This window comes from Chelon labrosus, assembly GCF_963514085.1.
Source record: "Chelon labrosus genome assembly, chromosome: 2".
Taxonomy (NCBI): Eukaryota; Metazoa; Chordata; class Actinopteri; order Mugiliformes; family Mugilidae; genus Chelon; species Chelon labrosus.
Window position 1 is genome coordinate 27,498,820 of NC_140338.1, and position 141,614 is coordinate 27,640,433.

Below are 141,614 nucleotides of genomic sequence, written 5' to 3' on the forward strand. Positions count from 1 at the left end.
TTCACGTTTGCGTGAAATATGAAATATGTTGCCTTGACCAAGATAGATAGATACATAGATAGATAGATACTTTATTAATCCCGAGGGAAATTCAAGCATCCAGTAGCAGTTACATACATTGAACATAAAATACAAAAGCTATATATAAAATAGAAAGTGACTAGAAATAAAATGTTTATACAACTATAAACTATGTTAAAAATATAAAGTGACCTGTTAGAAATATAAATATAAAGTGACCAGTAGAAGATGTAATCATTTTACTATCAAAATTCAGGATTATGAATGTATCAATCCATCATGTACACCTTAACAGTTATTATTATCAATCAAACTACAATGAAATGAAATACAATGAAAAGTTAAGTCAATCAACCAATTATGTATCTTTACAAGTTAAGGGTACCAATTAGGGCTGTTGGAACGAATTTCGGTAGTCGAATATAATTCGAATATTTAAAAAATGAATGCTAATCGAATGTTAAAACTACTATTCGAATGGTGTTTTTTTTAATGTGTTGAAAAAAAAAATGTGTTGACTATCTTTAGCGAACGTTTGATAACAAATTGCTTGTCACTCCTGATGCACAATCTAAAAATGGCCAACAGCGGTGAACACACGGAGACGGAGATCACTACTCCTGGCAATCTTAGAAGTGATGTATGGAACATTTTTGGTTTCCCATCACAAAATGGAAAAATAATAAGTAAAAAGACAGTAATCTGCAAAAAATTGTAAGGCTGAAATGAAATACCACTCCACCACGAGCAACCTGAGGGCACACCTCATAACGGTACACCCTGATAAGCTAGGCGAACAGTCTGAGGGCGATGAACCACCGCCGAAGCAAGCAAGGATTACCGCTTTTTTGCCTCCCTCCTCATCACGGGGTTTACCCGCTGCCCGCCAAGCAGCAATTACAGACAAATTGACACGATTTATCTGCAAAGATATGAGACCAATTAACATCTCTCAGGGGTCTGGTTTTAAAGAGTTTGTCTACGAGCTTGAGCCAAGGTACACTGTTCCTAGCCGCACAACCATCACCGACAGAGTTGTGAAACTCTATGATACCACTAAAGACAACATCATAAAAAGTATTAGTGGACAAAATATTGCCCTGACCACAGATGGCTGGACGTCACTAGCCACTGAGGCATATGTGACCGCCACCGCACATTTTATAGACGAGGGATGGGAGCTGAAAGATGTCCTTCTTAAAACAACTGAAGCTCAGAAAAGCCACACTGCCGAGAACTTAGCCAAATACATCGGAAACATACTTGAAGAGTACAACGTGGATCGGGAGTCTGTGCTTTCTATCACCACGGACAACGCAGCTAACTACGTTAACGCCGTAGAGAGGCATCTACAGGCCGTTAATGTCCCCTGCATGGCTCACACTATCAACCTGGCTGTGAGGAAAGGGTTGGCAGTGCGAGCTATTGAAAGTCCTGTCAGCAGACTAAAGGCCACAGCACTGCACTTCAATAAGTCAACCACAGACAGCTACCAACTGGAATCTAAACAGAAGCTGCTTGGAGTAAAACCTGCGAAGCTAATCAACGACTGCGCTACCCGATGGAACAGCGCGTACGACATGGTGTGTCGGGCAGCTGAGCAACAAGCTCCTGTAGCAGCTGTCATCATGGAGAAGAAACTGTGTCATCTTGAATTGAGTACCAGTGAGTGGACCCTTATGGAGCAGGTGAGTAATAGAAATGTGAATGTCCTGGTGATATTGGCCTAATAATGGGATATATTGTTTAATTAATAATGCAAGAGATGTTATGCAAAGCTAGAACATTATTACAGTTTATCTAACGTTAACGGTACACTTGTTAGCTAGGCTTACCCTGTAGCCAGCTAGCCATAACGTTATTCTAATGTAGCCTATTTTTGTTTTCCAGGTGAGAGCTGTGCTTAAGCCTTTCAAAATAGCCACTGAGGCGTTATCGACCGACCGATTCCCAACAGCATCAGCCATTCTCCCCCTAAAGTGTGTGCTTTTGTCACATCTCAAGCCATCCATCGGCGATTCGGCAGCACTCAATGAAATGAAAACTAAGATCTCAACGGATCTCGAGAAGCGATACAGTCACAACAAAGACGCATTAATGCTGCTTAATACCGCTAGCTACCTCGACCCGCGTTTCCATCGGCTAATTCATTTGGAACGAGACCAGCAGCAGGAGGTACGTGAGAAAGTAAAAGCGGAGCTGATAGTGATTGCGGAGGGAGGCTATGAGGAAGACGAGGAGGGAGCAGCCATGGTGAAGGGGACACAGTGCCAGGGGAAAACCGCTCTCAGTGCTATGGGCGATCTTTTTGGGAACGTGTATCTCCAAGGCGCTGACGCATCGGGTGGTAGGCCTACCTTGGACATTGGAAATATGTTGCAAGAAGAAATGCTGATCTACGAGAGTGAGACCCCGCTACCCACCGACAGCGATCCACTGTCGTGGTGGAAGACATCAGAGTCTAAGTACTCCCACATTGCCCAGCTGGCACGGCGCTACTTGAGCATCCCAGGCACCTCGGTTAGAGCAGAAAGGGTTTTCTCCACGGCGGGGATTATAGTAAATAAAAAACGCTCTGCACTAGATCCAGAAAACGTAGATCGCCTTGTGTTTTTGGCCAACAACCTTTAGGACCACATCTTGCCCATGTTGATTATTATAGCCTGGCCTACTAGCCTAATGTTAGTGTTACTGTTAGCGCACTTAAGCAGCGCACTTTGGTTTACTTTTGTTCGACATTTCTTTAATGCTAATTTGTTTGGATAGATTTGTGTTTTCGACCAACAGTGACAAAATACTTGTTCAAGATCGCCCTCCCTCTAAGATGTGTTTAAATGAAAAAGGAATAGTGAAATTGGAGGCCAGGGGATGTGTGTAACTAATGAGCAAGAAAGCTATCACCTGTTGGTAATTACATGTTTATTAGTAATACTGAAATGCCTTCTAGTGGACATAATGTAAAACAAGTCAACTACGAGCTCATAGTGGCATTGGCAATGCATAAGCCCGTTTTTACAGTGTGTGTGTTTAGATAGATACATAGTAGCCTAAATAGGCTATTAATAAGTAAAATTTGAGCATTAAATATTCGAATATAATTTGAATATTAAAAAAAAAAAATTATGAATGAAATTTGAATGGGGTAATAGAGGAAGATTGACAGCCCAAGTATCAATCAATCCTGTTACATTGAAAAGACTCATTCATTAAATTATCTTGAAAAAACTGACCACACTGGTCTTGGCTGGCAATCTTTCCCCTTTCGCCCTGGAACCCATGATGTTGAAAGGCGATGGCCAGATTTCACCCAAGACTCTACAAATGGAGTGGGGTCAAAGCTGTCTACTGGTGGCCCATTCAAATCCAAAAACAGGAGAGAGGTGAGACTGTCGACACGCAGTTTATTACGTGCTTTCCTGTCAGTGTCATTCAATGCAGAAAACCCTCTCTCGCATTCTGCAGAGGTTGCCATATAGGTCTTGCTAGCAATTATGAGTCGTTTAAGTGTGTCTCCTTCCTTTCTGCCATCTTTGAAATCTCTGAAATCCTGTACTGCCTCTCTGCATCGCTCTCCAAGCAACTTGGCCAACAAGTGGACCTCCGCTTCCCCATATAAAATGAGGTCTTCCTGGTTTTGTGGCCAGGTAGATTTATCTAGGGGCTGGAGCAGTTGCACCAGATCATCTGTTGGCATGCGAGCAGTCAAGTTGTCTACAACTGCCTTTCCTACACGGTCACCAACAAGGGTGACACCTTTGAACTGGCCAACTGACACACACTGCTCAGCCTTGGAGATAGACTTCCCACCCCGTGTTTTCATTGCTGAAAGGATTTTGACAGTCTGTTGCATATAGAAAAAAACTGCTGACAAGTGAGGAGTCTCTTTGCTGCAATTTCAGCGAAAGGCTCTGCAGTTCTCTTAACCTGTTAAGCCCAGGCCATATTTTAAGAAAAACGCCTAAAAATACATACCCAAAGTAAATGAAGAATTGTGACACAATTACATGGTTCATATGCATTTCCTTCTAGTCTGGGAACATCTGGACCTCAGGGAATGTATTCCCAGTGTCAGAAATGCTGTGTCTGTTACTATAGTTGAGTAAATTGCAATAAATGAAAGGAGAAATGTGAAATTTCTATCCTCGCCTATTTTTTTTCCTATTTGTAAGAGGATAACACTATGCTAACAATAATCCCATGCACACAGGTGCCACTTTTTCAATAACTTTTGATACGCAGTAATCATTGTAGCGCTCTCCCGGACCCGGTACCGGGTCCGTGGGGTTCAGGATGTTAAGATGTCCTTCATGCAGGCCAGATCATACAGGAAAGTTGAACTAGTAAGATACTTATAAAGTCCAAGGTACTTCTTCCTCATAATGTCTGTGTTACTGGCATCTTCACTCTCTGCTCTGAAGAATTTGGCCAGGGCCGGGTAGTTTCTCCAGACAGCTTTCACAGTCTGAAAGTTGCTTGACACCCACCTAATTGTAAATACCTGGCCAATCTTGAGCAGTTGCACGTTAAGATCTCCAGCTGCCTCAAGCAGCAACCGAGTAGTTTTGTGGGATTGGTTGAATAAACTATACAATCTGGAAATGAAAATCTCAAAATGGTTACAGCCAGAGACAGATTTAAGGGAGTCTCCTACAGCCAGTTCCAATCGGTGAGCTAGACAGTGAATAAATTTTATCTTTGGGAATTCTTGTTTAAGTTTAGTAATTACACCAGATTTACTACCAGTTAAAACTGAGGCCCCATCTGAAGCAACACTGATAAGATTATGTTGTAAAAAAACATCATCAAAGCCAGCTTCCCTCAGACTTCCTCTCAACGAATTATAAATGGAAGCGGCATCTGTGCCCTCCTTCAACTCAACTAGATCTAGGAAGACATTGTCAAGATCGCCATCTCCATTAACATCACATCGGATAAAAATAATCAGGTATGCCCGCCCAAACACAGTGCTCTCATCTATTGTAACAGAGATGCGGGAGTTCTTTTCTTTAATTGTTCTGACTAGCTTTTTTTTCATTTCATGTGCAATGTGGTCTATGATTTCTGCGCAAGAGTGGTCTGATCGGTGCACCTCCCCCACTACAGCACCATTAAGTTCTTGGAGTGTCATAAGTGATGGCATCTTTCTGAATGCCAATCTCTCTTTAGCAACAGCATAAGCTGTTCTGAAGGAGCTGGTGGTTTCACGAATTAAATTAGCACTAATTTCCAAGATGTTTCTGGGTAATACATCTTTTTTCCTCTGATTTTCAATCTCTATAGCTCTCTGGTGTGCTGCACTGTCACGGTGCTTGTAGATTTTCTTTGCCAGAGTTTTTTTAGAACAGCTGCCAACTAGTCCATTCATCCATTGTTGTGAAAAGTGCATCCCGATATATTTGTCAGACAAGAGCAATGTCTTTGCGACTCTGCAAGTGGCACAACCTAGCATTCCGTTTTGTCTTGAATATAACCATGGGTTTCTATCTTTCCACCCCAGCCACTGTTCTTGTGTCCAGCAGAATGGCGTTATCCCTGTCTCCTCATGGTCAATCCCTATAATAAACTAAAGGAAAAAAAGGCTATTAGGATGTGGTTTGGTGGCATACTGTGCAGATCTCTATGTCTAACAAACTCACCTCTTGGTCATGTCCTGCCTGCTCATCGATTTGCTACTGTCCTCCTCTTGCCTGCTCATGTTCACTACTGCTGCTTGTGTTTGTCCGCTATTTCCTCCTGCCTGTTCATTATCCTGCTCTTGCCTGCTTCTTTCTGCTGCCTGCTCATTGTCCTGCTCCTGTCTGCTTCTTCTTGCTGCCTGCTCATTGTCCTGCTCCCGTCTGCTTCTTCCTGCTGCCTGCTCCTGTCTACTTCTTCCTGCTGCCGGTTCATCATCCTGCTCCTGCAGAGGACCTATTTTCTTCATACACATTCACATTTTGTTAAATATATCAGCACTCATACCTTAATTATCTGTCTCTTAATTGTTATATGTCCTACTTACTGTTTTTACCACCAAAAAAATCCCTGATGTCTGGAACCGTCCCTTTTCTCTTACTCATAGTTGCTCTGTAAATTGCATTAATTTCACGTTTTAGTAGGATGACTGTAAGTGACTTCCCTCACATCAATGTTTTGAAATGAATGGCGTTTATTCGTGTGTTAACATCAAACATTAAAATCCATAACGATTTTTTAATGATTGTTTCACTTGCTGTAGTGGTGAATGTTCGTGAGTGAAGAAATCGCGCGCCACTGTATGTTGTTTGGGACGGGAGTGAAGACCTATCTCGCGCCTAAATAGCCTACAGATAGACTAGCCTAGCTAGCTTCTGCAGCAGTTCAAACTGACACACACACATTTGAGCACGTTTCCATCCAACAACTTTGTCCATGAGATAATAAACTGCTTGCATTAATGCAACCAGAATTGCCTTAGTTTCTCCAAGATACTGACAATTTTTTCTTGGTGCAGAGAGCTTCAGGAGCTGCGTGAACTTTTAGCTATTTATCTAGCTAGAGACTATGACTACATTATGGATGAGACCAATACTGAACAACCAAATTAAGACAGTTCTGAAAACCTGTTTAGATGACGAGCTGCTCATAACATTTACCACAAAATACAACGCATGATGATATACATGGTAGTCAAAACCATAGGCAGAGTTTAAAGTTGATTCAGCCACTTACTCTTAATTTCGCACACACCAGCGCCTGCGCCTGCGCCCGCACCCAGTAGGCTGTACGTTTGACAGCTAGTGAAGAACCATATCAAACAACTGAATGTACTGAGAAATGGTACATCCCAGTGGGGGTGAGGGTTTGAAAATCGTATTTCATTAGATTATTTCCTGAATTGATGTGATGGTAATACTGCATTTAAATACATACAATTTTGGAAAGGCTAACATTATATTTTATTAAAAAATTTTCAGTACCCCCCAAACTATTATTTTCATCTACTTTGGGGGGTTCTAAGTCTCATCTAGGGGAGTCAGACCCCCCCAATACCCCCCGTAATTCGAACCATGGTGACGGAGGGAGGAGATTCCTCCCAGTCCTGGTGCTGCCTGCTCATCAGGCTGAATGGCTGGCACCTGGCAAGGTGTGGGTGTGGCCACTAGGCCTGAGCATAAGTACTGTACTCTGCTCAGGCCATGCAGTCTCTCTCTGCATTCTCTCTGCATTCTCTCTGCTTTTGCTCTCTGCATTTGGTCTGGCTACCACATGGTGTGAGAATTGTTTGGGGCCTGGTGTTCTGTGGTAATGAATTATGTTGGATTAACTCTAGGTTTTTGCATCCACACATTCAGCCACCTCACTTACAGACATGCATCCATAAAACACTATTGATTACTGATTCCTGGTTTTTGAGTTGTTTAATAAATTTCTTTCTTTAAAAAGTACATGCCTGGTGTGGTCTCCACCTTTTTGTCTGGTTCCCTGACTAGGAAACGTGACAATGAGTGTAACATATTTAGTCTTGTTTATCTGACATTAAATCGCACTGAAAAAGCACGAGATGAGGCAGCCAGTACTTCTGCCTCATGGAAGAGAGCGCTAGTGAGCCACGGGTTCATGCTGTTGCTCTTCTTCTACGCTGAGTCAACTGTACTGTAATTGGGATATTTTCTCTGTGTGAAAGCCAAAAATAGACGACTGTAAATCTAAAATTTCAGTCAAAACAGGAAGTGGTAAATGATGGAAAATATTTTGTTAAACAGTCTGAATTAAAAATGGATCAGATCATCAGAAGATTTAACAACTCAATATTAATCCATATTTCCATTTGTACTTTTTCACGCGAAAATTGTCCGAGTTTAGGGGGACGCAAAATCATTTCTGGAAACTGCATAACTATGCTGTTGTTTTACATTATGCCAAGAAGCTACTGCATATGTATGATTTTTTTGTTCTGGAAGTTACAACTGAAAGCTCATATTTGCCCCAAAGACTGAATAAATGCCATAATACAGTTTAAAATGCAATTTCTGCTGTTTCTATCAAATTGCACCCCCACCCACCAGATCGGGTGGCGGGGTCCTCAGGGTCGATCAAAAATATGCAGGGGGTCCAACCGTCCAGGACCCCAAAAAGGTTGAGAACCACTGCTCTAGTGGGTCCTGTGCTCACTGGCCAGCCGACTGGCATTTGCCACAGAACACCAGAATTGGCACTATAGGATTTTTCATAGATGAGAGCAGGTTCACCCTGAGCACATGTGACAGATGTGAATGGGTCTGGAGATGCTGTGGAGAATGTTATGCTGCCTGTAACATCGTTCAGCATGATGGTTTGGTGGTGATGGTCTGGGGAGGCATATCAATGGAGGGATGCACAGACCGGTCTACCGGTCTACAGGACGACACCCTGACTGCCTTTAGGTATGGGGATAAAATTCTTGGTCCCATTATCAGACTCTACACTGGTGCAGTGGGTCCTGGCCCACAATAATGTCCTGCCTCATGTGGTTAGAGTATGTAGGTGGTTCCTGCAGGATGAATGAACTGATACCATTGACTGGCATCCACGCTCACCTGGCCTAAATCCACAAAACACCACTGGGACATTATGTTTCGGTCCATCCGATTAACACCATGATTAAATAAACCAAATTGCTGTTGCAACTACTGAAAGGATAGTAAAATCTGGCCTTTAAATAGATTGCCTATTTTCTTCAGCCCTTGTGTGCTCCACCTCGGATTTTGCAAAGTTAATTTTATATCCCCAGAAGATGCTGAATGATGAAATGACCTTAATCAGACAGGGAACAGAAGTTTTGGGTTGCAATACAGGTATCAAAATGTCATCTGGGTATAATGTTGTGTTCCTTTTCACCAACGAAGATACCAGCCTTACTGCTTGGGCCAGTGGCTCAGTAGCAATATCAAAGAGCAGGGGGCTGAGGGGGTCGCCCTGCCTGTTCCCGCGGTGGAGGGGGAAGTTGGAGGATCTCAGCCTGTTAGTCAGAACCTCCACCGCCGGTGTATTATACAGAACCCTAATCCAGATTTTTCAGCTAGCCAAGATTCGAAAAGTATGGATGGTGAGTTGATAGAATAAAAAATCCTTAAATTCTGAAGAAAAGTAGGAGATAAACTTGTCATCTCTGAGGAGATAAGGTTGAAATCTCCAGTGCTGTGTCAATGCCTTGTCCTCAGTGAGAGAATATACCAAATAAAGGGGGGCATGGTCTGATAACACAATGTTGCCTATAGAACATGATAAGAGACATTTTTGAGGCGGGGATGAAAAAGTAATCAATTCTGGTATAGCTTTTATGTGGGGCCAAAAAAAAGTGAACTCTGAATCAGTAGGGTGAACCTGCCTCCACACATCAGAATATTAAATATCATGACATATATTAGTGAGAACCCTTGCTTTCTTAGAAGGAGGAGAAATGTCAGATGGAAGTTTGTCAAGAGAGGGATTAAGGTGACAATTGAAAAGTCAGAGGAATGCGCTGGAGGATAATATAGATGCATAAATGTTACCTCTTTTCCTGTGAGTATTCCTTTAACAAGTATATCTTTAACACAATCAAGAGTAGCAAAGACTTACCCCACCAAACTCCTTTGCAATTTAGCATTATCCTTGTCCTCCAGGTGTCCAAACTCTCTGTGAGGGCGCTGACCTGCTTTTCCAGCTCCACAATCCTCAGCTCTTGTGCTGCAGAGGAGTTTTCAACTTCAAGTAGTCTAGCCTCTGCTTCATCTAGCCGCTTGCTAGCCGCCTGGAGCTCTGTAGCAAGCTTGTAGATAGTCTCGGCCAGAGGGCTAAGGTTTTCATCAATAACTTTAATAATGTTGTGAGCCATTACGCTCAGAGCTTTAGCAAGGGCAGGGTCAAGCCCATCTGCGGTTTACAGTTCGGCTTGGTCGCCATCTTGTGTATCAGACGGGACATCTTTTTTGTCTTTATTTCCTCTGGTCCATCCCATCTTGTCGAAACATTGTGGCCAAAAGTTTTCCAAAAGACATATCCTATTGTGTTCATAACAAAAATAGCTTATAGTGCCCAGTTGTTGTCAGGATAATGAGAAAATTGGCACCAAGTGGTACAGAGCTCTAGTATAAGCATCTGCTCAGCTCACTGCCATCACGTGACCCCCTCACACAGGGTTAACATCAGCACCCTGTCAGCCCCTGTGGTTCAGAGTTCTGTACTTTAATTACACACTCACATTCTACACAATGAAGGCAAGAAGGACGATCCAAGTGAAAGCACAGCCAGGCATGTACAGTCCACTGCTTTATTTTAACTAACCCTGAACACAGGGAGGCAGATTGGTAAATGATCAAAATGTCAAACTTAGAGAAGAAAACATTTATGCAGTATAAATACACAAGTATGCAACATTTATGGACTCATTCATGCTTGTTAAATTCAATCTTGTATCTTCACCAATGATGTAACAGTGAAGCTGTGTAACAGAGAGACTGTATGTTTAGTAGAAAGTTGGATGTCCAGGCTTTTCTGGAGAAAGCTCCAGCCCTGGTTGGACCCTTGAGTATCAAACTCTGTTTACTGGAAGTTAAACTGACTGGACAGGTGTGACCAGCTGATGGTCTTTTGAAGACGCCTGCATATTTTTTTTCTTTCTATCTTTGAAAATCTCCAGTCATGCTCTGGTTCAATGAAACAACACTTAATTATGGAACAAAATATTCCAATCTAACGTAAAAGTATCAATAAAACCTGATAAAAATCCATCCTGCATACATTAAGTAAAAGTACAGAACTATTATAATAGACCTTACTTCAAGTAATAATAGTGAAAGTACTCAATCTAAATCCCTCATGAGGGTTTTATTACTATAAACTATGACAATGCTACATTGGACATTTGGCACATGACACGGAGGCCCAATCAGACCATAAGAAAACAATTGCTGTTACTGGATCTGTTACAAACATGTAGGGCAGTAAAAAGTATAAAGCATGGGAACCTGTAGTATTCATTACTACACATGTGTACTGAACTACACCACATAGATAAATGTGCCTTATTACGTTGAACTTCTCTTTCTGAATGTCTTTATTTGTATCAGTTAGTTTTTATATACAGAAGGTACATTTTGGGTATTTGGCTAAAGTGGTTACCCACAATTTTTAAACAAGGAATGTAGATTGCATTATCAACACTAAACACTACTAGGTATTAGCAAATGTGTATCTGAGTAAAAACCATGAATATACAGTATACATAATAACTACATCTCAAAATTCACCTGTAATTAGACACATGGAAATTTTCATTACAGTAGATTTCTTCCGTTGCTGTGACGTTTTCATAGTCTGGTTGGTCGTCATCTGCGTCGCCGTAGTCATGACAGGCACCCTGCAGTTTGGAGGTCATCTGCTTTGAGAACATTGCAGTTTCTTGATTGGCATAAATCTGAAACAGAAGCAAGACACGGAGACAAAGGAGAAGTTGTTATGGACATCTACATTGCCTGACCAAAAAAAGTCACCACCTAGATTTAATTAAGCAAATAGGTACGAGCCTCCTATTGGATAATTACTGCATGGGTGATTATCTTTCAGCTGGCAACAAGTTATTTAACCCCAACTGATGCAATGAGTAGCTTCTCATTTCTTAAATGAACATGTTGAAAGACACATCCTGTGGTCGTGGAAAAAATGTTCATCTGTTTGAGAAGGGTCAAATCACTGGCATGCATCAAGCAGAGAAAACATCTAAGGAGATTCAGAAACTACTAAAACTGGTTTAAGAACTGGCCAACGCATTATTAAAAACTGGAAGGACAGTGGGGAACCATCGTCTCTGAGGAAGAAATGTGGTCAGAAAAAAATCCTGATTGATTGTGATATCTATCACTTAAATGTTTGGGCTATGCTTTTAACATTTTCACACATGGATTGGCCACCACATAGTCCAGACATTAACCCCATTGAGAATCTTTGCTATGTGCTGAAGAAGGCTTTGTGCAGTGGTCAGACTCTCCCATCATCAATACAAGATCTTGGTGAAAAATGAGAATGCACTGGATGGAAATATAGCTTGTGACATTGCAGAAGCTTATTGAAACAATGCCACAGTGAATGTGTGCTGTAATCAAAGCTAAAGGCGGTCCAACAGAATGGATGGATGACCTTTTTTTTTTGGTTGCGACTTTTTCCGGACAGGTAGTGCATTTGAAAAGTAAAGATTTTAAAAATTTACATTATATGATTTACTACATTAGTAAAAAGCTCTTTTTGCTTTTTGGGGTGATCCAGCAACCTTTAGATTACCTATGTCCTACTAACAATAAAATCATCAGGGAGTTGTTTTGTGTCAGACATGACAACTAATTAAGGCTAGACTTTCAACGTTTACTTTCTTACCTCTGCTGCACCTTCTGCTGCACCTTCTGCTACGCCTGCTGCCTTGGACTGTCCGATGATGCCCACTCCAGCTTCTGAGAAAACACATTAAAAAAAAAAAAAAAATGGTCACACATTTGTCTGTGTATAAATACAGCATTTCCGTGCACAGTGAAATATACCTTGCACTTTGTGACATTTATACTTATGAACTATGACCAGGACCACTATCAGTATGAGCAGCAGAGCAGGTACAATGACAGCCACATACAGTGCACCATCTGAAAAAGAAAAACCACAAACACAGCAGGGTAAAAATATACACTTACTGAAAGCACATTGCAGTTTCAAGAATCCACAGCAGAAGTGGCACTGACTATCAGAGCTGCAGCCTCACTTCTTTCCTTTTGATTTATGGTGGTTGTGTATTTTAACTTCACAGTTCTTTTAACAAGTGGATATTTAATTGACTCACGTTCACTCACTGGAGACAATAACTGTAGAACCATTAAACCTCAACCAAAACCAACCCCTGTTTATCACATATGTTTGATCTTACCCCAGTGAGACACACACACACACACACACACATACCTTTAAGTAGTTTTCCAGCAGAGTATGTTGAATTAGTTGAATTAGTTGAATTAGTTTTGACAGTTTCCACAGTGAAGGTTGAGATTACAGTCGTGGTCGGCAGAAAGACTGTTAGAGAAAAATAATGTTGATGCATATATTGCTCGGGCAGTTTAAAAGTTTTTTAGTCAGTCAGATAGTTCACTACACCACCACAGAAATGTCTCAGCATCTTTCTGATCATTGGTAATAGATGGTTATCTGAACAACTGAGGTTGTTGCACTGACATTTTTAACAGACACTGGTTCCAGAAAAAAATATAATATAATACTGGTGATCTATTAACTTTTCTTCTTGCAGTATCTCCCACCACTTCACCACTTTGTTCTGTAATTTTTCTATGAACAAACACTTCAAACCTCTGAATGCTGACCATCTCAGTGGACATCACATGTTGGCATCAAGCTCAGATCACTAAGTCAACCATCAACTTTTGTGTCAAGAGTAATTATAAATGTCAAGGGATGTGACCTTTAATATAATCACATTGATGTTATCACTTTATTCTATAATAAACTTCTATAAACTATGATGATTAATAAACCTATGAACACTGAATTAGCACACCATTGGAAATGTTCCTAGTGTTGCTGTAGCATCTTATTTAAGCAGTTAAGCTGAGTTAATTCAATAAGTATTGGTAAATGCTGAAAGCATCAACTGATCTAGCCAGATATAGAAAGGCTGCTGGGGGTTAAATGAGGTTTTGAGAATGACACATGCTCCTCCAGCTTCTATGACAAGTACTTTTTTTTGGCACACTGTGTACGCTTAGTGTGAAGCACTGTCTACAAGGAAACCCATCTTTACTCAGTTGGGTCCAAACAAGGACATTCATTTTATTGTCATAGATCTCACCCACTGACAGTTGAATCTTGGTGTAGTTTCCAGCTCTCCACTGTGAGTCTGAACCACACCAGTACATCCCAGCATCACCTGCTTCCAGGTTTGTGATCGTCACAGAGAAGGAGCTGGAAGAAACATCATCTTGCAGTGTGAACCTGCTTTGAGTCGTCACCATGTCCGTGCAGTTGTTGAAGTGGTCTCCCTTACAGAGGAACTTCCTGTTATTCTGGTGTTGAGGTGGATACGGACACTGCAGAGTGACTGTGCTTCCCACAGTGCCACTCGTGGCGTTTGTCTTCACACAGCACCACGCTGTCAGAAAGAGCAACAATATGTAAGAATCACTGTGTCTAGTCTATGTGCAGGCCACATTAGAGATACATGTGCACATGTTTAATGATTCTACTTTCCTTTAGTTGTTTAGTACATTTTGTGAAGGTGTAAAAGCTTTAGTCATCTTTGCTGTTCTACCAGACATTAAATAAGTTTACTGCAATAATATGAGGTATAACTGAGACCTCTAACCTTCAACCTCCAGCTCAACAGCAGAGAAAACATCCAGTCCACTGTTTCTATGGACACCACAAAGATACGACCCAGAATCCTCTTGGTTCAGGTTGGTAATGTTGACTGTGAATCTTCTTGACTCCTTGTCATCAGTCAGTGTGAAGCGTCCATTTTGTTTGCTGTCAGAGGTGATGACTGCCTGCTGCAGACATGTGGAGGGCTGCTTTCCTCTGCAGATGAACTTCAGGTTGTTCTGGTACTCAGATTCATACGGACAAATGATGGACACTGAACCTCTTTCATGACTTTGAATTTTATCCACATTGTTGCAGCAGCTGTCTGTCAAGAAGAAACAATATTCACTTGATGGATAACTGAATTGTAGACACACTTTTTAAATTTTATTTACCTTGTTCTAATTCCAGCTTTACTTCAGTGTAGATATCTTTTCCAGTCCTTGTCACCCCACACCAGTATTTCCCAGCATCCATAGACTGAAGATCAGAGATGGTCACTGTGAAGGTTCGTTTCTCGTTGTCATCATAGATGGAGTATTTGTTCTTCTTTGTTTCTGACGTCTTAATAAGAACATCACTGTCGCCACAGTCGTTCTTACACAGGTACTTCTCATAAGACTCATAACCCTGATCATAGGAGCAGGAAACGTTAACATCTCTGCCCACATATCCAAACACATGGATCACTCCTGCTGCTCTGGTCACATTACTGAGAACAACTGTGAAGAGAAAGATGACATGAAAAGGATATTTCTAACTTCCTGCTGTATAATGACCATTAACAAGGTGTGATTCTCTGCCATCAGCTGCTTCTATTAAAGTCAATACTGAAACAGATATATTTACTCATTTAATGTCAAGAACTTACTGCAGAGGATGAACAGCAGGTCTTTAACGGTCCACATCTTTAACAGGAAAATACAAAAACTGAAGAGGCTGTTGATTGTACTAAGCTGTGTGAAATCTAGAGGAAACAACAGTGAGTTCAACACATCTGATGTTACATTTAACACCCACAACATGTGATGGTCAGTCCTGCAAAAAATAAAATATGTCAGTTCTGCATTCATGTGAACAGTGTTAAGGCGGGTCAAATGACCTTAATGATGCATTTGTTTTTAAAAAGATGAAGTTTAGATTAGATTAGAAGAGTAGTAAAAATAAATAAGAAAGGACAAATAAAAATACACCTTTAACGAGTCTGGAATAGAAGTTACTACAAGGCATGTGCTCAGTCTTTATAAAAGAGTACTCGAGGGCACAAAAAAAAAAATCTTCACTAATAGTGTCGGCATTTTATTTGTTTATTTATTTAATTAGATTAAAACGGTATCCATGGCAATTGGTAATTTCACTTTTCTAAAAATACTTTGCTTTGAGTTCTCTGAACATGAATAAAGAAATAAAATTTAAAAAAATCTGCATTGTCTGATTAGTCCAGCAGATCAATTGCACATTACAACTGTGAAAGTTTTTACCCAGGTTAACATTTTAAATCTTTATCAAGTGCTCAGCTGTTGCTAAGAAAGCAGGAATGGATCCAGGAAATTATTGTTGTTGCTTAGCGGTCAGGTGTTTAACTAACTCTTGTTTAAATACAGTCAGTGTAAGTCAGTGGTATATATAAATCCTGTGTATTAATGAATGAATGAATATATATGTATAGATATATGTTTGCAGTCATTTAATTGAAATAACTTACTGCAGGGGATGAACAGCTGCTCTTGAACGCACCTTATCTCTGTTTTAGTTCACATAAAGTGAAACTTAGAAGGAAGCGTTTCTAATATTGTTCCACCCACAAGCACATGCATTGTGAAATGGAAAAGTTCTGAGCTTTCACTTCTGTCTTTTAAATGACACATTTTAAACTATAACTTATTTACACCCTTATGACAATTCCATTTTTTGTACTCTCTATGACTTTTTCATGATAGCTCTAAATAAGTAGTTGAAGAGACTGTGAAAAAACAATCACAGGCTGTTGAGAATAAAAAAATGTTTTATTGTTTTAGTATGTCCTTCATTTGGTATTTTAAGTAGACACCTTTAGAGTCTGTAGTCAGTTCTTCTAGCTGCCACAAAGGGGCACTCCAACCTATTGTAACGTTATGACGAACTACATGAACAACAAAACAGTGACTGACTTGGAGTGAAAGGGGCACTCCTGAAGACCTTCTGTGGACTCTGTCAGCCATCCTGTATGGAGTGGTGTTGGAACAGTGGCATCACAGAGAGGGAGAGGAAGAAGCTGGATAAGATTATCAGGAAGTCCAGCTCTGTCCTGGGCTGCCCCTTGGACTCAGTGAGGGAGGTGGGTGACAGGAGAGTCCTGACTAAACTGTCCTCCATGCTGGACAATGAGTCCCACCCCCTGCACGGTGACCTGACAGGACTGAGGAGCAGCTTCAGTGACAGTCTGCTTCACCCTCGATGTGTGAAGGAAAGATACAGAAGTTCTTTCCTTCCTGCTGCTGTTAGGCTTCAAAACTAGCACTCCTAATATGTGCAATATTATTACACCACAAGGTGTAATAACTTTTTAACCCAGCTACACCAGTCTGTGCAATATCTGACTATTCAATCTGTGCATTCTCTGCCCTTTCTGTATGCTGTTGCATACTGCAATTTCCCCATTGTGGGACAAATAAAGGTTTTTCTTATTCTTATTCTTTTAAGAAAAAATGATTTATTTTCTAGTTTTAAAACTCTTTCTTCCTTTTGAAGCATGTAAATCTTCAGTGATAAAGTTATTGAACTAGTTCAAAAGTGACACTGTCGTGTCATATTTTTCTGACCGCAAAGAACAGATTACAAAAGATTATGAGTAGAGGACAATAGGACACATCATACAGACTTTTTTTTAATGAATTAATACAATAATGTTGTTGTTATTCAACTGATTAAAAAGAGGTGTCTTATTTGTCGTGGATGAAAATGATCATGTGTGTCCAGGACAAATGTTCATTTACCAGCCTTTCAGAGTTTCTTTATAGGCTCAAACATGTTTTTGTGCCAGAATTACACAATATTTGTTGTACATTATTGCTTTACGAGTTATATGCAAACTTGTAAATTGATAGGCTACAAGACGGAAAACATCATCTGTGAAATGTGTGAGATTTTTGGTGACAGTTAACATTTGAAACTACTAATAGTAATTTAACTAAGGTTTGTGAGGGAGACAAATTGAATAAAATATTCCCTAGGCATATGTTATCGTCATTTCATTTGCTGTTGCTCGATTTCCACATGCACTAAACACTGAACTTCCCATTAGTCACTTGATAGAACTTAATAGAAGAATTCAGTCTGTTTATTTAAGCTGAATCATGATTTATCACCTATTTTAAGTCTGTTTGTATACTTTGTTAAGTGCATCAGTTCCTATAAAGACTCACCAAATGTCCTCCAGACCCCCTTTAGGACCCAGACATACTTACAACCTAAAATACAGTGCCCCCGTGTAAAACTACTGACCCCACCCTGACCGGTGCATTATAAAATGCCAGTGAATGTGGGTGGAAGCATGCATGTGTATTTTCCCTGAGCTCAGCCATTCCCTCGACTCCAGCTGACCGCTCAGCTGTGCCTCTCGCATACTGCAGCACAAACTGTTTCCATATCTCACACACTCTCACACCGAAAAGGTTAACATTAAGACCGCTGTGCGCAGGGATAAGTGTGTCCCGAATTAGCGAGGATGCCAAGGCGAGCTGGGCTTTTGCCAAGGTGGGTTGCCAGGGGGTGTTGGGTGTTGCCGTGGTGGGTTGGGTTTCTGCAGTGCGGCCTGATTGCATGTCGGCAGTGCGCAAGGCGCGTGTGTTATGGTCTTCTCAAACTACAACCCAAGACAAACACACACCAACACAGCACTTGTGTGTGTGTGTGCGTGTGTGTGTGCGTGTGTGTGTGCGTGTGTGTGTATAGGGGTTGTTATATATAGGCGACCCTCTCAGGTCTTTAGGATCTATCTTAAACCTCCATGCTATGTGTTAATGCCTCCCTCTATGTCTTACTCTGTTAGCTTCTCCTTCTTGCTTACATTCATGTGATGTTAACAAGCTTTAATCAAAATTATATTATTTCACCTACACATCTTGAACAGAAGGCTACAAACAGGAGGGTCCAACCAAAGTAGTTCAAATGTAGGATTCATCGGTTATTCACAAACATTTGAACACTGGGTTGTGTTCATTCTCCACAAAGAACCTGCACTGCCCCGCTGCATGTTAGCTGTGAACTAGCTAGCTGTTGTTTAGAGGTGTGTTTAGTTTGCGTTGAACCGTGTGAACTCAACAGAAACTCCAGTTCTTTCGGGGTATTTCCCACCACTCTTGCTTTTCCTCTCATTTCTGTGCATTTACTGTTCAAAGCGGATGCATAAAGCATCTGCTTTGAACAGGCCCACTCCTATTTCCAATTACTTTAAATGATGCTCTCTTTAAAATGTGTGCAGCAGTCTGTACTGCCCCAGTGTTGACAGTAATTTATTTAATCCATGGCACGTGTCTCCAAACTTTATAAATGTGCAGGAATAAATTGCTCAAGTGTCCCTTCAGGCAAGTGCTCAGCAGCGTGTTTGCAGGCATGCTGCATGCATCACTCTCACTTTGGATGAAACAAAACCAGTTTTGGAACACCTGCACATTAAAGAATGGTTTATTTTTATATTAAATTACTACACATTTGATTTGTCTGCAGATGCACATGGCAAGTGCGCGTGCTTTAGTGGCTATCTTTGCGAAGACCAGTTGAAATTTTAGACAAAGCGAGGACAATTTGGCCCATCATTACTTTCTGACACATCTCAAAAGAGCTGTTTGAGAGTTTAGAATTGACTGGGATTAGAATTAGATATTTAATTGTAATGGTTAAAGCTAAGATAAATACATTTCCTCAATGAGTGTCCTCACAGTGATAGCCATTCAAGCACACATGTGTGGAGAGAGAGAGAGAGAGAGAGGACATTCCATCCATTCTTGCTCTTCCTGAGGAAAGAGAAAAAAAGCATCACACACACACACAACTGTTGACAGCAGGCATACACACCCCTCTAAGGTCATTCACACATCCTCCTCTTCTTTCAGCTCTCCACCCATCAAGCCCTAATAACCTCAACCATCCATCCTTCTGACAGTAGCTATTTATTTTGACAGGCGTGTTTCTGTTGCTATCAGGCTGCACTACTAAACTCCTACATGAAGTATACAATGCATGTCCTGTAATTTCAGCACTCTGTTTAGACGGAGCCTGTGATGATAATAATTCAGTTACTTTCATGAAGCTTGAGAGAGAGAGAGACATTAGCTCCAGAGCAGGACCTGGTCGACGACGGTGGAAAATATAATTGCTTCTCCTTCTTTCACTCAGCAGTGAATGCATGCACACACACACGCACACACATGCAGGGGAAAAGGATGCCAACCAGAACAGTGGCCCATCAAAGCTCCACAGGGGTAGCGACGCCAGCACTGACGCACTGCTGCTCTCCTGCCAGCTAATGGTCACTGAGCACTCATAATGTTTTTTTCTTTTGGGTAGTTAGGTGGATAATATGTCTTTGTCTGCAGCCATGTGGGCAGACGGAGAGGCTGGTAACTTTTGGTCATTTTTTTGTTTCTACTATGAATGCCTCTCGCTAGTTGTATTTAATTATCTGCAAGCCAACCAAGTCTTGCGGTGCGGTGCAGTTTGAGACACATGAGGACAGTTTTGTTCATACATCAAGAGATGAAGTAGTAGCACACTGACAGGGAATTAGAAGAGTTGTATATAAACAGAAAGACAGATGTCATTTAATTTCCTGTACAGACCCTTTAAACTCATTAGCAAAACACACACACACACACACACGCACACAAACGTAGTACATAAAGACTCACAGAGCTGCATACTATACACTTCTGTCAGAAGACTCCTAAATTTTACAGAAAGCTTTTTACAAAGCAAACTTTCATTTCAAGAATGAGCAGTATCATCGTGAGAATAAAAATGATTTAAATTTAAATTTCAGCACATCATCCATTCATTCACTGTGGCTCATGCACAGATTTACAAACACATTTACATATGAAGTATGCAAGTTCAGTCAAATGAGAACATCTCAGCTGATGCAGCATTTTGGCTGCTAAAACATTCAGGTTGTCCAACTATCTGTTCAGCTGCGAGGCAAAAACAAGCTGCAAAGCATGGTAAAGAGTCTAGAGAAGTAGACTTTAATGAGGACCAGGGATCTATAAGCCTGCTTATCCCTTACGGCTCCTTCATCCAAATTTCAGTCTGTTCCTCTTCGCACGTCTTCCTCGCTGACTTTCCTTGTGCTAGTTTGTATTGATCTGACAGGGGTTTGTTCCTGCTTTCTGTGCTCTCCTGTACAGCTTCAAGAAGTCCTTGTAGCGAGGGGCGCAGCCAAGCCAGGCTTCACCAAAATGGACGGAGCCAGTCAAAAGGTACTCATCCTCGCCTGGATGCACACTGCACTGTACGGGAACATTGACATGTCCACTCCAGCCCTGTCCTTTGGCCCCGCCCCATGCAAACACCCTGCTCTTCTGATGAAACAGCCGGCTCAGAGTCACAAGAACAGGCGAATGCTCACTGGTAACTGACGTCACACCTCGAAGAACACCACTGCCAGCTACAGGAACAGGAAACAGGCGAGATAAAGAGAAGGAGAGAAAATCAATTTAACGTTCATACAAAAACGTAGAAAACTTTTCAGCACAAAATTACTTTTGAAAGCAATCAAACCAAGCCATAGTGACATTAGTGAGTCACTTTGCTGACTTTTCTCTGCTTGTGCAACTAATCCAGTGGTTCCCAAAGTGGGGGACGCGCCCCCTAGGGGGGTCGCAGAGCCATTGCAGGGGGGGTGACGATTTTTCGGTACGGGAGTCAATTTCACTGTTGGTAACGTGATAGGGACCGGATAGAGCAAATAATCAACGGGAGCGGGCGGGACCGGGACGGAGGACGGAGCCGGAGATTAAATTATAAAATGACGCTGTAATGCGGTGAGTGCGCCCAGCTTTAGATAACAACATAGGGAGCGGGATGGGATTTGGGAGTCTTTCTCTCGGGATTTTGCGGGACAGGATGTTTTTAGGGAGGTAGTCACGTGATCGGGATATGACGGGAGTATTTTTGTGGGCTCAGGATGGGATCGGAGCGACAGTTGATTCCCGTGTCACCCTGTAGATGGAACGAATCAATAAAGGACACTGCTAGCGAGATGGACAAGTTTTTGACGGGCTCCCACGCAAACGCAAACCTGTTACACTGAACATAATTACACAATAAAGTTTACTTTTATTTGTTCAAAAAAGGTTGAGGTTTGTATTAATTACAATGTGTCAAAAGAACTACAATGGAGTCTGAAAATATTATTTTTTTTTGGGGGGGATTCGGGGGTCGTGAAGATTTTCTTACATACCAAAGGGGGTCCCAGCAGAAAAAGTTTGGGAACCACTGAACTAATCCAAGAACATATATTTATACCTATATCAAGGAAAATTCAATACAACATTATCATGCAGCTTACAATCTTGATTTAAAAGACAATTTGGGAAATACATAAATGGAAAGTGGACACCACTCATATGTCTCTATGGTAAATATGTAGCTGGGTTTAGCTGAGGATACCCAGAACATAACTTTTTCTGTATGAACTAAGCAAATACGATATATGTGTTAAATTTAAGTTCTCATCTGTCATCTTCTCAAGTGTTTCTTCAGTTCCAAGTTTATAACTGCAGAAGCCTTTTTGGAACTTCTTCCAGAAAAACACAAGACCCTGTTTCTGTGCTAAGCTAACCTCGCTGATGGTACAGACATGGTATCAGTCTACTCATCTAACTCTCCAGGAGAAAGCGTATAAGTACACTGTATGTTCTAAAATGTCAGACTATTCCTTTAGGGCCCAGATACACCAAACCAATATCAAATAACCGGCAGCAACAAATGCTGATAGTGCTGTCGCCCCCCCCCCCCCCCCCCCCCCCCCCCAGAGGCATGTGCCTAGCCTAAAGTTGCACTTGAACGAACCGCAACAACTACAGCCAACAACCAACTAGCACATAGCCTAAGTGACACAATAGAACTCGCCAAACCAGCAAGTGGCAGTAGTCTGTATTTGCCATTCAAAAGAGGAAAATACAGTTGGTCTAGTTTATTCATGACACAAATATTTTGTGAAATATTCACATGAAGAAAGACTCAGATGAACTGAAAACGAAAAAGCCTTCCGTGTCTGCCCTCTTGATTTGTTACTTTCATCCGTCCTGTTTGTGTACATTAGTTCACTAAGTTAAACAGCCAATCAGAGTGACCTCCCTCACCGACGGTGTCCGTCGCCAATTCAACATTCTTATTTGACTGAAAAAGCTGCCAGTGGTGAAGGACACACCACAAAAACTAATGCGCGGTTTTTACTTCTGCGTCAATTTGACAGGCCAGACCCTACAAAGACCCTACGCAGACCCTGACGCTGTAGCCTGACGTGCACCTCCCCAGAAATGTAACTGTAAAATCCGATGTTTGTACTCATGATTTTTGGACCATGGATATTTACAATTATTTAAAGAGCGTTAGTCAAAACCAAGGATACTATTCCAGACGTAACAAGCACTAGCTTAACTTTATAAGCGCTAGCTAGCACAGTTACATTGAAAGTCAGCTGTTTACTATAAATTACAAATTTTCGCTGAGACTTTATTTAATCTTCTTTAATCTAAACATGGAAATTTTGTTGAAAGTTTCAGTCGGCATTGTTAAAAGTGAAGCAGAAAGTAGCAACAAAAATGACAAACATGAACCCGAATGGCAAAAAAGACACAGCGCCGACTAGCGTTTGGTATTTTCACAGAGTGAGCCAGACTGACGAGCGCACAAGTATAAATGGCTCACGCCGACGTAGGCTACGTGCGTAGGCTACAGCGTCTGTGTCCCACAGATGTATAAACTGCGCTTAAGTCTGCAGATGTTCACTGACAACCCAATACTGATCAGCAGCCAAACATGTACATGTGCATTTGTGTGTATGTATTTACCAAAGTCACTGGTGCACACAGCCATTAGGACTTCTTCATCTGAGCATGGTTTACAGGTAACTAAAACAGAAAACAGGAATAGAGAATACAACATTAATTTTGGCACAAACACCCAGGCAATCTTATTGTCCTCAGTAGTTTTATTACTATACGAGTCCATTTACACGTCCCCTCTTTAGTGTGTCTGCGGGTGTTTATCGGACATCAAAAGAAATATAGAGTGGGTGTGAATGATAACAGCAGGTGAGAGATGAGACGTAATCAGAGAATTACCCTTTGACCCTGTCAGCTATAAAAACAGCTGTAAAACAGCCAGACAGGAAGCGTCACTGGAAAGACTTTAAGATAGCACACCCTTCCCCTCCACCACACCTCTTCATTCATACGGGTGGGCCGCCCAAAACTCCCTGCTTTAAGTGAGAGGGGGTCTTCTCTTGATTGACAGTTGAGAGACGATTGGCTGACCCTTGTGCTTGACCCCAACAAGACCTTTTGATTGGCCTGCTTGTTTTCATATGTCTGGCTGACACAAGGGAGAGTTGGGAGCGAGGAAATGGGGGAGGAGGGTGTCAGAAAGAGGCCGCGTTTAGGCGAGATCAAGAAACAAGGGTGAAGCAGTAATGTGTGGCCTTTAGCTTCAAAACGCCTTTTTATTCCGAGACAGTTCTTGTCCGTCACCTTCACTTTGTGTCAGTGAATCGAGTCAAGTAGGAGTTTGACAGACCATTTAACCAGTTCAGTCAAAACAGTCACTGCAATAGAGAACAAATCTCAGTAAATATTTACTTTTTTTTTTGATGTTATAGTATAATTTGGTATTAACTACACTGCAGAAGGGAAATGTACTCAAATCTCTCACATGCTGGTGCATTTAAATGCACAAATAACTGATTGCTGGGTGCCTTAACTGGACATCCCAACAAATGAATGCAATATTAGTTTGAAATTATGTTGTTAGTGGGGGCCTTTGGGTCCTATGGGTTTGAGGGGACTCTGTGGATCATCCCACAGATACTTGATCAGTGTGGGATCTAGTGAATTTGGAGGCCAGGTCAACACCTTGTGCTGCTCTTCATGTTTTTTTTAGTTGTTCCTTAACTTTTTTTTGTGTGTGTCTGTGTCAGGCTGCATCCTGCTGGGGATGGCTACTGCCATCAAGGAGTGTCATTGCTATGGGGTGGGGGTGTCTGGTCTGGTCTAGGTGGGTGCTACATGTCTAAGTAACATCTACAAGAATGCCAGGTCCAAAAACTTTGTATTGTCACAAGATGGTCAATGTTATTTACTTGTCCTGTTGGTGGTTTTAATGTTGTGGCTGATCGGTGTTTACGAACTAATGATTTCATAAAACGTGCCTGTTATTTAATATATATATTTTCCAATAACACACAGCAGCTCTACCTAGATTTTAAACTTATACGAATGCAACAACAATAAGCATTTTTCAAATAGTCCCTTCCTACATGTTCATTATGGTGTGATAAATACTGGAAATTTGGGAAATCACTCATATTAAACATATTGTGAGAGTTGTGCAAATCACATTTGAATAATGTGTGTTTCAGCTTTTAAAAACTAGCACGAGGCATGAGAAAATATCAAAAAAGTATCACTTTTCAGACAGATAATCACAAAATGAATCCCTCAAGCTGCACAAGTCTTTCTGCTAATGGAAACAACCTGACACAAGATAGAGGGTAATACGAACAAAGGAAAAAACATGTTACCTAAACCAGGGTGCAGGAATGGGTACATGTGCGCCCCTGGCCCCCGACTGGGCACCAGCTCATATTGGAAAGCTGTGATCCTCCGGCTGATGTCGGCCTGTGGGATTGCCTCCACAAACAGAGCCCCCTGTGCCAGGCTGAAACAGTGCACCGCTCCCCGAGCCTGGTCCTCCTCTGCCAGCACCAGCTTTAGATCCCCAGCCTGCTCCAGGTACACATGAGAACCCTGACAAGGACGGATTTATTTAGAAAAGCCACATCTACCGGGAAAATTCAGCCAAACTGTAAATGCACACGGTTTATTTCTTAATATTGGTTTCACACCCTACCTGGGAGTAATTATGGGGCTTGATGCACACATGGAGACCAGACATGTGTCCCGATGAGGACTCTATGTTTGGCCGCAGGTTGACGATGATGGCCCCTGTTGGGTAGAGCCACTCTAGAGACCCCTGAGAGCAGCGAAGGTAGACCTGTTCCACATCTCTGCGATGAGACTCGTGGCTCAAACCACTGCAGGGGAGAAGACGCAATGATTTTACAGACGTCACATATAGAATACAAAATAGGACCAGCATTAAATATCCACGACGCTTAAAATATTGTCGTGAGTGCAGAAAATCTTTAACAACCAACAAGGTTAAAGAAGCATACAGAGGGGATTTAATCATTAGAGCAACTGTGGCAGCTGCCAAGAAATCGGTCACTTGTTTCTGATGAGCATGAGCGACCTCAACACCATGGAACTGATTAAGTCGTTAGAAGCTGGAGGTGGATAAACTTTACAACGCAGAGTGCAAAGTACACGCTTTCATTTTTTATGACTTGGGGACTTGGAGGAGTGATCAAAGGCGCCATGTGGCTGTATTTACTCAGGGACTGGAGCACAGACATTCCTGTGCACATTTCCAGAATCTTAAAAAGGGAGATTTCGTCCACATGGACTGTGTGAAGAATTAAGTCAGAGCAGCCCAAGTCAAATGAAGGTACCACTCTTCTTCACTGCACAGTCTTCTTCCTTTCTGAGAAGAGTGAGTGTGTTAAATGATTCCGGTAAAAAACATTACGGATTAATAACGAGATCTGACGTCAGTTCTCAGCAGAAACCACAAGCGATGTCACAGAGCGGGCAGAAAAACATCCCTAACTCCCACGTCTCTTTTGTTTCACCCTGACCTTCGAGTGCCTTCCCGAGGATCTTAATTAAACATGTTTGTGCGAGATTACTCATCGGATCCCGCAGAGATCCGACGAAACGAACAATAAAACCAGATCAAAGACACGGGCTCCCTTTCAACACATGACTGAAGTCGCTGCTCTGCGTTACCAGAAAACAATCACTTTCCAGTTCATTAGGTACACCAGTGAAAACCAATTCATTCCAGTATAGCAGTCCGATCCTTATCTTCGTGGAGGCTATTCAGCATTTGTTTAAAATAAGTGAGAGCTCTTGATTCCACTCTGATTTGTTGTGTTATTGGATTGTATTGTACCGACACATGTACCTATTATTTTGACAACCCTCCTCTGTGTGCTAGGCTAAACAACAAAAACACTTTAGTTTAATTCAGTAATAATAAATAAACTACACCCTCCAAAATGATCATCAGTTGAATTACTACCTTTTTTAGATAAACTGAACATTATAACAGTAATTCCTAATAATGTGTATTATCCAGGAATTTAATTCTCTCGTGCACAAGTAAACAGCCCTGTAACATCCCTAAATAAATGGTGTCCAATCATCCCTGGATCATAAACATCTGCTCCTGAACAGTGGTTGACCAGAATCCCTTTGTTCAGCTCCATCCTCACCTTCCTCTCCAGCTACACTGGTCGCTGGAGTACTGTGCCACCGCCCGACAGAGCAGCACAGCAGCGATCCACTGCGCAGCCCACGGCCGGAGCATGGTGGCTTTACCCGACCCGGCGGTCACCGGATCCCGCACACCACGCCACACCACACCACAGCAGCCAGCCAGCCAGCCGCGCGCTCTGCGGCTCCCGAACTGCAGCTGTCCGCGTTAAAATATCCAAGAATGCTTTGTTTAGCGCGCGCAGGCTACATGGCGGGTCGGTTTTAAGGCAAAGGTTTCATGTGAGGCAGAAAAGCACAAAGACGAGAAGTTTGTCAAAGGAGCGCGGTGCGCGCGCGCAGCAGGACAACGGAGGACTGTTTAAAAAACTTTCTCTGCGTGCGCACCGCTTCGCCTCGGCGAGGGCGCGTGCCAGCAGCGGACTCCGCTTGAGTGACACGCGAGCGCTCGCTCCAAGCCACGCCCACAGACTCACCGGAAAGATATGTGTAGACGGAGCTCTCGGTTCTACATTAAAATACCATCCAGTTTCTACACACGTTCGGCTGCACCTACACACCGAGCATTCAAGGAGGGAGCAGCCTGACCGTTGGGAACGAAAACAATAAATAACAGAAAGAAACTTGGCCCACAAATGCACCAAAATACACTGCATGAGTGCAAATAAAAGCGTTCAAGTGAAACCAAACCTGCAGTGTGCAAACAGAAACATATTTGCAGATGGAATACACAGCGCCAAGTATGTTTCTGTTTGCCAAACAGATTTTTGAGATAATAGTAATGACTGTTTCTTCTTTTTTTTCTCCTCTAAGTCCAACAGGTCACTAAAAAAAATGTCAGCCTGCAAAGCTGTGCGAGGAGTGCCTGTGCGCTGGTTTTATAAACACATGGATCACATTATCGCCGTGAAAATTAGATCAGCATGCAGGTCTGGAACAGCAGCGTCCTATGACTTCCAGCCCCAGCCCCCCCCAAAAAAATAAAAATCTCAAACAGTCAGTCTCCTGCTGCTAGACACTGTTTATTCAGGCTTATGCACTCCTGTGTTACCTGGCTGCATCATCTAAGCGAGTATTTCTCCTTTGTAGACAATATTTTACTGGTAGCTGTGGTTAATCTTCCTGCACCATTACAGATCTCCTACGTAATTTCCATAGGCTGTAGTGTTGTTGGAAAAAAAAAAAAAAAAGTCCCAATGGAACAAAAAGTCACACATTTGCTCTAAACGCCTGTTTGGATCTGGGGCGGTTTTCCCGTGAGAAAACAGTGGAAACGGTAAGCATGTTACTGACTCGTCACATTCCCCCGGACAGCCAGAGCAATGTAACGCATTTCGAGAAACACTGTAACCAACTCCCTCCCATCCACACACACTATCTCTTTCATAATATATCCCTGTGAGAACGAGTTTTATACGAAGCATCTGTGTTGGCATGGTCTGCCAGTGAAAGTATTTGGACTATTTATTGGCTTTGTTGCATTTATTGACTGATACTGATGGCATCCACACACACACTTACACACTGAATATATAAAGTGGGCCTTTTGTAACGCATGTAAACGCTTTAAATCAATATCAAATCACATTTATCTGCCATGCATACATGTACACACGTGCAAAAAAAAATTCTCTGCATTAACTATTTATTTTTATTTATTGTGCTTTCTCAAGGGACCTCAGCCATGGACATAGAAGGGATCAGCCAGTGAACTAATGGTCCCAAAGCCGCTTCTCCAACCACCAGTTCACAGCTATACCCAAAAGGCTTTATTAATGCTTAATAAATACTTTTTAGGATCAACGTATTAATCTACTTATGTATTACCCAGGTTGTAAAAACATTGCTTTAATAGTTAGCATGCTTGACAAACTACATTCTGTAAAAGGGCGAAAAAACATTATTATTATTACTACAGGGCTAAACTTTGTTATTATTAAGCCTTCACAGGAAAAAAAAAAAAAAGAAAGAAAAAAGTCCAACACATCTGTAAAACCCATCTTGGGTCCTTAAAAGAGGTAGTTTCACCCTAAACCCAGCAGACTGCAGAAGGAGCCTGAGCTCGAGCCTAATCCCGTCACCAGAGCAGAGGACTGCTGCTGCTGCTGCTGCTGATGTGCTGTTTGACCTCAGATGCTCCTTCACCATGTGGAGTATTTACAGGGCAGCGAAAGAGCCTCTGACCTTCTCCCCTCACCAACCCCCCCCTGCGGTCACCTGGCTCTTCTCAAGCGGCCTGACAGGAGGAACGCTTCATCTGTCCACACGCTGCCTCCTCCTCGCCGAGACGCACACACACACAAACACACATTCCTCTATCTCTCATTTCAGCCTCCGTGACCTTTATTTCCTCTCTCTTCTTAAGAAATCTTAATTTACCTTCGGGGGCCTGTGGAGCAACTGCACTGGGCTTGTATTAGGCTGAGTGCCTTGCTGAAGGGCAACTTGACAGCAGTTGTTGAAGGAGAGGGGAGAACATTCGGCTGGTAACACTGATATGCCACTTCATACTTCCCTATACGAGAGCGGTGGGGCAGAGAAAGTGAGAGAAATGGTTTTCAGATAACTGTATGCAACAGATAGATTGTTCCTTTTTTTTGTCCTTGTTTAGGTTGGTGAAGAGCTTTTACAACTATTATCATTCAGATCTAGAAATTCAGACACTAAAACACACTACATCTACAAACTGCCCTTTTAGTTTTCTACATTACTTCCTCAGCTGCTCTGTATACCATTTATATATATTTTAAGTTCATTGAAATCAAGAACAAACTTCAGTCAAAACAGTTTAAATGTAGTTCATAAGTTGGTAAAATGAAAATGTTAACTTAGAGAACCTAAATAAAAAATAATAATTTGGTAAATTTTGTTTTAGCCTTTAGTCCAGTGGTTAACCAGCTAGCTTCTATTTACAAAAACTCTGTGCGCTTTGGCTTTTTAGTGCAGCTAGTCTAGACTCGTAAACCACAGTCTTACTGGTTACAAGCCTCATTTTCAACGACACACACACAAACACACATCTTTGTTTCTTCTAGCTGTTGAAACAAAGGAATGTGGTAACTTTCCAGGTGAATGAAAAAGGCCTTCAGTGTTTGACCTCTGCGACCTCTCCTCACTCAAACAAACTCGACTCTTATCTCTTTCTACTATCGGCTGGCAGAGATCATGCAGCTGTATAGTAATGTGTGTGTGTGTGCGGGTTTTTTTTTTTTTTCAACACACGCGTAGGTTTATTTGACCAGCTAGGGCAGGCAAGCTCCAGGGTCACGGTCATTCATTGTGTGCGTTATCAGGTCTGATGTCTGCGGAGAGACGGAGTGTAAACACTGAGTAAAGCTCTGTTTACTCTCCTTCTGAGCCCTTTCCATAGATTCTCCATTAGAGCTCACTCTGATCATCTACCAAGTGCTTTGTCATGTGGGCAGAGCGGGTAAAGGAGACGGGACGTATTTAGACAGAACGCGGCCTTACTTAAACAAGCCGCTTCGGTTTGTTGCGTTCTGAAATATATGGTGTCCATTTATCCAAGGCACCTTATGATGGCACACACTCTAAGTAAGTGGTTGCATTAGGAAGCAGAGAAACTCTAAGCTTCAATTATGCATTTCTGCAGACAAGACACTGAATCAATCATGCAAGAAACTAAATACCAGATTAATTAAACCACAATAATGGTTACTATCAGTACTAAAAATCAGCGATAAAAATCAGGAGGAAAACATCTAATTTTGAAGTGTTTGCTTGCAGTCAGACAGAAAGGGACGAGAGGAGTGGATGGAGGCTACATGTTAAGTGGATGTGATATTTTTCTCAGCCCCTACGCAGCACTACACTGTGGGAAGCAGAGAAATGGGGCTGTCACGTCAAACCTGAAGCAGGCTCAAAGTCTTTTGAATCCTGTCTTGACTACTAACATGGTCGTATGATTCTGTGCATTCACACCACGGTGCAACTGTGCGTTCAGATTACGATAACAAACAATGGTCGTGAAGATAAAACGCTGGTAGCAGTTAAAGCCCAGTTTCTTGCTCCTCTCTCGCTGCTGCGGCCACATTTACAGTAAGGCAGACCCGGACAAACACGGGGGGAGATATTGTGGGGAAAGGTCTGTTTACCTCTGGGCAGAAAAACTCCGCACTCTGTGAGGTAAAATAAACTTTCTCTTACGTGTTTATGTGACAGAACTGCAGCCTCTAAAAGGAGTTATTGTTCTTTAGCTTTCATAAGAGACCCACGGAAAGAAAAGCAAGCACGAGCAGAATCCATGTTTGTATACTTGAAGCAGATGTGTGTGTGTGTGTGTGTGTGTGTGTGTGTCTGATTTAACACGGTTGCATCAGAGAAGGATTGTTAGGAAATCCGATCATAAAACATCCAATGTTTTATAAGTTGAACCCTCTTTAACTACAGTGCATGCTCAGGCGTACAGGTTAGCAAATATGTCAGTCCACACAGGATTAGAAAATGTAACATTTTATTCCTCCAGTGGTCAACACTGGGAATTGCCGTGACAGCTATTTATTAGGCAAGAATAAATAGCTGTCATTTTTGTAAAACATAAGTGCCCAGGACACTTTTCTTTGTAATTCATCATTTATCATTGTTATCAAATCATCCTATTGGCCGTGTTTAAGCTTCTAAAAGGAATAGTGCAGCCTTTTGGGAAATATGCATTTATACGTATGTTATAAATATATGTTTTGCCAATAATGACATGAGAATGAATACCACTCTCTAATCTGTGGACTAAATGTGAAGGTACAGGTAGCACCCAGTTGGATTATCTTGGAATAGAGACTAAAAAGGCCTAGCCTCTGTCAAAGGAATTGTAAAAATGAACAAAAACCTAGAGTTTTTGCTCCTGACCAAGAAATAGCCTGGCACCAGCTGTCCTTGTGAAACAATTCTGCCCATTCTGGAGTTTGGATGTTAAATAAACCAGGTATAGCATGTTAAATGACTTAAAGGTGTCAGTAGGTTTCTGTTGCCGTTTGCCTTGTTAAGCGATGCTAACCATCTCCTAGCTGCAGCTTCACCTTTAACATTTCTTCATACTGCGTATAACTCTCACCAAGAAAATAAGCACATTCCCCCAAAATGTGGAATTATTCTTATACCCGTCTATGAAAACAAACAACCGTAACAACCCCAGTACTGTGGTTAAGGAGCAAGGCACAAAAATCAGAGCTGAGACATTCCGTCATATTTGCCAAGTAAAACTATAAGGACTGGAATTTCTTCACCCTCTTCAGACACACAAAAAGCACCTTTTTAAAAACACCTAAAACACGTTCTAATCTTTTTGTCCTTCACTCTATACTCTATTGAGTATTTTCCTGTCATTACCTGCCTACAGTATCTCTGAGGTTGTGTATATGTGTTGGTAATCCCCTCCTCTGCATTCCCCGGGCTGTTAAACCCGCGGGCCTCCTCCTGTCTTCTCCATCAGTCTGAGCAGTCAGTTGAAGTGGTAGTAATCAATTCCTTCTTTCAGCTGCAAAGACTTGAGGTTTTCCTCCAGAACGCCTCCTGTCATGTCCTACCAACGGAACACCGGCACCAGAGGAACAGAAAACAAATAATTCACTAGAACAACAAGTTATATAGGAAACATTGTCATTTGTAATATTGGCTAAATGTCTCTCTGCTGTGTGCTCCAGACAAAAGGTATTCAGTCACCTACAGTAGATTGGGTTAAATCAAAGTTTCAGAAAAGTTCAAACAAACACATTGGTTGGTTTAGATTATTTGACATCCTGCTGAAAGACCTGTGTGATTGAGCCTGGGTGTTTATGTGTGTGTGTGTCGTAGAGAACTACAGAGAGTGATTGAGTCCAGGTCTCCTTGTCCTCTGACTCTGATTACTCCTCCCAATTTCCATAATTGAGCAATTAGCAAAGCCCTTAGGCGGGGTCACTCCAGATTTAAATCTGAGTCTGGCTGGGTGATAAAAAGGTAATGAGCAATTCAACTGCCAGAGCAGCTGTGTATGTGTGCGTTATATTTCAATAAATTAATAAAATGATTGCCAGAGTAAAGGGCTGTGAAGTGTCTATGAGTACTGGCAGGATTGTGGACCACCAAATGAAACCCAAACACTGATACATTTAGAACGAACAGTGGCAAAAATATGAGATGTTTTCTCAAGCATCATGTGATAAAAGATCAGGCTGCTGTCTCTGCCTGTTTCCTGACAGCCTCCTGTGTGTTTGTGTGCACTATGTGCTGTACAGGGCACACGCCCTCGATCATTATGTTGTTAGCCTAGATTACAGACCTGAGGGACACACGGTCAGAAACAGCAAACATACAACACACAAACACGCTTTCTGCTTACCAGTTTAACACAGATGATGAAGGGGGCGGAGGCGTCCTTGTAGTGCACCACTGGGATTTTTGGCTTTGGTCTTTCCTGGAAGAATTTCAACAAAAAGATAGAGAGGCACAAACCATTAATAACAGCATGAATTTAATTCACTGGAATAAAGAGGTTGGATGACTGTCAAAAGCTAAATTCCCTGACCTTGCAGGCCTGCCTACTGTGAGTTAATCACAACAAAACCTGCTGTACGAGCTAGCCACAGTGAGCTCACCTTCGATTCCTCATATGTGTAGAAGCCTTTCTGGATCTTATTCTCGTCCACGTCACAAAAAGCTTTGACCTGATAAACACAACAGAATATGCATTAAATTCTGACACTTTTCACAACTTTCTCCACCGGTTCTATATACAGTAGCTTGTACGCAGAAAACAGAAAAAAAGTATGATTTGGTAACATACTTTCTTCTGATTGGTCGGGCTCAGGCATCGGTACAGCTTGCGGCCCTGTTTCCCAGCGTTCCATATCGTGACGTTCTCCCATTGGCTGAGAACCCTCTCCTGTAGGAAGTCCACTCGCAGCTTCCAAATAGTCTCCCTGGAAACAAAGAGGTTACTGATATGACGAGAGAAGAAGGTTAAACTCACAATAAATCTAGTGGAGGACGAGCATATAAATGATACTCATAAGTATGGACAGATCCAGTCTAGTATAGGGTTTAGGAAAAAGGCTGCACATTTTAAAGTTTATAATTTATTATAATTATAAAGGTAATTAGCTTTCTTGCCAAAGGTAAGATGAAAATGATCAATGTCTGGAAGATAAATATGAAGCTAAAGCCAGGAGACAGTTAGCTTAGCTTAGCATTAAGTCTGTGAAATAAGGGAGGCTTTGTTGGAAGGTATCAAAATTTGCCTGCAATCACCTCTAAACACGCACAATCAAAATGCTATACACGTTTTTAACTTTCTGTTTTGCAAGGGGTTATGTGGAGGACAGTTTCCTGGCTGGAAGTAGTGACTACCTAGAGTTTGCTCTGGTTGCCTGGCAACCTCTCTTTGATGACATATCCACGGTGACTTCTCATTTGACACCTAACAAGAACAGAAATAATAAAAGTTTCTAAATTGTGATTTTTTTTTATAAAAACAGAGAATAATAAGTATAGAGATTATTGCACAAACTTGAGTTAGTTAAAAGTCAGGACTCAGAAGACCAGACAAACTCCTGGGTCCTGTCAAATAATGATTGTATGTTTCTACTGCTTTAGATCAGCTATATAATCATCAGTAGTTACAACACGTTATTGTTCATTGTTCACTAGGATTTGGGTCATTGTGGCTGTTGTTGAACATGATACGCCCGCATAAGTCTCACAATAAAAGTTCCATTAACAAATGAAACGTTTAAATGTCCACTGAAACACTTAATGGGTTTTCATTTGCAATAGTTCCAGGCAGTTCTGAGTTTGTATGAACACAGTGATGCAGTAACTTTAACAGGAGAAACAGAAGCAGATCAAACGGAAACATTTGTTCACCAATTATACTTAAAGTTCCTTCAGATGAAGGGTTCTCTCTGCTCCTAGCCAGATTTCAGTTTGATTTTTAAAAAGCCCTTGTCACTGTTTGAGGAATTATGGTAACAGTGTCAGACTAGTGTTGTGATATCTAGTCTATACTGAGTGATAAGCAATATTATAATAGTAAACATCTCTCTCTTTTAGTTTCAACTAGACAAAGTAATTGATCATACATTATTGGAGTCAGTATTCCTTAATCTCATCAGTTAATTACCGCAGTATCATCACAGTAGATAAAAAATAAAGCACAAACTTACTGTTCACTGCATGTGTTTTTAAGTTGTGTGTATTGAAATAAGCTTGCTTCCTGCAGCTTGCTCGATTATTTGATCTTTATATGATCAGCTTTTCACGGCACACACAGACCCACCTTTGCACTAATATATATCTTTATGCTCTCATTGTGCTCTTAACACCTCCTCCTCACATTCGTAAACACAAAGAGGCACTGACGTTGAGTAATTATATGGACACGTTCACAGGAAGTACTCCGCTCTCATCTCTTGATGTGAGCTTCTCACTGCGTCTAGCAATGGGCCTCATGTGGCAAACAAACCCAAATCCACCACCACCAAGAAGCCGGGTGGTCTCCAGATTCCTTTGCAATGCATTCTCTATACGGGCTTTGATTCCAAGACATGGCAGCAACATGGTAGAGATTTACTATACACACACTAAAGCCTTCCACTCACATTTATAAACACAGCCTTTTCGTGTCAGAAGAACAGTTGCTCTATGGCACAGTTTTTTTTTTAAACTTCTCACTTCACATGTCAAACTGCACAGTTATATTTGTAAGAATGTGAGACAGAGACGGAAATAAGATGATGGTTTCAGTTACTAAAGAGAGGAAGTAAGTAGGCAGTGAATGGGAAGGAGTGACACGAAGTGGGGGAAAGTGAAAAGAAGACAACCTCGAAATAGACCTTCAAAAATAGACAGATGATAGATGAAGACTGAGAGGAGGATGAAGGGGTGAAGAAGTGCGTCAACACCGGGAAAATATACGAGCAGTGGGGAGATGCAAGTGGGGGAGGAAGGAAGGAAAGAGGGATACCAGGAAAAAGGTGAAACAGATGAAAGGTAAGGAGGTGGGCAGGAAAGCCCTTGTCCTTTGGTGTGTTTCATATTTAGAAGCAGACCTACACACGCACACGCCTCCACGCAACAGCAGGGATGTCAGCTTCACACACACACACACGACACGTCAAACACCTCTGCTCACAACAAGATCCGATTCCCTCCCAACAGCATCGGACAGATACTGAACATTCCACAGAGAGAAGAGAACAGGTTCGGATTCCTGATTCACATGCTGGGAAAAGGGGCTGGAATTCCAAAACCATAGTCGGAAAATCTCAAGATTATGATAACATGCATCTATGTGTGTGTCTGTGTGTGTGTGTGCTTGTGTGTGAGAGTATCGAGCCCTGAGAAACTGCGGGATGCCAGTGGGCAGCTGTGAGTAGGTGGAGGATCAACACGGTGTCCAAGTATGTGTGTGTTCTGTGTGTGTGAGACCAGCTCAGTGGGAACCGGGGTGTACGGTGAGACTGACTCTGTTACAGAGTGAGTGGCGGCCTTCTCGTGGTAACGATAAACCAACAGGCACCGGTCGACCCTCGACAGGCCCCCTCCCTGACGAAGACTCTGGTAGAAGAAGAGCAGGTCCTCCGGGACTCCCTGGGCACAAAGAAGTAAATGTTGAGCAAGATATGACAAGTGAGAACTATTGCAAAACTAATGAAGAGCTGGCTGCTGTAGTGGGAACAGAAAAGGAAGTAGGAAGAGATTGCAAGTGTCAGTATTCTCCAACCAGAATCCTTATTTTCACACTATTCCTTCAGATATCTGACATTTGAGTTATCAACAATGTAAATCACCTCAATCAGAACATCCTGTTTGGCTCAACTCGGCCTGATAGAAAATAATTCTCAATCACATTGAGCGGACTGGTGTAAACTGTTGATAATCTGTTGAATAGGAAAATATTAGTGCCTAATAACCATGTAAACTATTGATTCAATAGTTTCTCTCCGGGTGGAAAAAAACACATTTTTCCCATCGATGGAATTTCGTGTTTGGGCAAATATATTTTTCCACAGATGTGGCAGAATCACTTGGTGCATGTCAAAAAAGAACTGAATTCTGGTTACTGTTTAGGGAATGTCAACACGACTCAATTCATGGAGCGTCCATGTAAACTATTAATTTGGAATCTCTAATCAGAAGGATTTCAATCAGGCTGATCAAATAGTGTCAATGTAGAGTAATGTAGCCACTGATTTAGAAGCGTTTGGCCCAAATATAAGCTCTTTTGCCATTGGATGTAGTGAGATGACATGTTGCGCAGACATGTTCATTTCAGTTATATAACACTTTACAAACTAGGAGTGTCAATCATCACCTTGCCTCCTTCGTCAAACGGTCCAACCTTCAGATACCATTCTCTTGAGCAGAACCATGTCGGCATGACGACTGTGGGCCCATGAGATGTGTACGCCTGAAACCAAAAAGAGTTCCGATTAGATCACAGAAGACACTATTCATTCATTAGCGAACAGGTGAAGAAACACACTTTTATAGTATATAATGTATAATGTAGCTGAATTACACAGATCTGAGAGTTTCAACACAAAACAAACACTGTAATCATCCTAAATGTTGAAATTATGGCAAATCTCTTGTGTTATGTTGCAATAACTGCTTGGGTTTAAAATTGTGTTTAAATGTAGCGTTATATAAGCCATACACTTACACAATTTAAATTCAATTTCGTGTTGTTTGTTAAACCCTTAAAGATCGGATTTTGATTTATTAACAGGATTCATTCATTCATCTTCTGTAACCACTTGTTCCTGTGAAGGGTCGCGGGGTCTGCTGGAGCCTATCCCAGCTGTCATCAGGCGAGAGGTGGGGTACACCCTGGACAGGTCTCCAGTCTATCTCAGGGCTAACACACAGAGAGACAGACAACCATTCACACTCACACACACACCTACGGCCAATTTAGAATCACCAGTTAACCTAACCAGCATGTCTTTGGATGGTGGGAGGAAGCCGGAGTACCTGGAGAGAACCCACGCAGACACAGGGAGAACATGCAAACTCCACACAGAAAGGCCCAGTCGGCCCATGGATTCGAACCCAGGACCTTCTCGCTGTGAGGTATCAGTGCTAACCACCTCTCCACTGTGCCACTGTACTTTTAATAGGATTCACACAGTCTATTATTTAGTCTGTGTGAATGAAGTTAGGTATCTATTTGTATATGTCTCAGACTATTTTAATCAAAATTCCCATTGCCCTTTTAAGCCACAGTAAACGATAAGGTTTCATTTTGGGAGTCAGGAGGGAGAGGAACAAAAGGTTCTCTCAAAAGCAAAACCCAAGTGTTTAATTTGGTAGAAGTGTGTAAATACAGAACAGTTTTCACAGCCATTATTTTGTCATTAAGTAATAGTTAAACGCAGGTGTTTCTTACTGCATTAAGGCCCCACTACCAAAGACTGGTAACACCTGTAATTACCTAATATTTCAACTGGTGGCTGCAAAAAAGAAATATATTCTGACTTGACAATTACGCAGTCGTATAATTAATATGAGGTAATAGTCATTTGTAATCCTAGAGCTAGTGAGAAATCAAGGGAATTTACAGCAGGACCAGTTTGTCTGTATTCGGAAACACCCACTTCTACTTTTTACTAGTAGGTACTGCAGCAGCCCTCACAAAGTACTTTCTACTTGGGTCCTCTTGATCATGTTTGTACTAGAACTTCGTACCAAATCATTGTCTCTTTAACTACACAGCCGTGCTCTTTTCACAGGTCAGTCACTAATATGTACAGAGTATTGTGGGTCAGAATTGTCCAAAAAAATAAAACACGTTGTCTAGCATTCTGCAAAATGTGCCTAGACAGTTTTGACACACTGCATCTGACATGGCATACTATGTACTGAGAATCACCAATTCTTTCTCTGGAGCACAAACTAATACAGTCATTTTACAACATAGACAGATATAAAAAGATAAACATGTAAATAAAGTTCACAAGCCTGCCCTTTATACAGACACGCGGCCCAGGAAACAGCTTTTTTTTTTCTTTTAGAAAAAGGAACGTCTTGTCATGACTACAGATCATAACATCTAGATCAGCCTAAACAGATAAGCATTTAGCTGATGGCTCTGGAGAATTAATGTGGCTTCAAATGAAGAGAGACTGTGCTCCCTTACAGAAGTGTGTGCTTCCTGAAGCGTGTAGGGGAAGGATACACACTTCCACACCATCTTTGACTAATGAGTTTATTTTGGCATTTCCTTCTCTTTCTGACTGTTAACGCTTTAATACATCAGGAACACATTACGGGCCTCTGTATTTTTTATAAGTAAATCTGTTTGTTGCCCTGGTTCCTCCTTTCCTCTATGTGTGCCTGTGTGCATGTGTTTTCTAAGTAATGTTTTGGCATTTTGAATCTGAGGGTCATTCCAGGCTGATCTTCTTCTTCCTCCAACTATCACTGTATTTGTGCATACTGTGTGCATGAACATGTGCATGTGAAAACTACTGGATGACAGGAATGTATCACAGATGAAGAAAATTGTGCAAAACATGAGTTCAGCCAATCGAACAGCTGGACAGAATCTAGCGAGTGAATGTGTGTGTGTGTGTGTCCACCTACGTACATCCCGTCACCCTTCTGTTTTAATGTTGCAACATTTTGCAGATGTAATCTGCGGCCAAAAGCATGAATAAGAGGAATATGAGCAAGTTCTGGGAAAACAGGGGGTAGAGGGAGAGAGTCAGAGTGGATGTGAGTAGTCAGCAGGGCAGGGAAGGTTTTGGATAACCATGCCTAATGTTCTGCAGATGAATAATCAACTGAAACATGCAGCACACTGTGTAGATCTCTGTCTTAACTTAGTTAGGTTCTGTTCTTGCGTCTAGAAATTGAAAGTAAAGGCAGATAAAGAAAAGAAAGAGAAGGGGAAGGAAAAAGGAGTGGCTTTCAAGCCTGCAGAATCAATGCATGATCTCATTCTCATGCTTCATGAAACTTAATATCACATAAATATCCTGGAATGTCTGCTAAAGAGTTATGCAGACTGTATGAGAGCGTATGTGTGTGTGTGTGTGTGTGTGTTTGGGAGAGTGTGAGTGCAGGTTGTCTCCTTGGTGATCATGTGTTTTGTTAAGTCAGAGACTTCCATCTCTGTGTAAATAGAAATAGTTCCTGCGTATCGATGTCACGCTTATCATTTGATGAGTAATATGACTATTTGAGATGGTAAAGATAGTCTGTGTGTAAAGATTTTCATTCCTTTAAACAGGCCCTTAAAATTGGTTATGAAACATAACAGTCATTTAAAACAAATACTTCATGTAAGAATTACTTTGTTGTCTGCTAGGAAGGCAAAACTACCTAAATCTTATCAAACTGACTGGCTTGTGCTGGATCACATCATCATTGTTGTATATTTGTGATTGGTCACTTGTAGAAAGTCATAGTCATTAATTCTTGCCCACAGAAAGGCTGGATTATGACCTCTCATGGCTTGTTATCTGTCAGAACTTGACTGATATACAGAAGTGGGCAGCAAGGTGTAGCTTTAGTTTTCATACTGACAGCGCCAAACCTTTAAAGTTTTCAAAAGTGAACTAGAGAAGTGAAGTAGAGATGCTCCAATTCCACTTTTTGTCAGACTAAGTTCATGTACTTATGTTTGGGTACTTACCGAGTTCTTGATAATGACTTTAAAAACATGTTCTCTTCTCAGATCAGAAGTTATGACTACACTGATATCAGATCTGCAGTGGGAATAGTAGTAAAATAGAAGGAACTATATCTATTAAGTTAAATCATACTCCTGTAGAATCAAGTCTGCAGAAGGAGAACCGCATCTTAAACCAGTTCTATTTTATACGTTTTCTTATTGCGAATAAATTATTTATGATTGAACGCCATCTAGCTGTGTGGTATCTGGGTCCTGGTGTCGTGTACTATACAGTACAGATGCTACAGAAACAGAAGTGCTGTCTTTTTTACTTTACACATTCTTCTTGCTTGCCAAATCCTGGCAACTACATTTTCCTCAATGCAAATCAACCACTGACAGAGTCAGTCTTTTGCTGGGGCCAGGATGACAGTAAGTGTTTGTGTCCCTATTTTAGACTGTACCATTTGTACCAGCCTTGTGTAGCTCTACCTAGCCTCCCTGTTAATAGCAGGTCTTCCGGTTTCCTTTTTTGAACGGCAGTGCAGGGTGCTGCCACCTGCTGGTAAACACAGTCATTTCCTCTGACACAGAGCATACCTGCTATACTTGTCTGCTGCCTGTAGCGGTGAGTTCAAGGACAACCAGACTACAGAGACGCGACACAGTGTCAGTGAGCCTTTGTCGTCAGTAGTTCTTTGACATCAGCCGGTCAATAGTATTCAGACTACAAAGACTCGAAACCTTCTGGTTCCATAATACTGCCCTTACTCGCATAGTAAAACTATTTATATCCACTTCAGGCTTTCGACTGTAAATAATTTTTGTATCCTTGATGTATTCACCCTTGTATAGTCTTTTCTTACCTCACTCCATTTAATATCTTACTTGTACTTTTTCAACGCCTTGCCCTGCCGCTATAACAACTAAATTTCCCCTCCAGGATCAATACGTTCTTATCGTACACATATTTCAAAATGGTTTCTTCACATATGAAGTTCCCAAGACATGTAATCCTTCAAGTGTTAAAGCGGTGTTCCTCTTTAATGTGATAGTAACACCAGGGTTTTTCCTATTACACGTCTGATGAATGTTGGACTCAGCAACATTAGGTCATGGTGACCCACACTTGTTTCCTCCTGGCCCTCCATGCTGTTGCTCCAATGCGTGCACTTTGAAGAAGAAAAAAAGGAGCCCCGAGATAACAGCAATCAGGCCTCCATTTAAATCAACAATTGCCACAGGAACTCCACAAACATCTGTTTCTTTTTTGAGCCATAGAGCAGTTCAGTATGAAATGAAAGACATTTGTAATGCAGTGACTTGTAGAAGCTTTGTATATTGTTAAATGGATTCATCTGTTTACAGCAATTACATATATTTCAGTAATGTTAATAATGGCGACCCTGATACACAGGTGCGGTACAATAAGCACTATTAATCTGAATCAGTTGGAAGTTTGCAGTATTTTTTGTCTGCAATCAACTTTTCCACATCCAGCAGCTTCTTATTATTGACTACCCTGAGCAGACAGCTGGCAGCGTGACCCGTTTCCTCTGCTGAGACTGTGATGGACAGAAAGGTCAGGAGTGATGCTGTGTCCTCCCGCTGGTCCGCTGCCACATTTCCGTGGAAACTGTGCACAGCAGGTAACGTATCCTGTTTCTGTCTGACCTCGTAGCCGCCTGACACGCGACCTCTCGCATACACACAAACACACACATTCATCCACTTCAAAACACACGTACTGTGCCAAGCTGCGAGTATTTACCTGTGTTGTGAGCTGCTCCTGAGTGAGTGTGTTGATCCAGCGAGTGTATCGCTCTGTAGACCCCTCTGGCACCCTCTGGACTCTGCAGCCAATTAGCTACCATGAAAACACACACATTCTGTTTTTTTGAAAACCGCTGAAAATGTCTCTGGAATACAGCTTTCTACATTTTGTTTTAGTAGGTCACTGACTACAGTTACATAGAAATTTAACCCGACTGATATCCTTCATTAGAGATTCCTATTTCATTTTACTGAAGATATACACCGATCAGGCATAACATTATGACCACCTTCCAAATACTGTGTAGGTCTCCCTTGTGTCTCCAAAACAGTTGTGACTCATCAGTGAATGGACATGGGCCTTCTGAGGGTGTCCTGTGGTGTCTGGCAACACAGTGTTGTTAGTGGGGGCCTTTGGGTCCTATGGGTTGAGGGGAGGGGCCTCTGTGGATCATCCCACAGATACTTGATCAGTTTGGGATCTAGTGAATTTGGAGGCCAGGTCAACACCTTGTGATGTTCTTCATGTTTTTTTAGTTGTTCCTAAACCGTTTTTGTGTGTGTGTCTGTCTGCATCCTGCTGGGGATGGCTGCTGCCATCAAGGAGTGTCATTGCTATGGGGTGGGGGTGCCTGGTCTGGTCTAGGTGGGTACAACATGTCTAAGTAACATCCACATGAATACCAGGTCCATAAGTTTCAGTCAGTGGTTTTAATGTTGTGGCAGATCAGTGTAAAGTATGCTTTTTCATGCTCCAAATCATCAGCCCGCTGTGGACTGTCATATCTGCCAGAAATATAATTGCAGAAGAAATCTGATTCCCCCAACATTATTGAGAATACTGAACTCATTCAACAGAAGCAGACGCACGCACTGGCCTCATCTGTTCCAACTTTGTTCATCTTTTCAAAGACCTCGTTGTACAACTCGTTGTTTTCAGCCATCGTCGCAGACACAAGCCAGTTCTGTTTTGCTGCGTCTAAGTTTCTGTCCTGGAAACTTGTCACGTAATCTGATGTTTATCCCACATGGAAAAATGTATTCATTCCATCCAGAGAGAGAAGTGATCAGATAAAGCATTTACGTTATTAGGTGCTATTATTTTCCTACTGAACGTATTTTCAAAAGTTTCCACCAGCGCTCTCAATGTCTGTTCTGACTGACCTGGTCATATGAGGCATTTTTACTCTGAGTGGGCTGTTAGTCTGAGTATAAGTTGAATACTAGAGTCCATGTGAATGCAACAAATGTTTAGCTGCCCAGATAAACCCAAATTACCTACAAATCTGGTAGCAAGCCTTCATGTTTAAATGCAAATTTGGGAATTTTAAAAACTTGATCATTTGTGATATATCTTCACATTTGATATGCTTAAGAATTCATCAGTTTATCAAGAAGGAGAACCTAAGACACATCCGTTGTGTACTCCTGCTGAATACTTTAAAGTTAAGAAGTATAAAGGGTCTTACAAAACAAAAAGTGAGGCAAAAGTGAGCCAAAAAAACAACAGCCATTTTTACGATGGACCATAAAAAATTAAAGTCACAACAGAAAGGGCCATGTTGTTTGCGCAGGGCGGCAAGTCTGCTGTCTCCATGCTGCCTCCCTCACTTCCCTCACACACACAACCTTTAACCTATGACCTGGTAGGGCTACAGAACGCATCAACACCGGATACTCGCACTGTTCTGCGTGCCAACTCCGCGCAAGCATGCACACACACGGGCTGACTCACAAAAACAACAGAAATATCTCTTATTTTCAGAGAGATGTGCCAGACAGAAAGGGAAGAGAAGTCAGGAGGGAAGAAGGGAAGGAAGTGAATGAGCAAATATTAAACAAGAACCTACCGAGTTCTGGTGGAGAACAGATGCGTCGTACTGCAGGCGGATTCTTTGGGGCAACATAATGTCATCCTGAAGACGAGAAAAATGATTTGAAATGTATTGGCAAGATTAATTACAAGTGTTCAGCAACATATGACAAAACATTTTTCCAAATTCCTTATTAGCTATTATACTTTAGAAAACAGGTACACTCACTGTGCATTGGTCAAACTATTTAAATATAATTATCAGAGTGATATTTTATCTTATCATAATTTTAATATGCCCTAAAATCTTCTTTGTTGTCACTCATGGAGGGCGCTGCTTCTCTTTTAGCTAGCAGGCTATCTACACAGACATATAGCTAGAGCGGTCAAAGAATGTAGATGAAAACAGTATTTAAATAGAGCTAAATTTAAATATGGACGTAATATCACAGCACAATAGAAATACATGCAAATGGTGAAACAGAAGCAGCTGACTGTTTTCTGAGAAAGCATTGTTAGTGTCATTGAGTGTTTTTCTGGGAATCGTCTGTCAGATGGAAACAGTTATGACAGACAGATATGACTCAAGGACTTAAACAGTAAGCCATCAGAGGTCAGAAACTCAGATGGCTGCGGCCTTTTATTGCAGATGTGACAATTACGCCTTCAGACGAGCAACCGCACCAACACACATGTACAGTTTACTGTCTAACACTGTTCTCAGACCATTAGTCCTGTGTTATGACAGGTCGGTCAAACAGTCACTGTGCTGAGGTTTCTGTGTGAATGTGTGTATTGTGTGTATACTTGGACAACCTGATACGACAGAATTTGTTTTGACTCACTGCTGCATGACATATAAAAGACATCTGGAGAGCGAAATGAAACCTGTTATCTCTGATACACACACACTTACCGCATCCTGAAAGCACAAGAATTGTCCACGACTCTGAGATATGGCCTTATTCTTCGCGTAGCCCACTGTAAGACAAAAGAACATTGTATGTTTCTGTTTACATGACTCACATTTGTATACGCCTCAGTGTGCCAACTGCTTCCATTTGTAGGCGTGCTAGCATTTATCATATCCAACCATCAAATGTGGTAACGCGGAAAATATCAACATTGCATTAACATTTGAGTAAAGGGACTTTCTTATGCCTCCGCACTGGCGACAGCAGCGCCATGAGGGACTGTGTTTCTCGGTTGTCCATCTGTTGGCTCAAGTCTTGTAAATGTGAGATCTCATTGATTAATTGATGGATTTTTTATTTTTTTCAAATTTGGCATTCATTTGGACACAAATCTTTCATTTCAGCTCGTGGATGAATGTATTAAATTTCACGGTCAAAGATCAGCACCTCCAAGCCTGAGGCCATGGTCCTCAGTCAGGAAAGGGTGGATTGCCCACCGCGGGTTGGGGAGGAGGTCCTGCCTCAAGTGGAGGTGTTCAACTATCTCGAGATCTTGTTCACGAGTGAGGGTAGGATGGAGCGGGAGATCGACAGACGGATCGGAGCGGCGTCTGCAGTGATGCGAACCCTAAACCGGTCTGTCGTGGTAAAGAGAGAGCTAGGCCGAAAGGCGAAGCTCTCAATTTACCGATCAATCTACGTTCCAACCCTCACATATGGTCAAGAACTTTGGGTAATGACCGAAAGAATGAGATCGCGAATACAAGCAGCTGAAATTAGTTTCCTTTGCAGGTTGGCCAGGCTCAGCCTTAGAGATAGAGTAAGGAGCTTGGACACATCTGGTAAGGATGCCTCCCGGAGAGGTGTTTCGGGCATGTCCGATGGAGGGATGATATCTGCCATCTGGCCTGAGACTGCCTGGCCTGGGGATTCCTCCAGAGGAGCTGTTGGACGTGGCTGGGGAGTGTGCTGTCTGGACTTCCCTGCTGAGGCTGCTGCCCCCGCAACCCGGATCCGGATGAGCGGGAGAGGACGACAACGAAGGCCAACAATCAAGGCACCAGTGACAAAGTGCAGTTTTGGCCATAACTCAATTTGTGAATGCAAAATCTCAGGTACGCTTGAGGGAATCCCTTCAAATTTAGCCCAAACATTCACTTGAACACAAGGATGATTTGTTTAGCATGTATAGGTCAAAGGTAAAGGTCACTGTGACTTCACAAAGTGCTGACCACAACTCAGCTCTTAAATGCGATATCTCAGGAACAACTTGATGGAATTTCTTCAGATTTGGCACAAACTTTCACTTGGAGTCAAGGATGAATTCATTAGGTGTGGTGCGGTATCTCAGGAACACCTGGAGGGAATCCCTTTAACATTGGCACTGACATTCACAAGGATGGTAGAAAAAAAAAAGTCTCTGGGCACAACTCGAGTTGTCAATGTAATATCTCAGGAATGCCTTAATGGACTTCCTTCATATTAAACACTAAAGTTCACTTGGACTCAAAGGGTCAAAGGGTTAAAGGTCAAGGTCCCTGTGGTCTCACACAGTACTTTTTTTGGGCTATAACCTGTGAAAGGAAACATTTCAGAGATGCCTCAAGGGAACCTCTTCAAATTTGAAATGTTCAGAATTTGTTGGTCAAATGTCAAAGGTCACAAGGAAATCACATTTTTGGCCACAATTCATGAAATAATTTTCTCATTATAACAAGTTTTACACCAATATCTGATATGAAATAATGACTGGACATATGAATAAAATTAAATTTTTTACGTTTTTTTTGTGTGTTTTTGGTTTATCCATCCTTCTGGCTTCTCACAAATGACAAACTGTTAAAGTCATAGTTTCTTTTAATACTCAAATTTGAACTGGGAATCGATCACTGATCAACAGTCTAACTGACCTCCCCTGGGCTGGGCAGAATTGTGACCGGAGATCACCACTGAGATGCCTCTTGCCTCCAGCCTGTCCCTCCAGCCCTCCACCACTTTTCTGGAGTCGTCCTGAAGGACACGTACACACAGAATTCTGTTGAGGTTTCACATTCTGAGATAAACGACACATTTACAGGTGTAAATATGCAAACAAACAAAACAAACGCACGGTGCTTGCGTCGTCAAACACTGACAGCTCCATGGCTCCAGTGAAGTCTTGGTCTGATACGGCCTGTAGACACTCATCCAGCCAACACGATGCATTGTGCACCGGCATGATAATACTCTGGAGACAGAAAGAAGAGAGAAAGTCTAAACTTGGGGCAACTCATGTTTTCACAACCAGAGAAAAACAGAATAGAAAGTGCAAACAGTAAGTTCAGGAGGGAAGTGAAAATGAGTCAAAATGCGAGTGTGAAAGTTGCACGGATTACACTGAAAAGGGCACAAAGAAGTAACACAAAAGTGAAAATCAACAATTTGCAATTTTTTCAAAGTGCAAAGCAATGGCATCAGACGTGAAGTACGCGTGTGAATGCGCCTGTGACCTAATGAGCATGCATTGAGATTCAAGGGTTTACATTGAATCTGGAGGCAATCTGGGTCACACGGTTGCATTACTTTTGGCAGTGTCCAACCAAGTGTGTCTTGGCCACACTGACGGAGCACCTACTCAACTAAGGAGCTGCCCAAGTGTTTACATCCACGTCTTATCAGAATACGATTTGGATTTCATTAAACTGTCTGAATACCTAAATCGGATAGTTGTACAACCAACCATAGACAACACTCTCATATATTTTTTTTCAAAACTGTTGGCTTGGCACCAGGATGGTGGTTTTGACTTGGCCAATAAATTTCAATCCAATCAAGGGTCTCCAGGATGTGGTTGATGAGCAGCACACCTTCATAGGTCTAGTGCAGTCCATGCCTTGATTAGTGCCAATGCAACTTCAGGCAGGTAGTCATTATGTTATGGCTGATCGGTGTACATATGGTGGACACAATATTAGATTTAAACGTTGCTGCCCACTAAGTTCATCTTTTATTTTACTCCATTCTGTGGTGTAAACAACATGACATACTGCCCATACCACTTCTGCTTTTTTATCGCTCTTTCCGTCAGTGCTAAGCCCCATCACCCACCACATCCACCGCGCTCTTTTCCGCCTCCAGGTCTTTTTCTTCAGGCAGTGCTTCAGCTTTATTTCCCTCTGTACGGAGCCGCTTCGGTGGGCTCACGGCCATCTCCGACCCTCCGTCCTGCTGCCCCGACTCTTCGCTGCTCATTGGCGCACAAATTAAAAAGCTACGACGCTTGACTTTTGATTAAAATGTTCAAATATGAGAGGTAGCAAACGAAATGCACCGGTGAAGCTACGTTAACCGGATGTTTATAAAGGTAGCCGGTGTCGCGGAGTGAGTTACGCCAACAACACGTGGATAAAAATGTCTGTAAATCCTTATTTTGCAGCTTTTTCTTAATATGAAATCCACCAGTGGCGACCAAGAATGTCACCTCAAACGTGTTTTGTCAATTTTAGTGGCGGTCATTGTATCTGTTTGCCCCGAACCTGCAGCTCAAACCCGCAGCGTGGACTGCAGCTTCACTACTTCCGCAAATAATGACTCTCGAGCGCTCATTGGCTCTGGCAAAACACGGACAGGAACTTGATTGGCTGAAGATTGCTATCAATCATTTAAAACAGTGACGTCTATGGCTGAGAGAAACATCTTTAGCCCGCCTCTTACTTAGACTTAGACTTAGATAAACTTTATTCATCCACAAGGGAAATTGCTCACTCCTCTATTCATTGAACCTGAGAACAAATGTCACCCATTTGACCTCCTCATTCAATCTTGAAGACATATGTTTTTTATTATTATGAAAATTATGAAATTAATCCTGTGGTAATAAAATTTATCTTGTGGTTAATATGTTTGTCTTGCATGTAAATATTTCCATTCACATGCAAAAATATCAGAATATTTCAGTCATGGAAATGAACTCCATTCTCCATAAACTCCATAATTCTATTAAAATGTCTTCACTTGAGGTAATGGATTTAATTTCTAATATGTTATTTTTATATTTTGCTGATCCCCTTTTATTTCTGGATTGATGTGCACCTATTGTGATCTCTGCACAACCCCAAGCATTAACTTGTCACTGTATCTTTAAACAAAATAATGGATAGTGTTTCCATCGCAAAACTTGCAAATCCTCATTACAGTTCACTTAAGATTTGCATATTCAAAACAGGTTCAACTAATACTTACAATTACACTACAATTATGTCGATATAATCATTGTAAAGCAGAGGTAAAATGATTTTTAAAGAACAGTTTATGACAAAAAGTGTTCTTATCAGGCCTCTTGTTTGTCTCATTCAGTCAGACTGTTACAGTCTGATGGGATTCAGTTCTCTGGTGTCACTGGTCTAACGCTTGTTGTATTTTTTCTATTTTATTTTTACCAAACTAAATAAAACAGTGGTGTTCTTTCTCCTAATGATATGTAGCAGCGCAGCTCTCTCTAGCTTTCCTATCATGTTGAATAGGGACCGGAGCAGTGTGGTTTTATGTTAATGTTGGCAGCTGGAACACGGGACGTTTGTCTTGGTGAGCGGACAGAAAAACAGGATGGGCTGATATGTTTTTCTTTTGACTTTTCATTTTCAAAGGTAACAGAATCCTGAGAGTATAATGTGAGATGGTGGGGGTGTTATCTGCATTTTTATCAGGTATTGGGACTTTCAAGTAGTGATTTGAGTCAGGAATCAAATAAGATCAGTGGAGGATTCCTGGAATTATCCAAACTCTGTGGCCTAATAGATCCACTTCCATAGCATAGGCCGATGAGTCAGCTTGTTGTTATTTTTTTTTTTATTTGTGCCCTTATAAAACTCACCATAAGCAAGAAAGAGACGAAAGACCAGAGGAACATAAGCTGCTCGACTTGTGCGTTGTACAAACACATAAACCATCTTTTCTGGCTATTGTCCTGAGACAACTAAGTCCTAAATATTTCACACACGCACAGTAATAGTTATCCCAGGCATTGCTCAGGCAGGATGTAGTTTATAATTGCTTTGAATGAATAAACAATGTGTGAATGCGTTACTTGTTGAGGTCGTTTCTCCTGCCGACTAATTGCTCCCACATTTCAGCAGCATTTTGATCAGACTAAGCTTATTTATCACTCTGATGGCTTCTTTAAATCGTACGGCTGCCTCACTGCAGGCCAGGAATAACAGCTCCAGGGGGCCAACAGGCGAGGGCCAAGATCTGAAATTATTCATGCATCGCTGCATAATGAGCGGAATCCAGAGAAAATTCGGGCTCATTGTGCAGATGCATTGGCTCACACAAACACATGCTAAGCAGAGAGGAGCAGGGCTGTAAGCTTTTGTGCATATGTGCCAGTGTGTGTGATCAATCTTTTACATGTGGAATTAGCCGCTAACTAAAGTATTATTAAATTTTTCCATTTGCGTCCGCAGAAACCATCCATTTACCCTCGCTGGGGTGAAGCAAACCAGATCTTTTTTTTCTGGCTAAGGGAGATGGATAGTTGCACAGAGCCATGCATGAAATAACAAGTATATAATTTAGATGTTTCAATCTTAGAGGTTCAAATTGAGGTTATGAGTCGGTCTTGACTGTGATGACTATCCTGATGACGAGTTTATCCAGTTCATTGCACTGCAGGTTCACGCAGGCTCCAATAACTTCATGGGCACTTTTGCAGCAGAAAACAGTTTTCACTCACTCTCCCAACTGTTCCCACAATCATTCACTGCTGCCTCTTTACCTCCTTCCTTTGCCAAATCAACACCATATGTTGGTGCTGCATATCAAGTGCGCACACCGGTTGATTTGCTGTATCAGGAGGTCGAGGCCGCAGCTGTTTAGATCTCTGATCAGGCTGCACTTGATTTTGTTTGCAAAGAAATGCCAGACATTAAAGAGAGAGGAAGTGGGTGAGTGTGTCGCAGCGTACGGGCATGATTGGATTTCCTCGATTCGTTTAGTTTCGCTCCAGGAACTGTAGATATTTGACCCTTTAGAAGTCTGTAAAAGAGAGTTTGTGGTTGTTTTAATGTATCTTGAGCAGGAACGCGCGCGGGCACACTTTGACAGTATGTTGACAGCTGAGGTTGGAAATGCTGTTTGGTTTGAGCGACAGCAGAGCCAGATGGAAATATTAGCTCTTCTTTCAATTCACAGTGCCTCAAACATTTCCACTAAACGTTGGTCCATGAAATTAAAAACCCAACCTCCAGAGTCCCGGGACTGCAACATGAATTTGTTGTGCTGATTTAACATATTTAATGTAGTGGGAGGGAAGATTTAGTTTTGATGCAGCTGCATAAACTTATCGACCTGCTGGAAAGACACGTGATACATACAGTTCATCAGCATCTTAGAAAAAACTATGAGTACTCATCATTAGCGTTTGGCTGCATTATAATCCTGCGTGGAGATTAACTGATACAGTGCAGCGATCAACTCAGTGATTACTGTGGAATGGTTGTACTGTTTCGTGGACCCTAAAGTGTGCTCTATGCTAGTTTTCTTGACTAAAAGACAAGAAATTATATCTATTTTTTGTCCCAAGTTGGACAATAGCTGGACAACAAACCTGCAGGCTGTCCTATACAAAATCAATACCACCATCTAGTGGTTAAAGAGGGAGAAGTGGGACAACAGAGAAACGATATCCGTATATCCACACAGAGAAAAGGAAATGTTTCATAAAAAGCATGCACTGATTTACAATAGAGTAGCTACTTTTAATCTGAGTTTTAGAGGGATGACAGTATAAGGGACATAGCCCCAGCACAGTGACACATACACTGATCTGCCACAACATTATGACAGGAGAAGTAAATAACATCGACCATCTTGTGACAATCCAATGTTCTGCTGGGAAACTTTTGGACCTGGCATTCACGTGGATGTTACTTAGACATGTAGCACCCACCTAGACCAGACCAGGCACCCCCACTCCATAGCAGTGACACTCCTTGATGGCAGCAGCCATCCCCAGCAGGATGCAGCCTGACACAGACACACACACAAAAACGCTTTAGGAACAACTAAAAAAACATGAAGAACAGCACAAGGTGTTGACCTGGCCTCGAAAATCCACTAGATCCCAAACTGATCAAGTATCTGTGGGATGATCCACAGAGGCCCCTCCCCTCAACCCATAGGACCCAAAGGCCCCCACTAACAACATTGTGTTGCCAGACACAACAGGACACCCTCAGACGGACCATGTCCATTCTCTGAGGAGTCACAGCTGATTTGGAGCTGCAAGGGAATTAGGAAGGTGGTTTTAATATTTTGGCTGATCGGTGTATATAAATTATGAGTTATTCCGTACAATCAAAGATGTGAGTGCGATATGCAGTTAGAACATCTTTCTGCGGGCATCTCTGCTGCAGGAGCACAACCTTCAACCAGATCGAGCGCCTGAGCTACTGCATTTGAAATGTTGATTCCTTTTGTACCTTTAAGATAAATCAGATTCATCATCCGTTATGATCAGTGACAGAACACAACATCACGTTTATAAGACCCTGGCGAACTTGTAGTCTTAATAAACAAGATATCTGCTCAGCACCAAATAATGCTGCTTCATATTATGCAAATTTGAAAACTGGTTGTGATGAGCTCCAACAAGGTCGCCGAAGGCATCAGTGGTAGATGAGAAGAGGCTGCTCAGGTCAGGGGACAGGGCAGCCAGGATGAGGGCCAGAAAGAAGTGAATATTAGAGGGAGAGGAAATCTAAAGGATGGAGCTTTTTTTTTTTTTTGTCAGCTTATTTTACAAAACATTGCATAGCTGGAAACATTTCAAACCCTGCACCTCTGTCCCCAACACCTAACAAAAATATTCATTCCGAGGTGAGGATAATTACACGATGCTCTGTGTCACATTCAGCATGTCATGACTCATCAATCAATGACTACATTATAAATCATAATGCAAACACCATCCATTTATTGGTATAATACTTAAATACAGCAGTATCATTCTATTAAATACATATGTACTAAGCCTGTGTGTATCTATAGGCAGGCATTTCACATTCAAGTCCAGGGCCAGTGCAGCGATGACCATACGCCTCGTCTTCTGATTCATCTCAGATTGCCTTTTTCCTAACACAGAAGTGAGGGAGGGTTATCATTTACTCTTATTTCTGCTCGTCTATCCTTTACTCCTTTTCTCTGTTCTCTTCAGCCCACACTTGAATCTGAAATAAAGTCACAGATCTCCCTGTCATTTTTGTTCTGCTGACATATGCCTTTCCATAAATACGGTTGAATCTCGTTGGAGAAGGGACAGAGCGGTCTCCCTGAGGTCCTCCTAAATGGTGCCAAACAACTGAACTAGCTGGGAATGCATTGTGGGTAAGCGGTAGAGACAGGCACGGGGGTCCGACAGGGTACAATCAGTGATCAGTTTAGGTCCAGGCTGAAACCGTTAGGTAGTAGTAGCTTAGGGTGGTTCAGTCCACTTTTGAATCCACTTGGATTCTGTTGGTGTTCCTTGCCTTGAAAACCGAGCTAAGTTAGGGTGCTTCCAGGGAAATGCAAAATATATACCATCATGTACAGTATATGTAAGAAGGAGTCGATTAATTCCTGAATAGTGCTCTCTGCAATGCTTTGTTAAACCTCAAAAGAACTCACATTTGGAGCTTCTCCAGTGGAGGGAGCTTATGAAACTGGATTTAGCTGATAAACTCATCTCAGGTGCTCGGCGGTATAGAATAGTTTGGAGTCTTGAGGGTGGGATGCATTCATGCTTGTGTCGGTGAAGCAGCAGCGGTAAGGATCCTGGTGACTCTTGGTGGACAATCAACGTGTTGTGGCTTCATCTGAATCATCTACAAGTATAGTTCTGTCTCTGTGGTCAAAGGGTGCTGGGAGTTGATATTGTTGATGGGGAAAGGCATTGAAGGGGCTGTTGAGATACTCCCTGTTATTTTGGTGTGGGGTGCGTGTTTGTCTATGCACCTGAAGTGCACCTGAGCGCATGTTTCTTTGTGTATACTCTATGTGTGTGCATGAGTGAGCTTTTCTTCAAGAGTTCAGGTTATATAGCAGCTGGTGTGTCTTTAGTCGGACACAGATACATCCTGTCCAAGTTTCATCCACTCCAAGTGAGCACAATGACATCAGACCAGGATCCAGTTCGGGCTCGTTTAAACTAGGCTTATTGTAATTAGCATAGATTCATCCAAAAAGAGTCCATTCCGCCGTCTCCCTCTGCAGACCAGAGCTTGAGAAGAAGCAGGAGTCTCAGAGGAAGGGGTTGTGGCTGTGTGTTTGTGTCTGTGACTGTGTGCGTTGCGCCGGTCGCGGAGAAAGCGGGAGCAGGGGCTGTGGGAGGTTGGACGGAAGGTCCAGGAGTCCGGCAGGAGGTTGCGTGAAAGAGGAGGGGAGGATGGGGGGCCGGTGGAGCAGAGGCAGGGGCAACGATGGACTGTAGGACAGCATGTGAGGGGGCAGCGGGGAGGTGGAGGATGGTCGCATTTGGTTGAGGGTGAGGCGAGGCTGGTCGCAGTGGAAGGGATTGGTGGGAGACGGTGCGCTCAGACCTGTGAAGACACAAATTGGAGATTTGAAAACTATCTTGTGATATCTGTAAATGTATGCAATTGAAACTTAAGCAGCTGTTGGTCACCTGAGAGGAAGGGGTTATTGTGCGTCTTGCTTGGGGGGTTGGGGGGAATCAGAGTGTCTAAGTTGACCAGAGAGGCCCCCGTAGGTCCCAGGAAGGCCTCTGGAGTCCGGCACAAACGTGCGGGCGGGGCGCTGAGAGGCGGTGCTAGTCGAGCTAAGTCAAACATCTCCGGGCTGGCTGACTCTCTTCCGTTTACCTGGGGTTTCACAGCTGGATCTGTCTCAAATGGATCCGGCCTAGAGTCCATGTCTGAAAATGGATCAGACTCTGGCCTGGCCCCAAACAACTCTGAATCTACAATGGCAAAAAAAAAAATAGACTGAGGAAAAGTTGATGCAATACGATGTTATCTGCCACACGGATGACAACTGAAGAGATCAACGTGGATCAGTGTGTGGTGTTATACACTGGACCACAGTCTTAAGAAGCACTGGATCTCATAAAAATGACCATGACAGACTGTCCTGTACTTCACTACCTGTGGGGCTGGCAGGTTGAGGGGAGGACACTTTGGGAACCTCCTGTTTAGGCTTCTCCTCTTCCTGTGCAGCGAATGGATCCGTTCCATCACCATCTGCATGGAAGAGTAAAAAAATTATGTAAACAGAAAAAAGTATTCCTATAACTTAAAGACACACGTTGGAAACAGCATATGCAAGCGTATTCTGATGAGTACTTCTGTTTCTAGAAGTTACTGCACCTCCATCTGTTGGGCCGTCCCACTCTTGATTGACGGGACTGGAGGACGCAGGTGCAGCCTCCCAGGGGTCTGTGGGTGAGTTGGCACACGGGGCCCAAGGATTGGACTTGTCGGAGGAGGAGGGAGGGGCCGTCCAGGGGCTGCCAGTCACAGGAGTGCTGGAGTGGACGGCTGAGACAGACAGACATGAGTTGCTGCGAGTGAGATGCAGACAGAGCAGCCGCAGTTCTGGCATCGCACCAGCGTGCATGTGGATGTGTCAGCAATGAGCCACCCACCTACAGAGTCCCAGGGGTCGGAGGTGACGTTAGAGTTGGTCTGAGCAGAGTTCCAAGGGTCACCAGGGGGAGGCGGCGGCTCGGACGGGGATCCAAATATGTCCACCAGGTCCAACATGGCCGACTAAAAGAGGAGATAAAAATCAAAAGTTGCTTCCAGGTTTGCGTGACTCAATAAGACAGCTAGACAAAACGGATCCAAGCCTGTTTAGGTCTTTGGAGAGCAAGGAAACTGTCACATTGACTTCATAATGCATGCGGCAAATACTGTTTAAACATTTAGCTTGGTACATTGTAGCCGAATCAAGCAGCTATGGTTAGCTGCGTGGTGGAAATGTCTGTAAATCTCACAGAAATAAAAACCTCCTATGTTTAAGCATAGAAATGTTCTACTGCTGCTGTTTCAGTTGAGATTAATTCACATTTTCAAGAGTTTTTCAAGCACACTGAAAGATTATGTCAAGAAAATCCACCAGATGTTCTGGGGAAAAAGAAACAAAAGCCGCCTTGACTGATGAAAAGTTAAACCGGTTTCCACTTATCTACTGAAAACACACCATTGTAACACTATTACAAGAGTGTTGTGTGTTACACAATTCACTGGTCCATAATTCAGAAAGCTAACAAACGCAGACTGTTCAGTATTGTGCTTCTTGTGCCTGCTGCTTTGTATCGTGCGTGCACTAGCAATGAGAGATTACATTACATAATGCTGTGAAAAGTCCTCGAGGTAATTCAGAGTCAGTTTGTCAAGCGGCATCTGGGCCCCACTGTTCAGAGATTATGCTGCAGCGTCTTACAGCAGAGTAGACAGGAATGCAGCCTGCTCAGAAGAGTTTTGTTTATTGTTACTACATAATCCTGCATGTATGTGAAGCACAGACACACCCACATTTGCAGGATCCTTTTTTTATTTTATTTTTTTTACAGTGTGAGGTTATCACACTTGCATGGAATATTTATAACTTTCTCATATAGCGATGCCATGCTAACTGTACTCAGTCTGCACTGCAATGACGTTCAAGATACGTTTAAATTACTGTTAAAAAGATTGGTGTGTTCAAGTTACATAATCAAGTGATTTAATTTTAGCAAGCGAAAAAACACGCATCTAATCCAGCTTTGAAGTACTAAGGATTGAAAGGACATTTTACATACACAAACATGTCACTTCTCAGGAGCATGGTCATTACAACAACTAATTTAACAGTGTCATCCTGGGTAGGAGAGTCTGGCTCTTGGTCTTATCACTCTTAACTATGCATTATCAAACAACAGGATCTATTCTAAATGCACCAGTGGCAAGTTCTCTGAATCCATGTCATCAACTTAGACAGTTTGAATGTTTGCTTATAGCATTTGAAACCTGAAAGTCTGAAGAATAGAATGCCTTATTTATGGTAAATTATCAGACTCTTCTCAATATCCACTTCAATTGCATTTTAAAGACCCACTCGTCTCAACTATGCAATAATAATCATTCTTATTGTTCCCTTATTGATCCCACATGGGGAAATTTTTTCTCCACATTTGACCCTTGCATTCATTCACACAGTAGTGTGTACACTCAGAGCAGCGGGCTGCCACTCGTATAACGCTCTGGGAGCAATTTGGTGTTTAGGTGCTTGCTCAAGGCACCCTAGCCGTGGACATGGTGGGGGGGGGGGACATGTGACCCTTCTGTTCCAAAGCTGCTTCTCCAAACACGAGCCAGCCAGGAGTGGAAATCTCCTGAGAGACGCGTTACGGCACCACTGCCCCACTGCCCCACCACATTCTCTTGGATGTTTGACACTACAAGGCTGCTTTTAGTTTGAGGATTGGTAACATCACCCATATGGAAGCCAGTCACAGTTCAATGTACAACTTAGCTTAAAGCTTAATTTACAGTACTGGCGAAAGTTAAGGGCGTAGCTACGGCATAGAGGGTCCCATTGTTGAAAGCATATATACCCGTATATATAACACTAGGCGCCAGCTGTGTTGAGCTTCACTCACTCCGTCTTCACTCTGGAGTTGTTAATGAAGTTAATAAATGTGGGTCAACATTTAGTTTCACTTAAATCACTGCAGAACCGATAAGAAAAGACGTCTGAGTAAATGGTGTGTATGACCCTGAACAAAGGAGAACATTCTGTGCTTGTCCGGCCGCAAGTGAACACCGAAATGCATTTTGGACTAATCACAGCTGTTACGGTCTGTGTCATCGTGATGCATATTTAAATTTCTGGGGAGATGCCCGTCGGATTATGACGTAGGGTCCGGGGCGATGCTGTTTGTGTCAAAGTGCGGATTACACAGGCGCAAAGTGCAAATACACTAAGAATTTACTTTTCGGTGAAGCAGAAATCATTTTATGTCCAGCAGTTAAATTTCTAATACCAAGATTAAATGCATGTTACTATATTTATAGTAGAATGTTCTTATATTTAGTTCTTTATGTCAATTTTCAAAAAGTTACTGAAACTATTGTAAATTTTACTAATAAGGCGAAATATAAAATGTTACTTTTGTGATGACACGGGTCATGATGGTCTGTGATATTTTCACTTCTCTTCATTTTTTATTTTCCTTATATTTTCATAGGGTGTGTGAAAGGATCTGGCTTTCAACAGTCACAATGATATGAGTATAATAACCAGTAACAAGCAATGGGGACCTTTTACGTAACAGCTGCTGAGTCTGACAGGCGTGTTGACAGGCCAATGAGTGAGGGAGCTGATGTGCTACAAGATAAGGAGCATGCTTTCAGGAAAATGTCACGCTGAGCTCAAGGTTAGAGGAGACAGAGTCATTACCATTCAGCAGGCACCTATTCCTCCCCTCTCAGCTCTCTACTATTTCTCTCTTAAGCCTCCCCCATTATGCTGATCTATGTGTTTTTGTCTCATTTTCTCTCCCTATCTCACACTGTATACTCAGCTTCATTCTCTAAAAGCCTGCCAGCAGCCGCCTACAAACGCGCCCACCCGCCTTTCCATGCAAACACACACACGCACTCACACACACCCTCCAGCAGATACACACGGGTTTTTAAACTAACCTCGCGTGTCCCTGACTGGCTCTCTCTCCGGCTCTCATCCAGGGCCTTCTGTAACAGTGACTCGTCTCCTTGGCGACAGCGCTGCTCCTGCAGGGGCGGCATTGTGACATCATGAACATTACCGCCATGGCAATGAATGCGGACACACACACACACACACACACAGACATACTCACATGCATTAGCAAAAACACTTTTCTTTGGCTTGTTCCAGCAAAACGGATGCAGCAGCTTTTTAAATATTAATCTATGAAAAGCAGCAGCTGCCTGAGAGCAAAGCAGAGAGGGAATTTTTCCAAAATTGTATGTATACGTTTACATATTACTTGTATGAGAAAAGAGAGTCGTTGATATTGGTGCTCAGTTAAAGGAAGACAGATAAGAAGAGCAAAGTCTGCTGTGCAGAGGTGCTGAAAAGGAGAAAGGTGCCTAAAGGAGCACCAAGGAAGGAGAGGGTTTGGAAGAAAGTCATTAGTCCACGACACAAAAAAGCCTTTTCTATGAGCCGTATCATCAAACACACAAAGAGACACACAGATATAGGGTTAACAAAGGTTTACACTGGTGTAGGTCTGTATGTGTGTGTGTGTGTGTGTGTGTGTGTACCTACTCGTGGTACTCAATTTGTAGTTGTGTGCCTTCATCCATCTCTATGGTAACAGAGGAAGGAAGGGCTAGCTAGATGAAGGTGGGCGAACGTTCAAAATGTTTGTAATATTTTCATTTTCATTATTGGACCTGTGTGTTTGTGTGTATGTGTGTGTGTGCTACTACCCCAGAGGAGCTCAAGGAAATTACTCATTATTATACTATGTGTGTGTGTGTGTTGTTGTTGTACCTTCTGACTCTCCTCCCTGCTCATAGCTAGGGCCAGCTGCAGCTGCAGCTCCTCCTCCCCGCTGGTCTGAGGTCGTGCCTGCTCCAGGTCTGAGGCGGCGCGAGGGGACGAGGACGATGCTGCGACGGGAGCAAGAGAGCGACATTTAGGGAGGAAGCATAAAGAGAGTGTGAGAAGTAGCCATCCTATTGAAGTGAGGATGCGTGAGCAGACGCACAGAGACGTGGGTGTGATTTGAATATTTTCAGGCCCACGCTGCAGTATTGATAATCTATGTGGTGGACTGCCCAAAATGCTGGTCTACAGCACAAAAAGCATTTCATTAAGGAGGTGGCAATAAGCCTGAATAAAAATGTGCTTTTAATTTTTTGTCCTTCTTTGCACAACTTGCCAAACATACAATAAAGCTGTTCAGAGCTCTAAATAGACTTTAAACGACCACAATACTCACAGTTAAAGGAGGACGGAGAGCCTCTGGAGCGGCTGAATTCCTCCCCGTACAGCACAGCCATGCTGGGCTGACTAGTGCGCCTGCCTGGGTGATAAGACGGGGGTATGCCTCCGTAAACGCCCCCGCCGCCTCCGCTGCCTCCCCCAGCCATTCGCTCCTTGGTCTTCAGGGCCTGGCTCCTCTCCTGGCGGAGCCGCTCCTCGTCCCGGAGGAGACACACCAGTTGGCGCGCCTTTTCCCTCACGTTCGCCCCCTGGTCTCTGCCGTCGCGGTCCACGTACTGGAAGTCACGCAGCGTCTGATCCACACACAGAGGAAATGCGCACTTTGTTTTTTTAAAGGTCAAAATTTAAAAGCTGTGGTGAAGAAGAAGAAGAAGGAAAGCCTCCATAATCTGATATTCCAACAGAAATCCAGAGTACGTGTGAGGAAATGAAAGCTTGTTCGTTAACCATCCAAATAATAGTTTTACCCGGACTGGAATTTGATCTGAAGAATGTAAACAAATCATTTTAACTAAAAACTTTTTCTATTCAGTGTTTGAAATGCGATTATTATTGCTTTGGATGCATTTTGTGAGTTTTCTGCTGTGTGTAATGTAACACTGTTTAACAAGGACATAAGTACTTGTCAAGGTAACAGCTAATGATGATCCCACTGATCAATATAAATAAAAGGCTCTGCTGCTGTGGGCTTCAGATTGCTGAGGCTCTCTTGTACATTACCTGAATGGTGAACGCGTTTTCACGGCACTGCTGGCCCACTCTCTCCGATCCGGTCTTCAGCAGGTAATCCAACAGAGTCAGGGCCTGCAGTCAAAGTCATTAGCACTGCGTCACGTCTCTACTCAACACATCGCTGCTGCCACTTCAATCTCCACCAGCAGAGCGGGAGAAGAGCGCACATACAGAGAGAACGCGTGTCTTTCGAGAGATCACCTTGTAGACGTGCCTCCAGTTCTTGCCGCTGTCGTTGAGCCGCTTCCACACCATGCCCATGACCTCGGCGAACGCCACCACGTTGAAGGTCAAGTCGGCGATCTCTGACATCAGAGATGAGGACGGGCCCCATGGATCGTTGGAGGTGGCCTCGCGGACCTACACATCAGCAGCAGGGGAACCCAGACGTCCATTTATATTTCATGCATGTAATGTTTTTATGTTTTTTTTTCTCACTCAGAGTATCAGTAAAAAAAAAAACCCCAGAGAGATTAACAATCGGCGTTCCTTTAAATTAGCGACACACAGGAGTTGCATAAAAGCCACTGCTCTTTAATGACACTTGAAGAGAACGGAGTTTGCTGACTATACCTTGATCTCCGCTTCCGAATAGTTGTGCACGATATTCTTCACCTGCCGGCGCAGGGCTGAGGTTGTCATGGCGATAGGTGGACGGGGACAGGGAGAGAAGGTGGAAAAACAAATGCTCAACAGGTTATGGGGGTGAAAAGGGAAAAGTGGATGGAGAGAGGAGAGGAGAGGAGAGGTAGTTATGCCGGTGAAGGCTCCTCTTCTTCTCTGTCAGGAGTCATAGGACACCCCTGCAAAAAAGAAAAGAACAGACTCTAGAAGTGACTTTACGTCTTTGTCTTTTGTTCATGCAGTTACCTGGAAAATAATCCCTGGGAACCACCTGAGTGAGGGACCATGACCGTCTTTGAAAAAAAAACAACAACTTTGCGTCAGTTCATGAAATAGCTGCAGAAATATTTCACACTTACACTGCAAGCATGGCTACGGACAATAAACTGAACTACAGGCTGCACTCTTAGCTCTTGATTTATTTCTTCGCTATCCTTCTCAGTAAGAACACACTGAGCGACACAAACAATGAGTGATGACGAGCGGCTCCCAATTGGCGCCCCACAGAAGTAGGTCGAACAAAAGCTCTGGCACTCAGGTGTCTGATGAAGCTTCTTGGTAGCTCGTTTTATTCAGGCCAGCACACACACCCGCAACCCATTTTTCTCCTCCGAATTCATATTTCAGTGAGGACACAGGGGAATTGATCATTAAGGGTTCCTGCGATGCTGTCACTGACACAGAAAGTAATTAACCCACTAAACCGAAGCTGCACTAGGGTGACCCCACAAAACTAAACCACTTCTCATCAGTCATCTGGCTCATTAAACTGTCAGAGGATTAAAAAGAAAGAAAATTAAACATCAACCATCTCCCTGATCATTTCCTTGCCATTATTAAAGATAGTTCAAAAGACTAGTAAAACTGAAAATAGGATTTTTTTTTTCTGAATGTCTATAGTTAACAGAATCACTAAGGGTAAGTGCTATGTGTAACATTCAAATTCAGTCACCTATTTCTGTGTTTATGAACAGTTTTTGGATAAAATACGTCAGAAAATCAAACACAGTCTGGCTTTACTTTATATGCCAAAAAGAACAGTAGTCATAATGCAATGCTATTTGAAATTTAAGCCTAAACTACGACAAAGTAAATATTAGGATTTATATTAATTGATACTGTCACTTTAACTACAGCCTTTCAGAAGGCATACATGAAAATTTAGGGGATACTCATGTTTAGTTTATCTGAAAATAATGGCATAGATACACCGATCAACCACAACATTAAAACCACTGACAGAAGTAAATAACATTGACCATCTTGTGACAATTCAGTTTTCTGCTAGGAAACTATTGGACCTGGTATTCATGTGGATGTTACTTAGACATGTAGCACCCACCTAGACCAGACCAGACACCCCCACCCCATGGCAATGACACTCCTTGATGGCAGCAGCCATCCCCAGCAGGATGCAGCCTGACACAGACACACACACAAAAACACTTCAGGAGCAACTCAAAAAAACATGAAGAACAGCACAAGGTGTTGACCTGGCCTCCAAATTCAATTCTCATAGGACCCAAAGGCCCCCACTAACAACATTCTGTTGCCAGACACCACAGGACACCCTCAGAAGGCCCATGTCCATTCATCGTCCAGTCATAATGTTATGCCTGATCGGTGTATATTTATTAGAGTCAACAATCAGTACTGATAATAGAGAGAAAATCCAGCATATGTCAACTGGACAAAATGTTAAAATAGTGGTAGAATAATAGGATGAAACTAATGCAGCTGTGCATCCAGCAACAAACACTGTGTAAGGGAATGCTAACCGTGTAGAATCATGACATCAGTCATGGTACAGGTGATGGTAAGATGTTGTGCCATGTTTTTCTAGATGTTTAAGGCTGCCACTGCGTCTTCTCAAAGGGATATTTACCCTGCCAGTGAGCCATTTGGTTATGAGGATATTAAATCTTAAAAACATGCTGTGTTCCATCTTCTTTTACTCTGACCCAGTAACATTTTTATTGGTTTCTCTCTGCACTTAGAGGTGTAACCTTTATTATGACACATTCAAACAAATAAACCCTGTAGCTGCTGAGGCAGATGATGTACTCAATTTATTCTGGCCATATTCGGGCTTATTGCTGGATAATATAATAACACAGAGTATTGTCAGATCTAGTGTCTGCTGTACGTGTTTGATGTGATGATAATGGTGAATCATTAAAAACTAAATCCATTTTAAACTAATGGCAATGTAAAAACAAATATGTAATCATAATATTAATCCTATAGTATTTTATGTCATATTTGGATTATGAAACAAAAGGTGTCCTACATAAAATGTTTCTAAATGTGTCTTTTTCAACAACATTTAGCAGCTCAGCTATGATATGAAGCTGCTACACACTGAAAAAATAATCCTTTATACAGTTTCCTGCCACAGCAGGTCCACACTGTTCTTTCAGCAAACTGCAAAAAAATATAAGAGGGCTGTAAAAAAACACATAACACTGTAGGAACTCAAGCATATTTAAATGGCTTTCGTAATTTTATACCTGACTAATTATGTTAGGATAATTATGTGTTGAGCATGTAACTACAGTATAATTGTTATGCATAAAAATTTAAGAACATAGTAGGTTTGACTCATTATGAGCAGATAAGCGCCATAAAAGACACGCCTAGACATGTGCCTGGTGCAGTCATTCAGTAATCCATATATGCATTTGACACTGAATATGATAACATTATTAACAGACTGCTACTGCTACGATAGCGTCTTTTTAGTGTCCGTCTAGCTGTTAAATTTCACTGTTCACCGCTGCTCCGCAACAGTTCACCAAGGCTTCCACACTGAGTCACAGGATGCCCCGTCCTGCTGAAAAGCAAACATCAGCAGAAGCACAGAGGACCTGAGATGAACACGGCAGGGGAACAGACAGAAGCCTCCGTCTGTGCAGGAGAGACAGCGAGGCAGCAAGGGAGAGCGAAGGGCACAAAGAAGAAAGTAAGGCTCAGCAGCTTCAAACGGGTATCACCTTTCTGCACAATCATCTCCAGCTCTAAAACACACGGGCTATTAAAAGCTGGTACGAGACTGGAACTACTGATCCTTGTATCACCTTATCTGAGCTTCACGCCACAACTGATATTTCACATTGTGAGAGTAACAGCTCACTGTGTGCATAACGCCACTCTGAAGAGTGTGCTGAGAGAGGAATTTGTGTGGTTCTAAAATCCCAGATGCATATTAAATCCAACCCTGTAACAAAGGAATCCCCCTGTTTCTGCAAAATTGTGAGGCCAGGACCAAGTGAGGTCATCTGTGGTTGTTATCAGAAATCCAACCCGTCCAGGACCTGTCCTATCAGACAGACAACAAAACGCAATGGAAAATGGGCACAATTATATCTGGACCCAGAGACACCATTTGTTGTTTAAAAGTGTGTCTGAGCCATTGTACAGCTCATTTTTAATGTGTGTATTTGTTCAAGTTAGAACAGCATGGGGACAAACAGTGAACAGAAGGACTCCCGCAACCCCGTGGAGGTTTTACTGGGGTATGGGCTTATTTTCTGACTCACAGCTTACATTCAAATGACTCATCCAGGCGTATTAACTCAAACTAAATCTCTCTGGGCCGCTGTCACTAAAATCAAGAGCCATTCCAGGTAGAGTCAGCTGATGAAATCTTCCAAGCTGTGCTGCTCTGGTCTCCGGGGAGACAGGTATCTGTTCATAGATGTGAATCATTTCATAATACACTGAAATACTACACGTTTTTCACACTGGCAAAAGAAACGTGAACTTTGACGATCTGATGCGTCAAATCGCTCACACAATTTACGTCACGCCGTTGTCTACGCCTGTCGACGCGCATGCGTGCTGTGGAAGCAGGTGGAAGCCTCTGTACTATTTGTCAGGGAACAGATATTCAATTCCAAGTTTATAGAGTCGGCTCTTTAGCTGTTTGGCGTTACAGTCAGATTAAGCATCACGGGTCGGGATTAGGGATGAGTTTGGAGGTTCAGATTAAGCTAAAGGCTGGTTATTTGTGCCTGAATATAGAGCCTACTCCCGTCACTGTTTTGCAGGTGTTGATGGGAGGAGGTGGGTCTGCATAACCCCCCCCCCCCCCCCGAATGGCACTCACTGGATTCCCTGTGCAGGTTGCCATGTGTAGCGCAGATTCCAGAGCGAAAAGGCCAACTACTGCTGGAGTTGTCGCACACTGGTAACACAGAGTCAGTAACATCAATACAAGTCACTGAGAGCATTCACCAAAAAGGAGAGTACATAAGTACATTCCAGCTGCATGCCGCTTACCATGTCCACTGCTCATCTGTCGCCTTGTGCACGGAGCATCCTCGCCTCTCTGCTCCTCTCCTGTCCAAGTCCTCAGCGTCGATAACAGCTATCCACCAAGAAGAGCAACCACAATTATCCACCCAGCCTATATCCAGCCAGCGTGGCTGAAGAGCCGAGCAGCGAGTGTTAGAGGGATCCTTTAAAAGGGAACGTCAGCGTCTAACATCCCGGCCTACCCCTGGATGGTGCGAGACAGCGAGCGGTGAAATCCGCATAGGACGAGGATAAACCACAGCACACGGCTCACTCACCCCCTCCTCTCTCTCCCAGAGCAGCCCCGTCCACACACGCACACGGCACCGGGAGGCAGGCCGAGCACGCACAGCACACACAGCAATCACAGCGGGCCGCGTAAAACAGAGAGGCGGGGACGCACGGGTGCGCGTCGTTTGCACAGTCAGCGATGCCGTCAACCTTCTCATCCGATGATGAGTTTAAAAGAGCGAATGAGACAGGACAGACACGACTCCCACATTTCCGCTGTGATAGAAAAAAATGTCAAAACAAAATAAGGTACACATGTGAAAGTTTTATTAGGCTACATATTCCATACGCTCCAGAGTTAATAGTCATGTTCATTAAGCTCATCCATCAGGTCACAGAGGTCATCCACTAGGTCCTCCATCAGAGCATAAACCTGCCAGACACATGAAGTGATAGTAGGTTTGTAATGGTTCACTACTGCAAAACAACGGTTCAGACTAAAGTAGCAGCAGATATCCTGATTTTAAAATCAAGATATTCCTTGGTATGTCTAAAACAAAGATTACATTACATCACATTTCACAACTCTACTACTTCAGATCTAGCAAACTGGTGTTGAGGTTAGGTTTTATTCCAAAACATCTGTGAGTGGGCCCTCCTGAAACTCTCATGATCAAGGCCTAAGGACCAATACTCACTAACCCTTTAAGAGGGGGGTTTCAGGTGGACGTGGACTGCTGAGTCCTGATCTGAATAGCTCTCCTGTTCTGAGCCATGCATTTGTGAGGTTGTTGTGTTGTTTCCACAACATACAATGGATAAAATATGTCTACAAACCACTGTTAAATGCCAGGTTTTTGCGGTGTAAAAATATAAGACCAAAATCATTCATTTCAGAACTTTTTCTACCTTTAATGAAACCTTTACAACTCAATGGAAAAAAAAAAAGGAAATAATTTTGAGGGAGGGTAGTAAAAATAAACACAGCCCTCAGATCACCCCACAGATTTTCAATAGGATTCAGGTCTGGGCCCGGGCTGGGCCATTCCAAAATGTTAATCTTCTTCTGGTGAAGCCATTATTTTGTTGATTTGGATGTATGCTTTGGGTCATTGTCATGCTGAAATACAAAGTTCCTCTTCAGGTTTTGTGCCAACATTGACTGGTATTTGGAACTGTTCATAATTTCCTCCACCTTGACTAAGGCCCCAGTTCCAGATGAAGAAAAACAGACCATGCTTCACTGCGGGTATGGCATTCTTTTGGTGATGTGCAGTGTTGGTTTAACGCCAAACATAACTTTTGGAGTTATGGCCAAAAAGTTCCACCTTGGTTTCATCAGACCATAATACATTTCCCACATGCTTTTGGGAAACTTCAAATGTGTTTTTGCAAAATTTAGCCAGATTCTGCTGATGTTTTTCTTTGTAAGAAAGGGCTTCCATCTTGCCACCCTACCCTGTAGCCGAGACACATGAAAAATACAGGAGATTGTTGTCATGTGTACGACACAGACAGTACTTCTCCTGGCTGATACCTTTTAACAATGAGATCCATCTGATGCTTTGAAACTCTTCTTTGGCTATTGCGGTAAGATGTGACTAAGGAAACGTCAGGTTTAGTTTTTTACTTTTACTACCATCGTCCTAAAATATTTCATTTTTCCAATAGAGCTGTTCAGGTTATAGGTCACATTAAAGGTGGAAAAGTTCTGAAATTATTAATTTTGGTCTTACTTTTTTTACATCACAAAAAGATGGCATTTAACAGTGGTGTGTACAAGTCTGTGCATTCCTCACTGAATTGAACTGCATTCATTGCCTGCTCAGCTTTTGTCCAGGTGTTTTGTTCTTAGGGTGAACTAAAGATGTGGCTGCCTGCCAATCTTCACAGACACTTTAGCAAGAGTCAAAAAAGTGAAAAAGCAGAATTGTACATTTCTCCCTGTGTAAGTGCATTTCAGTAGACCCCTACTTGTCTCATAAGTGCCCATGTTTCGCAAAGGTCATAAAGCAGACCTTCTGTTAAAAGTTAGATTGTCTCCAGCTCAACCCCGAGACCACCTATTGACATTTATCAGTTCTTTTTTCAAACTTGGGAACATCCTCCAGAGTCAAAGACAGCAATACATACCATAAAGGATGAGCAGTACTCCTTATGATAAGTCAATTGAATTTTCCATCAATGCTGGAAGATAATTAAATGACTTGCCTTTCTGTGCAGGAGCCTTCCATAAATCATCTCTAGCTCAAGATTTGGGTCATCCATAGACTGTTGACTTATGGTCTCTGGACAGGTATCAGTCACTGAGACAGACTCCTTCCCTTGCTTTTCCTTTGATTGCTTCCCTACTTCATCCCTCCTTTTCCCTTTTTTCTTGCTCTCCTTTGTACATAGGATGAAAAGACAGACAAGTTATAATGCACAAGAGAAAGCTATCATTTACTGAACGTGCAGGATGTTGAGACGGTTGGTAAGTGGCTTGGGCATCTTATGTCACATATTTCATGGCATGCAATAAATCCTCTGCTGGCTGCGTTAACGTATAGCTGTGTGTGCGTCTGCCACAGATGGCCTGGATCAGTCCAGGTGCTATTAATTCACACCCTGAGCACACAGTCAGAGAGCAGGTGCACATTTTCACACAGTGTTCTGTTACCATGGTACCCTGTGAGTAATAGGCTGTACCTTACCTCTGACTCAACTGCCACACAGACGAAATAATCATTCAGCAAAATATGTTGTGATACACACAAAACTGTGCCTCTAGTCTAAGCCTAATGGTTCGGATGATGTGGTGAACAATACGTAGAGAGAGATGTAATAGGTTGAAGGCCATATTCCCACCAAAGAACGCCATCATAACACAGCAGATCGTCACCTTTGCGCAACGTCCTCAATAATGTTCCTCAAGCTCAGATTTGTGAATAGAACTGGGTATAATGAGGATGGATGCTCTGTGGATGTGTATTAAAAGGAATGCATACTATGTCACAAATTTTGCTCATTATCTCACCTAACCATTAACCTTTTACCAAAACATGAACAACCACAGTCACAGTGAATGCATATAATGCCGTTGTATGCATTAATGAGCATGAGACACAAGGTGAACAAGTTTTGTGGAGGCAGTCAGTAGTAACAAGACAACAGGAGCTTGAATGGCAGGAAAATAAATTATGAACAGACAGATTGTTTGAAATAGTGAAAGTGACTCATGGTTGGTTCAGCTGAGCGTCAGCTGAAGGGTATGTGTCATTTTTTCACACTCATATTTAAAATATCTTTCACTCTGCTGCCACTCTGCGGCAAAACATATTACAATCCTGATGAATGTTAGTCAGCAACACAGTTTTTTCTTACTCCCACTCACCTCTACTGATTTCTCATTTGCTGGTGACTTGGACTCTTCTTTGTTGTCATCTTTTAATCTTGATTTCGACCCACTCCTCTCCACTTTAGCACCTGCACCCCCCTTGTTCTCACTCTTCTCATCTGTGTTTATATCATCAGCCGAATCTGTGATGTAAAGACATAGTAGCAGGCAGCGCAAACCCACCACCTCTATCCATCTGTATCTGTGCCAATGTGTGTGAATCTCACCAGCGTCACAGATTGTTGATTCATCATTTTGATTGATCCACATCGCTCTCTCTGGGAGGCCCAGAAGGTTTCTGAGGCACATGGCCTCAGTGGCCATCGTGTCCAGCAGTTTCCTCCACAGCTGCTGCCTGCAGGGGGCACCACACACCATCATAAACCATAAGCTTATTATCCTGGAGGTGTGAGATCATAGGTGAGATGGTCTGTTGGCTACATGACTGTGTGCTCATATTTCACCCTATTGCAGCAGTGGTTAAAGAGTGATGTTTTGCTTCAGAAGGTTCACAGAGCTGAAGAAACACAGCGTTGAATCGAGCCAGACCGTTTTCTCTGCTGAGGGAGTCCTGAGCTGAGTCTTCATCGGGCAGAGATAGCACAACCTTAAGAATGGGGGAAAATTAGAGGACCAATACAGTGACTCTGTACACACAGGCCCTTGAAACTATACCTTTGACTTAACCAGCTAAAAGTTTCTGCTATGTGTTCTTTCTTTGTACTGATGAATTGTTCTTAGGAACCACACTGCTAAAACCAATAACTGATAGTACATAATTTTTTTGTATCTACACTGCAAGAATTGAGAATGATTGTAGTTTTTAGAATTTTGTTTCTGGTGACTTACTTTATGTTGGGCATTTTAACTAGCACAACAGGAGACTAGCAACGTAACCATACACCAGTTAACAAAAAATGGCTGGTGCAAAAGAAAACAGCAGGTTTTTAGTTTTTGGAAGTGTTCTCCAATGGCTAGTTATGTTCAGTGAGTCCTCATCGCTATCCGGTTCACAAGCGCCTCCTATCTTTACCTGTCGAAGTGTATCAACAGAGAGGTCCCAGGTGTCTCCATGATTTACTTCCTGCCACAGTCTCTTTAAGTCCTCCACCGGCTGATGAATGTACTGTAACTAAGACCAAGACAGAGTTAAGAGTCAGGAGCAGCAGCTGGGGTATATGAACATACACATGAAAGATAAGATATTCTCAGCATGATGCATGTCATCCTTTTTATTCACCCAAGAGGAGTGTGCCACACCTTGTAGTGATAACCACATGATACAACTGAATCCCATAAAACTGAACCAATGGATGGGCAGAGTGAAGGAAATGTGTTCAATGGAAAACATGACTTTCTCTCTCAGATCTAGAGGAGCAACCTTTTCCAGGAAATGGGAGGAATGGACTGCTTTTCTCAAAACGATAGAGGATGCTACACATTAACAATTAAAGACACTGGTCATTATATGCAACAATATTATCAACAGAGGAGCCCCCATGTTTTTGTCGTTTCTTTCTTTTTTTTTTTTTTTACTTGTTGTCAACTTGTTTTCTCTTAAATTCATTCATTCATTCATTCATCTTCTGTAACCACTTGACCTGTGAAGGGTCGCCATAACATCTGGTGACGACAAATGTGAAAATTTTTCCATTTATTCTAATTACTCGTGAGAACTTCCACAATAAGAGATATTGTTTTTGAACCTATTGTTTGGTTACGCTTTTCAGTGCTGTTTTCAGTCACAGCTGCCCACGTCTGTTGAGAATTAAATCAGGAGTCTTTTTAGACAGTCGTGCTCTACATTCACTAGAAAATAATCTAATCAGCCTTCCATTTAACCCAGTTAAAGCCAGGTTCCTATTGTACTGCCATGGCAACATAAGCTCTATTGTAGAGGCAACTGTGAGTAGTTTTAGATAGCAGCAGTTAAAGAGCTATCATGAATTATGATGGTAATAATACAATTACAGTATGGTAAATGAATGTGGACTTCATAATTCAGGTTGAGCAGGGGCAGCCATAATGGGCTAATCTTGCTTTCATCTGACATTCATCAGTGAAATGTCAAAAAGGAAAACACAATCATGAGTGCATCACCCCACAGTGATGTGGTGTGACTAATGTTCAGGTCGAAATAAACATGAGGAAATAAAAGTGTATGATTCCATGCATGAAATACATGATACAGGATGAGCAACGTATTTCAAATTACTCATCACACAAAGTAAGCATGACAGTTTTAGTAAGTTATTTCTTTGTGGGCACTACTGACATCTTAATAAGGATTTGAACAAACAATCTTCTTTAAGGATATACTGCATCCAGTAGTATTTACCTTGGGGTTTTTGTTCAGAAACTGCTGCTCTGTAGTCATGTAGAGATCTGCAGGAGAGCTGGGTCTTTCTGGTGTGTGGACCCCCCAGACCAACTCGTACACCATCGATCGACACACTTTTACCAATACTTTCTTTTCAAGCTTTGTCTACTCAGAAACACAGAGAACATATATTGATTTCTGTTAATGAACATTTCAGTGACATTTTTATTGCTGGCCTTTGCGTGTCCCTTGCAGACACAGAGTTTGCTACCTCTATGAAAAGCCTCTGGTCTGCAGTTTTGTCCTGGTATAGAGCCATTCCTCTCAGTGTGACCTGCATTAATGCTCCTTGCAGCATAACAGGATGGGTGTTTAGCTGCCAATGTTCAGTTGTTATACCTGGCTCCTCTGACTTAAATATAAACTCCACCCACTGGGTGTCACCTGGACGGATCACGCCTTGACGGGTGGTGAAGCAAATCAGAAAGCAAAAAGAGAGGTTAGTTAGGTGCCAGCTGAATGAAATGATAGATTGACACACGGGCAAACAACGTGTGACGTACAAAAGTTGACAACAGGTGTTTGATTATGTTTGTGTGTGTACCAGAGGAAGAATTGAAGTAGAAGTGTGGAGTCTTTGTTCGTGAACGCAGGCTGGGGAAGCTGTGTGGCACGGGAAGCTGTTGCCAGCTGTAGAAGATGGCCGTACTGCCCTCATTGCACAGCTCCAGGTGGGAAGAGGCTCTTTCTCCAGTCAAGGTCTCAAAGACTATTGTGGCACTAATTCCTACTTCTCCCTAGTCAATGAGTGTTAGAGAAGCAATCAAGTGTTAAGTATCAAAGGCAGAAAAGAAATTAATATAGTATGTTGCATGTGCTTAAGATACAATCACAGATCAGGAGGTCAAATGTTTCATTTAAGACACAGATTGTTTGTTTGACTCCATGCGTACTATTAATTCTCATATATGCCATTATTCAAATGATTGATTATACATATAATTGCATAATTATTGTTCTAAGAATTATCATAGATGCCATTAATCAAATGATTGAGTCTCAAATAAGATCTAATATCACAACAGAAGATTATTCTGCTAATCCAGCTGCTTCTAGTTGGACTCCTGCTTAATATTAGGCTACTGTCAACAAAACTCTTGGTGTTTATCTTTAAAATGATCTTGAGATTCATGGAAACATAATTCAGGGATAACGGCAAAGTGAAATGTGGAGTTCATCAAGACAGCAGATGGAGTGTTGGTATTACCTGTGGAAATAAGGCATGTCCAAAATAGAGGCTTGTCGGCAATTTATTCTTGCTGACCAACTACTGTGTAAAAGCTTCTCTGTACCTGGTTAGCGTTAGAGTTTCCAGTCCATCTAGCAAGCTGACCACAGAACCTCAAAGCAGGAACGTGCAGAACATCTGACTGAATATCCTCATACTGTCCCAGTGGATCACTGCGGAGGACATTGAGACACCAATATTACTCAGAATACATCTACACCTACACCAAATTTTACTGCTTTAAAAGGTTACAATCATTAAAGATCACCTTGACCAAATAGAACGCGATCTGATATTTCAACACTTATTATCCTGGAGGTGTGAGATCATAGGTGAGATGCACCATTGACTTAATGATTTAGATGTGCTGCATGTGTTTCTTTCTGCCTTTGCATTAGAGACAGTTGGCAAGATTTTGACATGCTGTATTATGTCTAGATAAGCTTTTTTTTGCGAGTCCTTAAAGAAAATAGTTGTGTCTTACAGGTTTTCCTTTTTCATCTCCGTGTGCTCCTTTTCCTCTTCTTCTTTCCCTAGTAAGGGACTATGACTCATTGTGACGAACGTGAATGCCTTCCCCGAGCCAATCACCTCCAGCCCACTGATGTCCTGCAATCAAAGTGACCCAGAGTGGTGGTTTATTTGTGCATTTAACATTATGGTTGCCCAAGGTTCCTTTCAGTCCAACATCAATGAACAGCTATGTCCTGTGAACCACAGTGCGCAAAAATAGGTGGTACATAATCTTCACTATGAAAGTACAGAGTGTCGTAGGACACGCTGTACAGCTATCAATGGTCAAATTGAGCTTATCAGTCTGTACAAAAGATGTGCTTCAATGAGTTTTAAATTAATTGAGTGAAAAGTTTACATTTATAGTGTTCTTTACTTTATTGCTCTCCACTCCACGTGAGCTGGGCAGAGTGTGTGCGTGTGTGTGTGTGTGTGTGTGTGTGTGTGCGTGTGTGTGTAAAAGACAGCAAGAAACGGTACCCCAGGGAGATGAGCAGCTGAACCCCCCCCCCACACACACACACACAGAAAAAAGCAATTTGAATAAACCATCCCATAATAAATAAAATAAATCAGCACCTGTTACTTTGGGTTTTAATAGGATTAAATAGGAACTGGCCTTGCAAATGAGAACATGAAGTGTTTACCCCAGAGCCTCCTGCCCCTGCTGATGGAATCATTGTGATGCAGAGAGGGAATTAAGGCAGGCTCTGTCCCTTTTCTTGGACTCTGTAAGCACACAGATCTCAGCAGTGCTACTCTATGACTGGACACGCTCTAGATTTCATAACTGTACCTTTTCTGTGTCTGCATGTTTGTGAACAACCATTAGTGATTATGGGAGGGTTGTACAGCTCCGTCTAATCAGGCATATGTACGGTGAATGTACATTTTACAGGCTACAAATATAACGCACATTAAATAAGGTGTGAGCTGTTTTGTATAGGTGTGTGGTTATATGGCTAACCATGCAAGCGTATGTGTATTTGTCTGTCTCACTCATGTTTTGTAGTTTGTTCCCTGCACAGAAAATCCAGAACAGTGTGCCCAAGGCTGGATGATCACAGGCTGTTTGTGCAGATACAGACAGATTGTGAGCAGCTAGCAGCTCCAGCAGCTTGAGACAGAGTGTCCCAGGGGTGTGAGCAGCTTTGGTGGGCCGAGTGGTCTAGTAATGAAGTTGTTTGTGTTAAAACAAAATGTTCGTTTTCTAGATCCTTGCGGTGCATATAGGATTTGATTCGCGTGCACAGTTAAAAGGAATAGGAATAATGTGGCTTGGAATTTGGTTTAACATCTTTCAGGTCAGAAGCGGGTGCTGTAGCAGGTGCGTGAGGAATATTTAAAAATACTGTGAAGCTCACTGCCGCGAGTTGTGTGGAAATAAAATATATAGAGAGATATTTTTAGATTCAGCATTTGTCTCATGGCAGGCCTATAATGGCCCTCTGGATATGATCATTAGTCTACTAAGCATAAATCCTACATAATAGATATACACACATGGACATTATTGTTGGTAAGTAATAATAAATAAAAAAATTACTGAAAATTAACTAATGAAAATCAGATACTGTATTTGAGTTAACAGAATAATGAAAAAGGTAAAGGTACACCAAGCTAGAGAGCAAAGAGCCCCTGCACCCGTGGCCTGGACAAAAATTATGGTGCCCCTAGAAAAGATTGAAAATAATTTGACCATAGTGACATGTTAAATGAGGTGTGTCCTGTAATTAACATCATAGGTTTTCTTCAATTTTGGAATCAGTCAGTCTATTGTGCTGTTTGCTATCATAGTGTGTACCACGCTGAACGTGGACCACAGAAAGCTTAGGAGAGAGTTGTCTCAGGAGATTAGAAACAAAATTATAGACTAGCGTGATAAAGGTAAAGGCTAGAAGACCATCTCCAAGCAGCCTGATGTTCCTGTGACAGCTACACATATTGTTCAGAAGTTTATGGTCCACGGGACTGTAGCCTCTCCCTGATTATTATTATTACTATTTCATTCATTCATTCATTCATTCATTCATTCATTTTCTTTTTCTTTTTTTACTTATTTCTACAGTGAAATGAAGAGAAAGGTGACTTTTACTGGCTTTTTGGCGTCCATGTCCTGTAAAACCTCTCCGAGCTTCTGCAACTGTTGTCGTAGGTAAGCACTCTGGTTCCAAGTCCGAGAACCTGGGCGCATTGTCTTAGCACAGATGATTCCTAGAGGATGAAACATTTTCCACAGAGATAATAGCGTTAGTCTTACAGAAATAGAATGAGTGCAGCAGGTCTTCCATTTTTGTCATTTCCATACAACCAGTCCATATGGTTATGTTTCTATTTATGTTGTTTAATCTAATTTCTAAAGCATTTTCTGTTCTTTAATTGCAACTGTATCTCAAACATCATTATTTTTTTATTTATCTGAAACACCACTGCATTTCAGGCAAATGCTGCCAAATCAGAAGAAACAGGGTCATGAACGAGGCGGAGGTGGAAAATTGGGACACAGCGTAGGTGTCTGTGTGTACCGGATTCCTGGCGTATGCTATTCGGTTGTCCTACATGTGTTACAGGTTCCCGTCTGCCCTGCTCAGTCTGACTCAGAGTGGCTGTGATACCACTCATTTCATCTCCATAACGCTGCGGGAGACTCCAAAACTCACTGCCCACGCGATAACCCTGGAGAAGGAAAGGCATACGGGACAGAAAACCTGCTTCTGAGACATTAGAAACCGAAGAACAAAGAGATACTCTCTCAGAGAACTTACAGATCCGAGGAGATCTGAGAAACCAAATGTGTGTCTTACATATCCAGAGTGGATGAGTGGCATGACTTGGTTTAGAAACTCCCTCTGCTCCTGAATTTCTCTGAAATGGTTAGATTGGTTCATCAGCAAGTTCTCGACTGGCCTGTTGAGAGCACCTTGACATGAAAAAGACAGAGACATTAATGCAAACGTAATTATTTTTAATTATTAAATTAATTATTTTTAACAAATATATAGATCTATAATTTCCTTCAAATAAGAAACCTGCATTCGTATACAGGTGAAATCTACTGTATAATAATGATGCAATAATAATGCTGCTACCCACATAAACAACTCACCAGATAAGAAGTTCTGCTGTTGTCTACGATGTCTCATATGTTTATCCCAATGCTGAAGGGCATGACTCTGGATGCTGTTGTGGCCTGAAGTTGCCCGCGTCCCCACAGCTTCATAGTGATGCGTCCCTGTAGCCTCATATGGGGGATCTTTCGATGCCATCTGGATTCTCTGAGCCAACTGGTCGAGAATGGAGAACAGAAGAAAGCAGAAAGCAAGTTACTAACACAGCAAAGTTGCTACTTTTCTGTTCTATTAGTTATTGTACAGAATACAAGCTTATTAAATGGTTATGAATTTACCTCTGTCTCCCCTTTGGCTTCCAGATATCTTTTGAAATCTTCTAAGCTACCCAGGATGCTGTGTGGAAGAATCATCCCTTGGTCATCAAATCGAAACCCCTCTGGACCTGGGGACAAAAAAAGAGCTACACTTTAGGTCCAAGAATGCATATTATGCCTTATATCTGTTCCCAGTTACAATAGGTTCAGCCATTCAAGTGGCAAATGTTGATTACTATCCACAAGGTCAAACAAATTCAACTAACCTGTGTAGTCCAGAAACTGGGAGTCGGCCGGTGAAGTCTTACGCATACAGTCCATGAGCTCTGATTTCTGATGGCCCTTCAGTCAGAATATATTTAGTTAAACATATAATGGGAATCAAAGCATTTTTCTAACAAAGAATAAATAAGGTGTCTTTTGGAGATCTCTTTTTTTCTTTTCAGTCTCTGGGGAACAGAAAACAAAAATCATCATGCTGCAAAAGAAAAGTGTAATCTTTACACACAGAGAATATAATGTGTCGTGTTGCAGTAAAAAGTGAAATGAGGTTATACTTCATTGTGCACAAAGTACATCAGTGTTCATACACACAAGGAAGGCTGACATGATTATGTAAGTCTGTTAATTTCTCTTCTTCCAGCAATGCCCTGTAATCATTTCCACAGCTGCAATAACAATAATAAATCCTTGGATTTTGTAAGTATTTTGTAAGTTTCTTCTCTTACTCCATTCAAAGAAGCACAGCTTTTCAGACCAGACTCTCTGAAGGAAAGAGATGCCCTTGTGCATTGAAGAAAAAGAATTTCTGGAGTGTTTCTACACATATTTGAAAATGAATACACCAACATACTGGCCATGGTTTTGTGTGTAGTGCTTCCCACTCAGACTCTGTGAAAACAATGATTAAATGAAGCACATTTTTAAGTATTGTATAATCCTGAGGTACTTGAACTTCACTTATTACCAGTAATTATGCATACATCCAGAGTAATATACAGATGAAATAAATATTAAAGAAACACAATTTTTTTTATGAGTTATGATCTGATAAATTTTATTGATCCAGAGCGATAATGAAGCTGAGCTGCTGGTGAAGTTAATATGAAGTAACTAAAAAAGCACAAATATCATCTGCAGCTTTGGAGGAGTGTACACATACATAATCTAATACGTACTATCCTGTAATGAGCGGACTATTATTATTTCTGTTGAACTATATTTTTGGTGGTTTTAATACTTCAGGAGGACCGAAATACTCGTAAGAGTGCATTTTTCATCAAAGCATACATAAAGAATGTGCCTGGTCGCTACAGACAGAAATAAAAAAACAACCATGACCACTGAGACAGTTAGCCTGCGAAGACAGCGGAGGGAGAGGGTCAGGCACAGGTAAAATAGAGATAGGAAGTTATAGCTGACCTGAATAACGTCTTAACTGTTTCTTCGGTCACTCCCTGCAGTTCGTTTCTTCTAAAAACTGTCAAAAATAGCACCGGACAGCCACTGCACAGATAGCACCACCGCTAACCAAGCTAAGCTAGCTCTGCGCTTCAGCTGGAAAGGCTTCTTCAACTGTAACCATGGCAACGGACGCAACAAAACTTTCTTTCTTTCTTTCTTTTAGTAAGGAGTAGCCTAATTGTTTACATTTCCTATATAAAATAAATACAATATTTTAGGCAATGGAAATTGACAAAAAAACGTATCATATAAAAACAAAAAGGCAAATATAATAACGTTCATACACACACATAAATAATAATTAATATCTTAAAGAACAAAATAGTAGTCTACATAGTCTCGTGAGATAAGGGTATTAGGAAGGTTATGATGTATATTTACCTTCAATAAGGCCTTCCTGAACTACTAGTACTACTATTACAACTACTACAATAATAATAATAATAATAATAATAATAATAACAATAATAATAATAATAATAATAATGTAATAGTAGTAGTAGCAGTATTAACCATAATCATATCATGACAAAGTGCTTCAGAAACTCAAAGGACAAAATATTTTAATGACTTTCCTGCTCAGCTGTCAAGCCTATCCCACATTTTGTTTCATCAAAACACGGTGTTCTCTTGAGGAACACAACAAGCTCTTCTGTCAATCAGCATGACGTGGACGAACCACGGGGCTGAGGATGATCTAGCCTATAAGACAACTGGCATCAGCCCCCTCGCCAAACACAAGCTTGGGGAGGCCTATAAAACGCCAGATTGCCGACTCAGCCCACTCAGCAACTGAGCGAAATCACCGGCCAGAACATGGACATGGGTGCCATCTCCGCCGGCGCACCGACCACCTCCATCCCTGTTACGCACCAGCTCAAATGCGCCACCACAGACGGTCCCCAGTTTCATGGTAACGTGGATGGGCAGTGCGCCGGTTCCTCCAAAGTTCTACTGGCTTATAAAAGCGCCTCGCAGCACCTGAATTCGTCGGGAATTAAAGCGGGATTGGGGATACTCAAAGCGGCTACATCTCAGTGGAAACAGGAAAAGAAGACGCGCTCAGGGGCAGCCGTACGGCAACTGTCCACTGCCAACAGCAGCCATCCTTGCAAGAGATCCCCACTGGATCAACTGGCCGCTCTGGTTCTCCACGGCCAAACCCGGCAGCGTGACAGTGGGCAAGGGCACCGACAAGACCCCCTTTACTCCACAAAGCCGCAGAACTGTAAGCGAGTTGTGGTTCTTGGTGCGCCACGGGTTGGCAAGACCTCCATCTTAAGAAGATATCTTCGGGACGGATTTGTGGATGACTACAATCCCACCTCCGAAGATTTCCTCAGGAAACTGTTTCGCATTCGCGGGGAGACCTACCAAATTGACATCCTGGATGCGTCAAGGGAAAGGGACTTCCCGGCAAAACGGCGGCTGTCTATCCTCACTGGTGCGTATTGCCTATAGTCATAAGCCATGTCCATACAAAATCTTTGTCAGAACTTTGTCTATGCTAGAAGCTGTGTGAGGTGATGAGTGCATGCGTAAAAGTCTCTCTCTCTTGAATGCTTGATAGCAGAAAAAACAGCAACATTTAGAAGTAAAAATGTGTTTGTTTTTCTATTCTGCAGGAGACATTTTTCTTCTAGTATTCAGCCTAGATGACCGGAGCTCATTCGAAGAGGTGTGCGCCCTGCGGACGGAGATTCTGGCTGCTAAATCCAAGCTCACCAGATCCTCTGTCCCACAGCAGTGCGCACAGCCGCGCGTTCCCCTGGTCGTCTGCGCAAACAAGGTGGACCTCCTTGAATCGGAGAGAGACATCTCTCAGGCAGAGGTACTCCGAGCCCTCGGCGATGACTGTGCCTATTTCGAAACGTCTGCAAAAGACAGCACTAACCTCGAAAAAGTCTTCGAGACATTGGCAAGGCGGGGTGGACTTCCGACGGAAACTGGGCCTTCTCAACACCGCAAAGTCTCCCTCCGGTCGTACCAGGCGATGCGGACTGGCCGTGTGGCGGGGAGGGAGAGTCAGATACCGGGGCGAGATGATCCCTATGGCACCCTGTACCCACTGGCTCGTCGGCCGAGCTTTAGCACTGATCTCCGTCAAGTCATCGGGCCACACAAGGCAGGGAAGCCCGGCAAAGGACTGGAGAAATGTCATATTCAGTGAGGGACAGACACCCTGTGAGAGAACATGTTACAGAGCGAATAAAACAATGCACGATATTCTTAGGGATGTTATTGTACATATATTTTAGATGATTTTCAAATAAATTCTTTTTCACAACATAATCAGTTGCCTATTAATGCGTTTAGATACTATCTATCTATCTATCTATCTATGCGGGATAGAGTGGGATGATTTTGATTCATAATTGTGTTATTATTGCATAACCTATATTTGTAAATCAGATCAAATCAACTCCTTTCCCTCGCCCACTCCTGTTTTCTCTTCCTGTGTGGATATATCTCTCTGAGAGTGTGTTTGTGTGTGTGTGTGTGTGTGTGTGTGTGTAATACTGGACTCACGGTTGCCAGAATCCCACACGTCCCAAACTACCACATTAAAGTCAAGGTTTCCAGCTGGCGTATACCTTCCTCATCCTACACCCCTCCGCAGATGACTCCTCACAGGGGCCTGTCATTCAGTGCGTGCGCGCCATGAGTGAATTTATTTTGCTTCCAGGGATCATGACTGACTCATTCTTGATCTTGTGAAGGTGAAGGAAGGATGGGAGGCAGGGTAACACCAACACATGACAACCAGGATGTAACTCTAATTGCAAAAAGTAATTCTTACTACATTTTATTAGTTTGATGTTAGTATCAAAGAAACCTTGCACAAGCTTCTGAAAAAGCAGGGTGTTTCGCTGTGTGGGCTGCGCTCAGTGAGGTCAGTGTTCACTTAACTGTGGATGCGTTTCCATGGGCACTGCTTTTGATTTCTCTTAGACCACTCAGGCTTTACATTCACAACAGACCTCCCTTGAACTTTTTACACCCGAGCCCTTCAGACCATGTGCTTATTTATAACCAAGCGAAATGAAACGAGACTGCTTTTCATGAGTATCGAAAAAGGAAATAATGACACCCTTTCCATGTTGTCGCCTAAAAATAATGACAAAAGAGAGTGCTCTCAGCCCTATCTAATGATAACCCCACCGTGTCACTACTCCAGTCCCATGTGTAGTTTTCTCAGAACGTAAAATTGGGCAGCATTGTGAAGATGTGTGGTGTGACTCTAACAGCCTAAAAGCCTCAGAACAATATCTGAACAGAGGACAGACTGAGGCTCAGAAAGATTTGGGGGGCGTCGTACAAAATCACTCCCAATAATGCACTAAGGTAAAAGTGTGGTTATTAACCATTTAAATTTAACCATCATTAAACTAATAAAGCACAGTCTTTCTTCTGCTGCACCATTCGAGGGCTGACGCGTGAAAGTTTTTCTCTATGCCTGCTGTTCCAAACATAAGCTTTGTTGGTCCTAACAATACACCAGTAAGGCTCCAAGCTTAGGTTGCTGCGCGCTCCAGGAAAAGCATGTATGTACAACTACACAGCAGCGTGCATTATGTTTTATATATTTATATTACACATATTTATCAAAAAAGAACAAAAAGGAAAACTGAAGTTTTAACTGTGCCCTGTCCCCTCTAGTTCTGTCAGCATACAGTGTTTCCAGTTCACAGTGGCAAATGGGTCAGGTTACCACTTGATTTCAGGCAGTGGTTGACAAAAACAGACTCGTCACTATCATCTTCCCAGAGGAGCCCATACATTTCTAAAGAGGACTAAACAAATTGGTTGAAAATACTAACTTTTTAACGTCTCCAGATTCCTGTTTTTAACTAGAATTCAGAAATTCTCCTTACGTTAGATACATTGTGCTAAACAACTCAGTCTAAATTTGCAAGGCCAGAAACTGAATGTCAACAGGTTAGTCAACAAGTACAACAAGTTAGTCGTATGAGGTATAAGGAAAAATTGCACATCAGATGTTTTTCTTTTCTAATTTCATATTTTTCCACTTTAAATGTCAGAATCAATACCAATCAAAGTGTTTGGAGAATGTCTGACGTGCCTTTTTTCATCCTATCCAACACAGAGCAGGACGGATCTGACATACCTTAAACTCTGGAATCAGACTTCCTGTGTGCATGCTGTATGCTCAGCATTACAACTGTAAACTAGATAGTTGTGAGTTAGTCGAACATGATACTGACTGCAGGTTAAACTGATCTTTTTACTACTTTCACTTTTGTTTTTTGGCTAAAGAAGGACACTGCCCTCCAACACAAAGGAATCATCATCATGTTACCTTCCTTCCTTCTTACTTTTAATGACATTTTATTTATATATTATTTTATTTATCAGCCTCATGAGTTACCTGATGCTTTGACAGCAATACGTAAATGAATCACATCAGTGAAGATTATTTTAATGTAAAAATGACAGAGATTGTCAGTGAAAGAAACGTTTACTTAATTTATCTGTAATAAGCATTTTCTGAGCGGCTGTATTTAATGGCAATATGTTTATATTATCTGTGCCACTAAGCCAGTGGATCCTTCCTTTTCTGAACGCTGTCATGTGCCGGCAAGTTCACATTGCAGGAAAAGGCGGCCATTTGCGCTCCTGTGTGACCTCTGAAAACTTTACAGCACGTGCAGCAACTCATTTCTTTGTTACGGCAATCACGGCTCGCACAAAGTCGCACACAGACACACACACACACACATGCATGACCTAACATTTGGACGGATGACCCGTCCCTGTTTGCACGTGAGGAGGATTCACATATGTTCCTGTTGTTCCCTCTGTTTCTCTGACACACACATTACATCCACATACACACAGTTCCAAGTGTGGACTCCTGAAACGTGATGCTGTTTTTCTACAGAGCCATGTCCTTTGCTGGAAGAAATGCTTTTCTATGGAGGCAGCCCACTCATCTATCACTAAAGCCATCAGTTTTATCAGCTTGATGCCTTGAATTTTGTTATTCTCACACTTGCCATGTTTCCCCACACATAACCAGGCCTAATAATCAGTACATACGTACTCAACAGCATAGATTTTTTATTGGTATCAAAGCAATTTAAAGAGGAATTTGGTGGGCCAGAGAAAACAAATGTAATTAGGTTTACACTCATTTTACTGAAGATCTAAAGTGGTATTAAGGAGTTCTTGTTGAGACCACATTTATATTGGAAAATACAAGCATGTTTTGATTTGTTTTCACAGGTCTCATACATTTATGTCTTATCACCGCCTCCTCTAATGTGATTCCAGATCTCCTGAATGCTCTATCAGACATCCTGTAATCATATCACTCTTTTCCCTTTCAATGACTTCAAACGCGGGGTGGAAATGTCAGCACGTCTTCACCTAGTGTAACGCGAGCCGCGTTCGTCAACAGTCCATTCAGTCACCAGTTCACAGCAGCTAGGGCAAGATCGTGCCCTAGAGATAAGGACGGAAGGAGGCCAGCAGCTTGTCACGCAATTGCATGACAGAGCAATGAAAGCGCAAACACACACAGCACCTGCCACCAGTGGACGGCTCCCCTTTCTTGTCGGTTAATCTTTGTTCAGAGGGTGTTTGTTGTAATTAATCTGGAAGTGCTGACGCCCAGTTTGAGGAAATTAAATTTAAAGATGCTAAAATGAAACAGCTCATCGTCCTTATTAGACGTTTTACTTTGTTCCTATGGCTGTGCACCACAGAGCTCAATCCACCTGTCAGCATATCATATAAAACCAAGGAAGCTCTTGTTCAGGCTGCAATCCAATTTTCTACATTGGTTATTATTATTTCTGCTTACATCCAAAACCAACACAAGGATGCACTACATTATACACATATCATGTGACCCATAAATGGAGAGTTTGTTTTAGCAATGCTATTATCTTTATCAGATAAATAAACAAACAGACAAAGAAAAGAAAAATGGGTACAACAGGTATGAAAAGGAGAAGAGAGAAAGAAGCTGGCTCCTGCATACTGTAATGCTTTCTAATGCCCACTAGAGGGCAGACTGTGCCTGTGATGAACTTCGTCAACATTATTGTACTCATCATAGGAAATAAAGTAGAACACTAAGGTCACTATAAAAAGGGGATAGGGCTGCAAAAGCAGACTTTTAAGGCACTGACTTTTAGCTGCATAGTTTCTGCTTCACATCAAGCCAGGGTTGCACGTTGTCTGTGTTGTCCGATGTCCCTCTTCTCAGTCTCCGCCGTTGTCTCTCTAGGTAAGCAATTTAATAAAGACAGAAACTTAAATTGTAATTTAAAAACTATGCCTGTCGCATAAGGTTCTATAAATTGAAATATAATCTTCCATTGCTGATTAATAAATGGTGTATTAATCAGTGCGGCCCCTCAATAAAGGATTTTAAAACCTTCATACCTGAGAGGGACAAAAGTGTCCTTTTCAAGTTTTATGTTTCTGATTACTTAGCGTTGGTTATGTTTGTTGCTATGATATTTGGCAAATCCCACAATACTTTTTACATTTTTTACATAAATCTTTTAATCAACTTCAGTCCTAATCATAGATACCAAGTATTTGATTAATTTCCGAATTGTAACCCTTTATATGCCAGTGTTTGTGATGGCATCAAAAATTTATTGTAAAACAAAAAACACACAAAAAATGAAATATTTTCAGTAGTCTGAATGCAAAGAGGATCACCAGGTCTGTTTCTACCTCTGAAGCCTCCTCCTCAAATAAACAACCTGAGTGATCTGGTTCTTGCTCGTTTTTATTATTGAACTAGTTTAAAATGCAGAGTGTGGCCATCTAAGAGAAGAGACTTTGGACACACCCACCCACACACACACCCACACACAAACCATTATCTGACATCAATAGTGATGCGTAGCTTAGCCATTTTAGGCTAATTTAAGGAACTGAGACAACAATGAATATCCTCTGGCAGATTTCAGCTATATTTGTTCAATACAGCCAAAATGGCTTGAAAATAAAAAAGGGAACGGCACAAAACGACCCCAGGATCTCCCAACATTATCAAATCATGCTATTTTATTATTTTATGACATGGGAGTTGTTGTCCTCAAATGACACACAGGAAGGCAGTTGCCTACAATGTGACCACATAAATACACACTCATTTCAGTGGCAGCCTCCCTTGTCTTTTCATTTTCTCAGTAGGTGTTTTCTATAGTTGGTTGGTTTCAGTGGTGGACAGTAACGAAGTAAATTTACTTGAGTACTGTACAGTTTTTGAGTATCTGTACTTTACTTGAGTATTATTTTTGGGGGATACTTTTACTTTCACTCCACTACATTTGAAGGACAAATATTGTACTTTTTACTCCACTACATTTCTGTTGATGCTCTCGTTACTCGCTACTTTTGAGCTTACGACAGCTGATAATTTTATTTTATTTTATTTCTTTTTCAAAATTCTGAGAAAATATGGTTCGCATATGGTTTGTCTTAGTCCTATTGCCGTACCTGTACTACGTCATGCCATACAATGGAGGAAGAAACTGGAGAAACTCCCACTGAGCACCCGTGGCCTTATCTCAAACCCATGTTTGAGATTTTTGCCACAAAAACTGATTTGTTTCAGTTTAAATGTTTGTTGTGCTTACCGCGAACTAAACAACTTATATTACGGCCTACAAGAACGTCTTCCAACCTGAAAAAGCACGTCGCGGTATGTAAAGTAGACTGACGTTAGCTAGCTTAATGTTTGTTAAATTGCTGATGAACATTTTAAACGTAATTGTATGAGCTTGTAGTATCATACTTACCATTTTTAAACGGTTTAAAAATATGGCAACTCTTGCAGTGCAGTTGAATGATTAAGTTGTGTGTGTGTGTGTGTGTGTGTGTGCGTGTGAGAGAGAGAGAGAGAGAGAGAGAGAGAGAGAGAGAGAGAGAGAGAGAGAGAGACTCTGGGTGGGTATGTGCGGCTGTCTCTGATGTGGGTTATCCGGCTCATTTTTGGCTGTGATACATGATATAAGTGTAAGTAAACTAGCCAACAAGTTGTTTATCCGTCAATGTTACAAAACTGAATGTTACAATAAATGTTTAGGTATTGCTAAATATACTTCATGATGTGTTCAAATGTAACTACAATATGTAGAAATTGCATTTGTTGATGAATGCAGCTGAGTCTGTGTTCTGAGGCTTCTTGCCTTTATTTGTTTATTTTTGAGCTATAAACATATCTGTAGCTGAATCGCATCAGTGGATTGTATAATGACAATAAAGCTACTTTCCTTTCCTGTATTTCCTGAGATACTTTTTAAATACTTTTACTTAAGTATTTTTTTAAGCACATACTTTAGTACTTTACTTAAGTAATATTTTGACTTAGCTACTTTTACTTGTATTGGAGTAATATTTGACAAGGAGTATCTGTACTTTTACTCAAGTAGTGAAGGTGTGTACTCTGTCCACCTCTGGTTGGTTTATCATTAAACAGGGAAACAAAATTACCCCCAATGACAGTTAAGAGAGTTGTACACAATCCTTTGCATGTTTTGTTTGCTGTGCTATAACAGACTGTCGTGAGGAGCACGGGTATGTTCATATTTAAAGCCTTTATATGTTTAATGAAAGAAGAATATCTTAGCCAAACTGATTTGATATTTAACTAAAGAGCTAAGAGAACCGTTTCTTCACCATTTCAGATTTGATTCAAATATTTCCTTGCTATCTCCCTTGAAAAGGATTTCTACTTTTCCCTTTTTGATTTGACAGAGATAGTACTTGCAGAGATGTCGAGGAGAATGGCTTGGTTTTTAGGCTGCATCTTGTTTATACTCGTCACATTATGTGGTAGAACTGTTCACTGCCGAGATCAACACACGGGTAAGTGATAACAAATACAAACCATCATCAGTGTGGGAAGTTTATTGAAAAAGTAAAAACAAATCAACCTGACAGTATAATCATTCATAAATCAGTGGATATAACACATACATTTGTGGTTTTAGTTTGTTTCCTCGTTGCAATATAACTTAACTTAGGTTCCTATAAAAGGTCCCATCTTCTTTTGCAAATTCACCTACTTCCTGTAAAAACGGGGAGCTATGGAGTCAACCATAATTTTATTACTTTTCCACAGAAGAACTGAGACTTATTCTGGTTGGAAAAACTGGATCGGGAAAAAGTGCATCTGGAAACACCATCCTGGGGAAAACAAATGTATTTCCAGAGGGCTTGTCACCTGAGTCTGTGACCCAAGGCTGTCACCGTGAAAGCAATGAAATTGGTCACAGGAACATTGTTGTGATCGACACCCCAGGGATATTTGACACAAGCAAAACAGAAGAACAAGTTAAAGAAAACATTGAGGAGTGCATTAGATGGCCATTTTCGGGACCCCATGCTTTCCTGTTGGTGATCAGCCTGAAGTCAAGATTCACACAAGAGGAGCAGGACACTGTGAAGTGGATTGAGGACAATTTTGGGTCAGAGGCTTCAACGTATACCCTCGTCCTGTTCACTCATGCCGACCTGCTGAAAGGTAAATCTGTGGACGACTACGTGAGAGAGAGCAAACATCTACGAAGTCTGATAAACCGCTGTGGAGGAAGATACCATTCACTTATCAACAACGAGGAAAGTGACATTTTACAGGTCATAGAACTCCTAGTTAAAATACAGGAAATGGTGGAATTCAATGGAGGAAACCACTACACCAGTGAGATGTACCGGAAAGCCCAGAAGAAACTTGAAGAAGAGAGGAGAAAGGAGGAGAAAAGAAAGAAAAGAGAGGAAGAGAGGATCAGAAAGGAGGGGCAAACGTCATCATGGTGTAAGATGATTGCTTTTTCTTCTGCAGCAACTATAGCTACAGGATGGTTTTTTAGATCACCTCTTCTTGTAGTAGCAGGTGCAACAGCTGGTCTCTGTCAAGGATATGACTGCATCAAAAACATGTTCACTCCTGTGTCAGATCCCTGAGGAAAAAATGGTGGAAGGGGCAATAAATAATATTTAAGAATGAAACAAGTAAAAGCTTTGAGTAGCTTGTATTTAGATCATATTAGCTTAATCTTGTATTCTTTCTTTGTTATTGGAGATTAGAAATAAACTTTGTGCAATTTTAATGTGTGAAAGAATAAAAACATATTTTAATAAAATCTAAATGTTCAGTGTCATTGCTATGGGGTGGGGGTGTTTGGTCTGGTCTAGGTGGGTGCTACATGTCTAAGCAACATCCACATGAATACCAGGTCCAGAAGTTTTCCAGCAGAACACTGAATTGTCACAAGATGGTCAATGTTATTTACTTCTTGCACTGCTCTCTTGCCCTCCTCTTCTCCCTTCTCTTTTGTCCCACTTTCCTCTTTTTTTCTGTCCCTCCATCTGGCCAACATCAAGCAGATGGGTCTCCCCCCACCATATGAGCTGGGTTGCTTTTGAGTAAGAGGTGCCAGACTAGGATGATCCTTAAATGGTGTTTTCCCCACATGATTTAATTGTATTAATTTAATATTTCATAACATGGGGGTTGTTTCCTTGTACTCAAATGATTGAGAGGAAGGCAGGTGCCTGCAATGTGACCACATAACCAGAACAACAACTATACACACCTGATTTCAGTAGCAGCCTCCTTCATGTTTTCATTTTCTCAGTAGATGTTTTCTATAGTTAGAATAGAATAGAATGTCTTTATTGTCATTGTACAGGTACAATGAAATTAAGGTGACCTGAGGTCCCCCTTAGGTGCTGTAGAAGTATTGGAATAAAATAAATTAAAAGTAAAAGAAATGTAAAAAACTAGAGTAAAAATAACATGTACAAAACTATAAACACTAACGTGACATAACAACCCCATTCACACATAATAAGAAGTCATGTTATTGCACATCACTTGAAGTTATTGCACTTGTTTGTGAGAAAGTATATTGCACATTTGCACATATGAATTTGAGATTATGTGAAACATATGAAATTATTGCACAGATGTATTGCACATTATGACAATTATTGTATGAATTATTGCACAATTCACATTATTTTTCTTTAATGTTCAAGTTGTTCAGTGTGATTATGGCTCTTGCATAGAAGCCATTCCTGAGTCTGTTAGTAGTGGCCTTCAGTGTTCTGAACCGTCTGCCAGATGGCAGCAGTTCAAAAAGTGAGTGTCCAGGGTGGGTTGTGTCCTTAAGTATCACCTGGGCCTTCCTCAGGCAGTGGGAGTTGTATAGTTACTGTAAAGAGGGGATGGGGCAGCCGATGATCCTCTGGGCTGTGGTGACAACCCTCTGGAGCGCCTTTCTGTCTACTGCAGTGCAGCTGGAGAACCACACACAGATGCAGTAAGTGATGATGTTCTCTATGGAGCATCAGTAAAAGGACACCAGCAGTCTCTGGGAGAGGTGGTTGTTCCTTAGCGTCCTTGGGAAATAGAGTTTCTGCTGTGCCTTTTTCACGATGACTCTGGTGTTGGTGCTTCAGGTCAGGTTGTCCTTGAGGTCCACACCCAGGAACCGGAAGTTGGAGACCCTCTCCACACAATCCCCTCCAATGAACAGTGGCTGAATGGCCGCTTTCCTCCTCATGAAGTCGAGGATGATCTCCTCCTTCTTGGTGGTGTTCAGGATGAGGTTGTTCTCTGTGCACCATACTGTCAGCCGCTCCACTTCGTCAAGGTATGCAGACTCGTCCCCACCTGTGATGAGCCCCACCATGGTGGTGTCGTCGTCGAACTTTATAATGCTGTTGCTGGGGTGAGTAGAGGTGCAGTCGTGTGTAGAGGGTGTAGTGAAGGGGGCTCAACACACGGCCCTTAAGGGGAGCCAGTAATGAGGCTGATGGCTGAGGAGACATGGGGGCCCACTCTCACCCTCTGAGAGCGATCAGTCAGGAAGTCCCTGATCCAGAGGCAGAGAGAGTTGGAGATTCCCAGTTCCGACAGCTTAGACACCAGTCTGTCAGGGAGGACTGTGTTGAACGCCAAGCTAAAGTCCACGAAGAGCAGCTGTGGACTTTAGCTCATGGTTGGTGTATTATTTGCCAGTTCAGTGACATGATCCTTTGCGTGTTTTGTTTGCTGTGCTATAACAGAGACTGTCGTTAGGAGCACAGGTATGTTCATATTTAATGCCTTTATATGTTTAATGAAGGAAGAATATCTTAGCCAAACTGATTTGATATTTAACTAAAGAGCTAAGAGAACCATTTCTTCACAATTTCAGATTTAATTCAAATCTTTCCTAGCTATCTCTCTTGAAAAGGATTTCTACTTTTCCCTTTTTTATTTGACAGAGATAGTAATTGCAGAGATGTCGAGGGGAATGGCTTGGATGTTAGGCTGCATCTTGTTTATACTCGTCACATTATGTGGTAGAACTGCTCACTGCCGAGATCAACACACAGGTAAGTGATAAAAAATACAAACCATCATCAGTGTGGGAAGTTTGTCGAGAGAGCCAAGTAAAAACAAATCAACCTGACAGTGGATACAACACATACATTTGTGGTTTTACAGCTTATTTCCTCGTTGCTATGTAACTTCACTTCAGGTTCCTATAAAAGGTCCCATTTTCTTTTGCATATTCACCTACTTCCTATAAAAAAAAAATGGTCCACAGAGGAGGGACGGGAACATTTCAGAAATTATTCTATTGGATGTAAAATTAGTTTGTGGCCCATAATGTGGGATTAGGAAAGGACTCTAAAGTATGATTTACTATAATAATAATAATAATAATAAACACAACCTTTGTGTCATTGCCGGATCAGATGCTGATATATAGGTGACATATAGTGCAAAACATAAATTCAAAAAATGAACAAAATCAACTTGATTTCATGGGGACCGTAAAACACTAGTGGTGGTTTAATTCTAAAAACTGTTAGATGAAAATGCTGGTGCTTGGTGGAGAATGGAAACTGTCCATTTCCATAAACCTGTTTTATTACTTTTCCACAGAAGAACTGAGACTTATTCTGGTTGGAAAAACTGGATCAGGAAAAAGTGCATCTGGAAACACCATCCTGGGGAAAACAAATGTATTTCCAGAGGGCTTGTCACCTGAGTCTGTGACCCAAGGCTGTCACTGTGAAGAGAATAAAGTTGGTCACAGGAACATTGTTGTGATAGACACCCCAGGGATATTTGACACAAGCAAAACAGAAGAACAAGTTAAAGAAAACATTGAGGAGTGCATTAGATGGCCATTTTCGGGACCCCATGCTTTCCTGTTGGTGATCAGCCTGAAGTCAAGATTCACACAAGAGGAGCAGGACACTGTGAAGTGGATCGAGGACAATTTTGGGTCAGAGGCTTCAACGTATACCCTCGTCCTGTTTACTCACGCCGACCTGCTGAAAGGTAAATCTGTGGACGACTACGTGAGAGAGAGCAAACATCTACGAAGTCTGATAAACCGCTGTGGAGGAAGATACCATTCACTTATCAATGACCAGAGAGATGACAGAAAGCAGGTCAGAGAACTCCTAGATGAAATACAGGAAATGGTGGAATTCAATGGAAGAGAGCACTACACCAATGAGATGTACCAGAGAGCTCAGGAGAAACTTGAAGAAGAGAGGAGAAAGGAGGAGGAAAGAAAAAAAAGAGAGGAACAGATAATCAGAAAGGAGGGGCAAACGTCATCATGGTGTAAGACGATTGCTTTTTCTTCTGCAGCAACTATAGCTACAGGATGGTTTTATGGATCACCTGCTCTTGTAGCAGTAGGTGCAACAGCTGGTTTGGGTCAAGCTTATGACAGCATCAAAAACATGTTTACTCCTGTGTCAGACCCCTGAGGAAAAAATGGTGGAAGGGGCAATAAATAATAGTTAAGAATGAGACAAGTAAAAGCTTTGAGTAGCTTGTATTTAGATCATATGAGCTTAATCGTGTATGCTTTTGTTGTTATTGGAGATTAGAAATAAACTCTGTGCAATTTTAATGTGTGAAAGAATAAAAACATATTTCAATAAAATCTAAATGTTCAGTTTACTTTTCCAGACTTTTATTTCTATATTTATTCATTTATGCTGATCAGGCATAACATTATGACCACCTTCCTAATATAGTGTAGGTCTACCTTGTGCCTCCAGAACAGTTGTGACTCATCAGAGAATGGACATGGTCCTTCTGAGGGTGTCCTGTGGTGTCTGACTACAGAATGATGTTAGTGGGGGCCTTTAGGTCCTATGGGTTGAGGGGAGGGGCCTCTGTGGATCATCCCACAGATACTAGATCAATTCTAGTGAATTTGGAGGCCAGATCAACACCTTGTGCTGTTCTTCATGTTTTTTTTAGTTGTTCCTAAACCGTTTTTGTGTGTGTGTCTGTGTCAGGCTGCATTATGCTGGGGATGGCTGCTGCCATCAAGGAGTGTCATTGCTATGGGGTGGGGGTGCCTGGTCTGGTCTAGGTGGGTGCTACATGTCTAGTAACATCCACATGAATGCCAGGTCCACAAGTTTCCCAGCAGAATTGTCACAAGATGGTCATTGTTATTTACTTCTTGCCCTCCTCTCCTCCCTTCTCTTTTGTCCCACTTTCCTCTTTTTTTCTGTCCCTCCATCTGGCCAGCATCAAGCAGATGGGTCTCCCCCCACCATATGAACTGGGTTGCTTTTGAGTAAGTGGTGCCAGTTTCTTTAATGCTTCAATTCTGAACTGTACAAACCCATACATGTCAGTCAGGTGTTAGCAATATGACAAGACACTAGATACACATGTTTATATGGTTTATCTTACCTGAATCCCATTCACTGATATAATGCAGTAGCCCTTACACCAACCTTAACCACATAACTGTGCCTAACCTCAACCCTCACCACAAACTTAACCTAAACCTAATTCTAAAATGAATTCTTAAGCTTCAAACAGCTCTTCATAGAGGTTTAAGTACATGTACACACCCACACTAGGATAATCCTTAAATAGTGTTTTCCCCACACAATTGAATTATATTAATTTAATATTTCATAACATGGGGGTTGTTTCCTTGTACTCAAATGACAGGAAGGCAGGTGCCTGCAATGTGACCACATAACCAGAACAACAAGTATACACACCTCATTCCAGTGTCTCCTTTGTCTTTTCATTTACTTAGTATGTGTTTTCTGTAGTTGGTTGGTTTATTATTTGCCAGAGAAACGAAAGTAGCCTACTCCCAGTGACAGTTAAGAGAGTTTTCCAGTTCAGCCACACGATCCTTTGCGTGTTTTGTTTGCTGTGCTATAACAGAGACTGTCTTGAGGAGCACAGGTATGTTCATATTTAATGCCTTTATATGTTTAATGAAAGAAGAATATCTTAGCCAAACCGATTTAATGTTTAACTAAAGAGCTAAGAGGACCATTTCTTCATAATTTCAGATTTAATTCAAATCTTTCCTTGCTATCTCCCTTGAAAAGGATTCCCACTTTTCCCTTTTTGATTTGACAGAGATAGTAATTGCAGAGATGTCGAGGAGAATGGCTTGGATGTTAGGCTGCATCTTGTTTATAATCGTCACATTATGTGGTAGAACTGCTCACTGCCAAGATCAACACACAGGTAAGTGATAACAAATACAAACCATCATCAGTGGATAAAACACATGGTTTTACAGCTTATTTCCTTGTGGGTAACCTAACTTAAGGTTCCAATAAAAGGTTCCATTTTCTTTTGCATATTCACCTACTTCCTATAAAAACAGGGAGTTATGGAGTCAACCCTCCTTCCTGAAAACTCAACTGATTGGTCCACAGAGGAGGGACGGGAACATTTCAAAAAGGATTCTATTGAATGTAAAATTAGTCTGGGCCCATAATGCTGGATTAGGAAAGGACTCTAAAGTATAAATTACTATAATAATAATAACAATAATAATAATAATAAACACAACCTTTGTGTCATTACTGGATCAGATGCTGATATAGGTGACGTACAGTGCAAAACATAAATACAAAAAAGAACTAAAACTTGATTTCATGGGGACTGTAAACACTAGTGGCAGAAAGGTGGTGGGGTTTAATGCTAAAAACTGTCGTCCGAGTCACTTGAGTCACTTGAACGAAAATGGCCCGATTGCGAAAGAAACTCGAGACATAATGCATAGTTAACACCTAAGAACGGATTATTACCTGTTATTGCCATTTATCAGTTCATTGTGATCATGTAAACATGGGCACTGAAAATCATATCAAGTAGCTTACGTAAGCCTAAACCTAAAGCTCAAAATTAGGCTGTGCAAAAAAGAAAGAAAGAAAGAAAGAAAGAAAGAAAGAAAAATTAATGAGGACAGGGTTACTACGAAAGAATATTTTCTTTTCTTATGGTCTAAAATGTATGTGGAGTGGATGCAGAGTAGGCTAATTCACTCACAACATAGGCTCCAAGCTTATACGGCATTATAGTCACCAAAAGGAGGAACTCATGCCTGTGTGCGAGACCGCGAGACAGCAGGGGACCACGAGTGAAGCCACGAGCTGCCCGCAAGCAGGAATCCGGTTATGAGTTACGGTTACGGTTAGCAGTCGGTTAGTTTTAGTTTGGATCCTCTAGCGGTCATGAGTTAGGTGCGCGTTACTCTGCCGAGTGAGATTCAGTATCATTCCGTTACTCACAGTCTAGAAGAAAACAGATGGTGCTCGGTGGAGAATGGAAAGTGTCCATTTCCATAAACCTGTTTTATTACTTTTCCACAGAAGAACTGAGACTTATTCTGGTTGGAAAAACTGGATCAGGAAAAAGTGCATCTGGAAACACCATCCTGGGGAAAACAAATGTTTTTAAAGATGGGTTGTCACCTGAGTCTGTGACCCAAGGCTGTCACTGTGAAGAGAATAAAGATGGTGACAGGAACATTGTTGTGATCGACACCCCGGGGATATTTGACACAAGCAAAACAAAAGAACAAGTTAAAGGAAGCATTGAGAAGTGCATTGAACAGTCAGTTCCGGGACCCCATGCTTTCCTGTTGGTGATCAGCCTGAAGTCAAGATTCACACAAGAGGAGCAGGACACTGTTAAGTGGATTGAGGACAATTTTGGATCAGATTCTTCAATGTATACCATCGTCCTGTTTACTCACGCTGACCTGCTGGAAGGTAAATCTCTGGACGACTACGTCAAAGAGAGCAAACATCTACGAAGACTGATAAACCGCTGTGGAGGAAGATACCATTCACTTATCAACGTCCAGAGAGGTGACAGAAAGCAGGTCAGAGATCTCCTTGATAAAATACAGGAAATGGTGGAATTCAATGGAGGAGAGCACTACACCAATGACATGTACCAGAGAGCCCAGAAGAAACTTGAAAAAGAGGGGAGTCTATGGCGTAAGGTAATTGGTTATTTTCCTGCAGTAACAATAGTTACAGGACTAATTTCTGGATCAGCTACTACTGTAGCACTAGGTGTAACAGCTGCTGCCAGTCAAGGATATGATTGCATCAAAAACACGTTTTCCTCAGACCTGTGAGGAAAAAATTGCGGATGGGGCAATAAATAATAGTTAAGAATGAGACAAGTAAAAACTTTGAATAGCTTGTATTTATATGATATTAGCTTAATCATGTATTCTTTCTTTGTTATTGGAGATTAGAAATAAACTTTGTGCAATGTTAATGTGTGAAAGAATAAAAACATCAATACAATCTCAGCTTACTTCTCCTGACATGTATTTCGATATTTATTTACTTACACTGATCAAGTGAAACATTACAATCAAATATTGTGTAGGTCTCCCTTGTGCCTCCAAAACAGTTGTGACTCATCAGAGAATGGACATGGGCCTTCTGAGGGTGTCCTGTGGTGTCTGGCAACAGAATGTTGTTAGTGGGGGGCCTTTGGGTCCTATGGGTTGAAGGGAGGGGCCTCTGTGGATCATCCCACAGATACTTGATTAGTTTGGGATCTAGTGAATTTGGAGGCCAGGTCAACACCTTGTGCTGTTTTTCATGTTTTTTGAGTCTGTCAAGGAGTGTCATTGCTATGGGGTGGGGGTGTCTGGTCTGGTCTAGGTGGGTGGTACATGTCTAAGTAACATCCACATGAACGTCAGGTCCAAATGTTTCCCAGGAGAACATTGGATTGTCTCAAGATGGTCAATGTTATTTACTTCTCCAGTCAGTGGTTTTAAAGTTATGGCTGATCAGTGTATATACTTGTTTATTTATTTACCAGTCTGGTAAATCTACAATTTCCCAGCAATTTCATTAATACTGCCTCCACTAATGCACATCTGTATAGGTTAGGTCATTTTTCTTTTTGTGTGCAAATCTCCTTGGTCATAATGGGAGGAGACTTCAACAATGGAAGGATATGATGATGGACTCCAGAGACTTTCTTGTTTCCCCCCTTAACTTACCTCATTACATGCTTTAATTATACAATAACCTATATTTTCAGTTAAGGAGCTACAATTTAGGTCTCATGTTGACTCTCCAAAATATACCAACTAAATGCAAACCTGTTCAGCATAGTCAGAGAGCAGTGGACGGTCTCTGTGCAGATTCACATTTTTCAGAAGTAAACTAAAGACAATACAAGGAAATAGGAAGCCCCCCGTGCATAGGCTAGCAGCTTCCAGAAGCTTCCCAGAGAACTAGCGTGAATGTGGAGTTTGTCTAAGTTCACTACTCGGGTCTGGAAGAACACATCTTGTCACCTGGGACCTGGAAAAGTTGAATCTGAAGTAATGGCAGAAGGTAAGACAATCGATCTGACTCAATCTTAAAACATCAGCATTGATCCCTTGATTACTGCAGAACATCACATTTACAATGATGCTGTGACACTGAACAGATAAGAAGAACAGAAAATGTAGACCTTGATAATGATGTCAGTGACTAATAGTCTTTTTCCTTTTGTGCCTCTGTGGTATTATTTTTATGTCACAGCTATACCACTCAGAGAAAAGAAGCAGAGAACTCTACCTCGGTCTGATGGGTGTGGTCTGAATAACTTTGACGGTATGCTCCTTCATTGTCCCAGTTCTCGTGAAATCTTAGTGATTAGACATATGTGAACACCACTTACTAATAAGGATATGCATTGCTAAGTTATCTTGTTTTTGTCATTACTTCTAATATACATTATATTATAGCTCTAAGATCAGTAACAAAAAAAATCTCTGGCATTTATTCTTCTCTAGTATAACTGGTCATCCTTTGTAGCTATTGCCAGAAATTATACATCTGATTGTAAATGCTAATACAGGATTTATAAATACAGATTTTGGTTTCTGTTACCCTAAAGTCTTTTCCACAGTGGATAAAAGGATTGAACCAGCTCTAATTCATATCTCTCACTGAAACAATAAATATATTTCCTATATATTTTATAGTATTTTTGCTGACTACAATTTTCAAATGAAATGTTTGTTTTGGGAACATGAAAATACCTTTACTGGGCTTTGGAAAATTTTAACAAATATATATGCTTTTTAAAAAAATCTCCACAAATCTATCTTGTTTCCTGTTTGAGACGTCTGGTAAAAGTTTAACAGACACTTCTATATACTATTTATGTATTTATATATAAATATATAAAATTAATATGCTTTAATAAGGATGTGTAGCTGTAACACATTTACAACAAGTGTATATTTGGTAGCTTGTAGTACTCTGTATCCTTGACTTTGGGGGCACATATGTTTTTTTCGTCTTGCACCTTGTTAAACTGTCAGTCGGTATTATAGTAGTATATATAGTGTACTTGTGCGGCACAATACAGGAAAAAAGATGGCTCCCTAGCCCCACTAGATTTTATTTCTGTGTCACAATGAAAATTATCCCCGACAGCCAGTAACACTGCTGGATATAGGAGTTGTCACAAATCGTTTGAATAATAGCTCACCTCTTGTGCTTGTAGCCAGCAGTCACATGATAAAATGCAGAACCGAATTGCTGAAGAGCTGCAAACATACACAAGAAAGGTAACTGACGCCTGTAACTTGTTGTCCGTGGTGAATGCACCACAAGTTGTCAAGGCAGGACGCAAAGGACACAAAGTAAACGATGAGGACACAAAGTCAGTTTGTGTCTGCCCAGACTGAAACTCACTCTGGGAGATTTTAAACTAAAAATAGACAGAAAGTCTCTCTCTTTTTTAATGTTTGTGACACACCAGGCCGATGGTCATCTGTTAGCCGGTGTCAGGCCGGCACTGTTGGCGCTAGTCGGACCTCTGTTGGCAGCTTTTCGGTCAGATGAGTGTGTTTAACTAACAGTCAGAGTGACCTCTGACCGGTAGCTTAGTGAATCAGCGCGCTAAAGAAGAAACGGAAGTGACGAAAGTATGCAAATGACGTGTTTTTTTTCTTCTTCTTAACATTCCAGTGCGCAAATATTTTCACAATGACTAGGTCATCTGGCCAGCGCTGTACACTCGTTTGTAGCTGCTTCTAGCTACCTGGCCTCCTAGTTAGTCCTAGCTTTCCCATTTCTCCTTTTGAATGATAAATACAGACTACTGATAACTGCTGGATGAAGAGTTGTTTCCTCTCAAGCAAAACGCACGTACTGGGTGGCCGTTAGTTGCTGTGTGTCCAAGTGTCTCTTTGGCTCAGAAACAGGTGGTATGAGGCAATGCTACACTTGCTCTTTGTTGCTGGTAGTTCTTCAATGTTGGTTTGTAGTTTCTGTGCCCTTGAGGGTCATAAAATAAAATGCTGGTTATTCACATTATAAGTACTGCAATACAGTATGTTTATATAGATGAACTGTTATCTTTTATGTAACCATCTTGTCCACTTGGCTAAATATAGATGATTCTGATTGTGGCACTACACATGAATCTAGCAGTTATGCAGGGTTTACAACTAACTATATTAGTGTGTTTGCAGCCTAACTTGGCAAAAAAAAAGCAAAAAAAAAGAAAGAAAATATTGACTTTTGCTCTGTGTACAGAGTTAATTTTGTGTCTGCTGTCTACCACAGCTCTGGACCTGTCTGGAGGGTTGAGGGTAGTCCTGGTGGGCAAGACGGGATCAGGGAAGAGCGCAACAGGGAACACCATCCTCGGGAGAGCAGCCTTCAAAGAGGACCCGAGCCCTGTGTCTGTGACCAAACACTGTGAGACGCAGAGCGGGGAAGTGGATGGGACTCTGGTGCAGGTGATTGACACTCCAGGTCTGTTCGATACGGGCATCTCAGAGGAAGAGCTAAAGAGCAGAATAGAGGAGTGCGTCAAGATGTCAGTGCCGGGCCCTCACGCCTTCCTGCTCGTGATCAGGCTTGGCGTAAGGTTCACAGAAGAGGAAAGAAATGCGGTGAAGTGGATCCAGGATAACTTTGGCGACGACGCCTCCATGTACACTATCATGCTGTTTACGTGCAAAGATCAAGCTAAAGCTGACAATGCTCTGAAGGAGTGCAAGGAGCTGCGGAGACTCTCCATCACATTTGGACGCAGATACCACGCGTTCAACAACAACGACGCTGAAGACCGCGTGCAGGTCTCCGAGCTGGTCACCATGATCAAAGAAATGGTACAGGACAACGGGGGCAAACACTACACGAATGAGATGTATGAGAAAGCGCAAAGGAAGCTGAGAGAGGAGGAGGAGCGGAAGAAACAAGAGGAGGAGGAGAAGAAGCAAGAGGAGAAGAAAATGTGGGATGCAGAGAGGGAGAAGCAAGAGAAAGCAAAGGAAAAGGAAAAAAAGGTTAGAAGAAAGAATATATGCGTGGCGGCGGCTGCTGCTGCTGTGCTGGTGTTTGCTGGGGTGGTTATAGCAGTGGGAGCAAACACCACAGTGGCTCTGGCTCTGGGAGCGCCTGCACTCGTCCTGGGAGTGTTATGCGGCTTAGCTGCCATTTCCATTTGGAAAGGCTTAAAATGCAAATCTAAATCTAATTTGCCAGTATAACCTGGCCGGACAATAGTGACAAGGACATGTTTATCCATCTGCAAGTTGTGACACTGAATACAGTATTAATACTGCACACGCCGCTATACTGTTAAGCGCTAAACAGTGAATGATGTGTTTTGGCCCTTTCTGCATTGTGATTCTAAAATGATTCAGTTTTGACTCATGAATGCAGAAGTATGTGAAGTAAACAAACTGTATGAAACACAAAACTCGTTTTTTTACTGTTTGCTTTTTTTTTTTTTTACTCACTTATCATTTGAAGCCAATATATGAATCTGAGTTATACTTGAATAAATATTCTTTCTGAATCCCAATAAATGATGCTAGAACTATTAGTAACTTATTTGATAATCACTGAAATAAAACATCTGTGCAGATGAATCACTGTTCCCTGTTTAAACAATGACATACTGGTTCTCCTGCTTTATTATTAGCAGCGTTACGTGCTCATTTCCACGAAGGAAACGGGAAACAATGGTCCACTGACTGGTCACATCTACGGAAACGCAGCGAGGCCTCACTATTCTGCCACTATGATACTGTCAGCACGTGCCATCTAAAACAAAACGACTATGAAAGGCATTCCATCAGCTGTGTCTGTTGTTTGCACTGGATTTTGTGCAGTCACTCACAGTGGAAATATCCAAAAGGCAGTTTGTCTTCACATGCTGCTGATGATTTATCTCAATTAGCATTAAATTAAAATCTGTACATCTCACATTAACGTAATTAAATCTAATTTAAAACCCTAAGTAATTTTTATGGTTACAGTGGCAAGTGACGTGCACTTAAAGTAAAACTCATAAAAGGGACCATAACCTTTAGGTGCTCCTGAAGCTTCCACCGTCTTAAAGTATAGTGAAAAGGTTGTGCACTCAGACTTCAGTTGTGGGGAATGCAGCGAAAAGGTATTTGTCACAGATAATCATCACAGCAGCTCACAAAATGTAATGTCAAATCTGAGTACAGACGACTTACCAGACGGATTTAATGTTTAAGTTTTGTCCCTTATGTTGCACCACTCTTTAAATACGTCTGAATTTTGAATGTTTGTGCGGCTACTCGATAAAAAAAATAAAAAAAAAAATAAAATCCTGCCATATTTTAGAAGCACAGACAAAAATAAATAAATAAATAAAAATGGAAGAATACAGCTCATTCATTCATTCATCTTCTGTAACCCCTTGTCCTGTGAAGGGGCGGGGTTGGAGCCTATCCCAGCTGTCATTGGGCAACCATTCACACTCACACTCACATTTGGACGGTGGGAGGAAGCCAGAGTACCCTTTTATATCACAATTCTTTGACTTTATTTATTTTACAGGATTACAGATTCAGTTGATATACATTCATGTTGTACAACATTAGATTGCCTTGTATTTTCTTTGTCATTATGAAATTCATGGGTAAAATGATTTGCTTATGTTGTAGATCCATGATCCACAAGTTCTCACCCTCTTCTTGAAAGAAAGACAGACTGTTCATTTCTGATTCACCAACAATAATCTGGGAAAAGAGCAGTCCAGCTAGTGACAAGGTGAACAACAATCTGTAGTCTGCACACTCGGATGGGGAGAGCTGGTCTGGTGTGCTTTGCTGTTGCCATGGTGTAGCAGCACTGCTACGTCGCCCCTATACATCAGCCCAGGAAGCGACCTCAGTGGTTCTGCCAGTGCCAACATAGAACACTGGTAGATTTTGTGTGACTTAATTAGGATTTTGTTGTGCTAAAGATCTCAACATAACACCAAATAACAATTTCTTTCATTGAAATAAAAATTAAAAATCTGATTTCAACAATAAAAATCTATATCACCTATTTTCCAAATGTATAACAACAGGTTCAAATTCAAAGCATGCATGATGTGACTAATGCTAATGAGCCTACGCTAATTCAAAACCACAAAATATTTGGACAGAAAAGGGACTTCAAATGTAAATGTTAAGTCAAGGACATGGATAACTTTGAAAGGAGCCTTGGTTCACATGACCTAGCTGTCTTTTGTTTTGGGTCCGGCCCATGTCCCGATGACTTTAGCAATCCCTGCACCTGCTAACATCACCACTGAGCGCATGGTAACTGCTGCTCCCTCTGCCGTTGCAGCAGCACCACCTACAGGACCAGCTGCAACTGCTGCCGCCACAAGCAAATAATGACTTGCAGAGTTCAGTACTTCTCCACATTGGCGCCACCGTTTATTATTATTCATACGTCTCTGGGCCTCTTCATATAAACTGCAAGTGTAGTGGCTCCCATTAATCTGAACTGTCTGGTCTATCTTTTCAAACAGATCAGCTACCTGAGTACGATTTCCCTTGCATGTGTTGTCAAACACAATATACCCGGCTTTACAGTCACTGATGACCTCCTTCAGGTCAGGACTTTGTTCTAGGTAGTCCTCAATGGAGGTTTCCTTCAGCTGATCGCCCCTAGTGAAAAGCACTGCTGTATACATGGATGCTTCCTCGCCAAAGTTTTCCTTGATCCACTTTACAGCATTCTTCTCCTCTTCTGTGAAACGGATGTCCAATCTGATCACTAGCAGAAATATGTGAGGCCCCGGGACAGACAGCATGATGCAATTCTCTATTTCCTTTTTCAGCTCCTCTACCTTAATGGATGTGTCAAAGATCCCAGGGGTGTCAATGACACTCACAGTTCTCTCGTCAAAATGTGCAGTTTCTTTCTTACATGTCTTTGTCAAAGAAGACGGAGACACACTTGCTTCAAAAGCTTTCCATCCCAGGATGGTATTCCCCGTCGCGCTCTTTCCCGATCCAGTCTTTCCCAGCAAGACAATCCTCAGGTCAGCAATCTCTGGAGAGCAAGAATCTGTTGAGAAAGTTGAAATTCTGGGATTAATCTAGTTGTAAAAACATATAAATGCACAAAGTAAAGATGCCCACCTTCAGCCGAAGTCAATCCCATGGTGTTTTAAAGAGAAAGAAATACCAGGAAACAAAGATGGAACCAAACAAACTACAAAATCTGTCCGTGCTTGTCTCTCAGCTTTGTCTTCCAGTACACAGTAGGTCTGTACTATGCTGAGCAACTTATCTCTCTGTCTCTCTCTCTCTCTCTCTCTCTCTCTCTCTCTCACTTTGTCCTGCTCCACCACAGTGGTTTCCAGTGAAATGAAACTCTCCCTCTCCACAAACCTTTCAAAGAAAACGAAACTAGAGTTTTCAGAAAGCTGTTGATACGCTGGTTCAAAACAGCATTAAAATGGCTTAAATACTGACAGGGTCAGAAGAAAGATTGAAAAGAAGATTTGGCATTAGAACTCATTTAAATTACCCCGTTGTCCCCCAAGCTCTGTTTGTAAGCTCAGTACGTACATATGGGGAGGAACGGAAGTTGTGCACAAATCAAATCAAATAAATCAAATCCATTTTGATTGCAAAAGCTCTACTGCCAGTCTCAGTACTCCGAAGTGTCCTCCGAGTACACTGGTCCATGCAATAGAAAACAAATGCAAATAATAAACTCACTCATGCTCTGAGCATGCAAGGTATGTCAAATCTGGAATTGGTCGCAGTGTCTCTACCACCATCTAGTGGCTGACTTCGGAACTACTCAGATTTTGCACTGCACATGACCAAACAGGTATTTGTATACCTGCAAGTATCTCAATAAAATAGTCAAAACCAAACAAAATGGTATCATTTACACAGCCATTCAGATTTATTACGAGGACACAAAACTCTAATGATCTTCCAGCAACCCCTCCCTGGCTTCATCATGCCTCAATCTGCCCACTTCAACTCTAAGAGATGACAACATGGTAGCATCCAACAAAGTGTCCTAGTGTCTGTTTGCTGTCATCTCATTTTTGCATAACTAGCGCTCTCTCTCTCTTTCTCTCTGTGTGTGTGTGAGTGTTTAGTATGCAGTATTACACTGCTGCCCTCCTACACCTCTGTGTATGAGATCTAGAGAGAGACAAGCTGGCCAGTCATAATAGAAGTAAGACACCAGCTACTCACATCATATGGCTATACAGCACCATCTAGAAACACACGGAGGATCAGGACATCTGTGGACATCTGACTAAAAAGTAAGTTTAATAGATTTGCCGGAAATATAGAACTGTGCAGGAAAGAAACCAAAGAAATATTGGTTCTTACATCCAGATAAGAGAGTGAGACAAGGGCCACTAGACGTGTAGGAGCTTCTTAAAGATGTTTCACTATCATCCAAGTAGCTTCTTCAGTTCTAAGACTGAAGAAGCAAGTAGCTTCCTCTGAGACAGAAGAAGTTACTTGCTTTTTTTATTTGGATACCATGACCTGAATGATGATGAATCTTCACAGATATACCTATTCTCACTTTATGTTTGAGTTCATTTAAATATGCTTCTAATTGCTTTACAGCACATCGCAGCATTAGAGGAAGGATACTAAAGGGGGAAGACTCATCTCAACAACTCACTGGACAGCGTGCTCAATGACAAGGCTCTCAGAAGTCTTCTGAGAAAGAAAAGAAAAAAAAACGGGACTATTTTTTGACATTTTTTGAGAGCTTGAGATTCTTCATGGCATCAACAGGTCTTCAGCTGATGGGCTTGGTGTTGGCGGTGTTGGGTTGGGTGTTTGGGGCTCTGGTGTGCGCAGCTCCTCTATGGCGTGTATCGGCCTTCGTGGGTGGAGAGCTGGTGATCGCCCAGATGTTGTGGGAGGGACTGTGGATGAACTGTCTGTCTCAGACAACAGGCCAAATCCAGTGCAAGACCTATGACTCCACCCTGGCCCTACCCACGTCCGCACAAGCTGCGCGGTGCCTCACGGTTCTCTCCCTGCTTCTCTGCCTTCTGGCTCTCATACTCGGGGTGACGGGGGCCAAGTGTACTCACTGCATGGATGGAGGTAACCCGGCTTCCAAGACTCGGCTGTCTCGGATAGCAGGGGTGCTCTTCATTGTTGCTGGCCTTGCCTACTTGTTACCCATCTGCTGGACCGCCTACGCAATTATAAGAGACTTCTACGATCCAAATATTGCAGCACCCTTAAAGAGAGAGCTGGGGCCAGCACTGTACCTGGGCTGGGGAGCCAGCGTGCTGCTCCTTGTGGGGGGCGTTCTGCTGCACATCGGCTCCTCTGCACCGGGAGGAAGAGCGCTGCCTGTTATCGGGAGGCCAACGAAGGATAGCTCACAAACAGTGGCAACTGCAGGAGAGGTGAAGCAACAGGAAAAATCTTTCGTATGAGATGATTATATCAGACATGTGAGCTATGACCAGAGACAGAGGTCACAACCTCGTCAAGACAAGCTTCTGGAAACTGCACAGTCACAATCTGTAGAAAATATTCATAGCAAGGTGTGTTTCATGTCACGATAAAGCCAAGTTTGTGTTTGTTTCTTGAATTCATATTGTAAATTTCTAATCAAATCTCCTTTATTTAAGGACTGTTTATCAGAGTAGGAGTTGACGTGAGCTGTGGGAGGATTTTAGATGTTTACTAATGCATGTGACTTACATTCCTCAGATTCCGCTCGCCCTCTGCTTGTGTTTGTGTGTGTGCGTGTGGGCAGTTTGTGTACAGAAGGCTAGTGTGCATCGTACATCTGTGCATGCTGTGTGTTTTGACTGAAAATATGCGTGGGCAGTTGAGAGTGATAATTGTTTGTGTACTTTTTAGACACTTTTTTGTCAGTAATGCTTTTATTCTTAACTAATTATTCTCTCTTTTTTTAACTTGATGTGCTTCTGGGATGCATTGTTTTGATAGTTTTACAGAACTTTCGACATATGTGAAATAATTTAAATTTTCATTTTTACTATATAAGAAGCAGTTTTGCCAATTTGGTTTAACAAATAAATTTTTATTTTTTATTTTGAACAGTTAAATGTTTTCTGTCAATCCAGTTAACACAATGCACACAGTAACTAATTTTGAGCATTAGGAGCAGGGTTGGAGTACGTAACAGCAAGTTTTATAATGTTTCATCTAGCTAATAATGTCATACAGTTATTCAGAAGTGTGACAGTGCTTTTTCCTCCTTTACCTTTGTTATCAATGACTTTCTACCATGTACTGTATAATCACTCATGCACAATAAATACATGTGTTTGCTTTCACTATAACTGGCTGTCATTTAAACATTATATACAAGCTTTCTATGAGGAAATACTGTGTGTAGGAACAGATTTGTCTTGCAGACAAGTATATTTTTAACACCTATTTCCTCCCCTATTAAGATTTTAAATTTTAGTGATAAAGACGATAAAACATTATCTACAAGCTGTTTCTTGAACAAACTGAACTCAGTGTAGATAGAACAACGGTGGTACAAAGAAGCAGAAAAAACAGCAGCAGTAGTGTACAGGACAGGTGCCACCGTGCCAGTCTTTTTTTACCTCGCTTGTCCCTCGTGAGTTATTTTGACAGTTCACTTATTCATCTGTTATGGTGCTGTTTGTCCTTGACACGTCCATGAGCCCTTTTTCACTTCATCACATTTTGTGAGTCCCAAGTTGAACATTAAGCAAAGTCACGATCTTTTTCTCATCTGGTTCAAATTGCTCTCTATCTCTTTGTTCGCTGCATAGCTTTTCCACCACGCATTTTTTTTTCTTAAAAAATGTATGCCACAAAATGACACTTAAGAGAAGGAACATAGTCACTTTTACATGTGAGGGTATTGTACATCAGCACTGGAGAAATGGGGAAATGCATGCACACAAACTTCAAACTACAAGTTTATTTAAAAGAACCACAGTTTGATCTCAAATGACAGAGTTAAAACCATCACGAGCAGTGACGGCAGAAATACAACACTTGGGGGCAGTAAACACTAAGTAACTGATGCGCTCTATCACAAAGGAGCTGAGACTTAAACATCAAATCTACTGAGTTGACATAACAAACACAGAGCTACATAACTCAGTCTATTTTAGAATTACAAACATTGTTAGTGAGATACTGAATCGCTTAGCAGTTCTCATCAAGCCCATTGTGTTTGATGTGACTGTTTCTCATTTCGCTGAAATGTGTGTTCCCTTTTAGAGCTCACTGAGTTCATTTTGGTTGTGTGTTAATTATCAAACTGTGCCGACAGATGTCCTCTATGACAAATCAATGTAGCCTTTTTGCAGCTGCGATGTGTCTAAAATGATATCTTTTGTTGTAGTCAAGTAAAGGAACAGATGTCTGACAGCGTCTCCATTTACAGAACTGTCCCAGCACGCCTCCCTGCCAGCTCTGCACAACAGAGGTGTTTTTAAGGTCGTGGGGCGAGTCCATGACATGTAAAGACCTGCTGCTCTTTGGACCTGCGCCAGAAGTTTCTTGTCTTGGAAAGGAACAAACAAGATAAACTTATTTGCTCCAAGATAAACGTGTTGGTTCCTTTGGCTGCATTGAGACAGAATTTAAAGAGTAAATTAAGACATGTACATACAGGACTGATGCATCAAATCGAACTTTTCAGAAGATTTGATTCAAACTAAAAGGCATTCCATTCATTCTGCATACAATAAAATTTCTGATATTAACCAACAACTCACTCAGTAAACACATAAACACATCCACTGCACAGACAAGAGGCAGTTCATGATAGTGTGGGAACCTAAGAGTTAAATGGAAACATTTTGCAGTTCATTGACTGGCTGTTCTCGAAACTTCCAGACCATCATCCACTGTAGGTAATATACTGACTAAGCACCTCATCCAATTCTACGTTAAAGAAACCAAAATATTCCCTTAAAGTGCTGGTGTTAGGTCTTATTTTTAGAAAATCTTAAAGTGTGACCATACATCAGAGGGTGCTGTTACAGGAACTGAAGTTGGCAGAAATCACAAATACCTGATTATGGCTGGCACCAATCACCAAAGTCCCACAATAAGTGACAATTTAACAGAGGCAGTGCTAGGCCAGGAATCTCCTGCGTCCTGTGTAAGTAAAATTATTGTTTTTGTAAATGGACGTAACAGCTTCAGTTTCTCATTGGAAAAGACTTGTTGGTCTAGTAAATGCAGTGTACACATTAACTATTGACTTTTTAGGTGGGCCTTGTTGTAGGTGGCTGAAACACGTTTGGCTGCTGACCCTGTCCACAACAGCTGATTGCTTCCGTGCAGCTTCTCCTGTCTGCTTCAACAAAGTGGGGCCGTGCTGATCAGGTGTGCTCTCAAGATGTTCGACGTACAACAACTGCACTCGCCACTTTTGCACTGACTTTATCTTTCAGTCCTGGAGGTTGACCCCAATGATAAAAATTTCACAGCTTTACGAGGGAGGCCACTAGCATGACTGTTAAGAATATGGATTTCCATGTGGATGGAACTGTAGAGCACCAAACATCCAATATTTCTTATCATTTATTCCAGAAAATAATCAAAAATGTTATTCATTAAAATGTCTCTGGTTAGCATTAAAAAAAAGTTCTTCTTACTATTTTAGTTATGAAGAATTGATATCTAGACTGAGTGCACATGATCTGGATCAATAAGAAAAATAGTAAAATAGTAATAACTGCAAGGTGTTAATCATGCACAAATTTAGTGTGTGAGTGTGACTTATTCAGCTACATACTGTAAGCCGATAACCTCCTGGCTTTATTTCCAGTTACACACACAATAATGTAGGTGTAATCTGCTGAAAGGAATCCTGCAAAAATAATGTTCGTGTGGGAGAAACTAGAGCTGAGAGCAGAGCCTGTAAAAGCTGTTTGACACGCGATGCTGTACCAACACTAGGGTGGCAGAGGTGAATTCCATTAAAGACAGGTAACGGGGCTTTGTGGAGATTTGGAGAATGGGTGTGTGGAGGAAGGTAAAGTAGAACTGTCATGCTGAAAATGTATTCATATTGGCGTAAGAGTTTGCAGAAATGCAATAGTTCTTTCAGCCCCAGAGGATGCCACTTGGTCAATCCCCATACAACGCAATGTTAAAACAGAATTCAATATTTGGGGAATAACAAACCTGTTTAAATTATATCAAGTCCTACAGTTACGCATAATTTAGGGACAGGTAGTGTACGTTTAAAGGCCTTGGTGTCAGACACCCGCCTCAGCTCCACTCAATCTTCAGGCGCTAATTTTTTATTAGCTCAGAGTCAGAGTTTGTGCCAAAACCCAGCTAACTGTAGTCACAAATTTATGAATTTTAGAGTTTCTTTGCTCTTACACCTTGAAGATGTATTCTATGCCCCCATCCCCATTTAAAACATCCGCACAAATGCATGAATATAAACTCATCTATTGTAAAGACTTAATTAAAAAACACAAAAAATGCCTTGTCGACAGAAAATAAATTATTCAACCAACAGCAACAATTTACCTATAAGGCTTAGCTGCAAATGCAATCAAACTTACTTCCAGTTACCTCTCAGCTGAGTGTTCAGTTTTACTAAATCCACACTCTAGTCCAACAGGTTGCAGTAATACACCTGCAGTCTGGTTTGCCAACTGCCAATCGTACCAGAAAAGAAGAAGCATTAGCAGAACAAGAAAAACCTGCTGCAGCCTCAGACTCATTTGCAGTGAGAAAAACAAAAAGAAAGTAGAAGGCTGAACAAGTGCGGATGAGAAAATGGTCGGGATGAAGAGAGATATAGTTTCTGTAGGGAGAAACGGAGGCGGTATTCAAGGTGAGATTCTAAGTTTTACTTTCTGCCTACAGTAGTATGCTCGCTAACATTAGCCTAGAGGGCTAGGATGTTTGGAATTGGTGGACAAACACTCCTTGCTTCTCTTTTAGGTTTGTGTCTCTCATTAGCTATTTTGAAAAAAACAAACAGACTTATTAATACAGATTTGATCTATCAAATGCTTGATATTAATCGAGGCTGCCTCGAAAAGTGTGCAAGCAGCCTGGGATGCTTAAGAGCAGATTTGTAAACACCTCATGTTTGCAATTAATCTTGGCTGAAACAATCTGACAGGAAGCGCGTCCCCGGACCACCACTATTACATTTTGATATCATCTTTATTTTAGTGCAGATGTGACTGAACTTTCTTAATTGCACTGAATTTTGACTTTATTTCTCCTAAAACAAACGCATTTTCATGATCCAGTAACTAACTATATACCAACGGACATGACATAGACATGATCTGCACGTCCATCAGACGTCTAATGTTTAGTGGGATAATACATGTGAAATCAATACTTGGTTACAAACTGTTTGGAAGCAAGCCAGACATGCTGCAGTGTAACCTCCTGTAAGGAACTCATTCAAATACTTGTTCAGTTACGTACGACCGTGATCAGAGACACACTTTCTGTGTGGGATAGCAACACTGGCATGTCATGTGCCAAAGCAGGTATCTATCCCTAGCCCCACAGCTACTTTGACACGACACTGGACATGATTTCTACATTGATCCTTCGTAGAAGTATACAGGAGTAGTCTAAACCCGCCGCAGCCAGATACAGCTGATTGTTTTCAGTGCAAAAGCGGTTCAAAAACTCGTCAGCACTTGAAGCCTTGTAGCCTATAATAAAAAAAAGAATGCAGTTGAAACACAGAAATCAAACCGCAACAAACTCCAGCACACAGTACCCACAGGACTACACACATCTGGCTGCTAGAAAGCCATTTGTTGAGGTCATGTTGTCCACTGTTAGGCCTGTGGAGTTTCTTTACTCAGAATGCACGCACCATCTTGAGAAGAGTAAACACTGCTTTTGTATCAGGACTATTTTATTTTTTATTTTTTTTACCCACAAAATAAGGTTTCCAATCCTCCTAATCGGACATGAAACCACCAGATCTGGCAACACTGAGCAGACTCTTTTTTTTTTTTTTTTACTTTCATTTTGCTTGAACGTCGACTGCTGTCCTCTTAAAGAGACAGGCCGACACGTTGTACTCCTGCAGCGGCACAGAGGATGTGTACCTCTTTAAACCCGCATGACGACCAGTAGCGGTGAAAGTGGGGTATGTGAGTGTGTGCTTTGCGTTGCTTTTAGCATTCTTGTACCCGCTGTGGACCTTTGGATCTCCACCACCCCCTCCCCAGGGCGGGTAGGCAGCTCCGCCGTCCACGGCAGCAATTGGCTGCGCTCCTCTTTTATCCGTACTCCCGCTTGTTATTGCGCTTCACTCGTACAAAAAACACACGAGACATCACACGCGCACACGCGGTCAGTTACGCACGCACGCACGCACGCACGCACACACACTCAGTGGCGTGAGTGCGCGCGATGCTGCCGGAATCCAAAGTCCCCTGACCGTGGCGCAGTGCCTTATCGGAATGTTTGAATAGTAACGAGGTTAGCCGTGTCCTGTAGACCAACCACAGGCTTCTGACAGCTGTAACCCCTGCAGGCCACAGAGCAGACAGCCCACAAGACCGGCGTGCCGAGGAGGACTCAAAAGAAGACAGGGACGGCCCTAGGGAGGACAGAGAGGGAGCTCGACCAGAGGAAGAGAGTGGCTGTAACTGTAACGACATCGGACGACGACAGAGCCCCTGCACGATGACTGAGAAGCGGATGTCGCGGTGGTATTTCGGCGGGATCGCGTCCTGCGGAGCCGCCTGCTGCACACATCCTCTGGATCTACTCAAGGTGAGGGAATGGGGGGGCTCTGTAACCCTCCGCCGGGCTGTGCAGGAGTGCAGGCCTGAACACCAGGACACAGCTGTTCACAGCGCGTCCAGATATCGATGATAGCTCGCTTTTAGTTAAAGTGCCTCACTCTGGAGTTCACCGTAATGTCTGGAGTGGGGAAATATAGGGCACGGGTCAGGCCAGATCACGCGTTTGCGTAATTTGAGGAAAATACTAGATCCTTGTTGTTGGATTCAGTGTCATTCGAGATCGCACTGACTGTGCTACGTGTCATCGCCTGGCAGCAGGTGTCTGTCTCTGTGTGTGAGAGAGAGTTTTTGTGATCTTGCATGTTCATTCTTGGTGATTTCGAACCGCTTTGCTGCACGGAAGATCAAACCAGCGCATCTATTCCAAATACCAAATCCTTCCTCGCTTTTGGTTGCGCTGAAGAGCAGCACATGACCCCGATAACACTAACTGGTGCACAGGAAGTCATGTGCTGTGTAATTATGTGGTGCAGCGAAAAGGTGCCCAGCAGTTTGCCCTAACTTGCTTTTAGGCATAAAAGGTAGTATTTAGCAATTATGTATTTCTATTTTGAGCGTGGCTTCATTACGGCACAGTATGCTTTCACCGAAGAAGAAAACAAAGTAAATACTTTGCATGATTATGAAAAGTGTTTCTATCTATCCAGAGAAGAAGACAGGCTTCTATTATAACAGTGCCTTGACAGATCATTTTATATGTATTTTTTACTTGGAGGCGGCTGTGGCTCAGTAGGTAGAGCGGGTTGTCCATGAACCAGAGGGTTAGCGGTTCGATCCCCGGAATGTGCCACATGTCGAAGTGTACACTACCCCCCAGTTGCTCCCAGTGCATGGCACTGGTGTGTGAATGTGTGCGTGCTTGTGAATGGGTAGATGTGTCTCTGACTGTAAAGCGCTTTGAGTACCAATAGGTAGAAAAGCGCTATATAAAAGCAAGGCCATTTACTTGAATACAACATATTGTAGTCCAAAGTGTTCTTACTGGTTTAGTGCTGAGCAGTGTATCCAGACTGGGTGCACGTGATGTGGATCAGTAAATGTGAGGCTTTTCAAACATTCAAGATCTGCAAGGTGTTAATCATGCACGGCTTTTGTGTTTGAGTCTTCTTTTATCCACAAAATCCGATACCCTCCCAGCTGGGTTGCCAGTCACAATACAGACACAGTTACGCCTAAAACATTGAATTGAATGCGAGAACATTCAAAGAACCATCAGTGGTAAATGGTCAATAAAAGGAACAAAAGACAGCCCACATATAATTATGTCATTAAATAATGGAAAATATGTCAAAAAAATGAAATGAAATGTGAATGAAATAGTGTGAGAAGATAATAAGTAAGTAAAATATTGCACGAAGACTGCAGAGCCATTCTTTTAATTGGTCTGTTTGACAAAAGACTGTTTGTACATGCCCTCAAGCTCCCGTGTCTTCTGCCAGAGGGCAGCAGAAAGAACAGTTCATGTCCTGGATGGAAGCTGTAGTTCATAATACTTTTTCCCGTGCAAAGGCATCGGGACCTTGCAGAAGGAAGCCAAAGATTCTTTCTTCTATTTTTATCACCCTCTGTTGTTTCTTTTTGTCAACACCCAAACAGCTAGCAGCCCTCACCGAGATGGAATATGAGAGCGCGCTCTTTATGGTGGGACAAAAGAAAGACACCATGAGCTTCGGCTCGTATTTACGAAGCACTCTCAGAAAGTGTAGCCGCTGCTGGGCCTTCGTTACTGCTGCAGAGGTGTTCGCCCCCCAGCAGAGGTCTTTTGAGATTTGCACCCCTACGAACGGACTAAAAAGTGGAGACCCTCTCCATTGATGTGATGGGGGGCGGGCTCTGCTCGGTGTCTCCTTAATTTCCTTAGATATGTTGGAGTTGAGGGACAGGTTATTTGCAGCATGCCATGCAGACAGCTTCTGGATCTCCATGATCCAGGCTCATATCATGATGGGTACAACTAAACCGTCTGGGATGATGATATTGAATATTGAATGACGTAGTTCCCGGGCAGTTTAAGGTAGCTCAGAGCTAAGTGGACGCCAGTGCCGATGGCGTCTTTAGTAGATCCCTGTTTGCTCTTAGCAAACTGATGTGGGTCAAAGGTAGGAGAGAGACTCGTTGTGACATGGTTAGCAATCAGTCTAGTCACTGAGGCTACAGCCTGACTGCTTTTTGGGTGCAGGGATGATGGTAGCCGACTTCAGACTAGACGCAATGGTAGCTTGTGACAAAGACAGGTTGAATATCCTGATGAGGACCCCTGAAAGCTGGTGTGCACAAGCTTTGAGTACTTCTCAGAGGTCTGGCAGCTTTCCTTGGATCCACTCTCATCAGTAGCCGCCTTACTTGATTCTACTTCTACCTCTCTCAGGTTCGCCCTTGTCATGCAGGATTTTTGCTCGGGATAAACGCGGATACGATCGCTGACCGTGACAATGTCCTTGCGTCACTTAATCATGTGAGAGAACAGCCTCTGTGTGTGCCTCAAAGTTCTGCAGTTCAAACATGCTCCATGGTGCATGTGAGGTATAATCTATTGAATGGAATCGTTGGTATGGGAGGCGTGAGTGAAACTGCATCTCAGTGATTGTAAAAGCCGTCAACATTCAGGTGTTGTGCCAACAACAGAGGTGAGTTCCATTAAGGACAGCTAGAGGGACTTTGTGGAAACGGAGAAAGGGCGTGTGACGAAAGCTAAAGTAGCGCTGTCATAGTGAAAATTCATTCATGTTTAGATGACCTTCCAAAGTCAAATGTCCCAGCACTCATTTCCTTGTTTAGTAAGCTTGCATTGTGCACCGAGTTTTTCTGTCACTTTCACTGCTCTCTCTCTCTTCACATCAAATTTGAAATAATGAACTAAAAGAATTATAGTCCACTGAGGCTTAAATCTTTCTTAACATAACTCTATGTGACCCATCCATTGAAGAACATCATTGTGATCTTTAGATAACAAAAAAAAAAAAAACACAATGTAAAACACAGAGGAACTCTAAGTACGTTCTGCTCTTAATAACCTCACAGTCAGGTAGAAACAGCTCAGAAGGTTTTAATTGCAGTTTATTCACCACACTGACATAAAAGCAGGACAAAAAGAAGGGCGTCTAAATTTAGAAGTTATATCATCAAGGAAGTGGATACTGACCAAACACACCACACACAGAAAATCTTGCCAAGTCATGATTTAGCGATTTCCTCTTTTGTGTTAACCCAGACACCGTTCACACGTATATAGCAGGGTTGTTAATCAAGGTTTATCTGACCTCACCTACAACGGCAACATTCATGCACACACATGACCTCATCTGGGTGTAATACTGTAATCCAACAGTCTGAGTGCAGCAACCTCACATGTCTGTTACATTTTATTATAATTCTTATTGTCGTCTTAGAGTTAATATTTTTTTTGCTGCCACTTTACAATAAAATAAAAATACAGTTAATATATATATAAAAGATTTTCAGCCTAACTGAGACCATCGCTCCCCGTCAAGCTACAGGCTGACTAGGCTAGATGGAATGGTACCTTGTGTTAGAGACAAGTTGAATATCCTGATAAGGACCAGTGAAAACTGGTCTGCACAGGTTTGAGTACTAGGTCTGACAGCTTTCCTTGGATCCGCTCTTATCAGTTCCCGCCGAACTTGATGTGCCTAAAAAAATGATTTGCAAATAAACGGCTAGTCAGCTCTAGCAGAGAGTAGAGATCCCGGGATTTGGTGTAATCCCGGCCACACACTTTGTGGGTTTTTGCGTGTCCACCACCCTCTGGCGCTGTTTCGATACCTATCCTCAGGTTCGCCCTCGCCTTGTTGTGGTGATCTCTGTTCCCCCGACCACAATCGGCATCCTGGAGAACTTCTGGTTCACAGATTCTTTTTACAACAGCTTTCTTTTTGCTCATGTTTTCCGCTTAATATGTTAATAGACGTATGCGTTGCATATTTGAATTTAGAACGCGATAAGAAAAACTAACGGAATGAATGAAAAGTGATACCAACACATATGTACTGTGAGAATGCTGCTGCAGCCAGCTGAGGCAGAATATAGATGAACGGAACATTCTGGAGCTGATATTAGTAATAAAACCTTCTTTAATACATCATCAGTGCAATCGTTTGGGGTTTGGGGTTTTACCACGATACTTAACAACACCCTCCCTTTGTCACTGCATTGGTGAGAATTAACGGCTGAAGAGTTATATCTTCATGACATTCATGCTCAGAATCACTGATGATAACCATGGGGATCCATAACGTTTCATCAAACAATGTCAAAATGGTCAAGATTTTAATATGTCCTTAATCTCAATATATACTTTTTTGCAGATGTTAGCATTCTAAACGAATCAGAATCAGAATGCCTTTATTGTCCTTGCACGCAGTAACAAGAGTGTAAAGTCATCAACGCAGACTGCATTAAAAAAAAAACACTATAAAATAAACAGTATATAAAAAATACAATAAGGTGCAGGTAAGAGAGCATCGTATATATTACAAAAAACACTCAACAACAACTCAACTGTAATAAATAAGTCAAATTTATGGTTTTGCATTTATTTTTAGCATATTAGCATGACACTTAGCTCAATGCGCTACTGTCCCTGAATATAACCTCACAAAACTGCTACCATGGCTGAAACCTCCCAGTCTTGGTTTCATTCCTTCTTTCAAAAGTCAGGTGATGACGGCACTGTGTGAAAATAGGTGTCGGAGAGAGGCATTATTTTAAAGTAGTTTTGATCATTTTAAAAGTTCTGAAGAAACGTTATTCCTATGCATTGTATTCAACGTAGAGTGCAAAATTGTGATAAAAATGTTATCAAGACATTATAACCTGTGCACTAAGTAATTCTCTGAGTCACTGCTGATAACTTTGAAATGTGAAGAAAAGATGAAGCGTTGGAACTTGGCACTCACTGAGAGCTGGGGTTGAAATGTTTAACTTAACGGGCTTTGTGTGGAAATCTGTGTGCAAGAGTAGAATATAACCGCTTCCTCTCTGCAGTGACTCAGGAGAAATGGTTCAAAGAGTGACGAGCGGAATCGTGGAGTTATGGCAACCCACTAATTGATCCCCGATGGGGAAATTCAGTAGATGCAGAATTTTCCCATGAGGGATTATTTAAGAATAAAAAAAGATGATGAAACGGGAAAGAGATTGTGTTTTAAACAGAAATGAGAACAGACAACTAACTAACATGTAGTAGAGCTGCTGACCTTGTCTGACAAGGACAGCACTCATACACACATTGTGCAAGTCATTCCGATGGCCTGATTACTATCTGGCATCGCTGTCTTCCTTCCCTGTCGTCAGGCTCTGATAAGGGCCCCTGAGGAACTGCATTATGCAAAATGAATTTTGTAGTTGGACCAGTACTGGAGAATAAAATTCAGCAGAACATACACTTTCCCCTACTTCATCGAAGTCTAAATGCCAGAGAAGGTTCCCAGTCATCCACGTCACTCGAGTCACTTCTGATACTGCTGAAGATAAATATGAAGCTTTGGAACTTGGCAATCATTTAGTGCTGGGGTCTAAATGTTTACCTTAAGGTTTAGGTTTAACTGGCTTTTTGTGGAAATCTGTGTGTAATAGTAAAACAACATGTTCCTCTTGGCGGTGACTCAGGAGAAATGTTTCAAAGAGTAATGAGTGGTATCATGGAATTATGCGACGCACTGAATGCCTTTGTAAGAGGTGTCACATTTAGTCCTTTAACACTGTGTCTATTGCCGCTATAGCTTCACTCAGTGGCGTGCATGGTTTTGTAATGAACACAAATCCTAACACATGACCGTCTTCCCAGGTGCACCTGCAGACGCAGCAGGAGGTGCAGAAGAGGATGATGGGGATGGCCGTTCACGTGGTGAAGAACGACGGGGTGCTGGCTCTCTACAGCGGCCTCTCTGCCTCCCTTTGCAGACAGGTACGTGTGTCCGTGTGCACTGCCGCATCTGTTCTTAAACCTTTGTGTTATTGTTGTGTTACTTATTTGCAATCTTCGGATAAATGATTTACTGAAATCATAGACCATGTTTATAGGCAAATGATCAGTAACAGGAGAACAAAAGATTACCAGACAGCAAAATGGTGACATTTGTGTTACATATTGTCATACGCACATACACCAATCAGGCATAGCATCATGACCACCTAATGAGACTCAAGGGTTGATCTTCAAACTGACATTGTTGGAAATTCCTGTACTCACATGTTGGTTTGTTGCACCAGGAATCTAACAACAAGGGGCATGAAATGCTTTGTAACACTCTCCTCTCCTCTCCTCTCCTCTCCTCTCCTCTCCTCTCCTCTCTCCAGATGTCATATTCCCTCACCAGATTTGCCATCTATGAGACAGTAAGGGACATGATGGGCAGCACAAGCAGTGGCCCAATGCCCTTTTACCAGAAGGTCCTGCTGGGTGCTTTCGGAGGTGGGAACACACATATTCTTCCTGTTGCTTCCTTGTGGTTTTTTCTCTCTGTCTTGCCCATACATACAGTATGTACACATGCAGTGTCAACCACACAGGACTATGTGCCAACTGGGTTTCTCTGCCAACAGGTTTCACTGGTGGGTTTGTTGGCACGCCGGCAGACATGGTGAATGTCAGGTAACACCGCATAATCACATTTCGTGGAAATGGCGACACTAAGCCCTCGAATTGCAAAATAAAATGTGAAATGTTTTTTTCTCCTAGGATGCAGAATGATATGAAGCTACCAGCGGAACAGAGGAGGAAGTGAGTGTTTTTATTAAAAAAAAAAAAAAAGAAATAATAGTTTATATGTTGCTCATTTCTAGGTAATTTAACATCAAATTTGTGCTTTTCCTCCAGCTATAAACATGCCATAGATGGGCTCTACAGAGTCTTCAGAGAAGGTAAATCCCACGCAGAACACAGTCACTTCATGTTAAGCTCACACAGTCATGATGTCTAACCTCACATCTCTATCCTGTCTCCAGAGGGTGTAAGAAGACTGTTCTCGGGAGCCTCCATGGCCTCCAGCAGGGGCGCGATGGTTACTGTGGGACAGGTAAGTCGTGTTAACTCGGCTGGCGGTCTGAAATAAAAGTCCTGCTAAATATCTGCAGGCCTTAAAGAGACAGACACATTCATACGGTTTTCCTTTTTCCACATTTTACACTGAGCGTGCAGACACAGGAACTCATCATTGCTGAATTATTTTCAGAGATGAATAAGCTGTTTGTTCAAATGGTTCCATTTAAACATCGTGTTATGCTTCATTTCACTTGTTGAGAGCCGTGTTGCTAGGAAAATGTGTGTTTCCAAAAATGTCACAGTATTTATGTGGACTGACTGAAGGTAACACAGTGAGGTATAGTATAGAAAACACTGCACTCTGTGTGCTCTAAAAATGACTAATTATCGAGGGCCGCGAGCAACAGAACAGTCTGAGAAGACATCCATCTGCTTCAGTCTTCTTTATTGATTGGTGTAATAAGGCTAGTAAATGACAGCTTTTTATTAATGAGTGTAATAAAGCAAACATTAATCTTCTTTATAATACTCGTTAATAGATTTTTTTTATGACACACAGTTTGCCTGTAACACAATATAGATAATATAGATAATGTGTTAATATTTTGCTCATGCAGAGTTTATATTCAATTTTTTTTAATATAATATGAAGAATTCACTGTCACATGACCCTGACTGATCCATCCAGTCAACACGCAGCTTTGTACAGTCAATATATTTCTGATCAAACTCATCAAACTCAACTAGAGCCAAATTCAGAAATCACTATATTTTTATTAGGGGTGGTACTGATTAAAAAAAAAATAAAAAAATTTATCTAATTAATTAGAGGCTTTGTAATTAATTAATCTCGATTAATCACATTTTAATCGCATAACAATAGTTGCCCCAAAAAGCAACATTTTTTAATTTAAATGGATTTTTGTGGACGACTGAATCAAATAATAGACACAGACATGAATATTGTATACTCAAGCTCTTTTAAAGTCTGATTAGCGCGCAGTGAAGGATGGTGGCTTGTGTGTTCTTATGCGTTTCTTTTTCCCACTAAAATGTCTCAACCGATTTATTTGGGCTTGTAGTTGGCGTGCTACGACCAGGCCAAGCAGCTGGTGCTGGGAACAGGCCTGATGGGAGACAACATACTGACACACTTTCTGTCCAGCTTCATTGCTGTAAGTACCCGGTTTTGCTCGCGAGCCCCGCTGGTCTGATTCAGCGGGTGTAAAGTTTACAGCGCTCCTCCGTCCACTGACCTCAGCTTGCGTTCGTCTGCAGGGAGGCTGCGCCACATTCCTATGTCAACCGCTGGATGTACTGAAGACGAGGCTGATGAGTTCCAAAGGAGAGTACACGGTGAGTGGATCCCTCCTTATCCCTTTTCACTGTCTCGTCTAATCCTTTTATTACTTTCTGCCTCTGGCTCTCGATCTTCAGTTTCATTTTAAAGCGGCATCTATCTCTCTTCAGGGGGTGACACATTGCTTACGAGAAACTGCCAGGCTGGGTCCGTTGGCATTTTACAAGGTAAAAGTTTACTTAAATTTTAATTATTCGACTCAGTGTCAGGATTAGCCTTTGGTGCCTTGATTCATTCTGACCAGACGGAACTGTTCCCTGGCTGCAGAGGATAAGTCAAAGCAAAGACCGCTGCACAAAACCATACAGTCCTGCACAGCAGTGGGTGCTGTAACAATATAAATCGTACCTCAAATGCACCTTAGGTCCCCTTGTATCTGAGAGTTAGTTATATCAGCAGGCAGCGCAGTTAATCTGTGATGGGCTGGGCCGTCTCATAAAAATTAACACACTGAATACTAGCAGATGGTTTGCCTACATTATTAATCTGAGGCATTTAGCTAAACCCATTCTCTAAAATGTGTATCTGACGTGGCATGAATTAGTAATTTAAATTAAACATGTCAGTCTGTGTTTGGGTCATTGTGGAAACACCTGTTAGAATTTTCATCTTACCAAAAAAGAAGAACTAGCTGTCCTGGTGTAAATAAATGGTGAAGGATGGCACTAGGGTATTATAAGCAACATTAGCACTAATGTGATAATCAACTACGGTACATTCATTACAGCATACAGTAGTGTACTTAATGTGCATTAATAAATATTACTGTGACTGTCCCTGAGTAATCTAAGAGTATATCTATATTCATCTTGGTTCCTGAAATAAGACATTAAATAACACATATTGTTTAGTTGAGCTTTAAATTGTCACCTGCAATGTCAGAAGAGTACAATGTCAGAACAGTAACCCGACGCTACATTTTTATTTCAGGGTCTTGTGCCTGCAGGGATCCGCTTGATTCCCCACACAGTTCTCACATTCATCTTCCTCGAGCAGCTCAAGAAATACTTCGGCATTCGCATCATCTCCTGAGCGCGCTCTGTGACCGGGCCCCTTCCTTCCATCCTCCCCGGCACTGTGACGGCCGATCACGGCCGATCACGGCGTCCCGTCAACACTCTGCTCCTCATCACTTGCAAGAAAAGAAGGGAAGAAAGGAAATCATGTGCATTTTATTAAAACACTCGCGCATGATTTCTTTTCTCCTTTGGTTCTACCTCTAACTCACATCTACAAGTTAAAGGTTTTATTAACTAAACTTCTGGAGCAAACAGTTCCCCTCCATCAATAAAGGCTTTCAGTACAGTGCTAAGACAGAAATGTAAAGGGATTATTACACCTGCTAAGAGAGAAAGGTCCTTTATAATTTCAGGTACAGGATGATACGTAGCGTCAAGTGTTGTATTTTGAGTGTTCATTTTGAGTCAAGTAAACTGGAACTCTTCTGTCATGTTGATGATAGACTACTTGTTAATTTGTATTAATTCCAAATCAGATTGTGTGATTTAATGTTTTAATCTCGCTTAAAGGTCAATAACGGTTGAAAATTGTAGCATACATGTGTTTTCTACAGTGCTTTATAACACTGCTGTCATATTAGGCCATGGCAGAGTTTAGGATTTAGCAAAAGTCCAACTTGTAAAGTGGGAAGCAAACACAGTGACACGTTTTCATCAGTGCCATCCTGACCAGTTTCTAATATTTCCTAAGAGCCACTGCTAAAGCAAGACTGAAGATGCTGTCATGTTACCGCACAGTAATCATTCCCTCCAGTTGTGACCAAACACGTTCAGTGTTGATTTATTTATTTGCGTTCTTGTTGCTCAATTCATACTTTAGAACTGGAAATCAACCGCTAACAGGTTCACACTGTGTTATCCTTTACATGACGCTCCCTTTATTTCATTCCACTGTCATCATTTCACCTGGAGTCTAGAAGGGAAGGGGACCGAGTTTGTGCGTCTTGTGATTTTAAGCAAAGAGGAAGTTAGATGGGGACGCTGTGAAACTGATAGCGCGGGATGTTAATAGGAGGCCGCTTAGGTTTTGTAGTTCCAGTGAAATTCTTTCAGACCACTTCATCTCTTTTAAGTTCTCGTTTGTTTCCGAGAGAAGCCTGTAGAGAATCGCTGCACAGTACATGTGTGGCATTTCCATCGTTGACGTTACTGCTTAATCCAATCTAATCTAATTTAACTTGATGCATGTTAGACTTTATGACTCAGGATGCTGCTCCTTTTTATAAGGCACTTTATATAAAAAATACCTGGACTCATGGGGGCTAACCAGCTGCAGAGAAACACACGCTGCGTGTTAAAACATGTTCTAAAAGTGTTTTAAGATGTTTTGATTTTATAGTGGTTCCTGTTAAGCGTGCTTTGTGGTTCTTCTGTCAGCTATTGTCTTACAATGACACTGACTCTGTGACACTGGGCCTTCTCTGTGCTGTGCCTGCTCTGTTAACAGAGACCTTCATCAAATCAAGTCATGTTGCCTTACACTATCTGTCCAGCAGGGGGCGGTGTCATAACGTGTGAAGTGTTTGTTTCCATGCATCCTAATAAGCTCTGAGATGATAACTGTTTGCCTGCGTTTGTTCATGTGTGAGGCACGGTACTGTAACTCGCATACACAGCAGTGGAACCGGAGGGACAGATCTGGGTTTGTGAATTTGCATTTTGTAGATCATTAACCAATGATTTTGGAATTAAAATACTAATTCAAAGGAAGTGTGTTTGTTTTCGTGTGTTATTATTGCAGTATGGCAGACACTGATTTGGAATAGTAAATCAATGTCTGTTGAAGCCACAGCATATTTTTTATAGTTATTATTCTTATTTTTGTCATTTCATAAATCGGCTGTGGACGCTCCAGGCCATTAAACAAACAGGGGGATCTTTGTGTTTCTGCTTCTTCTGCTTCACACAGGGCCATAATGCAGGATGTGATTGTGAATCTGTCTATACCCTCAAGGATTTGCATTCACCAGAATGAGTTTAATATTTTCCCCACTTGCCTGCAGACATAGGATCAGTACTTATTTAGCAGAATTACATCCTCCCAGCTTGAACCGCGCGGTTAAGTGGAGTGGTGGTATTCAGCCATAGTGATGAATGGCAGCAGAGCGTTCCTTTGCCTATATGAACATCGCTGCCTATTCCTTTATTAATACTATCCATCACATTAGTGGCTGTGACCTCTCACCTCTACCATTATATGCCTCTGCATGCACCTTTCTCATTTTCATACTAGTCAGGAGTGCTATTTTTGCACAGATGTGATATGTGTCTACAGTGACAAGGATTTTTTCTTTGAGAGCACTCATGTTCAGTTCATGTTTACTGGCATTCGATTCTATTTTATTTCTACAATAATCAGAACTGTCTCAAGACTGTGAAGAGTCCAGAGGCTCTAAGCCCCCAGGCGATCACTAAGGCAAAGAAAATTCTTCCGTTTAATAGAGGAAAACCTTGATTAGAACCCAGCTCATACTGCAACACGAGATAAAATGTTGGTGGGACAGAAGAGAAGAGAGGAGAGATTATCATACATGCACCAGAATAAAGCAGTTTTGCATGCAGCGTGCGTACAGCACATAATATAAACATGATTACGCGATACACATCTTGTGGTGGTGTTTGATACATTCAAGATTGATAGTGATAGTAGGATATTCAGGGTCCAGGTTCTGTGATACATTAACTGATCTGTAACTATTTCCTCCTCTATGGACAAAACACTGACAGCAGCGATAAGGGGAATTATTTTATTACAAAAATCTTTGAATAATCCACCCTTTGGTATTGTGTATTTTCTGATTAAGATAAAATGCCACGTTAATTCAGTTAACAACAAGGGACTGGGCAGTAGATGCATTTTTTGATATAAAACTTTATATATCTACGATGAAATACACGCAGATGAAAAGACTGAGCTACGAGTATTGTACTAAAATTCCTCTGCCTTCAGGTCAGGGCTGAGTTTTAACTGCATTTATATTCTGAACTTATGATGTTTGAAAGTGACGATGTTTTTCTTTATTATTACTAATTGTTTAATTTCTGTTTGCATCTCACAATGTTTTAATTAGTGTGCCCTTGCAGCTCATCCTTCACTCTGAAAAGAGGTGATTAAAACTATGATATGCTAAGTGGATCTTACAATAATGTACGTTGCCACTGGAACAAGAATTTGTACCTCGTGTTTCTTGTCAAGGAGCGGCACTGAATAATGAGCAGGGAAAGTCAAGGTTTTAACTATTGTGTGTCGTGTGAGTGGGAGTAAATTGCAGCTTTACGTTTTGAAGCCAACTATTCCTTGTTGTTAGTGTAACATAAAATGAACACGGCTCCAAACACTGGACCAGAATCAATTAGCCATGTCAGTAAGTGCATCAGTATTGGATGCGAATAAAATATTGGGGATCAAGATTTAGTTTTCACAGAATAAGAAAATGTATGTCTTCTGTAGGAACTGGAGGGGATGTGATTTGCCACCCGGCTCCACAAATCAATATTTTCACATTAACAATAATCCAGATCATTCATAGTCATGTGAATGGGGTTACTGGAGTTGACAAATCCACACAGAGTTATAACCTTTGCAGGTCTGCAGCCCTGTAAGATTTATAAGGTTTTACGCACATTCATTGTACAGCAGTTTCCAGCAAAGCCTGTGCACTCAACCTGCCCTGCACCAAACAGCAGGCAGTCACTGACTATTCTCTGAACACAGTGGAGCATTAACAGCTAGCACGGCTTTGAATTCAGCTGTTTAAAAAATAAATAATGCAGTGATCTTCACTCAATCAGCTCTGTTTATTTTGTGGTTGATCTGATTTCACTGAGCAGTGGGTCCGCCTATAAAGAGCAGTGATAGTACTCAGAGGACTGTGAGTCCGGATAATAAAGTAATTCCCCACCTCACTGACTAATATGTGCTTCTAAAGGCCACCTGCGGCTTAGGTTAATCTGAATCTGAGCAGAGAGAAAAGCAGTTGTGGGGTTTGAGCTGAGGTTGGCTGGAGAAACACAAGAAAATGATATTAACTCAAAGGTCACTGGGAAACTATAATGACAGTGACAAGGAGTTGAGAATAATTTTTAACTTTGTGCTTTTCGGCACATGGTAACTAGTCTTGGGACATAGTGTCCTGACTATAAGTGTTGAGGCAGTAACAATGCTGGATGCAATTGCAAATTGAGTAGATTGAAATCAATACAGAAAGGACTCTGTGGGAGATATAAACCTTTTAACAATAACACTAGTGCCCAATGTTTAAGGGATTCTAAATAATGGAACACATACTTATGAATTAAAAAAATAAAATGAAACCAACGCAGATATGCCCAAAACCACAATGTGCACATATGTATTTACAGTAGAAATGAATATTCATGTACAACAAACGGTTAATTTCCCACTTTTTTAATAATCACCAGTTTAAATTAATTTAAAGCTCAAAGTTACGCATAACTAAGTGTTGTCGCCTTGAGTGACTAGTGGGTGATGTCACAGGTGTCATTTGTCTGTTTCAGCTCAACTGAAACTCCACCTCACTGACCTCTTTGACCATTTCTAGTACAGTGGGAGTTAGGCTGAGTCAAGCACCTGACTTTTCCAAGAAGTGGTATATTTAATGAGAACATATAGGAAAACAACACAGGATCTAGAGCAGAGCCTTGTGGGACACCGCATGGTTCTGTGAGATACTGAGACAGTGTGTCCGACATGATCTGACCCAGAGACATTGAAAACCTCCACTCAGTCACATAACATGAGAACCAATCCAAGGCAGACCCAGAAATACCCACTAGTGGTTTAGTCTATAAAGTCATTAAACTAAAAATGATGAATAGTATCAAAAGCAGAGCAGAAATACATTTCAAAACAAGGATGAGGAAAGAATGTCTAGGGGCCAGATAAAGGCTTAATTTGGTCCAACATTTTAGCCATGCCCTCTAAGGACATGGGGCAAAAGAGGCTCAGGATTGCACAGGAAACTCCAAATATATGATGGTTTGGTGAGGGGGGGATTACTTGCTCTGATAATTTTATTCACAAAGCGTTTAAGAAGGTCACCCCCCCCCCCCCCCCCCCCCCCCCCGCCCCACACACACACACCCTCCCTCCATGTGCTGGGTTACTCTGTTAATAGAGGTCAGGAGAGATGGCAGTAGGTCCAGGAAAACATATGGGATCTCAGCATAGTGGAAGCAATATATGATGACATTTATGAAGAGGATGTCCCCGGTTATGGGATCTCCTGTGATTTATGTAGTGGGAAAGAGAGGATAGAGAAGACGTGTGGAAGCTACCTGGAACCTGAGCACTGGAGGATCTGCACAGTCAGACCTGGAAGACCTCCTGAGAGTTTGATAATGGCCCCACTGTGGTGGTTCATGTTGAACTGAAGAGTCAGTCAAGACTGGAGAGACTGGACTGGTCATGGACAGGACTGCTTTGGGTTCACCAGTATGGGGAAGTCCTTCCAGTCACTTTTTAGATTTCTGCATGTACCTGTTTTTGATGTTTTTAATATTAATCCGGTAGTTTTTTCAGAGACAGAAGAACAGAATTGTAATTGTTCACATATTTACAATTTGCTATCAGCATAACTCCTCCATAACCTCAAATGACCACGGTAATGATTTTGCACATTTAAATCTGTAGAAGATTTAAGGCAATAAAAGTCTGACATAAACAGCCAAAATATGTAACAACAAACAGGAGCAAGAAAATAGTCGTGTGTAGACGCTGGTGGTGGTGAAGAAGAGATTGTCAGGTAGCTGAAGGAGACCTCTGAAGAAGACTTCACCTCTCCTTGGTCATCCATGGATTGGGAGGCAGAGGGTTGCACAACGGCAGCCTGTGGATGGAGTGACACAATGATTAAAGCACAGGGATTAGACAATGGTTGGCTGGGAGGGGGTGGACAAATAGTTCATTTGATGGGAGTAGTGACATAGTAATTGAGGACTGACTGATTTTCACAATGTGGGGAAATTGAAGAGTTAAGGAAGTATAGCGGCAGCCCACATTCACCGGAGGGGAAAAGATTGTGAGGGGACAGATCTTCCTTGCTGAAGCAAATTTCCATCACAATAAAGCAAATCCCTTTAATACGGCAAAGACTAGCCATCTAATAAACAAGAAATTCAAGAACCACTGGTGCCTGCTGGATTATCTATGAGCATTTACAGAGAATTTGCTTCTTCACAGCCAGTGACCACCAGATGCTGGATTGAGGTTCTCTGTTTGAAAGAGTCCTCTCAGCATCAGCTCTCATTTTGTCTCATGTGTTCAGCAGTAGATGAAATGGACTATTTTTAATCAAAACTACTTTAGAAAATGTGTCACTGTTTAATGTGAGCATCTTCACACACAAGCATCTTCAATTTTTATCTTTTTAGCTTCCTTTTATTTATTTTTTTAATTTTTTTTTGCTGCATTTAATGTTTTAATGTTTTAATACATTATGCAAACATGCTGGTGTGAAATAAACAGTAATCTTGTCTTCCTGAGGGTCCAGATGTCACATCCAACATTATAACTGCTGTAAATACAAAGACTCTGCAGGAGAAAGTGACTACATGACAGCTCTTTGGTCAGATTTCTTTTCACAGCACGATGAAAGCTGATGAGTCCCCATTGAAATAAGAATTATTATATTAGTTGAAGCCAACTGGGTCCTTCCACCATTAGGCAGTAGCATATCATAGTTAAAAGCAAAGCACGTTTAAGAACACAGTTACAGCTTCAACCCATCTAACCCACCCATCTAGACCAGACCACTCCATAGCAATGACACTCCTCGATGGCAGCAGCCATCCCCAGCAGGATGCAGCCTGACACAGACACACACACAAAAACGCTTTAGGAACATAGGACCCAAAGGCCTCCACTAAAAACATTCTGTTTCCAGACACCACAGGACACCCTCAGAAGGACCATGTCCATTCTCTGATGAGTCACAACTATTTTGGAGGCACAAGGGAGACCTACACAATATTAGGAACAGTGTTGGGCACATTATTTTTAAAAAGTAATTAATTATAGTTATTAGTTACTTCTCCCAAAAAGTAGAGTTAGTAACTGAATTACTCCACTATAAAAGTAACTAGTTACCAGGGAAAGTAACTATTGCGTTACTTAAAAAAAAAAAAAAGTTTAAATATGTCTAAGAATTAGATTTTTTTTCTGAGCGTAATGTACACTTCACGTGTATGTCCTTGCCTTTTACCTCAATGAGGTTAAACTAGTGCCTATACTTCCACCTTGAAAATGGCAACTTTACCTCTGAATGCTCCGAGCTTGCCATTGCTGCAGTCTATCTCTGATCGCTTGTGTGCTACTGCTATGTGCGCGTTTGTGTGTAAACACCACCTGCCCAACTGAACACTGCCCTGCAGCTGATTGGCTTACCATGAAATCTACCTTAGCCAATCATCATCACTTATGCGTCCGTTGTAACGGAGAAAATAGTAATTAGATTACTCGTTACTGAAAAAAATAACGCCGTTAGTAACGCCATTTATTTTAACGCCGTTATTCCCATCACTGATTAGGAAGATGGTCATAATGTTATGACTGATCAGTGTGTATATCCACGAGATAGCCTGTACCAGACTGTAACACCAAGGCATACGTCTACAAGTCTCAATACTGAACAGAAAAAAACGTATCACCAAGGACCCAGTTCACTCCAGATTATGATGAGGTTTTTTTTTATTGTGATCACATGTCCTGATCCTGTGTGGTGCCCTCTTCCATTTGAGACAGAGCATTTTTGTCAGGGCGATTATCATCTGAAATCCTTTGTTGAGTCAAAATGATGTTGTATAATAGCTGTGCTTGGAAAGGCAAGGTTTCACCAAGTTTCATTTTGTATGAGTCACATGTCTTCACTTGCTCAGTGGCCATGAGCACCGAGCAAGTGCGCCTTAGTAGTGGTTACGAAAATGCATTTCCATGCTGCAGCCGTAAATGATTGTTCATTCTCAGTAGCTTTGCCAGGATAAATGAAGTTCCGGTAAAAAAAATAAAAATAAAATACACACATGCAAGAAAGAACAACGATACTCCTTCAAGACTTTATATCGACCAATAAGACTGATACCTCTGCCAACACTGATGCTATACATTTTGTGTATAACAGGAAGAAAATTCCCCCTTTGACATACACGTTACATTACTGCTCCGAGGAATTTGTGAATGGTCATAACTCGCTCTCTGACAGACTGAGTGCTAAACAGGGGACAGATGCAGAATTTTGAGTGTGTGCGTTAAGAGGCAGGGCATGTGGTCTCTAGCAGGGGTGTGGATCAGAATATGTTTCCCCCTGATCAGACCTACTGAGATCAATACCAGGCATTGTGGTTTGGGACCTCAGGGATGATCCCTCTTGATGACAAAGACTCGCGCTGCAAAGCTGTCGCCAGATCAGAAACAGCTGTCAAGGGTTCAAGAGAAATCGTCTCTGTGTGCTGTAATTACCTGTCCTCTCCCGTGTGATGTGGTGGTGAATTAGCGTGATGGCGGTATGGGTGAGTGAGAAAGTCAGGAAAAATTAGAAGGAGTGGGAGGGTGGGTGTGTTATATATGTACCTGCAGGTCTGCACTTGTTTAAACTGGCATTGAAGCTTGATCTATAGAAGCGATCTGTGTGCGTAAAACGTCCATCAATAACTTCAACATTGCTTTTCTCTTCTTTGCTTTCCCTTGCCTTGCACGCTTCCTTTATCTCAACATGTCCTACTCAGGTTTCAGGACTATTTATTTCATGTGGCGTGACAGTAATGTGAGCTGTGTTAGGGGAAATCCATCCCTGTAGATTATTGTAAAATTGTCTCACAGAGCATTAAAGCAACGAACCATACTTCTTAGTGATGGGGCGAAATGTGCACCAGCTGGAAATAAAAGAAGCGGAGCTCATTTCCATATATGCAAATGACAAGTCTCATTCTTCACTGCTTTGTTGTAGATTTGGTTTACGTTAAAAGCAAACTGAATTAATCTGAATTAACAGAATGGTTCAAAAGCACCCTTTGATTTGGTGTTTAGAGGAGTGTGAGGCATCATTTTCTTGAAAGCTTTATTCTGGAATCTATTTTTAAATTGAAATGCCGTTTGAATCCCATTTTTCCGCTGCGAGAGTCCTGTCCTGCAACAGATAAGTGTCTCTTCATGTACAAAGCCCACCATCCCCTTGTTCCCAGAAATAAAAACCCTATACACTGATTGTTCCATGCATGTGTTAAAAAGGAGCCACGACTTTAAGGTACTAGACACCTGTTCTGAACTTCTTAAATCTTAGACAGCTTAGTTATGTTTAACACCTAGTTTTAGTTTTAGTTAAACTATAATGACCTGCTGCAGGAGGCAGCATAAATCCTCTGGCAGACACAGTTAGCTGTTAGCTGGTGAACGTAGTGGAACATTTTGCAACCAAACGGAGCTAAAATAGAGTCGGCACTGCCCTAATATTCATCACAAGGTCAGGAACACAACCCTAACTTAATGAAAACGTTGTTGTGTGTTAAGTGGACTTGCTAGGCAGCATTTTGTGGATTAAGAGGAGAAAAGGATAATGACAGGGAGGCACAGTAAGGTCCCGAATAAAGAGAAGACAAATAGTCGCTGTGTGACTTGTAATACTTTCCACAAGCTGTGCAAAGTGTAGAAGGGGGAACTGTGACTTAAAGTCATATGCCAAACACAAGAAAAACTGTACCAGTCACAAGACCCTCACCAGCGCTGACTGGAAGACACAGACAGAGATATTTCCACCACAAAATACGGCCTCAGACGTTACCGCAAAGCTGAATCAACTCCTCTGGCGATCCCAGTTTAGTGTTAACCGTTGAGGTTTTGCAGAGCTTGAAGTCTTTCCTTTGTTTTGTCCCCTGCTGGATATATACTTCAAATAAACACAAACCCATAAACCCTTCACAGTACTGAGGTTGTGGTTTGGTGGTATTATAATATAAGACATTGTATTTTACAATGTATCACACAATAAACTCGTCATTCTTGCACAACTCCCTTTTGTTTTTTTTTTGTTTTTTTGTTATTTTTTGCTTCTTTTCTGAATTTGTTTGTGCAATGAGAAAGTGATTTTGGCTCCCACTGACACACATACTGTACGTGTCCACACAGAATATGCGAGACAAAAAAAAGGTTTGATTGGTTGGGGGAATTAAAACGAATCCGTTGAATGGAATAAATGGAAGTGTAGACTTGGTGCTGCGAAGACGGCTTCCTTTCAGCACAATAAAAGCACACAGCATCCCACAGACACCGTCGAGCAAAACATCACTGCGGCTTGCTAATCTGTGATCGGAGCTGTCTGTCCATTCACAGCAGAGATGGCTTTTGCTGTGATCGTTTTAATTAAGCCATAGTTAATTAAAGTAGCTGTTCTGTAGGAATGTCACATTAATCATCTGGCTTCAAGGTAAGCTTGAAACTGCAAAACAGGATTAGACGTACGCTCATCATCATGTGTTTCGAGGCAGATTTTAGTCCAACTGAAAACAGACGCAGTGATATAGGAGACAGAAATATTTGCATGTTTTACTCATTCTGGATTTTTCAGTGAGGGAGGAGGCATATATGTAATTGTAAACATTTCTAGGAATGTGACTGAACTTTGCGTGGGTTCTCTCCAGGTACTCCGGCTTCCTCCCACCGTCCAAAGACATGCTGGTAAGGTTCATTGGTGATTCTAAATTGGCCGTAGGTTTGCATGTGTCCGGGGTGCCCGATGACAGCTGGGATAGGCTCCAGTCCCCCCGTGACCCTTCACAGGACAAGCGGTTACAGAAGATGAATGAATGAATGAATGAATGAATGAATGAATGAACTTTTTCAGTAGAAAAGAAAACATATGAGACAAAAATTATGATGCAACGCGAATGCAACATTTGTTTCTGCAGACAATCTTTAAAATATTTAGTAAGAAAGAAAAAGAAAAACACCATTAGTAAATGAAACTATTTATTTTTTTATTTTTTCAATTTCGCACCTAGTGGAACACAGTGAATGACAATGTCAGATGGTAATCATCCAGCTTTCAACTCTCTGTGAACTTCTGTGAATTTCAATTCAGCTTTACGGCTTTATTCACGGTGTCTCTATAATGGAGTGGAGTTATCACATAGAATTGTATATGATGACTCTGCACTCATGTGTGCATTTTTATGAGCATGTGTTTGTATTTTTTGCCCGTGCATGTATGAGAATGATCCTTGAATGGATCCGATGAGCAGAGATGAAGCCGCAACAGCTCAAGGTCAAAGACCATGCAGATATTGAATTGCATATTTCATAAAGACCACCTGCAATATGAGAGAGAGACGGCAAACAGGGGCGGAGGGGCAGGGCAGAAAAACAATGATGCCTGGAACTGAGAGCACTCATCGTCTAGCCTGAGACCAGATTTCATCTGAAAATGCTGAACCAGACCTCAGATTAGTGGATCTCCATTTACATTTCCAGGTTCAGACGAAAAGCAGATTGAGAGGTATCTGACAGAATCTGAAAGCCTTTTGCAATTCTCATTCAAAGGCTGGTGGCAGTCATGCTTGTCCTTATTCGGATGCCAGCTCGGGGTCCTGCCTTATGCAAAACCTGTCACCAGTCAAGCCCTGTCCAGAATGATGATTATGGTGCCAGGTAAAACATTTATGTGTATGCTTGACCAATTTAATTTTGCTCTTTTACCCCTATCAACTTAATTGCCAATATAAATAGCTGTACCTATATCCTACTTTTGGAAAATGAAATAATTTCATTACAAGTTATATCAATTAACTACACCCTCATGTGTCTATAGGAGCATTTTGTGTTACTCATGAAATGTGCTGAGAGTTTTAACGAAAGATTTGCATTGCAGATTCAGTGATTGTGGCACATTTAACGCAACCCACGATGTCCTTTTATACACATCTTATTGCATTAATAATCAGTGAAACAGGTGAAATAGAAGACAAATGTTTGTATATTTGCATTGTCTGTGGTGAATCTCCAGGTTCAGAGGTGTTAGTGTAGATCAAATATTTCCTTCTGCTGCAGCTTCATATTAAAAGCATCTAAGTGGCAAAACACGACTTTTATTCTGAAGAAGTCACAGCAAATTAACTGTGTGTTCAGCGCAGCCGTTGTTCAGCAAAAATCCACCTAAAAAACAAGAATTATTCCTGGCAGCAGTTCAGCTTGAAATGTAGCAGGCAGTAATGGAACAAGAGGGAACAACCACAGAGCTGCAGGCGATCAGTTGCACCCCTCCAGCTTCTCAGTGAGGTAACCAATCCTTTCACTGACTCTTGCTGTTAACAGTCTCACACCACGTGTGTCATAAAATAGTAAAATTGCTCGCAGAATGATGGAAAAAAGCCAAGCATAGTTTGATTTTTTTAGACAAAAGCTTTTTGCTTCTCCCAGACCTGTAGGATTTAAACCTCACCTGCGGTTAGCACCTGTAACTACAGGAGTCACCAAATCAACTGAAGCTGATTTTTTTTCTTTTTCTTTTTTTTTATTATTGTTCTGGTCATGAACAGAAAAGAGTTTTATTTAAACACAGACCGACTTATGTCTGCTGTCTTTTCTGTTTTTTTTTTAAACAATTCAGTGAAAAAGTGTTCATGCACGTGTTTAACATGAGACAATTAGCATTTTATTAATCAGAATAAAACTATATCAAATGGGTTTCCAACAACCAACACTGATGACCACGTTTAAACAGCTCATTTGGACATGTGGGTGAATAAAACGCAGGAAAGTCACACTGCGACTGAAAACCATCCACGAAGATAAGTCTGTAAAATGTAATAGATGATTAATGTGCAGTGTGTATAATTAATCTCAGAAACTGACTTCTCCCTGACTTCTGTCTGCTCACATCAATTCGGACCAATATTTCTCTAAAACATGAATTTAAAGTGTCTTTTAGCTTCCAACTCATGCCTCCCCTCATCTTTCCCTGCATCCTTCTACTCTCACATCAGTTTAAAATCCGCAAGGCAACTCCCTCACTGATGAAAACATACAACCACCACCTTCTGCCTCCACCTCCATTAAGACCCCAGCTATATTATCTGTGGTCAGCGGGGTTATCCTGCCAATTATGAGACTCAGAACCTGAATTAAATCTGTCTGAGCAGTGATGCATCACAATGGGTCTTAGTATTACTGTTGATCTGCTGTATAGAAATGTATATAAGTAGGATTATTTTATTTGATGAATATTAAAAACAAATAAAAAACACAAACCGGACCAGAAAATGAATGCACATGGTACAATATACAAAGAAAATACATTTTGCCTACAAATTAATGCATAAATAATAAGACAGAAGACCAATTTAGCTTCTTTTTGGTAATTTTTGCAAACATCGCCTTCAACAAAAATGATAAAAAGCATGTATTTTTTCACCCATTTTAACCCCTGTATGGTTTTGCCTTGTTTTTTCCTTTTCCACTGCCAAGTGTCCTATGATAGTGAGGCATTCAGCCAGTTCACAGAGCCAAAAGTCATGAGACTGCAGTCAGATATTGAGAATAAGCAGGGTCTCCAGCGTCGTTTCCCTCATGAGACTCATTGCTCTACCAGCATGTGGGTTTTCTTACACGGCCCTGGCTTTGCTTCACTGCTTCAATGGTCTCATTATCCTAGAAGCATATCATCTAAATTGATATCGGAGCGTACTAGATAAGGGAACTGCTATGAAATTGATAATTTTAAAAACTATTTTATGCTATAAAATAGCACAACTGATGCTGCAACATTTCTTGTACCCGAACTGGCAAAATTCTGCACGGAGATTTTGAATTCTCATAGGAGGAAATGTGTTAGAACAAGTGCTATAATTAACAACAGCCAGCACGCATGCACATTAACACATTATACACTGGAGCCTTAGCCATACATAATCTCCTGGAAATTCTTGCAATCAAAACATCAATTTTTTATGCTAAAAACAGTCACAAATAAAAAAAAAAGAAACTTTATTTAAACTCTCGATCCGTCATAACTGATTGACTAAAATCCAAACAGAATTCAGTATTGTAAGGTTGTAATAAGGCATAATAATATGTTCTAAAAGTTAAGTTTGATTGGTTTTGATATTCAGTTTGTGTGTTACCTCCCCCTCTCCTCTCTACATATGTACGCTGGAGGCATCATGGTTTCTGTGTAGTATCTCAGCTGTTGGTGTAGGACTGCACTGTTCTGACTGGCACTGACTGTTGTAACTGGAATCTGCCGGAGCGACTCTCCGCGCCTAAACATCAGAGCTGGTTAATGTTTTCCTGATCCTGCCTAATGAGCTTGTTGCTGACTGCAGCAAACACCTGCCCGAGACAAACATCTCAATGACACCCCCTTCCTCCTTCTTCTCCATATTTTCCCTATTCGGCCACTGTGATGTCCAAGGCTGCCACACTGTGATTTTTTATTCATCTGTTCATTTATTTTATTCCAAGAAATGGACCAAATGGCAGCCTATGGTGATCATTTTGCATTAAATTCCTTTAGTCTGCGAGGGGGCCAAGACTGCCTACTATGAGTCAGAAAGGAAAAACGTTCAATCACATTCAGTAAAAAGCACTGGCGGGAACAGGCTGGCATAAAGCTCACAGCATTTAGAAGTCATCTCACAGGAAGGTACCAGAGCAACCTCTCACAATAAAGGGGAGAAAACTCATGGACATGAAATAATGACATTTGGATGCTGGATTACTTTGGATCAAGCAGCTACGTCCATTCATCACTTCATTGTCATTAAATAAAGACCAGCTATTTGCTGGATGTTAACTTGTATTTATATCATGTCTTGACATTAACAGAAGAGGAAGAAAGCCAGATGATTTATTTTTAAAGAAATAAGCTTTTAAGAGTTTAACCTTTGCCACATGTCATCAGTGTGCGCCGACACCTTGTGGGGGCTGCAGGGGTTTAAAATTAGTGATCTGAAATGATCTATTCAGCAACTGTTTCCCCTCTTCTCCTCCTAGATTACAGAGCTCGGTAAGATCTATAACTTTCACAATGTGGGTGTTTAAGATAACAAAAAAACTAAAAGTGCAATATAATTTGTAATTATACAATTTCATATTGAAATTTATTAAAGCTGCAGCTTTTATTAACTAAATTTGTAGAGACAGAAGATAAGATAAGATAATCCTTTAATTTATCTGACATTGAGGAAATGTGGAGTGTTGCAGCAGCATAAAGTATTAAGGACAGTGCTCACAAGACAAGGGAAAGTAAACAAATAAATAAATACAATTAAATACAATAGTAGTTCTATGTGTGTGGTCTACAAACACAGTAGGGCTGTTATTGGTTGCTTACAGTTATGATATATTCTCATCACATACATTTAGGCCGTTTACACAGTTGCTTTTCTATGTTTGTGCAGATTTACTTTGGCAGCATCTTTTTATTAACAGCTCTACACTGGCCAGTTTCACCAGGTATGACACCCTACTGCCCTGTTCATTCTGAACTCCTATTTTTTTTTTTTCTCCCCACAGGAAATATTAATTTTTTAAATTTGAATACTGGTTCTCTTAGCATGGCCAAACCGAGCCTAAACGCAGACACGTAATGACTAAAATACACACACACACAGAGTCCGACGCAGTCCCACTGCTGCTCCATCTGGAGTCATCCGCTACTTGCAGGAATATTTTGAAACTCCAAACCGGAAGTTACCCTCCTTACTCTGCAGCGTTTTCTGCACAACTCAGAGCAGAGCACCAACAGCGCAGCTATCAGCCTCTTTCTGTGCGACGCGCTCCAGTCCGGTCTGCAACAGGAGCGAGATTCGATTTAGAAAAGTAGTTTCCAGACATCTGCAGAGAAAGAAATAAAAGGTGGAAGTGAGCCGGGACTGTTTTCTAAAAATTTGAGAAGTTAGAGGTCTAGTTTTTTTTCTTTCTTTCTTTCTCGCTTTCTTTTCTTTCTTTCTTTCTTTCTTTCTTTATTCCACCTATCTCCGGACGCTCTAATGCGTCCTGGCTCTGCTCTCCGGACTGTACCTGCTGTGATGGACCGGGCTAGGAGATGAGCAGCGGGCAGTGTGGGGGTGCCAGCGGCGCAAGAGGAGGTCTGGACGCATAGGTGAGAAGTCGCTTCGCTGGTGTTTGCTCTCTTCATCTGCTTGCTCTAGTCGCCTGGGTGTTCTTGGTCAAGAAAAACTTTCTAATAGAGCTAATTACATCTTGCATGAATCCAGAGGAGAGCGCATGGCTCAACTCAGCGTGTCGTTTCAGGAACATTGGGTTGGTGTTTCCATCAAAAGCGCGACGGAAATGAAAGTATCACATTAACTGTCACATGTTGTTGTAGTTCTTAAATGTGTGCAAAACAGAGCGTTGTCGACTTTTTTTTTTTTATTTTTTTTTGTCTATTTTATGACTTTTATGTCCGGATTGTGTAGCTGTTGGTGTTGTGTTGTAAACTGGATGCTGCGTGAAGCGCTGATTTGGAAAAGTACAAGTGATCTTTCTCATCTTTGTTTCTGTCGTGCCATGACATCTGTCAGTCATCCGTGTTGATGCCCAAGACAGATAACCCCTTAACTTGTTGATTTGGCTGGTGACATGGGATTACACAGATGACGTGCAGACAACATAATATGATTCCGTACCCTTGAATAGCGTGTTTCACATTTTGATTTCTACTGGCAAATGGGTCGCATACGAACACTTCAATTTCATGGAAAGTCTCTTTTCTGCCCTTTTTGTGTTGTCCTGTGCCAGTTCTGTGTCTTCCAGATAACTGATAAGATGCTGGTCAACTGCTCAAGCTCAATATGAGGGGGTGTCAATTATTTACTTGATTGCAGTGTGTCTGCAGAATGGTGACTTTATTTTCATCTGAATATTTTGCAATCTCAAAAACAAGATTAACTTTGCGGAAGCCTGAATTTTCTTGTGACTCCTATGTAAAGAAGCACTGATTTAACAGCCTTATCTTCTGCTACATCCTCTAGTTTATGTTATTGCTTTCATTTGATATTTTCAGAGAACAGTCATTGTGTAATGGAGCTGCAGACTGTGCCTCATCTACAATTAGACGTACGTCTATTTACTCCACTGTAAGGGTCTAATGACGTGCATCTCCATGATAGAGATGAAGAGTAACTCATCTAATATAATATATACACTATATATTCAAAAAGCAGTTTGGATCATGCAGAGAAAACAATTATGGTGATAATGAGTTGACAGAATGACCATTTCTTCTTATTGCTGTAATAACTCATTACGCCAGCATCATTATTGTCATTATTCTGGGATCATAGCGCTGCAGTCTGTTAAATAATGAGCTTATAATCAGCTGAAATGAACTGACTTTTAATTTTTTCATCAGTTAATCTTTTCTCAGTAATATAGTATTCAATACAATATTCAATCGAATATCTTTCCATTTAGGACATTTTGGAGTGATGCTCAAATTAATCTGAACTCATCACAGTTTTCTGACAATCTGTTCAAATAAATTATTCGGTTATTCAACTGGTAAAAATATAATTGCTCACTGCCTAAACTGATGAGGATATAATTAAACAAACAGATCTCAGGAAACGATGAAAAAAAAAGGATACTGGTCCACACGCCCTTTTTGGATGTATTCAGCGTATTTGCCACCCAACACTAGACTGTTGCCCCAAGTCATATGAAACTAGTTTTAGAGGTGACTGAGAGAAGCTGATGTGACTTGCATCAGAAGCCCATCTTTGAAGGACACTGTCTTCATCTCACCCACTCTGATCACTGGATTATGCACAGACACACCTGACTTCAACTCTGCTCTGTAGTCACAAGTAGTGCATTAGGATTTAGCTTGTGTTTGCATCCCAATTTCTTGAAAACCAGTCCTTTTAAACCTTTGTGTCCTTTTGCCCCTTCTTTGTTTCCTTTCACTCTCTAAGAATTAATAACCTAAGACGTGCTCCCTGGAGGCTCAGTGGTTTCCCCCAGACATCAGACCACTCTTTTGTAATGGTATGATGGCCACAGATTTGATTTGCGTGGTCAGGATGGGTCAGCGCCCATACACAGGAGCATTTTCAAAGGACAGATATTGATTCACAGACGCTGGTCCGCAAGCATGAATGCAGGTGAAGCTGTTTTTTTGTTGTTGTTTTTTTTCCCATTAACTTCTTCCCCCTGACACGGTGGTTGCTGTCAAAACCTCAAGGTTTTTCTGGCAACACTTTTTCTTTCAATAAACAAACAAAGACAGATGTCACTGAGAAGCACGGATATGCAAATATTATTCACGAGAAATGGAGATGGAAGCTTTTGGGGTCATTTCTGTGCATTTGCATGTTTGTCGTTGATAAGTTGGACCTGTTTTTACCGCTACAAGAGCCTTCCTTCTCAGTTGAACTCATTAGACTCATTATGACCTTGTAACATTACGTGGGACACAAATCTACATGCACTTCACGCTGTATGAAATCCTGATTTTCTCTTTTCTTCTTATTTTGACTATTTGACAAAATAAACATTATGAAGTGTGAATTTGAGTATACAGCTGTGGCTGACACACACTAACTTGTTGGGATTCGCCACTATCCTGTTACATCTGTTGCACAACTTGGCCAAAAATCTCCTGCTCACTGGAATGCGTGACTGTGGGCATCAGTGTTGAAATGATGTGATACTAAGCAATGCAACAGCCAGTGTTACATTGATACTTTTCTGGGAAGTATTCCAAGAAGGAAGCAAAGGTCAAATAAACAGCCAATTAAGGCTTTTGCTTTGATTTTAACCATTTCACGGTTATAGTAACACGAAATCCAGTTAAACAAGACGGACACCTTGTTTCCACACAGTTTCTGATATCAAGCAACTGAATTTTGCCACTGTCAAAAATTGAAATTGTAAGAAAACCTAAAGACCTTTACAAACACAACAGAAACCATGTAGGAAATGAGTTCACTGTTAGACTTGCAGAATTAAACTGTTTCTACAGCTAACCTCACTACGGAGTACTGCTTCATGATGCTGCTTTTGTTTTGGATGCACAAGAACACTAGACACATTCCGCGTATCTTCAGAGCCCACTTATAATGACTAGAAGTGGATGCAAGTGTCAAGTTCTGCACATATACACAACTGAACTGCTGTTATGTTTGGAGTAGTACACTTCCTGATTTTTGGTGCAGCTAACATTCACACTTATTGCATCCAGAGGCACACCATTAGGACAAGCAAACTAAGCAATTGTTCAGGGCTGGGTGAAAAAAAAACTGAGATAACCATAAACCCCCTTGAACCAGTGATGTCTACAGTGCAGCAATACTCCAGAACGCCCTCTAGGCCCCACGACCTTCTATCCACTGACAGATTGTTGAGTCAGCGGAAAGGTCTGATCGTGGTGTATGTGGTTGTGATGCAGTGACATGTGTGTCTTTACCTGGGGCTCATGAGAAACAAGGAATGCCACTGAATGCATCTGAGTCCACCAGATCTGGCTCAAGTACGCTGGCTCTTCTAACAGACCCGTATGGATCAGCGTATGGTGCGAGGGTACCGTACACATTGTTTGTACTTATTGAATGTATTGGAGGTTGTGTACAGTAGTACTGGATTACAAGGTAAAAGCATTCTCAGACACTACTATTGTGCTACCATTTTTTTGAGCATTAACGACGCGGGAATATAGTTGAGCTAAATACTAACATCACTATGACATCATGAACTTGCTAACCGTATGATATTTAGTAGATCTTAAGTTCATTGTCATCCTAGCGTGCTAACGTTTGTAAGTGGGCTGTAAACAAAGCTAAAGTAGAGTTGACGCTGATGGCATTTAGTTTACTGTATATGTACTGTATATGGTCATACACTGACATTTTCACCCAACAGTGGCACTAGAGAAAAACTCAGGACGTGTCTACTTGTTGAAATCTATCCTTAGGGGGATATACACTGATCAGGTGTAACATCATGACCACTTTCCTAATATAGTGCAGGTCTCCCTTGTGCTTCCAAAACATTTGTGACTCATCAGAGAATGGACATGAGCCTTGTGAGGGTGTCCTGTGGGGCAGCAGAATGTTGTTAGTGGGGGCCTTTGGGTCCTAAGGGTTGAAGGGAGGGGCCTACGTGGATCATCCCACAGATACTTGATCAGTTTGGGATCTAGTGAATTTGGAGGCCAGGTCAACACCTTGTGCTGTTCTTCATGTTTTTTTGAGTTGTTCCTTGAGTTGTTTTTGTGTGTGTGCCTGTGTCAGGCTGCATCCTGCTGGGGATGGCTGCTGCCATCAAGGAGTGTCATTGCTATGGGGTGGGGGTGCATGGTCTGGTCTCGGTGGGTGCTACATGTCTAAGTAGCATCCACATGAATGCCAGGTCCAAACGTTTCCCAGCAGAAGATGGTCAATGTTATTTACTTCTTCTGATGGTGGTTGTAATGTTGTGGCTGATCGGTGTACAGCTTGTCAGTGCAAAACATCATAGTAATCCATTCAGTGTTTGCAGAGATATTTCTATCTTGCCTGATGAACCTGCAGTAAATGAATAGACCTGTGCCCTGTGGAGTTTATGATCACTAATTGGATTTGGAGCAGTGTTCATAACTGAGAGGGATTCCCTT

General features: G+C 41.6%; 13 protein-coding genes across 15 annotated transcripts; 7 read left to right on the top strand and 6 right to left on the bottom strand.

Annotated features, from left to right (window-relative positions):
• Nucleotides 1-953: 953 nt before the first annotated feature.
• On the top strand, nt 954-2,652 carry LOC311494868 (E3 SUMO-protein ligase ZBED1-like; the record flags this gene model as incomplete). Its single annotated transcript, XM_084554126.1, has 2 exons — nt 954-1,709; nt 2,026-2,652. 2 exons carry the CDS (start codon nt 954-956, stop codon nt 2,650-2,652), a joined length of 1,383 nt encoding a protein of 460 aa, XP_084410252.1.
• Nucleotides 2,653-12,518: 9,866 nt separating this feature from the next.
• LOC311496863 (polymeric immunoglobulin receptor-like) lies at nt 12,519-15,325 on the bottom strand. Its single transcript, XM_084556874.1, has 5 exons — nt 15,224-15,325; nt 14,748-15,074; nt 14,357-14,677; nt 13,844-14,143; nt 12,519-13,053 (listed from the first exon to the last, which is right to left on the bottom strand). Exons 1-5 carry the CDS (start codon nt 15,258-15,260, stop codon nt 12,860-12,862), a joined length of 1,179 nt encoding a protein of 392 aa, XP_084413000.1. The 5' UTR covers nt 15,261-15,325; the 3' UTR covers nt 12,519-12,859.
• Nucleotides 15,326-19,380: 4,055 nt separating this feature from the next.
• metrnlb (meteorin like, glial cell differentiation regulator b) lies at nt 19,381-27,295 on the bottom strand. Its single transcript, XM_084569654.1, has 5 exons — nt 26,948-27,295; nt 25,462-25,645; nt 25,133-25,358; nt 23,406-23,465; nt 19,381-20,995 (listed from the first exon to the last, which is right to left on the bottom strand). Exons 1-5 carry the CDS (start codon nt 27,040-27,042, stop codon nt 20,679-20,681), a joined length of 882 nt encoding a protein of 293 aa, XP_084425780.1. The 5' UTR covers nt 27,043-27,295; the 3' UTR covers nt 19,381-20,678.
• Nucleotides 27,296-31,251: 3,956 nt separating this feature from the next.
• On the bottom strand, nt 31,252-48,713 carry b3gntl1 (UDP-GlcNAc:betaGal beta-1,3-N-acetylglucosaminyltransferase-like 1). Of its 2 annotated transcripts, XM_084569633.1 has the most exons (12): nt 48,151-48,713; nt 47,174-47,290; nt 46,974-47,073; nt 45,066-45,130; nt 44,187-44,252; nt 42,335-42,430; nt 37,258-37,353; nt 36,409-36,533; nt 33,730-33,865; nt 33,542-33,610; nt 33,286-33,360; nt 31,252-32,487 (listed from the first exon to the last, which is right to left on the bottom strand). In XM_084569633.1, exons 1-12 carry the CDS (start codon nt 48,292-48,294, stop codon nt 32,407-32,409), a joined length of 1,170 nt encoding a protein of 389 aa, XP_084425759.1. In that variant the 5' UTR covers nt 48,295-48,713; the 3' UTR covers nt 31,252-32,406. The 2 variants fall into 2 exon arrangements, with proteins under 2 accessions (XP_084425759.1, XP_084425760.1); XM_084569634.1 differs by lacking the exon at nt 42,335-42,430 and having other exon boundaries at nt 32,355-32,487.
• A 5,418-nt stretch (nt 48,714-54,131) lies between these two features.
• On the bottom strand, nt 54,132-61,547 carry epn3b (epsin 3b). Its single transcript, XM_084557645.1, has 11 exons — nt 61,327-61,547; nt 60,955-61,113; nt 60,742-60,825; nt 60,017-60,314; nt 59,566-59,684; nt 58,728-58,814; nt 55,685-55,808; nt 55,407-55,577; nt 55,185-55,280; nt 54,707-55,000; nt 54,132-54,620 (listed from the first exon to the last, which is right to left on the bottom strand). The coding sequence occupies exons 1-11, from the start codon at nt 61,393-61,395 to the stop codon at nt 54,322-54,324; spliced, it is 1,800 nt and encodes a 599-aa protein (XP_084413771.1). The 5' UTR covers nt 61,396-61,547; the 3' UTR covers nt 54,132-54,321.
• A 4,022-nt stretch (nt 61,548-65,569) lies between these two features.
• Nucleotides 65,570-77,290, bottom strand: mycbpap (mycbp associated protein). Its single transcript, XM_084558149.1, has 17 exons — nt 77,053-77,290; nt 76,808-76,914; nt 76,495-76,685; nt 76,206-76,308; nt 75,927-76,077; nt 75,497-75,615; nt 73,373-73,497; nt 72,953-73,061; nt 72,205-72,397; nt 71,872-72,059; nt 71,619-71,765; nt 70,314-70,412; nt 69,745-69,887; nt 69,508-69,635; nt 69,278-69,423; nt 68,116-68,289; nt 65,570-66,337 (listed from the first exon to the last, which is right to left on the bottom strand). Exons 1-17 carry the CDS (start codon nt 77,105-77,107, stop codon nt 66,263-66,265), a joined length of 2,253 nt encoding a protein of 750 aa, XP_084414275.1. The 5' UTR covers nt 77,108-77,290; the 3' UTR covers nt 65,570-66,262.
• A 1,776-nt stretch (nt 77,291-79,066) lies between these two features.
• rasd2b (RASD family member 2b) lies at nt 79,067-80,420 on the top strand (the record flags this gene model as incomplete). Its single annotated transcript, XM_084573179.1, has 2 exons — nt 79,067-79,694; nt 79,876-80,420. 2 exons carry the CDS (start codon nt 79,067-79,069, stop codon nt 80,418-80,420), a joined length of 1,173 nt encoding a protein of 390 aa, XP_084429305.1.
• Nucleotides 80,421-85,793: 5,373 nt separating this feature from the next.
• LOC311494876 (GTPase IMAP family member 8-like) lies at nt 85,794-92,023 on the top strand (the record flags this gene model as incomplete). The annotated part of the gene is made up of 6 exons (XM_084554138.1): nt 85,794-85,940; nt 86,996-87,106; nt 87,363-88,191; nt 89,881-89,976; nt 90,450-90,625; nt 91,182-92,023. The coding sequence occupies exons 2-6, from the start codon at nt 87,013-87,015 to the stop codon at nt 92,021-92,023; spliced, it is 2,037 nt and encodes a 678-aa protein (XP_084410264.1). The 5' UTR covers nt 85,794-85,940; nt 86,996-87,012.
• Nucleotides 92,024-93,054: 1,031 nt separating this feature from the next.
• Nucleotides 93,055-95,896, top strand: LOC311501834 (GTPase IMAP family member 7-like). Its single transcript, XM_084563875.1, has 3 exons — nt 93,055-93,482; nt 93,663-93,773; nt 94,907-95,896. Exons 2-3 carry the CDS (start codon nt 93,680-93,682, stop codon nt 95,680-95,682), a joined length of 870 nt encoding a protein of 289 aa, XP_084420001.1. The 5' UTR covers nt 93,055-93,482; nt 93,663-93,679; the 3' UTR covers nt 95,683-95,896.
• A 337-nt stretch (nt 95,897-96,233) lies between these two features.
• Nucleotides 96,234-100,359, top strand: LOC311501827 (GTPase IMAP family member 9-like). Its single transcript, XM_084563860.1, has 3 exons — nt 96,234-96,910; nt 97,103-97,174; nt 99,143-100,359. Exons 1-3 carry the CDS (start codon nt 96,817-96,819, stop codon nt 100,072-100,074), a joined length of 1,098 nt encoding a protein of 365 aa, XP_084419986.1. The 5' UTR covers nt 96,234-96,816; the 3' UTR covers nt 100,075-100,359.
• A 1,024-nt stretch (nt 100,360-101,383) lies between these two features.
• Nucleotides 101,384-103,278, bottom strand: LOC311506196 (GTPase IMAP family member 4-like). The gene is made up of 2 exons (XM_084570073.1): nt 102,985-103,278; nt 101,384-102,910 (listed from the first exon to the last, which is right to left on the bottom strand). The coding sequence occupies exons 1-2, from the start codon at nt 103,004-103,006 to the stop codon at nt 102,069-102,071; spliced, it is 864 nt and encodes a 287-aa protein (XP_084426199.1). The 5' UTR covers nt 103,007-103,278; the 3' UTR covers nt 101,384-102,068.
• A 1,154-nt stretch (nt 103,279-104,432) lies between these two features.
• LOC311503504 (claudin-4-like) lies at nt 104,433-105,704 on the top strand. Its single transcript, XM_084566261.1, has one exon. It carries the CDS (start codon nt 104,613-104,615, stop codon nt 105,282-105,284), a length of 672 nt encoding a protein of 223 aa, XP_084422387.1. The 5' UTR covers nt 104,433-104,612; the 3' UTR covers nt 105,285-105,704.
• Nucleotides 105,705-109,574: 3,870 nt separating this feature from the next.
• Nucleotides 109,575-123,887, top strand: slc25a10b (solute carrier family 25 member 10b). 2 transcript variants are annotated; one of them, XM_084571489.1, is made up of 12 exons: nt 109,575-109,672; nt 111,356-111,597; nt 117,436-117,555; nt 117,948-118,062; nt 118,194-118,242; nt 118,330-118,371; nt 118,468-118,511; nt 118,596-118,666; nt 119,715-119,807; nt 119,911-119,988; nt 120,103-120,159; nt 120,923-123,887. In XM_084571489.1, exons 1-12 carry the CDS (start codon nt 109,615-109,617, stop codon nt 121,022-121,024), a joined length of 1,071 nt encoding a protein of 356 aa, XP_084427615.1. In that variant the 5' UTR covers nt 109,575-109,614; the 3' UTR covers nt 121,025-123,887. The 2 variants fall into 2 exon arrangements, with proteins under 2 accessions (XP_084427615.1, XP_084427616.1); XM_084571490.1 differs by lacking the exon at nt 109,575-109,672 and adding an exon at nt 111,027-111,052.
• Nucleotides 123,888-141,614: the final 17,727 nt, after the last annotated feature.

Excerpts from the sequence above, each read along its gene's own strand:
- LOC311496863 (XM_084556874.1), bottom strand. The coding sequence starts at position 15,260 with ATGTGGACCGTTAAAGACCTGCTGTTCATCCTCTGCA. Across the intron at positions 15,075-15,223 it reads CCTGCTGTTCATCCTCTGCA|TTGTTCTCAGTAATGTGACC; the intron begins GTAAGTTCTTGA and ends TTCTCTTCACAG. Across the intron at positions 14,144-14,356 it reads TGTTGAGCTGGAGGTTGAAG|CGTGGTGCTGTGTGAAGACA; the intron begins GTTAGAGGTCTC and ends TCTTTCTGACAG.
- metrnlb (XM_084569654.1), bottom strand. The coding sequence starts at position 27,042 with ATGCTCCGGCCGTGGGCTGCGCAGTGGATCGCTGCTGTGCTGCTCTGT. Across the intron at positions 25,646-26,947 it reads CAGTGTAGCTGGAGAGGAAG|TGGTTTGAGCCACGAGTCTC; the intron begins GTGAGGATGGAG and ends TCTCCCCTGCAG. Across the intron at positions 23,466-25,132 it reads ATTCCTGCACCCTGGTTTAG|TTACCTGTAAACCATGCTCA; the intron begins GTAACATGTTTT and ends TTTCTGTTTTAG.
- b3gntl1 (XM_084569633.1), bottom strand. The coding sequence starts at position 48,294 with ATGAGCAGCGAAGAGTCGGGGCAGCAGGACGGAGGGTCGGAGATGGCC. Across the intron at positions 47,291-48,150 it reads AAAAGAGCGCGGTGGATGTG|AGTATTATCATGCCGGTGCA; the intron begins GTGGGTGATGGG and ends TTCTGTCTCCAG. Across the intron at positions 33,361-33,541 it reads ACACATATGAGGAATCGAAG|GAAAGACCAAAGCCAAAAAT; the intron begins GTGAGCTCACTG and ends AAATTCTTCCAG.
- epn3b (XM_084557645.1), bottom strand. The coding sequence starts at position 61,395 with ATGACAACCTCAGCCCTGCGCCGGCAGGTGAAGAATATCGTGCACAAC. Across the intron at positions 55,578-55,684 it reads CGACCCCTGGGACTCTGTAG|CCGTCCACTCCAGCACTCCT; the intron begins GTGGGTGGCTCA and ends TGTCTGTCTCAG. Across the intron at positions 54,621-54,706 it reads CAATAACCCCTTCCTCTCAG|GTCTGAGCGCACCGTCTCCC; the intron begins GTGACCAACAGC and ends GTGTCTTCACAG.
- mycbpap (XM_084558149.1), bottom strand. The coding sequence starts at position 77,107 with ATGGACTGTATGCGTAAGACTTCACCGGCCGACTCCCAGTTTCTGGAC. Across the intron at positions 76,915-77,052 it reads CCAGTTTCTGGACTACACAG|GTCCAGAGGGGTTTCGATTT; the intron begins GTTAGTTGAATT and ends TTTTGTCCCCAG. Across the intron at positions 66,338-68,115 it reads GAAGGCTCCTGCACAGAAAG|GTTTATGCTCTGATGGAGGA; the intron begins GCAAGTCATTTA and ends TGTGTCTGGCAG.
- LOC311501834 (XM_084563875.1), top strand. The coding sequence starts at position 93,680 with ATGTCGAGGAGAATGGCTTGGATGTTAGGCTGCATCTTGTTTATAATC. Across the intron at positions 93,774-94,906 it reads CTGCCAAGATCAACACACAG|AAGAACTGAGACTTATTCTG; the intron begins GTAAGTGATAAC and ends ACTTTTCCACAG.
- LOC311501827 (XM_084563860.1), top strand. The coding sequence starts at position 96,817 with ATGTGGAGTTTGTCTAAGTTCACTACTCGGGTCTGGAAGAACACATCT. Across the intron at positions 96,911-97,102 it reads ATCTGAAGTAATGGCAGAAG|CTATACCACTCAGAGAAAAG; the intron begins GTAAGACAATCG and ends TTTATGTCACAG. Across the intron at positions 97,175-99,142 it reads TGGTCTGAATAACTTTGACG|CTCTGGACCTGTCTGGAGGG; the intron begins GTATGCTCCTTC and ends TGTCTACCACAG.
- LOC311506196 (XM_084570073.1), bottom strand. The coding sequence starts at position 103,006 with ATGGGATTGACTTCGGCTGAAG. Across the intron at positions 102,911-102,984 it reads GGGATTGACTTCGGCTGAAG|ATTCTTGCTCTCCAGAGATT; the intron begins GTGGGCATCTTT and ends CTTTCTCAACAG.
- LOC311503504 (XM_084566261.1), top strand. The coding sequence starts at position 104,613 with ATGGCATCAACAGGTCTTCAGCTGATGGGCTTGGTGTTGGCGGTGTTG.
- slc25a10b (XM_084571489.1), top strand. The coding sequence starts at position 109,615 with ATGGTCGGGATGAAGAGAGATATAGTTTCTGTAGGGAGAAACGGAGGC. Across the intron at positions 111,598-117,435 it reads ATCCTCTGGATCTACTCAAG|GTGCACCTGCAGACGCAGCA; the intron begins GTGAGGGAATGG and ends CCGTCTTCCCAG. Across the intron at positions 119,808-119,910 it reads TTCTGTCCAGCTTCATTGCT|GGAGGCTGCGCCACATTCCT; the intron begins GTAAGTACCCGG and ends GTTCGTCTGCAG.